The 144179-nt window shown below is 32.1% G+C and overlaps 2 protein-coding genes across 4 annotated transcripts; one reads left to right on the top strand and one right to left on the bottom strand.

Annotated features, from left to right (window-relative positions):
- The first annotated feature begins 28945 nt into the window (after window positions 1–28945).
- LOC114763304 (ribonuclease S-7-like) lies at window positions 28946–96598 on the top strand. Its single transcript, XM_028952927.1, has 4 exons — window positions 28946–29299; window positions 29413–29626; window positions 29718–29925; window positions 96396–96598. Exons 1-3 carry the CDS (start codon window positions 28946–28948, stop codon window positions 29882–29884), a joined length of 735 nt encoding a protein of 244 aa, XP_028808760.1. The 3' UTR covers window positions 29885–29925; window positions 96396–96598.
- On the bottom strand, window positions 48102–51215 carry LOC114763319 (uncharacterized). 3 transcript variants are annotated; one of them, XM_028952944.1, is made up of 2 exons: window positions 50811–51215; window positions 48102–48156 (listed from the first exon to the last, which is right to left on the bottom strand). In XM_028952944.1, the coding sequence occupies exons 1-2, from the start codon at window positions 51193–51195 to the stop codon at window positions 48125–48127; spliced, it is 417 nt and encodes a 138-aa protein (XP_028808777.1). In that variant the 5' UTR covers window positions 51196–51215; the 3' UTR covers window positions 48102–48124. The 3 variants fall into 3 exon arrangements, with proteins under 3 accessions (XP_028808777.1, XP_028808776.1, XP_028808778.1); XM_028952943.1 differs by lacking the exon at window positions 48102–48156 and adding an exon at window positions 50264–50493; XM_028952945.1 differs by lacking the exon at window positions 48102–48156 and adding an exon at window positions 50264–50493 and having other exon boundaries at window positions 50817–51215.
- Window positions 96599–144179: the final 47581 nt, after the last annotated feature.

The raw sequence follows: 144179 nt of genomic DNA, 5'->3' as shown, positions 1-144179 counted from the left end.
CACCTTCTTATCAGATGAAGATTCACTTGACCGAATAGTCCATTCTCTTTTTCTCAAGTCATTCTTAATATTTTTGTATGGGTCAGCACAGGTTGCACAAATGAAAAAAAATCATAATTTATTACTTTTATGATTAAAAAATTAGAAAATTATAATATTATAAAGTATTTATCAAGTTATTGTCCCTCATCATGCCTTTTGTTATCATAATTCAGAAAGGGAGGTTTGTGTGCTCATCATTCTATTATCTGCCATCATCTTTTGACTTTCTCGATTTTGAAACCTATAAAAAAATGTTAGAAATAGAAACAATGATTAAAAAAAATTGTCAAAAAATTAAAAAAAGATAAACTAGCACTAAAGAGCATAAAGAAACCATGTCAGAAAGCGACAAAAAGTGTTCTGATACCACCTAAGAGATGAATACTGGTAATATGAATTCATATATGCTCTACGAGAATAGAAAGCTGAAATAAAGGCAAGAGCCCCAAGAGTAAATGAATGTGCTTATTTTAATGATGTTCATTCCTGTGATGAAGCAATTGCTATCATCCATAATCAGTAGAAAATGAACAATATCAACAGATATGTAAATTACAAAGCATGTTACATTTTCAATCATCCTTTTTTCTTTAGCTTAAAGCATACAATTATCACAATCATGTTAAAATATAATAAAATACGGTACTTATATATTAGTATCCACACAAAAATTATTAAAAAAAATACTACCTCTGATCCTTAATATATGAGTAGTTAGGATTTAATTTAGTTCTAAATATAAGACTTCAATTCATTTTGTTCATCAAAATTATAATATTTTCTCTAAAATATTTTTATTGATTATAGTAAGAAGTTCTTTTAAAAGATAATTCCAATGCATACGATTCAATATGATAGTTAAATAAAGCCAATAATTATTTGTTATAATTAATCAATTTAACTAATTTTTTTAATATCTTTAAATTAGTTATCTAGCTTTTATATTAATTATCAGAGGTAGTATATAACAAGTTACTATTTAACGGAAACTTCTCAACCATGGGACAATGGCATTTTTATCAAGTACTATAAACTGTAAAAATAAGTACATAAATGTAACTACATGAGAGTTATTTACCAATTTGATATATTTTTTAGAAACTCATTTAGGTTATAATGAATTTTCACTCAACATCTAGTTTTTTAAAATAAAAAAGAGGAACTAGTGAAAATGGGAAAATAGTAACTACCTCTCAAATTAAGAAATTTTTCTCTAATATTGCAATTCCCAAACCTGCAGGTTAATTTTGTCTTTTTTTCTGGTCACTTTTTTTCAGCATAACGGTACTTTTTTTGTCAATTTTTTTTCTTTTTGTTCTTTTTTTTTTTACTGCAAGGAATAAATAAAGTCACAAAACCACAAAAAAATAGCGATGGAAGAGGAGAGGAGAAGGGGAAACGAAATTGATAGAAAGAAGAAAAAATGATGAAGACATATCAATGAGAGGATGCAAAAAGGACAAAAAAGAAGAAACAAGTAAAAGAAAAAGTACAAAAACGATAGAACTTGAAATCTAACAAACATGATTCTGATACCATTTGATGTGAAGGACAATACAAATTGAATAGACAACAAATGTGAGAATCAAGTTGAAGCCCCAAGAAGTGTGTGTTTATGGAATCATCATGCTTTCATGGCAACTCACCTTGATATGTGTAAAGGGATTGTCCCCTCACACTGCAAAAGCCTCCACACTTCCCGATTGGCGATTCTTACTCTAACTTTAATTGGATGAATTAACCCTATTAAGAGTCATATCATGAGTTTCCATATCTAAATTTCAGAGGAAGGGAAGGACTGCATCAAACTCATTTTCACACTCATATTTAGAATAATGAAGCATCAAGGAGTGATGAGATGAATCAATTGCTCCAAGTTATGAATGGCATTACAGCAAAATTAACTTCAACCATTGAAGAAATGATATAGATATTTCAAAAAAAATTTTAGACAAAATATAACATATAATAACATAATTATAATGACTAATAAAATTGAAAAAAAATGTGGGTTGTCCCCTTGGATTTTGAGCCTAGCAGTCTAAGTTAAAAATAGTCATTTATTGGTTGGTTGACTTTTAGTCAACTCAGACTTGCTATTATTAGCATGTTAGTGGGTTGCACATGTGGGTCTAACCCATAATAGAAAGAGTGTGTGTGTGTGAATGCAACAAGTTACGAACACAAATGAGTGCATGGATGTTAGGTGGAAAAAGGAAATCCTATACTTTGTTAGGCTACGTAAACTAATAATTGAAAGAATAGAAAATCAATGTTGATTGTTCTGCTACCAATTCAAGATACCTAAATCTGTTTTTTTAATTATTAGGCTCATCCATAAAAAAAAATATTCATAATTGCATAAATATCTTGATCATTTTAGATCTTGTTTGATTATATGATTTCTGAAGATTGAAGAATTAAAAAATTTCAAGTAATTATTAGTTAAATAAAAAGTAATTATCATAAATAATTCAATGAGATCACTGAATTATTGACTTTATACTTTTCCTAAATTCAATGAGATCATTGAACATTACTTATAATTGATTAAGGCTTTGTTTCGAATCACGACTCCCATTTGACATCGCGTTTAAATTACTTATAAGTACGTTTCACATAAGTCGAGACAAAACTTCTGACATATATTTATCTTGTATTCTCTAAATTATGATTGAAAAACTGCTTATAAATCATTCTAAATAGGTTTTAAGTTGAACTAAATTAAGAAACACACTAGTGAGAATATATTAATAAACAAGCTACATTTTTTTTTTATTGCTTGGATGCAACAACCAGGCCAAAAAATACGAAACCAAGCAGACCACTTGCTGTGGCGCTACCGCAAAGTCAAGGAAGATGCCTGCCAAAATGGGAAACGCCGACGAAGAATTTGATATTCATCTTCAAAGTCAAAAAAAAGAAGAAAACATTCATCTTCATGGCTTTATCATCACCACCAAGGCGCGTATGCTTTACGGCTCAATTAGTTGATTTTCATTCTGAAAAAAATAAAAAAATAAAAACAAAAACAAAAATTGAAAATTAAAAAAAAAAATTAATATAATAATGAGCCACGTGTCGGTTACTAAATTTAGCCAGACGATAATAACCCCTTTCCTGAACTACTGATGTTTGACTCTACCTGTAACTCCATGCTTGCGTTCTGAACGTTTCCGTTCTCCAAACGCTTCAATTTCAGCTTCTCCAACCGCCACCGACCCATCCTCTCTTTCCCCTCTTTCTTCTTAGCGCATTTTCCAGATCTCTTCTTTCTTTCGGTCGTTTTCGAGCTTCTGCAGCGACATTCACTTTTAGTACGCGACGGCAGATGTTGCTGCCAAAACTTACCAGTTTGAGCGGGGACAAAACAAAGTTAATAGATAACCATAGGAGTACTTATCAAGAGGTGATTTCCAATGCAAATAACCATAGGAATATTTTAGAGAAATCAACACATGTTTTTATACAAACAACTAAGTTAACTAATTTTCTTAATATATAGTAACTAGTTAACTAGATCATATATTAAGGACTAGAGTTAGTATACATTTTCTTTGTACTATTCTAGTTTGACAAAAAAAAAAAAACTTTCTGTATCACTCTGATAAAAACACAATTTGCGATTTTTTTTTTTGGTTCTTCCACACACCTTTATCAAGATATCCTCATAGATAAATGAGATGTAATCACACTTTTTGTCTGAAGAAATATGTTAAATATATTTATATAATATATTTTCTTGAAATATAAATATAAATATAAATCATACATTAAGCCTATAAAAGTTTAATATATTTATCCTCAGACCATATGGGATATTTGTTCACACCATAGTCAAGATATCCTTATAGATAAATTATTTAATGTTATCTTAAATAAATAAAAATAAAAATATGATAAATTAATAGTTAATAAATAAAAATCAAAAAATAAAAAATATGATAAAAATTTACCAACAAATTTTTTTAAAAAATTATATAATTAATTTATCAATAAATTTTAAAGCAACGAAAAAATAGATGACGTAATCTGTAAATGAATTTTTTATTTTTATATAATAATTCTTATTTTTCATTAATATATTAAATAATATTATAAACTGAATATAAATAAAAAATTTATTGAATGTATTATATTTCATTCATTATATAAATATTTTAATTTATTTAAGAAGAATACTATAAATATTTTATCAATATATATTAAAATATAAAATATAATATTAATATATATTTACATAATATTTATAATATATATTAATATTAACATATACGTTAGCAAATATATAATTTAACATATTTATACAATAATGTTTATATATTTCTATCAGATATGTATTAATAAATATATATTATAAATAATATCATATATATTTAATTTTTTAATGCAAAGATGAAAATTCATCACAATTCACATGGCAGGAAACTCGACAAAATAACAACGAGGTTTCAAATCTGAGCAAGTGTACTTAGGAAGTGAAAAGTGATCGACGCGATGTGGTTGGGGGGCGATGATGTGGCAACACATGGGGGTGAATATTTATTAGTAAAAAATACTAACCCTTTTTTTTGTTCAGACTAATCTAATATTTTTATGTCTTATCAATATTCATAAATTAGTTATCTAACTGTTAACTGTTAGATTAATCACCGATACAAACAGTGTAATTGATACTCCTCCGGTCCTTAATATAGGACCCAATTCTTGAGTTAGTTTTAGTCCTAAATATAAGACCTATTTCTCATATTTATCAATTTTCTCTAAATTACCCTTATAGATACTCCCTCAACTATAATCAAGTAGAAGAGGGAGAGGGGTATTAAGAAAGATGATTATGGTATTTTAGGAAAAATGTGGCACTTTTTTTATAATTAACCAACTTACCTAACTTCCTTAATCTAATCAAATTTGTTAAATGGGTCTTATATTAAGGACAAGAGGAGTACATAAATAACGAACCAAAAGTTTGACGCTGCAGAAAATCTGGAGTGACGGATGGTATGTTCACACATACAGGGGTTGTCTCGGAGACGGGCGTCAACAAGTAAAGCAGCTTTACGATGACGCCAGCAAGTGAAACTATTTCAAGTCTTGTTTGGTTTAATAGTAATTTGGTCATTATATGCAAATGATTATCCCAATATTAAAAACGTCAAGGGATGGAGTCTTGGCCTTCTTCATTAATGGCCACGTCTGATACTTAATATAAAATCTAGTTGAAATTACAAACTAAATTTTATTCTACCTGTAGTTTTTAACATAAGAGTTAGTTGGGATTGGATGTGGTCCTAAATATAAAACCTCTATCTTCTTTAACTCCTTTTTTCCCCCAAAATATCCCCATTGATCATAAGAGGTTCTAACCAAAAAGTATTTCAATGCATATGATTAAAAATGATAGTTTAGGGAGGCCAACATATATTGGTGGCAAATAACTAATTAAATCAATTTCTTTAATATCTCCAAATTAACTATCTAACTTTTATATTAAGGATTAGAGATAGTATTAAGAAATGGAGGTAATATTAATTATAAATTATTCTAAATTTGTTAACCATAAATTACGAGGGGTGTTAAGTTTTGCCCCAATATTACATCTTGACTTTTGTCCAATAAAAAATATTAAAAAAAATTCCTCCACATATGTTCAAGATGACCATACGTACACACGCACGCGCACACATGTATGTGAAGCCCTAGATAGCACGAATGGGTGAGGAAGAAAAGGCAATCAATCATGACGATGAGTAGCTTAAAACAAGTGTTGGCATTTGGTGCTGGCTTCGTGGTGCCCTCAGCTTTGCACCAGTTGAACCCCCAAAATACAAACCTCTATACAACACCAAAAATACAGAGGATGATCCAATTAGGATTTGGGCTGCCTCCCTCCTCTGCTGCCCCTTAAATTTTCCCCACTTCACAAATGAATTTTTTTTTTTCGTTTCTTTCGATCATCAGATTCTAGATGAAAAGACTGACATTTTGATATCTCGTGAGCAAAAAATATTGCAGTTTTCAATTTTTTGTGATTTTTTAAAGAATTTGTATCTAAATTAGAAAGAAGCAGCACCAATTTTAGAGTAGTCTTCTTTAGAAAGATCATTAAAAAATTGAAAACTGCACCAAAACAAGTGAGTGTATCAGTAGGGTTTGAATTGTGAACTTTTTTTATCCAAAAAAAGAGACTTACTGATTTTTCCCCACTAACTGGTTGGACGCATAGACAATAGCATGAACACACACTTGTTTCTGAATGTTGACATGTGCCATCTTACTCAGAAGTCCGTCTTGAGGCCAGGGTTTGATTACTGTAACTAAGTATCTGTCTACGATATGGAAATATAATAAATAAAAGAAGTTGGTTAAATTATCGTTAAGAGTCTATGGGTTGGGATAGTTTTGTGAAGACGGCTAATGAGTATGAATAATAAGACCTAGAACAGTTGGTGGTTGACAATAATTGCCCCTATGTCGTCTTCATCACATGACAATAACTGACTACTTGAATATGGTATCTGGATTACTGTGATGGCCATGAGTTCGTGATGACTAACGAAGGTTGACTTTGAAACATATATATCCCACGTGTGTCACGTTGGTGATATTGTTGATTTAAACTATGATTGTTTTAATTTATTTTGTCAAATTAATACAATATCCTTAAGTGTCATCAATACACAAGTTGAACTCCTCAAGTTAATTGGTGTTAGTAAAAATCACAATTAATCATTACTAAGACCCTATATAAAGAGGGTCTAGTTTATGAGTGGGGTATGTAGAGAGTTTACTGGAGTGTCATTCTCTTACTTTGTCACCCAATAAATTTACGCTTTAAATGGATTTATTATTATTTTTGGTTTTTAATATAAGATTTAATTTATAGTTTAAAGTGAACTACAAACTAGATGTTATATTAAGAAGAGGGAATTGCAACTAGGTCCTAAGAAAGGGATATTTAATTACCCTAATGTATGTTGACAATTGATGAGTATGTAATAACAAGTTTTAGTATAAGAAATGATAGCTAATTTATATTGCTAGCTTGTCATTGAGACTTTTTGATAATTAAATTATTTTTTTGTGACCTCATGGTAATTCTCCCTATTAAGAACCAGAGGCTAGGTAGTATAAATTATTGTTGTATGAGCTTAAAATTCTTCTATGATCTTTTTCTGCATTTCACTCTTTTTTACATCATGTCGATGATGGCAATATAAAAAACCCTAGGTCGCATACGAACGATGATGAGCGAGAAAAGGCAATCAATTATGATGAGAATCTGACGCCAATGTCGGCCTCCAAATCCAAACTAATTACGATTATTTTGTGTTGGCCTTGCAATGGCCAGCGGCTTTCTGCAATCAAGATGCTCCAGATCAAAAATACTATCTTATTCAGCTTCTTGAGTGTTTCAATTCTATATATATAACAAAATATCTGTGGAGGATGTGTAAATATGTTAAATGATAAATAAAAACAAAGATACACTGCTAAAAAAAATACTTTTTAAACCGTCCTTCTTAGATCGATCGTTGCAGAGACAATTTAAAAAATGTGATGCAGGTGGTGTTTTTCGTAAATATTAATAGATTTTTTAGACCGGTTCTAGATTCAACAAGTTTAAAATATAATTTCTAAATCAACTGTCTTACAACCAGTCTAAAAGGTATCAAAAATTTGTTTTCTTGGAAAAAATTAGAATTTTTTTCAATGTAACATCGTTTCAAAAAACAAAATGACACTACTTTTAGGAAAATTTGCTTGTTACACTAAACATTTATTACTTAAATATTTTGAACATGATTCAATGAATGTTAAAATTATAAGACAACATTATGCTGAAATAGCTTGGTCATTATTAGTGATTTAATTATTAAATAGATCAAGAGATCTAGTCTAGGTCTTTCTTCTTTATAAAGAGATGAGAGACTTGGTCAACATAAATTATTTCAAGTCTTGTTGGTTTAATAATTTGGTCATTTTATAAATTACTCTAGACTTCGAAAGCAGCAAGCGTTTATAGAAACAGGAGTGGAAGAAGCACGGAACATACTCTTCAGACAAGTTCAGACCCAAAGAGTATCGATCGGGCAAAAAATCATACTAGAGCCGTCTTTGATGGACTTATTCGTAAAGGAGGTAGGAGGAAATTGATACCACTCAAGCACTCAATATCACTTGTAATGCATTTTTATATACTAAGAAATGCATTAAATTGATAAAAAAAATTTTAATTTTACTATTATTTTTTCTTTTTACTTTTACAAATCATTCTCATGTCTCCCCATCCTTTCTCTCTTTTCAATAAGAATTAAATAAGAATAAAATCAGAAAACAAGTATTAAATATACTATAAGTGATTAACATTTAGGACCAAAAATTTTTCCCATAAATTACTTACATCTAGGACCAAAGTTGTACAAGAGATGCATGGAATCATTACTCCCTCCGTCCCATATTATAAGCAATATTGGAACTCATTATGTAGATCAAAATGTTAGTTAAAATTAGTTAAAGACAATAAATGTGTGAAAATTAGAAGTTCTTTCACTAAAATACCCTTATTTATGGAGGAGAAAAGTATAAGAGAGAGAATAAGAAAATTATTATAATAAAGAGAATTATGGAAGGGAGAGAATGTATGATGGAGAGATGATAGTTTGATAAATGAGATAATAAATATATTGAGTATTAAAATTAGTAATTAATGAGGGCAAAATAGAGAATTCGCTACCAAAATTAAGATAACTTGTAAATATTGCTTATATTTAAGGACATGAGAGAGATTGTTGCTTCTAATATGGGAAGGAGGGAGTATTATTTATTGGCAAGTAAATTGGGTTTCATTTAATTTGTTTCAGCAATAAAGAACTACTCTACGGGGGAAGGCAGCCATAGAAAAAGATGTTAAGGATATCACAGGTAAAAATCCAAAAGCAAAAATAGATCAAAACCTGCTTCTTGAGATTTGCCTGTTTGTCAAGAAGGATTTGGGTAGCACTCTTCAATTGTTGATTCTCGGCTCCTTAATTAAGCTTTGTCACCTGTTAGTCAATTTTCGACGTTCCTTTTTTTTTTTTTTTGCCAGTTACCAATATTTATTTTAATTATATCTGAATTTTTATCCAAAGCAAATGAGGCTTATTGATTTTTAGTTTTTTCTCCAACAGGTTTGCAGCAGCCAAGTTTTCATTCACGAGCCCATAAGACAGCTATGGATGAACACACTTGTTTCTTAATCTTATTCAGAAGTCTTGAGTGGTTGATTCCTGTAATAAAATACTATCTTTCAGTCTTTAATATAAGATTTAATTAACTAATCTGGGAAGATTAATAAAGTTAATAATTAAATTATTTTAAATTATTTATATTTATTGTTTTTCTAAACTAATTTGACTCACTTATAAATTTATATATAATCTAATTATATACATAAATGTTTTAAAGAAATTATGTAACATATGTTAAATTAATTAAATAAATTTTTTAATCTTTTCAAACTAGTCAACTGATGTTATATTTATGCAGGAGAGGTGGTGTCATTTAATAACAACGTCTATGTTTCACAATATATAATTGCCACCTTTGTCTTCAACACGACTTTCCTCACATGATATCAATTTGGTATAGAATATTGATACATCTAAATAATTCAGCACTTGATAATAATATAGAATTTTATATTGAAAAACAAAATATACCAACATTAGTCTAAAGTGACGCCATTACCTGAGTTTTAAAATTAAATTACCATGTAGAAATATAAAAAAAGTTCATAAAAAATATATCAACATGAATCTAAATTGATGCCATTACTCCCTAGTCAATCAAAACAAAATATACAAAGGTGTTTGGTTAACTTGAAAAGCACTTTTAGAAAAGTGTTTTTACTCATCAAACCGAGATAAAACACTCCTAATATACTTATTTTGTATACAATGAAATTAATTTCTAAACCATAATTTTTTTCCCAACCAAATATCCCTACAATCCCTCCCCTCCCCTTTGTATATGTCCCCTCCCTTCCTTCAAACCAAACATAGCCTTTGCGGTGGCTTTAAGGTACTGGTATGAAAGAAATGGAAGGGAGATGAGGGAAAGAAAAATTTTAATGAGCTCTATTTAAAAAATTAGGAAAAGTGGGGTTTTAAAATTTTAATAAAAAAATATAAAAGAGTAATAAAAGTTAATTTAAAAAATTTTGACCCCACTTTTTTAATTTTTTGAATCAACCTTTTTAAAATTTTCCTTTCCCTCCCCTCCTCTCATTTTTCCTCATACCAAACAGACCCTAAAAAGACACGTGGAACTAACAAATCCATCGATTAAATGGAGACACCTGTTCGGATTGTGAAACGTGGCCTCATTCATGCGCCGAGGTACGAAGAACTCCTGTTATATAATCGAAGGTCCTTTCCCACGTCCGCATAAGTCAACCATGCACCACCAACCTCTTTCTGACCCACTTGCCACGTGGATACCCTCCCATCCGCCACGTCACCATCACCTCAAAGACGAATCCTGGCACTTTGGTAGCCACATAGTCGGAATTCACTATACGTAAAACCTTCGTCCCTTGCTTCTCCACCTCCCGCCTGAACCTCCAATCCGCCCACGCGCCGCCCGCCGAATGAGATCACGGTGACCTTTGGCGTCGGGTGCTTGAGGCCCAAGGCCGTTTTGGACTTCTGATGACATACGCCTGAGAGTCGCCACCGCCGCCCCTAAACTGTGGCCTGTGAGGGTCGAGCTGAGGGTTTCACCACCGTAGGTTTGAAGAATCGGACGAATTTTTAATTGGCAAGTAATATAATTGGGTTTGTTTCAGCAATCAAAGCAGATGGAACTATTCCATGTCTGACGACAGACAATAATAACCCCACTGCGAGGTCTACTTCTTAGGATGCATTTGGTATGAGGGATTTGGAAGGGAGGGGAGGGAAGGGGAGGGATTTTAATCATTTCCTCTTGTTTGGCAACACACAAATTTTAGTAGGAGAGGCAAATTTTTTTAAAATTTTCCCTCCCCTCCCTTCCCCTTCAAAATTGACAGGATTTGGAAGGAAAGGGCAATGTTTTGTTATGTTGTGACTATTATGCCCATATTTTGTCATGTTGTGACCATTATATCCATATTTTGTTATGTTGTATCTATTATGCCTATATCTTAAATAAAATATGAGTAAAATTGTCCATATTAAAATATTTTTCCCTCCCCTCCCCTCTTTTTTTATAAATCCAAACAAGATAATATTAAAATCCTTCCACTCTCCTCCCCTCCCCTCCCCTTCCCTCCATTAAAATCCCTCCCCTCCACTTCCTCTCATTGAGCCAAACATACCCTTAAGGTTCGTCTGTGTGTCATCAAGGAAGGGAAGCCACTCGTCAATTATCCTTAATTTGTGGCTACTTAATTAACCTTTGTCGCCTGTAAGTTTTCCATGTTCAGTTCCAATTACCACAATGTATTTTTATTACTCCAAAACAAATTAGTCTTATTGATTCTTTTTCCCCTAACAGGTTGGACGCGGCCAAGTCTTTGTTCACAAGTTACCATAGAGAATGGCATGAACACACTGGTTTCTGAATCTTGATGTGTACCGTGCGTGTTATTCCGAAGTAATAAATTATCACTCTAGGATATGAAAATATAATAAACAAAAGAAGTTGGTTAAAGATCGTTAAGAGTACACTGTTAGGGGTTGTCAGTGCCTTAGTCTATGGGTTGAGATAGTTATAGTTGTAATAAGAAGTCTATGGGTTGAGATAGTTGTAATAAGATGGCTTATGAGTATGAATGATAAGACTTAGAACAGTCTGTGTTTGACAATAATTGACTACTCGAACATGTTATCTGGATTACTGTGATGACTAAGGGAGGTAGGCTTCAAACATATCCCACGCGTGTCACGTTGGCAGTTAAAATCACAATTAATCATTTTAAGACTCTATATAAAGAAGGTCTTAGTTCATGGATTAAGCATGCAGAGAGTTTAATGGAGTTTCTGTTCCGAAAAAAATGGGGTAAATTTTTTTTCATTTCCAAACATAAATCATTTGAAAACGAAATTCCAATCCAAGAGTTGCACTTGTAAATACATTGGAATTCATTAATTAAATAACTTGAACTTTCAGATTATCTGACGAGTGATTCACAGTAGATTCTGCCCCAAACTTATATCAATAACACCTATGAGGAATTCAGATTGTGAAATCTCATAATATTATGTTAAAATATAGCCACCATCTTAGTCGATGGCAGTTACCTGCACTCAGTAGTGCTCTCCTCCTTAAAGAGAATACAAAATAATATTTACATAAAGCAAGTAATAGTTACTTGCCCACATAACACACATAAAAGTATACATATTAACTTATCAAAATATTTTATTACATATGTACTTAATATAGCAAGCATCCCTGCTCTTTAACCAACCCACCTTCTTATATAATTTTCTTTCCCTTAGAGCTGCCAGCCTTTGCTGTATATCATAGAAGGGAGGGTGAGATTCTAAAGAATCCCTATAGTAGTAATTTTTAGCCAACACAAATGCAGATTATATAAAGCATGCTAAACAAGCCAAAGTGAAACATAATCTTACAAGCTGATACATCAAAGCATTTATGTGCAAAAGACAGATAGACCTGCTGAATAATTAAATGCACAAGTAAATGATATACAAGTGATCAGAGCTTTGTTCTTGTGCTTTAAAATAGTAATATGGCACAAACAAACACTACTACACTAAAGACTTTTTACTTCTGTTTTGCATGACTTTTCACTTTTGTTTTGCGGGGGACATGAAAAGAAGGGACATAAAAAGTACCCCCTTTTTACTTTTGTTTTGAACAGAAGCGAATAATGGTATTATCTACGTCTGTTTTAAACAGAAGTAAAAAATCACTTTTTTACTTGTGTTTCTGCAAAAATAGACGTAAATTGACGTCTGGTCTTTTTAAACCAGACATGAATTCACGTCTGTTTTGTCAAACCAGATGTGAAATTACGTCTATCACATTAAAACAGAAGTAAATTCATGGCTGGTTTTGGAGAAACAGATGTGAATTTACGTCTGTTTTGTTAGAACAGAGGTAAATTGATGTATGTTTTGGTTTACATCATCCATAACTTCCTCTTCGAGTATTGAACTTGTTCCTACTTCACCATGCCATATCCATCTTGTATATCAAAGATTTATACCATCACAAAGTAGGTAATCCCTAATATCATCAACACTTAGTCGCCTCTCATTTAAACACTTGACACAGGAGCAAAAATACATTCCGTTATTGCTAGGAGCATTCTATTTAGCAAATTCAATAAATCATTCTACTCCGTTCTCATATTCATCACTTGTTCTCAAAGCATTCATCCAACTATGATCTATTCCATTACTATCTAAGGAATTATAAACAATTTAATTCCATTCAGCACAGTCCCAATAAACATTAACCAAATTCAAAACTAATGATATCAATTGAATCCGATTCATTCCAATTACAACATAAAACATCTCATAATAACTGTATCATCATGCCAATTCCTAAAATTTAAAAAGACATAAAAATTACTTTTACAAGTAGTGGAGATTTTACATATTACATAACAAAAATCCAAACATTATGAGAACAAAGCTTTCCATTGACAACTAATTAATGCATAATAGTCTTTTTAATCTTCAAATCCATTATCCAATTAATAAACATCCAATTTTTAAAGCTTCCTCTTTGAAAAACTCAATTATTTTTATATATTTTGGTATCTTTTATATGAGTTTTGTCAGCTTAATTGGTCCCTTTTTGCCTTAATTGATTTAATTTAATTTATTTTGAATTATTATTTTATAGGGAAAAAATTGTCATATTTTGGTTTAATTGTGAGTAATTGGTTTTTTGAGGATAATTAATGCTACCTTATTTTTGAATTTTGTTTGCAGGTTTTTGGAACAATTAAAAATAAGAAAAAAAGAAGAAGAAAAGAAAAAAAATAAAAAAAAGGAAAAAAATGTAACAATAATAAAAGGGGAGAGCAAAACGCAACGTTTTGCCCTCCCCCAACCTAATATTCTATAATCACTCACACGCACAAGGAACGGGAGACACAGACGCAAGCGGCGCTCAAATAAGAAGGAGACGGGCGCTGGTTGAAAACGGTCTGGCGGCGGAGGAAAAAGAAAAAGAAAAGACGCAGAGAGAGAATTCAAAAACAGAGGCGAGAGGCACGAATAGAAATAGCAAACCAGCAGCGTGAAGGAAGAGGATTCAGTGTGAGCTTCCACAGCGAAATCACACCCCTAGCATTCATCTTCTTTGTTCTTCATGGCTGAACCGAATTGGTTTGTTGGAGCTGTGGTTGTGATGGTTAATAGTAGCTAAATCCTCCAATTCTCTAGAACAGTGTTTATGGCTTGAACTTAGAGTTTCAAAGGGGAGTTTCAGCTCTTCTAATCTTTACTTCTTTCATTGTAATTGTAATTTCTAGGTCTTAGAATGAATTTTATGATGTTTGAATGGGCTGTGATGATTTATATTTGTATTGAGATTGGTTGTAGTTGTTTGAATCTCTGATTAGCATTTAACATATGCTGTGATTAGCTTTAATTTCTTTACATTGTACTGGGTCAGACTATGTTTTGAAATTATTGTGAACATTCAGTGGTAATTCAAGGCGGCTTGGTTATTGAACCAAAAATGTTTTGAAATTATTGTGAACATTCAGTGGTAATTCAGTGTTAATTGTTTTTCTTTGATTCTCTATGGCTAATTGTGTTGAAACAGTTTAATTGTGAATAATTAATATGCAAGGTGGCTTGGTGTTAATTATTCTAATTAAATCGAGTCTAGGGGGTGGCCCTTAGAGTCTTTTGAATTTAGCTAACTTCCAAATTAATTGAAGTAATGATAACCTTAATCATTGTGCTAGAGGATTGCTTTTTCATTTGTTGTCACTTGTTAATTCTCTTTGTTTATTTCATTCATATCCATTTCATAAACTAAAAATCCAAAAATTATTTACTCATTTTGCATCCTTTTAAATTTTGTCAATTAGTTAGTTAAAAAAAAAAATCAATTCCTTTTCAAGTCAATTCTTTATTTTTGATACTTAGTTTGTTTAGGATTCCAAATAAACGCTCCTCAAAGTGAAACAACCTGAGTTTTGCACTATATTGCATTGCTTGGATTTATTTTTGATTGGGAACCCCAAGGCGAATGACAAAGGCTCTCATCAAGTGGCACCGTTGAACATCTAATTCAATACATATAGGAAAATTTTCTTTTAGACATTTTGACAAACACTTTTTATATATTAATTTTCAAACAAGTTAGTTAATAAGGATTTCAAACTTCAAATCCATTACCCAATCAATGTAAACAAATTTTAACCTATCTAAATGCAATTTTTTCATTAATAATTTAATGTATACCCAATCCTTAATCTAAATTCAATACATATAGGAAACTATCTAAATGCAATCCCTCTTAGGCATTTTGACAAACACCTTGTATGCATTATTTTTCTAACAAGTATTAACAAGGGTTGAAATCTTTAAATTTTCTACCCAATCAATACATACAAATTTAAAACTATCTAAACACAATTCTTATATAAAAATTTAAACAACAACCTCAAAAACCAATTCAAAATTCCTCAAGCTACTCAAACCCACATACAACATACTAAACCCACAATGCAATGGTTGAATGAACTTACCTTCACTATTCTGGCGTGCCTTTGAATAAAAAACTATCACGGCCTGGAGAGAGGACGAGGACGGTGAGTTGCTGTGCGTGTGAACTTCACGGCTTCAGCCTTGGTAATCGACGGCGAGCTACTGCAACACGAAAAAATCAAGTTGATGCAAAACGCGCGACGGCAATGGAGGGAGGGCTACGGCCTTGAGAGAGCTGAAATCAGAAGGAGAGATTGAAAAATCTTCAAGTAGCTCATGGCTGCTGCACGTAGAAGACGAAAATGAGAGGGAGAGACCGAAAAATCAGAGTTGCCGTGCGAGATAGCTGTGGGTTGAAGGTTCGCGGTATTGATATGATATGAAGTTGATGCTAGCTGCGGGAAAATTTTTTTAAAAAATCAAGCCATTTCACATCTATTTACTTGAAAACAGACATGAAGTAACGTCTGTTTCTGCTAAACCGACGTGAAGTAACGTCTGTTTTGAATCAACAGATGTTACTTCACGTCTGGTTGATGTAAACAGACATGAATTAACATCTGTTTTCTTTAAAACAGACATGAAGTCTCTTCTATTTCTTAAAACAGACATAAATGAGGGAGGTCAATAACACATTTTGTTGTAGTGAAACATGCAGCAATGATACACAAGTGTAAGGTAGGAAAGAACTACTACCTAGGTCTCTTTGCTCCCAAATCAAACCTAATTTCCTTTTTTTTATATGCTGTGTCCTTGGTGGGCTTATGCAAATATTAAAACCTATTACATATGTAAGGGTAGGTTACCACTTGGTCCAACTACAGTCCATGAAATTTTTAATGTCTTTTATCTTTACTTCTCTTGATGATCTACAATGCTCTAAATTTTCTGCATAATTTTCATGTTTGAATCTTTGCATGGGATATTTTGTGTTGCATCAATTTCTTCTGCTGCAAATAGACACAATTTGTGCACACAAATCATATTAATCTGATACAATTGCATCTTTATGAGCTACCCAGCGTTTAGCTTCTGCTCTAGTTTCTGATGACTATAATTTCATCTTTGATTGTCAGAATAAGTATTCTTAAAATTAATGTAATCTCAAGTGACTGAAACATTCATTTGCACTGAATCTTTGAAAGTTTTGCACAGTGCACATTCTTTTGCTCCCACGGGCAAACCCCCCCATATTAATGCAGTGAGTTGCATTTGGATGTGCATCGCTTTGAATGTCATAAATTGGGCTTTCCTAACTCCAAGTGATTGTACCTAATCACGGGAGAAATAGTACAGTCAACAATCGAAGAATGCAGAGAAGCTTATGCTACATGGATAAACATGGCAAGTTCATATTATCTTTTTGTGCTGTGTGACTGTTACAATGTTTTCTCCATGTTAATAATAATGATTTTCATTATTATCTGTCACTGATTTCATTTCTGTCAGGCTCATGAATTGTTGAAGCAAAAGAACCTCGAAAAACAAGGTTTGGTATTTGCAAAGTTTATGTTTTTTCTGGGAATCCAGAGATTTTATACTTTCCAAATATTAATAATGAAGCTTCACGTGATTTACTTTTCTTGATGCAGAGAGAGCTCCTACTGCTAGTGAGGCGTAAACAAGTGAACGAAGTTTAGATAGTGAACAAAAGGCTGGAGGATCTTCAGAGAGTTCACAAGAGCCAAATAACCTTGGAGTTCAACCAGTTATCTCTGACATTGGTCATTCTAACCACAATATTGACAACCAATTGCAAGGAAATTTCATTGACTCATCATCTATTTCATGCATGTTAAGAGAATGCGTGATAAAGTTCCAGTCTTGTTTAAAAAGTCGGAGCCATTTCTCTCGGTTCCTGGTCATCATTTTTGCTGTCATCTTCTTTATGCAGGTGCGTTTCAACTATTCAAACCTTAGTTTTCCTTGATTTTACTATAGCATGTCCATACTTGAGTTACTTCTAACCTTTTCTTCTGTTGCAGCAGTTTAGCATACTTATACTGTTGTCCAGGCCCCAACACATGCATGTGAGCACTCCAACAGATTACATGAACAGGCTAGAAGATGGAGAGGGCAGAAGCCCTTCAGATATAGCTTGGTTAGAGAAAAGGACTCACTTCCTCAAAGATGAGATGTATATGGTTGAGACTAGACTGGAAAGAATGAGGTACGAGCATGCACTCTTGAAAAAACAACTCAGAGATCTAGAGTTAAATAAATAGATTCACAGAAACCCACCAAACTTTGATTCAGATACTTGTGGCATTCCTTCCGTGTAAATAAGAAAAATGTAATACGTAGACATGAGAGAGAAAAACAAAAAAGAAGAAGAAGAAGAAGAAGATCTTGCAGAAGACTAGCTGGATCTTCACTCGGCTTATTGTTGCCTGTATTTGATAGAGAAGTTTCTGACTTAGCGGCTGAAAAGTAAAAGAGAGACAAAGGAACCATGCAATCTGTAATTTTGTAAGTCCAAGTGACAGTCCATAGGTTTAAATTTTTGGTCTATTACAAACTTGTACTCTTGCATGATGGTTTATTTCATATAAATCCTCGTCAAATTGGATATTCCTTGGGGTTATATTCTGTTCATTTTAGAGCTATACGTATTTTGTTTTAAAAACAGTCATCTTTTTATTATATCCTTTTCCTTTTAGTTGTTGCTTGAAGCTAGGCAGTAAGGCACTATGGAGCGGGGGAGCAAAGAACTCAAAAGGATTAGATGGTTTAGAAAATGGATAATGACTTGAGGAAACTTAACAGATTGTATTAGATTTGAGAAATTACTTAGGGAAAAAAATTGAAATTACAAGTTCATGTTCGGGAAATCGTAAAAATATTTTAGATTTATAATGAGCACTAAAAATCAATATTCAGAAAATCACCAACCATATAACTTGTCGAGACATTGGCCTACGATTTAATAATTAGTTTTTAAAGAACAAATATATTTCTTGCATATGTTCATTTTTACTTCTTTTTCCATATGTATGAGTTATAGTTTAGAATCATGAACTAAAATTTATAAAAATAAAAAATGTACTGATTCAACCATTGGCTTTTTTAATTTTGGCTGGTTTGAAACTGATTTTGGAGAGTTTGTTTTTTAAGAGTGGGACGTCTATTAATAGAAGAATCTTTCGTGAAAGAAAGGGTGTAGAACTCAATTATAGTGAAAGAAAATCTCAGGTGGTTTGTTTGGGAACTAAATGTAAGCTGGAGTAGACAAAGCTGAACTAACGTAAATATAAGCATGCAATCTCTCTTCCCTAATCTCCACATATTTCCTTGTACCAAAAAAAAAAAATCTCCACATATTTTCATATGGTTTTGTTTATGCTCTGTTTTATCAATAAAAAAAAAAAGGGGACTGGACAACCAGAAACTAGTGAATCGGTATCTGGTCCGATCTGGTTTGAATGATAGACCAGCTCCCAATCAACGCGGAACAAACTAGAATGAACCAAAAAAAACTGGTAAAAATCGGAAAAACCATTGGGGTGGGGGGTCGCTGGCTTTCTTTTTTGTTTTTTCCCCTTCACTTACTTTCTCACTCTAACCATCTCATCGTTACTCGTCGAAGAAGCTATGGACACTATTGAGACAAGGTATAGAAGTACAGAAAATCATGGAAAGGAAGACCCAGTTGGAAGTCTGTTGTGTACCGCTTTAAAGCCGTTATGCTCATGGAACGTAAGGAGAAAGATAAGTAACAGTGTAGAATGGTTGTTCAAAGAGGAAAAATGGTCAGTGTTTCTCGTATCTGTTTGAGAAAGAAAGAGAAATGAGACTATGAGAGAGGGAGAAACCAATTTGATCGAGAAAGCGAAGGGACTATGTGTGTTTGAGAAAGAAAGAGAGAGGAGGAACCAATTTGATTGAAAAAGAGGAAAGAGCATGAGTGTTTCAAGAAGCAATCTGCCATGTTCATTGTTCAAGAAGGAGAGAGGAAGAAAAAGCTGACCTCATGAATCGTGATGTGTGTTATAGAGATGAAAATGGGTGATGCCCACGGAGGAGAGGGAAGAAAGAGATAAAATAATAAAGAGAAGAAGATCTGGTTGGATCACTTGAGGAAAAAGAGGAGAAAAAAGAAATAAAATTTTTTTTATATAGATAAATATTTTGTAACATGAGTAGCCATTCAAAAAATAAATATTGTCTTTTTATAATTAAAATATGAATTATTTTTACTCATTTTAATTTAATTATATTATTTTAATTATTACAGGTTTAACCCATTGATCTTTGAACCACTGTCTCGACCGGTTTAGTTCCTGGTCCGGGATTTTTTGTCCCTGGTGTTTTATTGTTTAAAACTGAATTTCAAGTGTTTACTATTTTATATTCAAAACTCTCTTCTAAAAATAAGAATGTGAAGACGCATGGGCTGGATTTACGCTTTATTAAATTGCGAGTTTAACAACAGAGTCTCAGAATTGTTCTCTGGCATTATCCACATCGCAAGTACATGGGTCGTCACAAGTAATAAAGTTATGAGTAGAGATCATTCACACAAAGACTTGTGCAAAAAATCAAGACCAAACAAAAGACTAAGTGAATTTAATTAAGTTGAACTAAACAAATTTTTGATAGGGAAAGTAAATTTCGAACACAAAATTTAAAACTAGAAACTAGTAAAAATAATTGATTCTTAAACTTCAAGGGAAAAAAAGGATTTAGGATTATTCATTCCCCTCGCATTTCATAACCTTTAATTTATCTCCTCTCATAAATGTTCTTAATAAAAAATGTGTTAGTCTAGGATTCTAAAAGTACTTGTAAAAGCTTTCTCAGGTCAAGAACAAGCATTTAATCCTGTTAACTACTCAATATCTTGTTACAATTAATAAAATCAAAATTTAAGCTTCAACCCTAAAGTGATTATGTAAGGTTGGCAAGTATATTTCTATCTTACCAACAAAACCATCCACTCAACAAGCAAACTTTAAGTTCTTATATAATTTAATCCAAGTTCTACACTTAATCTAGCCCTCTCAAGCATCAACTAAGTGAACACAACAACTAAATGGTGATCAAGCATTCAGAAACATTAAGAAACGAGTAAAATAAACACATATATAATTAATCACAAAATAAGAGGAGTAATCAAGAGTTAATCCATACAAGGGTTTAAAATAATCCTAGAATAAAGTGTTTAACTACTCATAATCAACCACAAGCCACAAATATGAAGAAAAATTACAGCTTACAAGAAAGGAAAGAGAAGAATAGTGGAAAAACTAAGAAGAGGGAGTTCCAAATCTCTTCCAAAGCTCAATCCCTTGCTCCAAGTTCTCCAATCTCTGAAAACCCTAGCACACCAGCTCCTTAAAGGTCCAAATCCCTCATTTTCGGTCCTTTCCCTCTATTTATATCACATCTTCAGCTCTAGAATGTGTGTTGTCCTTAAAATGCATAGTACTAGTAATTTCCCGTTGGCTGTGGCTAATTCCTTTGTATCTCCTCTATTGGCAGAGGCAAGTGTTCACACTACAAGTGCATGGGTCGTCACAAGTAATAAGTGATAAGCAAAATATCGTTCCCACAGGGATTTAGTTTCAAAACACGATCAAATATTGATTATCACACTTTTGCTTAGTTTGAGTAATACAAATATCAAGAGTGAAACAACTATTTATAAAATTAAAAATTAATAAAAAAGAAAAAGTGATTCTTCAATTCTAATGATTCAAAGGGACCTAGGATTATTTATCCCCTTTATATTTCAAAAGTACTCAATTAAATCCCCATTATGTTTGCTTCTTAATTATAGATTATGTTAGCTAAGGATACTAAATTACCTATAAGTGTTCTCTCATGTCTCCAAATAGGTGTTTAGCTCAATTAATTCATTAATCTCTTAATTAATTAATTAAGTCCCGATTTTAATTGCAAACCTTATATGACTATGAGAGGTTAATGAGTATATCTCTATCTCATTAACAAAACCATCCATCCAACTCGCAAATTTCAAGTTCTCATACAATTAAACCCAAGTTCTACACTTAACCTAGCCCTCTCAAACATCAATCAAGTGATCCCAACAATCTCATTGGTGGCCAATCAACAAGAAGCATTAAGCATAGAGTAATTAAAATCAACACAATCATGTCATTAATCACAAATATATAGGGGAAATGAGTACTTAATTCATACAAGAGTTCAAAATAATCCCAAAATCAAAGTATTTAGCCACAAACTCAGAAAATTCAAAAGAATATATATACACATCAGCACAAAATGGAATAAGAGTAGAGAAAGCAAGATGGAGAGAAAAAAACCAAGAAAAGAAGCCTAAATCTCTTCAAAGCACCAACTACTGGCTCAATCTTCTCTAAGAAGCAAGCCCTAGCATAGCTAAATACTCCCAAGAACCACCCAGAACTAAAGAATGGCAGCCAAGGTCAAGTTTTGGGGCTTAAAACCTAGAATTTTCTAACTTAGTGTTGCTATGCATTTTGCTGTCAGTGACTGTGCTGCAGCCCAAAAATTTTGCACCACGGCCAAGTTTGCCTCTGTTTGAGTTGGGTCATGCCAGAACAGAGTGCGTCATAACTCATTTTGTCTATGGAAAATTTTGCTCTTCTAGCTCAAATGAGGAGTTCTACTTATGATTTGGCTTCTATTTGTTCTTCTTTTGATCACCACAATATAATTCTTAAGAAACCTTGATCTTTAATTTCCTCTGAAGTACTTCCAAGTGGCTTGAAACTTTAATTCTTAGACCAAAATAACCTTGCAAGAGTGACAAACTTTATAAGCTCAAAAATAACAAGGATAAATGCCAAAATATGAACAAATACATCTAAGAATGCATAAAACTTAAAGAAAAAGTGCTGAAATGATATGAAATTATAGAGATTAACAGCCAGCAGCTCATTGTTTTGAATCTCTTCTTTGCTTAATGTTTTCTTCATACCATCGCTCTCTAAGCTTCTTTCCACTCCAAGGGGAATAATATGTGTTTCAATTTGCTCCATTAGCAAGCTTCAACTACCTAACAAAACAAAACAACTATGAAAGCCAAAGTTGATGAACTAGGGGCAACATATTAACAATTAACCATAAATCTATAGCTTTAGCCCAAGTATCAACTATGCACATTTTTTACTATCATAAATGCTTCCAAATATTCATTAATTCACCAAAAAGTAAGGTAACCAAGGGAAAATATGCTGAAATAGCATGGATTTCACAAGGTTAACAGGCATATTATATGTCTTTGAGAAATAAGGACACATTTTTAATTCTTAAAGTTTTAAATTTTAAAAATTGTTTTATAATATATATAAAAAAAGAAAAATACATTCAATATGATCATATTACTTTGAAAACAATTTTATAGTTAAAAAACGAAATAAAAACTTTTGAAAACGGGTTTTGATCGACCATCACTCACCTGCTTCTTGTTGGTCGATATGGCCATTGTCACCTATTATTATTTCATTATTGTTCTTGCACTATAAAAAAAAACAGTAAACAAAATTTAATGACAGGAAATCAGTTTAGCAATGGAATTTGATCACTAATTAATTAATGACAATCTTTTTTATAACAAAATTTACAAATTTCGTTATTAATTCACTTTTTCTTTCAATAGTTGGCTGGTTACTAATAGCTGTTAACAAAAGTGATAGTCTATTAACCAGATTAATGATGATGGTGGCCATTGCCACATCCTATTATTTTATTATTGTTGTATTATCAAAGGGGAGCAAATAACTAGTGACGAAATTTAACGACAAAAGGATCAATTTAGCAACATAGTTATTGATATGAGTTGGAATGCTTCTCTTGAATACTTAGGAGGGCTTGTTGGGTTCTAAGACTTTTGTAGTAAATGCCTCCTAGTATGTTAATACCCCTATCTTAATTATAAGACCTTATTTATAGTCTATATGTTAATACCCCCTATCTTAATTATAAGACCTTATTTATAGTCTATAAATAAGGTCTTATAATTAAAATCGGATGTAGTATTAATTACCTGACCAATGATGGTGGTCAATGGTGGTGGCTTATGAGCATACTTGGCCATGATTAATAATGGCTATCGACGAAGTTCATCGACTATTGCTCAAGGGTGATGGTGACCGACAGCAAATAAGTAAATTATTATTGTAATGTATATATGAGATGGAAATAGAAACTAAAACACCTAAAAAGTCAGGTCTGGTAGACTTGAAAGACTTCCTATATAGTATATATATATATGGATGCTATTGTGTGTACGCAGGCCAATTGTTTTCATCCACATAAAAATACGAAGTAACTTTTATGGACAAAAAGACTAATATATCCTTATTTATCACTCATTCATTTGAAAGTTTTCAAGAGTGAGGGACTATATAGTCTTTTAATACTTAAATATTTTCAATTCATATAGATGTATGGCCATTCTATTTCCCATCTCAGTTCATATAAATGTATTATGCTTGAAAAGGATTAATTATGAATTGTTAATATAAGTAAGAGGGATAGTTTGTCCCTAAAGGAAACATGATTTGTTACGGAGTGAAAGTAAAGCAAATGGTTGAATCTACCTATAAAATTTGGCATGATTAAAGTACAAATCCTAAGCTCTGAAACAAGTGGTGTAAATCCCTTAAATTGGATGTATGTGCTAAGAGTTATGCTTGATCAAAATTCAAGCAGAGAAACTGGAAAGTACAGCTTTTACTAAATAAATAGTAAAGTTCACACAATAAACTGCATGAATTGGCAAGGGTTAAGGCCAGATTTATATTTTTTCCCTTTGTAAAGAATTCGAAGAGCTTCAAATAGAATTTTGGGTCACCTCAATATAATTTTTTTATAATTAGTTATGAATTTTCAAAGTTAGACTAAAAATCTGGAATTTCCCAATGAATAGTAACTTGAGAACTAGTATGCAAATTTTTAATCTCCGGGTTTGTTTCGTGAATTGCTTGAGCCGTAACGCTTCCAAATACATACTAAAGGGGGTTTAAGAAAGGATGTTTCAATGGTGGCTGGCAGCAAATAAGTAAATTACTATTGTAATCTATATATGACGTGGAAATAGAAACTAAAACATCTAAAAACATCACGTTCTGATAAAATTGAAAGGCTTCCTATACATATGGATGCTATTGTGTGTACATAGGCCAATTGTTTTCATCCACGTAAAAATACAAAGTACTCTAGTCCCATTCATAAGTCACTTCAAATATGTTTTACCCAGACAAAAAAAAAACCTTAAATTTTATTAACTCTCATTTAAAATTCAACAACTTTTTAACTTTATTTTTATTTAATATATATTATACTTCATATAAACAAAGTCAACACAATAATAAATGAAGGGTAAAATTGTAAATTCATACAAAAAATTTCTCAATACCTTATAAATAAGACAAAAAATGTCTTCTCTCTGTGCTCTATAAATAGGATTAGAGAATTAACTTTTATGGACAAAAGGCTAATTTATCCTTTTTTATCACTCATTCATTTGAAACATTTCAAGAGTAAGGTACTATTAAATCTTTTAATACTTAAATATTTTCAGTTCATATAAATGTATGGACATTCTATTTCCTATCTCAACTCATATAAATCTCCATTCTATTAGAAGTCTTTCCTCTAAACTGAAACGACCATTAGTAGTAAAAATATGTATTATTCTTTGATTTGAAAGAGAAAATATTAAGAAACTAGAACTTAGGTAGGTATTATTGGATAAGTTACTTTCGTAACTGTGAGAAAAGTGCGAGTCTTATTTTAATTTTTTTGGAAAGTTAAGATCCTTAATGACCTAAAGAACATGGATTTGGTAACTTTTCAAAAAATTAAACTTTCTTTCTCTACTTATCTCCCATCACACGACTCCCAAATATTGTAGACCCCAAAAGGAATCCATGCAAACGTATTTCTAGATTAAGATTGTAAATTCGTATACATATGCACTCACAATATTTTATAAGCTGAGCAACAGATGGCTCTGGGGTCTATGTTTCACATGTTGATATCTAAATCTGTCTTGTGTGTGTGTGGGTTGGGGGGGGGGGGTAAATCGCGTGGACATGTTAATTTATCTGGGATTGCAACCTTGAAATAATAAATTGCTTTTTATATTTCGAATATGTGTGGGTAACAAATTAATTATAAAGTAATTTGTATGAGAATATAACAAGAAACTATATAATTTAAGGAGCAGTATATTTTAGAATAATTTGTTTGGAAATAAAATATTTGTCATTTACATCTTTAATGCGGATAGCAAATTCGAAAGTAAAACAAATGATTTCTATAATATAAAGAACAAATTCTAACATTGGAAACAGATTGGGAGGGGGGAGGGGAATCACTCCCCCCATATCACAAAATTCTCCATTAAAATTGGTTTATTTTTATTTGTAAAATATGTTACAATTAATGTTAGCCCCCCAACATTATTTAAGTATAACTCAGGGAATAAATTCTAAAATAAACAAGTTACTTGTTACATTTGATCTCTATTAATTAAGTAGGATTAGTGGAGCACATCATGTATCACATTGGTATAAAATTAACAAGTCTCATTTCCGTTGGCAGGCCAAACAAACAAGAAAAACAAATTGGTCAATAAATAAAAACAAAAACAGAAAAGGTTTCATCCCCACTTATGCACGAAACATCATAAATAATTGGGGATGGGGGCCTACATCTTTTGTGTTTATATGTGGAGACGACATCGAGTCGATATCAGATATTAAAGCAGAATATTTAAAGGATTATTTCTTTCCAATTTAATCATATGGCATCATGGTTAATGAATATAGGATTATATATATATAAAACATTTTAATTTATCTGGGATTACAATCTTGAAGTAATAAATTGTTCTTTATATTATATAAATCATTTGTTTTACTTTCGAATTTGGTATCCGTATTAAAAATGTAAATAACAGTTATTTTATTTCAAACACATTGGGGGGGGGGGGATCGCTCCCCCAATATCACAAAATTTTCCATTAAATTGGTTTATTTTTACTTGTAAAATATTTTACAATTAATGGTAGCCCCCACCATTATTTAAAATATGATGCTTCGTGCGTACGTAGTGGGGATGAAACCTATTTTGTTTTTGTTTTTGTTTTTATTTATTTACCTTTTTTTTTTTTTGGTTTCTTCGGCCTGCCAACGAAAATGAGACTTACTGATGTTATACCAATGTGACACATGATGTACTTCATTAATCCTACATAATTAATAGAGATCAAATGTTCTAGTAACTGGGACACGAGTGTTAAAATTAGAATAGGGTTTAATAGAGACCATTAAAATTCTGTGGAATGTTGAGATTCCGAATCGAACAATTTTTTAACCATGACATGAGGGAGAGGGTACATGGACATTGACAAAGCATGGGTGCTTAGAAGACTAAAGTGCGAATTTATCTTGAAAGTTTCAACTCAAGAGCATGGAGCACTAGAAAGGTTTTTTGGGTTCAATCTTGCTTTGAAAGTTTAAAATCATAGAAATTTTACCCTCGACTTTTAAAAATGTTAATAATTAATGTTAATATTTTAATGATCAATATTAGTTTTTTACTAGTAAAGGATAAAATTACTACAATTTTAAACTTCAAGGACAACATTAAATCCAAAAAATTTCACATACCCAAAACTTTTGAGTGAAAACTTTCAAGACAAACTTGTATCTTAGCCTTTTTTTTCCCCATATAAACATGTTTTTAATTTCTATTATCTAATTACAAAAAAGCAAGTTATTTATTTTTTTTCGTTATAGATATTTATTTGTAATTACTTATACAATTCTATTTCACTCCTAAAAATTATTACATTTTATAAAATTATCACATTACTATTTATTCAATATTTAATTTTAGGCTAAAATATACGTTTGATTCCCTAGGTTTACATCAAATTTTAGTTTAGTCCCTTAAGTTAAAAAAAGTGTATTTTTAATCTTTTAATTTTAATAATGTTAGTCCCGTTTAACAGAAAATATTGACTTAGCAAATTTGAATTGTGACTCTGCAATTAAATACTTACAAAGCATGCTCTAAATTAATTCTTTAATATAACAATTTTTTTGTAAATGATTAAATTTTAAATATTTTATCAAATATCTAATTCTTTAAATACTTATATTTTAAAATGTAAAAACAATTATATTAAAAAAATTAAAATTTAGTCCATATTTTGTCAACATTTAACTATAGAGTCAACATTTTTTGTTAAATTAGTTGAGGTCAAATTAATGGCGTCCACATCCTTAGACACCATAGAATAATCTCATAAAGTAGAAACGACATCTAATACTGAAAAGTAGAGGTGTTCTTACTTAACGTCATTTCTTTTTTTAAAAAAAAAAAATCACAGCATTTTTAGGAAATGGCTTCTAATATCCATCACAAATCAGGGGTTTTGATTTGACACTTGGTCACTATTAATGGTTTAATTATTAAATACATGAAGAGATCTCGTCTCTATGTCTTCTTTGTTAATAAAGACATGAGAGTCCTGATCATTATAAGTTAGTTCAATTCTTGTTGGTTTAATGCTCTCTCTGGTTCTATATATAAGTTACAATTTTTTGGATATGATCTTTTTTTTTTTTTGTAAGTTACACTTTATACTTGTCTGAAAATTTAGTTCAATTTTTTTTATTTTTACCCCAAATAATGACATATTTCTCGCATACTTCTCTAATCCTATTTATAAGGTAGAGAGTCAAAAAAAATTTTATTCTATTTTTAAGTCACACCATTAGATTTGTAAAACAAATGTACTATTTTAGCATTCATTTCTTACTGTGTAGATTGTTATTTTACTAGAAAGTGTGTGTATATATATTAAATGGGAATAAAATTAAAAAGTTGTTACAATTTTAAAGCAGAGTTAATGAGGTCTAAAGTTTTTTTTTCTTAGATAAAATATGCTAGAAATGACTTATAAATAAAATTAGAGGAATATTCCACTTCTTCTTTCTCTTACTCAACTTCTCCAAACATTTGAAAAGTAACATATTTCCTAAACATGCATTTAATTAATTTTAACTAACATTTTGATCTATACGTAATTTCATTATTAATAACTTATAATAAGACCACAGCAGTATTAAGCTCTTGCGCAATATTATATTACATCTAGATTTTTGTTCAAGAAAAAATATAATTAAAAATTGCCAGCCACATGATGTTGAAGATGGCTATATATATATAACCCTAGCTAGCACACGAAAGGGCAATAATCAATCATGACGATGAGTAGCTTAAAACTAGTTTTGATATTTGGTGCGGCCTTATGTTTGTATCCTCTCAACGCCCGAGATACAAACCTGTTTTGGGCTCCAAACAACACCAATAATAATATAGACGAGCCTATTATTAGTGCCGCCAATACCAAACCAGGATACGATTACTTCTTGTTGGCCTTGCAATTACCTGCCGCTTTCTGCAAACTTCAACAAGCTGAGCAGAGAAAGTGCAATCCAGATCCTCCACTTTCCAAACACCAAAACAAGTTCACCATTCATGGACTTTGGCCTCAATTGAATAATGCGAATCCTCCATTAGATTGTTCACCAGCGACGACCATGCAAGATGCTGATGTAAACTCTCTTTAACTCACGCATGTTATTGATATATTTAAATAAATATTTCATATATTACTTTCTTCCTCTTCCCAATAAATGCATATGTGTGTGTGTGTGAGTCAATGCAGTTTGAAGCATTCGAGCAAGATCTGCTTGATTACTGGCCGGATTTGTTTTCTGCTCAAAACTTCCAAAGCAGCAAGGTTTTTTGGAAAATGGAGTGGAACAAGCACGGAACATGCTCTTCAAACGAGTTCAACCGACAACAGTATCTCCGAATCACTATTGATCTTGCCAAAAAAAATGCTAAAGGCATCTTTGATGGACTTATTAACAGAGGAAGTAAGGGGAAATTGGTAGAGGAGATGCACGGAATTAATGACTATTTTATTGTTGACAATTACGTAATTGGGTTTCATTTAATTTGTTTCAGTAATAAAAAAAGATGGAAGTACTCTACGTGGGAAGGCAGACATACAAAAAGCTGTTGAGAGTATCACGGGTCATAAGAATCCAATTGCAATCATAGTTCAACGTCTGCTTCTTGAGATTCGTCTTTGTGTCAACCAGGATGGGAAGGCACTTTCCGATTGCAATTAAACCTCCTTCCATATTTGCGGCTACTTAACCTTTGTCATCTGTAAGTAAGTAATCAATTTTCCAAATGTTCCAATTACCAACACTTATTTTTATTATATCAATAGGGTTTTGATTCTGAATTTTTACCCAAAGCAAATGAGTCTTACTGATTTGTTTTCCCCTAAAAGGTTGGACGCAGTCAAATTTTCATTCAGAAGTCCATTCACATGTCTTGTAATAATCTTCAGGCACCATCTTCGTCAGAAGTCCGCCTTGGGTAGTGTTTGATTCCAGTAATGAAGTGTCAATGATATGGAGATGTAATGAATAAAAGAAGCTGGTTATGATGGTAGTTGCTATTAGAAGCATGTAAGGGGTTGTTACAAAAGGCTCAGGAGGCATTGGTGCCTTAGTCTATAAATAAATGGGTTGGTATGGTTGTAATAAGATGGCTTATGAGTATGAATAATCAGACTGATGAGAACAGTCGATGTCGACAATAATTGCCACCTCTATGTCTTCACCACATGATATTGCTCGAATAATATCAATTTCGTATGGAATTTTAATATAAGGATATTTAAATCTTTTTAACACCTGATATTGGGGACTAATCCATCGAAGAGAGAAAAGATTTGAGATAATTTTTTTAATTATATAAATGATCTCAATATCGAGAATATCAAGTGATATAGTGTTGGGTTTTTTTTTTTTAAAAAAAATGAAGAGATTACAGTTTTGGACATCATAAAGTATTCCCAAAAAAGTTTTTGGCAAAATTAGTCCCAGAGAACTTCGCTTGTAATTTGGCAGGGCATTTATGACGGAAATAAATTTGTCACGGGATATTTTCGGCGAGAATATTTATTAGTGAGAAATATGTGAGAAAATTCCTGAAACAAAAAGAAAAAAAATAGAGAAATGTATCCCATTAAAAATTTTATTAGTGAGAAGGGCCTAATAAATTTTTATGCAAAAAAAAAGTATTAGTATTCTACAAAATTTTGCACACGCCTAATACTGATACTTTAATTTAGGTTCTTATCACCAGCAAAATTTTCAATAAAGGACTTCTGCTAGTTCCCAAGAAAAAAAGTAATATACTTTTGGTTTTGAATATAAGAGCTTGAAAGAGTTTTGTTTTAGTCCTAAATATAAAGTATGAATTCATTTTGTTTTTTAAATTTATAATTTTTCTCCAAAGTATTCATATTGAAATTTTCGCTTAGGTTTGTCCTTGAGCATGCACAGGATGACACTGGAATATAGCTCCGTTCATGAGTAGGTCGTTGATTGATCACCATTGCCCGTTCTTCCACACGTCCTGTGGTGAGTACTCTCTCACACACACGTTTACCAACACCAATCACAGTATATAGCAATGTTATAGGGATCAATGCCAACTCCGAAAACACGCAGAATAGGTGTTTGATGAATTGCCCAAAAGAAACTTGTTGAGTTCATAACAAAGTTTAGGATATTTAGTTGGTGCAGAATAGACTCTGATTAACGGATCTCGAAACTACCATTCTTTATGTTTTTATTAAAAAAAAAGAAAAGATGGATATTTAGTGCGCGCGCGCGCGCGCGTGTAGCTCTTTGTGAAACATTTCCCAATAAGTCATTGTTAACCTCATGAACCAAACCCCACTTGCACCTTGGCATTCTTCGAATTTATCACTGTCAAAAGAGTGACTGAACAACACTGTCATTAAATCCATTTAAAAAACAACACTGCTTTCATGAACATCACCGTGATTTTCCCCGAATTACCACCCTCATGTATCACGCTGGCATCACAAGTCTCATTTTCGTTGGCGGGCCTAAGAAACAAACATACAAATAGCTAGATAAATAAAAATAAAAACAAAAAAGTCTAATCACACCAAGCACACACGAAGCATCATAAGTAATTGGGAAGAGGTATTTTGTATTCATTTGTGGAGACCACATCGACTATATATCAGATGAAAGTAGAATATTTAAGGTATTGTTTCTTTCCAATTTAATTGCATGACATCATGTCTACATATATATGAATATGAAAATGGTGGATGTGAATGAATAGTGAGAAGGAAGACGATGGGATTAAAATTTACGAAGAGCCAGCAGGCGACGATGATGACAAAGAGATATAAATTTGTTTGTTTGATGATTCAGCATAAGTATATAGAGCCCTTACTTAGAGACAAGTCATATCAGAGAGATCTGGAAACAACCCTGACCCTAGTTGTGCCTACGCCTTGTCAACGTCCCTTTCATTGGTCAAACCCTATTCCAATGCATCTATCGTTCCCTCGGGTCATGGTTCCAAAATTATTCGATTTCGAGTCTTTAAAAAAAAAAAAGTGCGTTGCATATAGCTTTTATATATAGAAGTCGCATTGTTTATATTTACACCTCTAGAAATAGTATTATAATGCCTCCGATGTCATGGTTGAAAAAGTTAATCCAATTATTAGGGGTGAGTAAAACTGAACCATAACCCAAACTGAACCGAACTAAATCTAATTTTGGTTTTTTAGTTTGGTTATTTTGGTCTTTACTTACATATTCAGTTTTTATTTTTTAACAATTCGATTTTCAGTATTCAGTTCGGTTATTAAGGAAAAAAAATTTGGTTACAACCAAAAAACCAAAATAAATATATTATAGTTTTGTATTTAATAGGTATTATTATAATAAATATATATATGCAGGTATATTTAAGCTCTTTAAATATATTTATATTCAATAAATATGGTTATAACAAAGATTATTGTAATAAATCACATTGAATAATGAAATATTTATTAATTAATGGTTATAATTGTGTTTTATTATTATTTTTATTTAAAATGACTTTTCACATTTATATATTTTGGTTAATTGGTTAACCAAACCTAAATATTTCAGTTAATTTAGTTTCAATTAGTTTGGTTAATCGATTTTGGTTCGATGTTTAAAATTAGCTCTATTTGATTATTCGGTTAATTCGATTATCATTGAAAACCGAACTAAAAAACTGAATGCTCACCTCTACCAATTATGGGTCTGTGCATTGCACAACACTGAAATATGTAAAAATAACATTGTTTGCAACTCCATAAACAATACAACTATTAATTCACACGCGCGCGCGCAAGTAATGGAGACTAAATTTTTCTCAAATACTAAGACTAAAATGTAGATCATTTAAAATTATTCCGTGCACAATGATTTATAGAAATCGAAACCCCAACTACTTATTAAGTCTTGCGAACATCAGAGCCTTTAATATAATACATTAATAATTCATAGGATAAGTAAAATTGGAAATAATAGTGATATTTTATCACTACTATAACATAAATATCTAGTAATACGTATCTATGTACATGTATGAGGCTAAGAAAATCTCGCGCCTAATGGGTTTAGGATATAAAAAGATACAAACTTACCCAAATAATTGCATACTATACATGGAAGAGTATTAACAGCTAAATGAGTGTCCCAAATGTGGCACTTCACGATATAAACCAAGAGGTGAAAGTGATGATATATCCGAAGGGCTTCCATTGAAAGTATTGTGATATCTTAATAATACTATAGTTTAATATTCTAATGCTACAGAAACAAAAAATAGATGGCATTTCAATAAAAAAATAAGTGACGAAAAACTTTGACACTCAACTAATTTTCCTCAATAGAAGACATAGACTAAATGTTTCCTAAATTTGGTAGTGAGCCAAGAATCCTCCAACCTCGACTCTATACAAATGAAATCAACCTTTGTGGTAATTGTAGTAGTACACATAGTGCAAGGCCAATGTTGCTAGTGATTTATAACTTAAATCCTTGGTTGTGTATGGGATGCAAGTATATCACGTTGTCATTGATGATTTCGTAGCTAAAATAGTTGGAAAAAGATATCAATATTTCCTTGGATCCTTCAATTGAGTACTTGAAAAAGTCATGGGAGAAATGCGTAGATTTGTCCTATGCATATAAGATAAATCATCAATTACTAAAGATAATGATGCAAAATATATCTAGAACATCCATTATTAAAGATGATAAAAATTTTAATCTTTTCTTTTTGATATGATCAACTGAGATCTAATATTCACCACAAAAAATAGACTTTAGGCGACAACTTCTGGCGGCAACTAAAAAAGTCGCCGCTGAAAGTGGATTTTCAATGGCAACAATAAAAAGTTGCTGCTAAAAGTAAGACTTTCAGCGGTGACATTTTTGTTACCGCTAAAAGTCCACTTTCTACGGTGACTTTTTTTGTCGCCATTGAAAGTCCACTTTTTGTGATTTTTTTTTACTGCTGAAAGGTATACTTTCAGTGGTGATTTTTTAGTGTCGCCGCTAAATATCCACTTTTTGTGGTGACTTTTTTTGTCACTACTGAAAGTCCACTTTTTGCGGTTTTTCTTTTCACAGTTGAAAGGTATACTTTTAGCGGTGACTTTTTTGTTACCGCTAAAGGTCTACTTTCCGCGGTGACTTTTTTTGTCGCTGTTGAAAGTCGACTTTTTGCTGGTGTTTTTTTTCACTACTGAAACTATATTCTAATAAGATGTATTTTATTTTACAATAATAATAAACAAGTTTAATTTAGCCCAGCGGCTAGATGATTGGACACGAAAAGAGGTGGTCACAAGTTCGAACCCTGAAGAAGACACATTTAACGTGAAAATATTTGGGTGGTGGCGTGGTAGGGAGGGGTGACATGGCATGAGAGTGGTGATGTGGCAATGACGTGGAGGCGGCCAACAATGACATGGAGGTGGCTAGTGGTGATGTGACATCTAATCGGTGATGATGTGGCAACCAGTAGCGATGAGATAGAGGTGGCTAGTAATAACATGGCATCGATGGTGATGACGTGACATTAGTAAAGACAATTTTTCTTAGACATCACTTTCAGCAGCGACAAAAAAGTCTTCGCTGAAAGTCACTTTTGCGGTGACACATTGTCGTCGATAAAAGTTCTTTCAACGGCGACAATAAGGTCACCACCGAAACTAGCTTTCAGCGGCGACATTGAAACTTCTAAAAGTGGCTGCTGAAAGTGTCTTTCAGCGGTGACCTTTTTTGTCGCCTCTGAAATTTTTCAACCATGGTCCTACAATAACGACTTTTCAGCGGTGACTTTTATACTTTCAACGGTGACTTTTTGTCGCTGCTGAAAGTCAATTTTTTTGTAGTATTATTGAGTCTGATCATTTGAACACTGACAAGTTCTGGTATACTGCTCTCAGTTGGGGATACCTTCATTCCTACTGCAGGGCTTGAACTTACACCCTTATTTAAGGAGTGTCCAATCCCTTCAATCCAGTCCAACTACTATTGTTAATAACTTCTAAGCTAAATTTTTTAAATTTGAGACATTAATTAGATGCAATTTTCCCTTCATCTATGATCAGTATCTAATAGGATAATGAATGGCTCATATAAAAACACGACCTTTACATCTTATTGGACCACGATAAGTCATCGTCACATATGGACACAACAACCCTATTTTTTGTAGGATGCCAATTCAATTAATGTATTTGACTTATAAATAATGTATTTGATTTAATTTAAGACGCATGGCTTGTATTAGATTATGTTTTGTTCTTTTTGTATCATTAACTTACTAGGATTCATATAATTCTGAGCAGTATTAATAAGTTTTTGCCTAGTAATACATCTTGAATTTTGCCCGAGAACAAATATATTACAAAAAGCTAGGACGCGATGTTGAAGATGGCTATAGAGAAAACCCTAGCTAGCACATGAATGATATAAGCAAGAAAAGGAAATCAACCATGTTGGTGAGTAGCTTAAAACTAGTCTTGATATGTGGTGTGGCCTTAGGTTTGTATCACTTCAACACCAAAGACACAAACCTGTTTTGGCCTCCACAAAACACCAAAACAGACCAGCTTCATATTGCCCCCAGACCCAAACAAGGGTATGGTTATTTTTTTGTTGGCCTTGCAATTGCTAGCCGCTTTTTGTGCTATTCAATGAAGTGGCAAAAGTGCCATCCAGATCCTCCAAATCAGAAATACCAAGATAAAGTTCACTATTCATCGACTCTGGCCTCATCAGTTGAATGAAGGGAAGCCTCCAACATTTTGTTCATCGTCAGAGTCTATGTTTGATGACGATGTAAACCCTCTTTAATTCATGCCTGTTATTGATATTTAAATAAATACTACTTCTAGTCCTTAATATAAGAGCTAATTGACTAATTTGAGTAGATTAGGGAAGTTTGCTAAGTTAGTTACTTCAAATAAATAGGTATTGTTTTGGCTAAAATACTTTTGCTAATCATATGTATTAGTTAGAATTACCATTTTATGAAAAATTTAGGGTTAAGGTGCAATTTTAACAATAAAGTATTATGCCAAGAGCATCTGGCACCATTTAGTTTTGAAGGGTCAAAACTAGACACAAACTTTTAAAAATGGAGCAATTGTACCACTGCCATTAACCTGGTTAAACGTCCATCTCTTTTTTTTGCAGTAGGTCCCACTTGTTTTCACATTTCTCCTCTCTCCTCGTTATTATTCTTTCTCTTCATCTCTTTCATTTCCACAGACTCTCCCCTGTCTTTCTCACTTTCCTTGGCATTCTATGAACTTCTTATATCATCTCTCTCATTAATCCGTGATGATTACTCATTTACTCCCTCATTTATTTTCTCTCCCATTAACACATGATAACAGCTTCTTAGTAATTTGATTATTCTTTGATTTCTTCTTCATCACTTTTCTTTCTTTCCCTATTAATATATCCTTTTAGACCGTCCCAAATGCCTCATGACATATTATTCTATTGGCATTGAAGTACCTGGGGCTATCTTGAGATCCTGGTAGTTGACTTCTTTCGGCATTTTGATGATTTATATGGGCTTGTTGACTTGTTTAACTATTTTCTAGTACACTCGAAATAACGCTTTGCCAAACAGAGCCAGACTGAAAGCACCTAGCATCATAGGTCTGAGCCCTTGCTTGCAAAGTACATTGTGGTAGGACAATTTACTGTCCTTTTGTTGGGTGCTTGAGATTGATTCCAATGTGTCTTTAGTCACCAACTTCCATTGAAACCATGCTATCAAGGTCCAGACCCACATGGTTTTGGTAAAGGCCGTTGAACTCAACGTCCATGAGTGTTTTGAACTCAACCACCAAAATTCATGGGGGTAATACTTGTTGCGTTAAGGAGCCCAGGAGAGTCATCAACATCACTGACGGTTTCATCGTCTGTTGTGATCAAGAAAGCGAGTATGCCGTCGATGGATGCTAAATTTAGGTTGGTCGCTGTTTTGGGGAGCTTTGCCAGTACTAGAGTTAGGGACGACGAGGTTGGCAGAATCTCACTAGTTTGCATGTGTGAGTGGTTCAATTGCCAAAGAGTGATATAGAAAGAAGAAATATGAGAGGCAGAGAGATAAAGGGGAGATGACATGTGAGAGATTATAATTATAGGTGCTAACAAGGGGGAGAGAGTGTGTATTTCAAAGAAAAAAAGACATTACAAAAGAAGAAGACTATGAGGAGAGAGAAGAAATGAGTTCAAACAATTGGGACCCACTTTAGAAAAAGAGACGGACGTTTGGCCAAAGTAACGAAATTGGTAAAATTGCTCCATTTCTAAATGATTGTATCTAATTTTGCACCCTTTAAAAGTAAATGGTGCCAGATGCTCTTGGCGCAAAACTTTATTGTTAAAATTGCACCTTAACCCAAACATTTAACATGTGGGGAAAATAGATAAATACTAGAGACAAAGTAGACTGGGGTCTTATATTTAGGACCAAATTAAAAGTCAAACGACCAGAGGTAGTATTTCATATATTACTTTCTTGTTCCCAGTAATATGCATGTGCATATATATGTGCGCCTATGCAGCTTAAAGCATTCGAGTAATATCTGCTTAATTACCGACTCGATTTGTTTTCTGCTCAAAGCTTCCAAAGCAGCAAGGGTTTTTGGCTAAATGAGTGGGACAAGCACGGAACATGCTCTTCAAACAAGTTCAATTCACAACATAATATTGGAATACCTATTGATCTCGCCCAAGAACATGCTAAACGCATCTTTGATGGACTTTTGATAAAGGAGATAAGGGGAAATAGGCAAGTATTATTAATTTAATGTACAAGAGATGCATGCAATGATTATTCATTGGCAAATACTATCTCCTTCGGTCCTTAATATACCAGCTAGTTTGATTTTTAATTTCATCCTAAATACAAGATTCCAATATACTTTGTTTCTTATATTTATTCATTTTTTTTCTAAAATATCCCTTGTAAAAGTTGCATATCTAAAGATTCCAATAATAGTAGTTTTAGCTAATATACATGACTAGCAATAGTATTCTGGGAAAGATAACACTTTTTTTTAATATACTCAAATTAGTCAAATAGCTCTCAGATATAAGATCCTAAGGCATCAAAATAAATATAACGAACATCTCTCACTACAAAAAAATTGACTTTCATGGGTGACAAAAACTCGCCATTGAAAGTTTTCAATGGCAACTTGTCGTTACTGAAAAGTTCTTGGTATAGCAACCGTGGTTGAAAACTTTCGGCGGCAACAAAAAAGGTTACTGCTGAAAGACACTTTCGGCGGTGACTTTTAGGAGTTCCAGCGGCGACATTTGTCGCCATTGAAAGATACTTTCGGCTGTGACCTTCTTGTCATTGCTAAAAGAACTTTCAGCGACAACAATCTATCATCGCCAAAAGTCACTTTTGGCAGTGACAATCTGTCTGTCGCTGCCAAAAGTGACTTTTGGATTGTCGCTGCCAAAAGTGACTTTTGGCGGTGATAGATTGTTGTCGCTGAAAGTTCTTTTAGCAATGACTGTCGCTGCCAAAAGTGACTTTCAGTTATGACTTTTCTGTCACCATTGAAAGCGATGCCCAAGAAAAATTGATTTACCAACACCACGTGGTAGTTGCCACTGAAAGTGATGTCTAAGAAAAATTGGATTTACCGGCACGACATAATCGCCGCCAGCCACCACATCATCATTGGCCACCTCCACCTCATCACTGTCGAGTGCCACATCATCACCGACCAGGCACCATATTATCACTAGCCATGTCCATGTCATTGTCAGCCGCCTCCACGTCATTGCCGCATCACTACTCTCATGCCAGATCACTCCTTCTCGCCACATCATCGCCCAAATATTTTCACCTTAAATGTGTCCTCTTTAAGGTTTGAACTCGTGACCACCTCCTTTCATGTCCAATCTTCTTGTCATTGAGCTGGATTGAATTGTTTATTAATATTGTAAAATAAAATATCTATTATTATATTATACTTTCAGTGATGACATTAGAAAGTCATCATTGAAAGTTAGACCTTCAGTAGTGACACTAATAGTCGCCACTAAAAGTCTACTTTCAGCAGTGACCATAGAATGTCGCCACTGAAAGTCTACTTTCAGTGGTGACCCTAGAAAGTCACCACTGAAAGTGAAATCTTCAGTGATGATATCACCACCGAAGGTCTTATATTAGCGGCAACACAAAAAGTTGCTGCTGAAAGGTATACTTTCAACGGTGACCAAAAAAAGTCACCGCAGAAAGTTGATTTTCAGCAGTAACATTTTTGTCGCCGCTGAAAGTCTTGCTTTTAGCGGTGACTTTTTTAGTTAGCACCGAAAGTTGTTGCATAAAGTCTTTTTTTTTTTTGTAGTGTCTAGAAAGCTGCTAACAACACGAACTAAACGGAGGTATGGATAGAATGTTAGCTAGAGAGCTCATGGGGTATTGCTTGGAGAGATTAAAGAGGTGTGTGTGTGTGTGTGTAATGTTTGACTGAATTTTGGGTTTAGGCTCACTACAAAATACAAATATGGATCAACCACAAGGTGATCAAATTTTGTAAATGAAATCTAGAAAATACTGTTTACATCAGTTGTAAAACAGTTGATCTAATACAAACTTGCACATTCTGAATTGAACGGATTATTATTTTTTAATGCAATGATGAAAATCTTACTCAAAAAATGAATTAAAATACAAGCTTCTTGATTGTGTGGACTATTAACGGATCTAGAAAATGCACACATCTACCTTGCCATATGGGGATGGTGCGATGAAGATGATAAACAAGATGCGTCAACTAGAGGAGCGACCATACTTTTATTGTAATTTTTAACCTTTAAACTTCAAGTAAAACGTGAAATTTTTTTTCACCCAAACATTCTAGCTGATGGGATATAGTATTAAATAGATTTACGATTTCTGTGTTGTTTTTTCAAAATAGATGTTAGAGTTAATTTTGGTCATTATAGATTATTCCCAAAAAGATGGCAAAATTAGACCTAGAGAATTTCGCTTGTAATTTGGCTCTCCAATAATTTATGACGGAAATAATTTTGCTGCGGGATATTTTCAGGGAGAATATCTATTAGTGAGAAATATGTGAGAAAATTCCTGAAAAAGAAAAAAAAATGTGATGTCGAGAATTTATCAAATTAGATATTATGCTGTGAGAACACATTTTATTTCAAACCTTATTATAAAAATTAGGAAAAATCACAAAAAAGACCGTGAAATTTGAAAAATTGCAGATAAGGACCTGTTCATAAAATGTTTTGTCAAAACCTATACTGGCTCTATTTGGATGAGCGTTTGAGCACTGATTAAGTAGCTTTTAAAAGCATAAGCACGATTGGCTTCTCAGTGGGATGTTTGGTTTAGCTTTTGTTCAATCTTACTTGTGGCCAAAAGCTGTGATTTTTAAGCCCGATTGAAGAAGTAGGATCCTCCAGCTTATAGCTTACGAGATCGTGCTTTTAAGGTCACTTTGGGAGCAGTGATCATTGTCTTCATCATGCTGGGAGAGGGAGAGTTCACTGACTGGACCTTTTTCTGGTGGCCGAAGAGACTGGTTAGGCACTGTTCATGTTCTGATTTTTCATGGCGACCAAAGCACAAGGGAAGAGCTGGAGGCCAACTAGATATGAGCTCAGGGAACACAGATCTAAGAACTAGCAAGCACAAGTTTAGAGAGATGAAGAAGTTGAAGACCGCTGTACTGATAGTATTTGGTCTTCGAGCTGGAAGAAGAGAGGAGTTCTGCCATTGTTTGGAGGGAGTGAAAGCCAATGTTTATTGGGTATTGAAGCAATCAAAGGTGGCATCCATTGAATGTTGGCTTCACTGTATAATAATTTTTAATTTAAATATATTTTATTTATTAAATTTAAATTTAACTTTTTCCTACTAAAATAATTTAACATTATTATGTCATGTAACTTGATAATTCTTTTTCATTTTTTATCACTGAATAAAAGTCATACCCATTTTACTAATTTTGCAAACTAAACTTACTTATTCAATCATCATCCAAACAACTTCTACTTTTATCCAATCTAACCTTTTCAAAAACTAAATCCAAACATAAATCACATCAACCAATCTAACTTTTTCAAAAGATAAATTGAAAATAAACTACTTTTTTTACCGCCAATTCAAACGGGCACACTATTATTGCCAAAACTCAAAACTCATAGTAATGTTGTAACGGGTCTCTATTTGCAATTTTTTATGTTTCACTGTCTTTTTTGTGATTTTTCCTAAAAATTATCACATTTTATAAAATTTTCACATTAATTTATTCAATATTTAATTTTTATTAATGGACGTGAAGCCGATAGTTGCTGATTTTTGTTTTTTACTCTTTCTTAAAAATTTTCTTTCTATTTATGACACTGCTTGTCCTTTTTTTTTTTTGAGAAAAAAAATGAACTTATTAAGATCTTTACTTCTTTACCCCTCACCATTCCAATCCCCTTTGAATAAAATAAAAAATTAATAGGGAAAATCATTATGAAATTTTAAGGAAGAAAGGTAATCATACAAAAATTATCACAATAAGCAAGTAACATAACATATTGCTATTTTTAATACGGAAATCTCTCATAGCATATTATTTATTATGAGATTTTTTTGGTTATTTTCCCCCCTCTTGGGAATCATAGTGATTTTCCCAAATTAATATCCCGTGTATCCCGCTGATAAAAAATCTAGTTAAGATAATCATAAGTCTTATTTGGGTTGGCAGGCCTAGGAAACAAACGAACGAACAGGTAAATAAATAAAAATAAAAAACAAACAAGTCTCATCCCCGAAGCATCGTAAATAATTGAGCAGGGGGCCTGCATCTTTAGTATCCATGTGACAAAATTTATAGGAGCTTGACTCAGCACGGATAAAGTAGAATATTTAAGGTATTATTTCTTTCCAATTTAATTATATGAAATCATGCTATATAAAAACTACCTCTAGTGCTCAATATAATAGCTAGATAATTAATCTACAAATATTAACAATATTTATTAAGTTAGTTATTTATAATAAATATGTATTGGCTTTCTTAAACTACATTTTTTAATCATATGCATTATTGGCTTTGTGATTGAGATCCCCTTATGATTAATTAATAGGGATATTTTGGGTAAAAAAATTACAAATTTAGGAGACACGGCCGATTAAAATCTTATATTTAAAGTAAAAAATAAACTCGTTATCTAGTTCCTATATTTAGAATTAGAGTTAGTATGTGTGTGTATGAAAGTGATGGAGGTGAATAATTAAGAGTTAAAAAAATAGGATGGCAAGAGTGAGTAATTACAATTTAAAAATGGACAGCAGGGGACACATCACGTGAAGGCGAGGATGATGACAAATAGATAAATGCTTTTCATTTCCAAAATAGAATATGGATAATTCAGTATGTAAGCTATCTGATACTTACAATTAGAGACATGTTATATCAGAAGATCATCCCTAACCTGATGGGAGAGATGAAAATAATAAAATAAGGATAAAGGTCCAGCTATCATGGGAGAGATGAAAGAAATGTTAGAGAGGAATTGCTTCATTTTTATTATATGAGGGGCAAAATTGTACTACTAAATATTTTAGATTGTTGAGTGTACCTTGAAATTTTTTTCAGAGTGTAAAATGACAAGTGCCCAAATGAAGATTTGTAAATACTGATTTATATTACAAGGACTCACACAAAAATTTGTGAGTGTTCATAAGTGAATTTATTTTATAAGTGCACGCACATACATTTTAATAACTGAGGAATATAATAGTAAAATAACATATGCCATTGGATAACTTGACTTAAAATAATAATTTCTCTTTTTTCATGATTGAAAAAATAATCCAATTATAGGTCCGTGCATTGCACGACACTCAAATATGTAAAACTAACATTGTTCGCAACTCTATAAATAACACAACTTCTATTAATTTGCACACAAGTAATGGAGACTAATTTTTCCCCAAAATACTACGAGTAAAATGTAGGTCATTTTAAATAACTCAACTCTGAATACAACTAAAAAAATCCTATGGCAAAAATTTAAAAAAAGTATTAAATGTTCAAAAAAAATTATAGCTATAAAAAGGAACGGAGGATTTTTCAGTTTTTGCCCATTATCACATCTTGATATTTGTTCAAGAAAAAATATATTTAGAAAATTTCCAGCACATGATGTTGAAGATGCCCATTATTACTGCTGCTGAATGCTCCTTAAAAAATAGTTCAAGGTACTATCCGTTTGGTATAAGGGAAATAAAAAGGAAGGGAGGTGAGAGAAAATTTTAATGAATTTAATTTCAAAAAATTAAGGAAGTGGGGTTGAAAGCTATAATTAATTTTTCTTACTTTTTGTCTTATATCTTCTCTTTATCAAAATTTTATAACTCCACTTTTCTAATTTTTTAAATTGAGCTCATTAAAATTCTTTCCTCTCATTTAATTCCCTCATACCAAACATATGGTAAATGATGATGGATGATGGAGGCGAATAGTGATGAGAAGAAAGAAAATGGGACAGCAAGAGTGAGCAATTTACAAACAGCCAACAGGCTGGGCACACATCATACACGAAGACGACGACGATGACAAAGAGATATAAATTTGTTTGAAAAAGTATGGATGATTCGGTATGAGGTCCTTAGTTAGATTAGACATGTTTTTTATTCAAGAAAAATATGTAGTAGTATTAACAAAATGCCATCACATAATGCTGAAGATGGCTATAAATAGAACCCTTGCCACCACGAATGATGAGCAGAATTTAGAACTGAAACTTGTTAATTATGTAATTGAATAATTTTTAAGGTTGTATTGTGATTAGGTTTTATTCAAAGATTTATTATAAATGTGTTATGAAAACAAAAAATTATTAATTTAGAATTAAAATGTGCTAATTACAAAATGGAATATGTTAATTTAGAATTCTCTTTTGATTTCTAATGAAATGGGCATTAGAGTCATTTCATAAAATTTAAGAATCCCTCTTTGGATAATGTGTCTGATTAGGGGTTTGATAAGTTTAATAACCCAAATAAGAATTTGGGCTATTTAATTGTATTTTTAAGTGATTTTTCCTAAATTATTTCAAGTCTTGTTGTTTTAATAATTTGGTCATTATATGAATGATCCCAATATTTAAAAAAAAAAAATCAAGAGACTGATTCCTGATCTTCTTTTTAATTATAATTAAACAGATTAGAGTATTGGGCATTATATAAATAAAAGAATAATGCTATCACATGATGTTGAAGTGAAAATTTGAATAATAGATAGTAAGAGACGCGAGTGTTTATTATTTCATAATTTGGTCACTAATGATGATCCAAATATTAGAAACATCAAGGGGTATCGATCAGCCTTGCTTTTCTTTATTTAGATAGTAAGAGACGCAAGTTTCCTATCTTTCATGCAGCTCTGAACAGTGTTAAGCACTAGAATTGGAACACCCAGCTCCTAGAGGCATATGATGGAACTCACTTCCATTGTCTTTTATGGAAGCGGGTTCCACAAAGAATTGACTTTCATCGTACCAAATATCTACATAATTGAGTTCTATTTCCAATTCCGCTTCCCTAAACAAATTATTGTTTATGTTTTTTTCCCCATATAAACGTGTTTATTTCTATTTTTTAAGTAAAAACAAGTTATTTTTTTGTTATAAATATTTAGTTGTAATTACTTATACAATTCTATACTACGTACAACTTCTAAAATTATTTCATTTTATAAAATTTTCACATTAATATTTAATTTTTATTTGTTGTTTTGGCTTGTTTGGTTTGACTGTATAAATATTTTTAATCAGTTTGATTTTTAAAAAATGGAGGTAAGGCAGATAGTTTTTAATTGATTTTTTTACTCTTTCTTCTTACAAATTCTATTAAAATTTTCATAACACTGCTTGTTCTTTTTTAAAGAAAAAAGCTTATTAATAATATCTTTGCTTCTTTACCCTTCTCCATTCCAATTCCCTCTAACCAAATAAAAAATTAATTGGGCAAATCATTATGAAAGTCTAAAGAAGAAATGTAATTACCAAAAAGTCTCACAATAAATAAGCAATATAGACCATTGTCATTTCTTATATTAAAATCTGTCATTGCATACTGCTCCCATATTGTGAGATTTTGTGCTTATTACTTAACACCCCGTGAATCCCGCTGATATAAAATCTACTTAAGATAATCACAAGTCTTATTTGAGTTGGCAGGCTTAGGAAATAAACAAACATGTAAATAAATAAATGAATGTCTCAAGTTAGTTAAATAAATTAGTTAAATTAGTTATTTGTAATAAATATGTCTTGATTTTCTTAAACTATCCTTTTTAATTATGTACATTGGAACTACCTTTTAAGTCGCAACTCTCTTAATCTGTGTAATTAGCTAACAAGGATACTTTGAGTCAAAAATTATAAATTTAAGAAGTAAAGTAGATTAGGATTTTATATTTATGACTAAAATGGACCCTTTATCTACTTACTATAGTTAGAATCAGAGGTAGGGTGTGTGTATTTACGTATGAATGAGAAGATGATGGATGTGAATAGTGAGAAGGAATAAAATGGGATACAGAGAGTGAGAAATTACAAATAGCCAGCAGGGGACGCCTCACACATGAAGATGAAGATGATGACAAAGAGATATAAATTCGTTTGTTTTTATACGTAACGACATTTCGGGGAAAAAAAAATTACACAAGTTCTGCACTAGTGTTTGTTGTTACGATAAACTCTTATTACTTAAATAGTTCACATAATATTATGTTTTATAGCCTAAAATCATATACCACCTGATGCTAGAGATATTAAAATTACGAAGACAATATGATGCTGAACCTGAAATGGCTTCTTTTGTCCATTGACAAATTAATGGCTTTGATTTGATACTTGGTCATTATTAATGATTTAATTATTAAATAGATGAAGAGATCTAGTCCAAAAGAGTCATTATAAATTATTTCGAATCTTGTTGGTTTAAAATTTTGGTCATTATGTAAATGATCCCAGTATATATTGATGAAAACATCAAGGCATCCATCATCTTGCCTTTTTTTTTTTTCCATTTATTACTCCCCTTGTCCTTAAAGTAAGACCTAACTGGAATGTTAATGTTAGCCTAAATATAAAACTTATTTTATATATTTATCAATTTTTTCTTAAATTAACCCTCTTGATGTTTCCTCAACAATACTCAAGTATGAGAGGAAGGAATAGAATTAAGAAGATGCTTAGAGTATTTTAGGAAAAAAATATATCATATTAGCTATTTCAATTAACATATTTGATCTACTCAAATTAGTTAATTAGCTCTTACACTAAATGTCAAACAAGTATGAAGGTTCTCTCATGTTTGGTAGCATTCATATAAATCTGGGCAGTATTAAGTTTTTTACGCAATATAATATTACATCATGATTTTCGTGCAATAAAAAATATAATAAAAATTGCCAGCTTATGATGTTGAAGATGGCTATATATAGAACCCTAGCTAGCACACGAATATGAGAAAGAAAAAGCAATAATCGATCATGACGGTGAGTAGCTTAAAACTGGTTTTGATATGTGGTGTGGCCTTAGGTTTGTATCACTTCAATGCCAAAGATAGAGAGCAGCTTATTAATGGCCCCCAACCAGGGAACGATCATTTTATGTTGGCCTTACAATCCAGACCCTCCGCTGCCCACACACCAAGAAACGTTCACCATTCATGGACTTTGGCCTCAGTTTGAGGGTGGGTCGTATCCACTTAATTGTTCAACATCGGAGTCTCTGATCAGACTGTAAACTCTCTTTAACTCATATTTCATATATATTGCTTCGTTCTTCCATGTCAACATACATGTCCACACACACACACACACACTCACATACATATATGTGTGCGCGCCAATATTGCAGCTTCAGCTATTCCAACAGGATCTGCTTCGTTACTTGCCGAGTTGTTTTATGCTCAAAAACTTCAAAAAGAACAAGGATTTTTGGCGATGGGAGTGGGAGGAGCACGGATCATGCTCTTCAAACAAGTTCAATACACCACAGTATCTCACAATAACCATCGATCTTGCCATACAACATGCTAAAGACATCTTTGATGGGCTTATTAATCAGAAAGTGTTGAACGACAGAGTGTTCCACAGGCCCTTAAACGCACAGCACTATACTGAATATTTCTTTTTTTTTTTATTGATAATCAGAAACTGTACACATGGGCCAAAACTGAACCCGATATTTATAGATGATGCGCAGCGTTCCATCTCTAAACTAATAACAACTAAGCCTAAACTAATGGGCCACTAATGGGCTTACAAGAAAGTAAAGCAAATACAAATAAATTCACTGAATACTTCCAACACTCCCCCTCAAGTTAGGGGCTTGAAAATATCTATAGTTCCTAACTTGCTCAACAGATGCTTCTGTACACTTCCTGCGACAGGTTTCATTAGCAGATCCGCCTCTTGGTTGCTGCTTCTAACATGTTGTAAATCAATCATCCTTGATTCCCATTTTTCCCTAACAAAATGGCAATCTATCTCTATATGTTTTGTGCGCTCATGAAAAACAGGGTTGGCTGCAATATGAATCGCAGCCTTGTTATCACAATATATTCTCACAGGATCCACATAAACTATACCTAAATCTTTCAGTAAACTAACTGCCCAAACCATCTCAGACGTTGCCATACTCAATGCTCTGTACTCAACTTCTGCAGAGGACTTTGAGACAGTGTGCTGCTTTTTAGTCTTCCACATCACAAGGGATCCTCCCAGCTTCAACAAATACCCAGAAACAGACCTCCTTGTCATTGCACAGGATGCCCAGTTTGAATCACAAAAGCATTCCAGCTCCAGTTTTCCTTCTGAGCTAATGAAAACTCCCAATCCAAGAGTACCCTTCAAGTAGCGCAGAACACTTCTTGCTGCCGCCATGTGTGCTTTAGTTGGCATTTGCATAAATTGACTCAATGTCTGCACAGAATAAGAGATGTCAGGCCGGGTCATTGTTAAAGAGATTAACTTACCAACCAGACGCCTATATTTCCAGGGTTCTTTCAGCAAGTCTTCTTCACGATTCTTTCTTTCATCATAGGCCAACAGTTTCAAGCTTTGAGCCATTGGAACTCCCAGCGGCTTACAACCTGTCATACCAGTTTCAAACAACAAATCCAATACATATTTCCTTTGTGACAGAACAATTCCTCTCCTAGACTTAGCTACTTCTATTCCAAGAAAGTATTTTATTAATCCTAAGTCCTTTATTTTAAAGTGACTATGCAGAAACTCCTTAGTCTCAATGATTCCAGATTCAGTGCTCCCAGTTATTAGCAAATCATCTACATATACTAAGATAAGAACAACACCATTAGTATCCCGCTTGATGAAAAGAGAATAATCTGATTTACTTTGTGTAAAACCTCCTTTCTGTAGTGCCTCAGATAATTTTTGGTTCCATTGTCTTGAGGCTTGTTTTAAACCATAAAGGGATTTGTTCAATTTGCAAACCATTTGTTCCCCTTTTCTCTCAAATCCTTGAGGAATTTTCATATAAACTTCCTCATTCAGATCACCTTGTAAAAATGCATTATGAACATCCATTTGATAAATGTTCCATTTGTTAACAGCTGCCAATTTCATTACGACTCTAACTGTAAACATTTTCACAACAGGAGAAAAGGTTTCATGATAGTCAATGCCTTCCTTTTGGTTATATCCTTTGGCTACTAACCTAGCCTTAAATTTATTTACACTACCATCTGCTTTATGTTTGATTTTATATACCCACTTGCAACCAATTGCCCTCTTACCTTTAGGCAAGGGAACTATTGTCCAAGTCCTATTACTCTCTAGAGCTTTCATTTCAGCCTCCATGGCCTTTACCCAGTTCCTATTTTGGACAGCCTCCTCATAAGAAGATGGCTCACAATTTGAATCAATAGAAGAAAGGAAACACATATGATCAACAGACAGATGCGCATATGAAAGATAATCATCAATAGGATATTTACAATTAGTCCTTATAAGGCAATCAGAGTCATATTGCAGTAAAGAACAAATATAATCATTTGCCCAAATAGGTGGTCTTCTAGCACGTGCAGACCTTTGATTTTCAACATTTGTTTGGTTTCCACTCCTATTAGGATCATTATCTCTTTCAACATTTACTTCATCTGTTACAGGACCAGTACTATCATTATTTAATTCAGGTTCTGTAATTACCTCAGGCCTTTGTTTTCCAATAAAGTCCGATTCAAACCAGAACATTGACTTCATATCATTACTTAATCCTTCTTTAAAATTGTCTCTAACATCCTTAAAGGGAAACTTATCTTCAATGAAATGCACATGTCTACTCACAAAAATAGTATTTTCTTTTAAATCTAAGAGCAGATATCCCTTTTGATTATCTGGGTATCCTAGGAAGACACTAGGAATGGATCTAGGCTGCAATTTATCGTTGGACTTCAAATTAGTAGCATAAGCAAGAGATCCGAATGTTTTCAAGTCACTCAAGTCTGGTTTTGTTCCATAAATTCTCTCATAAGGAGTTTGGTAATCTATTATCTTTGAAGGAATCCTATTTATCAAGTGGGTTGCCATTTTAATGCATTCTCCCCAGTATCTAATGGGTATTCCTGATTGCAAGATAAGACTTCTGGTGATTTGCATAATGGTTCTATGCTTTCTTTCTACCACCCCGTTCTGTTCAGGTGTGTAGGGGCATGAAGTTTGATGAACTATCCCCTTTTGTTGAAAATAAACCCTCAACTGATTATTGGTAAACTCCGTCCCATTATCACTTCTAATCCTCTTCACATTCACAGAAAATTGGGTTGAAACATATGCAATAAAGTTTCTGATATGTATTTCTGCCTCATTTTTATGTCTCATCAAAAAAATCCAAGTAACTCTGGAAAAGTCATCCACTAAGGTTAAGAAGAATCGAAAGCCTTGATGTGTGGGGCTCCTATAGGGCCCCCAAACATCTGCATGAATTAAATCAAAACTTTTCTGAGATTTAATAACACTTGAATTAAAAGGGAATTTAGTCTGTTTGGACTGAATACAGATTTCACAAGAATTGGAAACTTTATTCAAAATGGAATTTTCAGTACATATTTGATCCAGATGTTTCATCACAGATATGGGGGCATGTCCTAATCTTCTATGCCATAGTTGGATATCACAATCTTTTCTCATGTCTCTATTCTGAACAACATTTGCTAAAATAGGGGTATTTGTCACTTTTAGTACATACAATCCCTTATATTCTTTACCAATCATCTTCATCCTCCCATCCTGAAGGCCCTGCAGTACACAGAGATCAGGAAAGAAGGCAGCCATACAATTATGTTCCTTTGTAAACCTAGATATAGATATCAGGTTAAATTCTAGACGAGGAGCATAAAGAACATCATGAATAATAACGCTGTCAGCAATAGTGACTGAACCAATATGTGTGACAGATAACCTATCCCCATTAGGTATTCTAATTGCTTTAATCGGTCCATCATAATTTTTATATTCATCGAATAATTCCAATTTTCCAGCCATATGCGTAGTTGCACCATAATCTAAAATCCAATGTGTATAGGATTGAATGTTAGGTAAAGGATTGATCAAACCTGTACCAGTTAAGGCATGTACCGTAGGCTCCATGTCTTTCTTCAACAACTCCAGAATCTTTTCATATTGCTCTTTTGTGAATGTCGGCGCCACTGTGGTTGCAGCATGACCTTGAGGGTCCGATTCTTTGTCAGCTCCCCCTTGCTGAAAGTCCCTTTGCTGCCTCCCCTTATTTCCTTTGAAATTTGGCGGATATCCGACTAACTGGAAACAATTATCCCGAAGATGCCCCTTTTTGCGGCAGTGGGTGCATTCGGGCATGATATCTCCCCTGCCTCTTCCTCGTCCGCGTCCCCTACCCCTAGCGGTCATCGCCAATCCTTCGGTGGGAACATTTCTATCGGCAAACAAGATAGATCGTTGGGTCTCGTCTTTCACGATCATTGCATAAGCCTCATTTACAGACGGAAGGGGACACATCAACAATATCTGACTCCTTGCCTGTGTGAAATTCTCGTTTAGGCCCATCAGAAACTGCAACAGTTTCTGTTCTTGAATGGCATCTGAATATGCCTTGGCCGCTGAACACATACAAGAAGGAATTGCAACAAGAGCCGCCTGCTCTTCCCAAAGTTCTTTCAACTTCGAAAAATACACGGTGACCGGATTTGTGCCTTGTCGAAGGGAGCTAATTTCCCTATGAAGTGCGAAGATGCGCGAGCCGCTCTTTTTATCGAAGCGTTCCTTCAGCTCGATCCATACGGCATGCGCGTCTTGAAAGTAGATAATTCCATTTGCTAATTCCTTGGAAATGGAATTAATCAGCCACGAAAGCACGACCGCGTTGCACCTCTCCCACAGGGGTTGCAGGCGTTCTTCTTGATCGGCTTTCTTGCAAGAGCCGTCGACGAACCCTATTTTGTGCTTGCCTAGGAGCGCGATGGTCATTGCTCGTGACCAGACAGTATAATTCTCCATTCCGATCAGTATGTGGGGAATAATTGCCGTCCCCTGTGTGTCGGACGGATGCAAGAACAGAGGATGTGAAAAAGAAATACCGTTGGTTGTGACCTTCTCGTCTCCCATGTGACCAGCCGTGTAGATCTCTGATATGGAGTAGATTGGGTTACGTGAATGGCCTCGTTTGTGAACCCTAATCAATGGCGCCTTCCTGCTCTGGTACCATGTTGAACGACAGAGTGTTCCACAGGCCCTTAAACGCACAGCACTATACTGAATATTTCTTTTTTTTTATTGATAATCAGAAACTGTACACATGGGCCAAAACTGAACCCGATATTTATAGATGATGCGCAGCGTTCCATCTCTAAACTAATAACAACTAAGCCTAAACTAATGGGCCACTAATGGGCTTACAAGAAAGTAAAGCAAATACAAATAAATTCACTGAATACTTCCAACAGAAAGGTACACACTATTTGATGTACAGGAGATGCACGGAATGACTATTTTATTATTGACATGTCATTGGGTTTCATTTACTTTGTTTCAATAATCAACCAAGATGGAAGTACTCTACGTGGGAAGGCAGACATAGAAAAAGCTATTGAGAACATCACGGGTCATGAGAATCCAATTGCAGTCATAGTTCAACGTCTGCTTCTTGAGATTCGTGTGTGTCAACCAGGAAGGGAATTCAGTCATCGATTGTAACCCTCCGTCCATATTTGCAGCTTCATAATTAACCTTGGTCACCTGTAAGCTATCATTTTTCCAAGTTCCAATTACCAAGATTTATTTTTATTTTATCAATAGGGTTTTAATTCTGAATTTTTATCCAAAGCAAATGAGTCTTAATTACTATTTTGTTTTCCCCTAACAGCTTGGACGCAGCCAAGTTTTCATTCAGAAGACCATACACAGCTGCATGAACACACTTGTTTAATTTCTTAATCTTCATCTGCTATCTTCTTCAGAAGTCCATCTTGAGTAGTGTTTGATTCCTGTAATAAAGTGTCTGTATGATATGGAGATATAATAAATAAAAGAAGCTGGTTATGAAGGTAGTTCCTATTAGAAGTATGTAACGGGTTGTTATAAAAGCCTCAGGAGACATTAGTGCCTTAGTACATAAATAAATGGGTTGGTATGTTCGTAATAAGATGGCGTATGAGAATGAATAATAAGACTGATGAGAACAGTCTATGTCTGACAATAATTGCCACCTATATGTCTTCACCACATGATATTGCTCGCATAATATCAATTTGGCATGGAATATTATTAATATAAGGATATGTAAATCTATTCAACACTTGATAGTATCAGGAATTTTTTATTGAAGACAAATATATATCACCATTACTATGAAATGAATGATGCCATTACTTCTGTTTTAAAATAAACTTACCATGTAAAAATAGGTATGCTTTTCCATGCATTGAAAAAAATTCTTACAAACGATTCGTGTTGTTTGCAATTACTATGGCTGGTTATAAACATTTTCCACACTAAAATCTACACACACATATATATAAAATAACTATAAAAGAAGATAAAAGGCGACAATATGTCCGCGCGCGCGCGCAAAGTCATATAATATTACGTTCTAGTTTAGAGTGACGTTGCAATTCACTTATTTCACATTTTCGTATCATAACACTTATTTACATTTAGTCTCACTGAATTTTTCATATTTCAATTTGGCTCATAGGCTGTTTCTCTCACTAACTCATAAACATAATTCAAAGATAAACAATAATAAAACATAAAATAATAAATAAGCATAGCTCAAATTAAATATGTACTCTGTTATGTACGTATTTGTGTTGTGCATGTGTTTGCGTGATTAGCAACAAATCTTAAAACTTAAATTTTACGTATTCATATAAAAGTAAAAACAAGAAATCAATTCACAAAATGAATGAATGAGAAATTTTAAACAAAGTTTTATGATAAGAAAAATAAGGTCAATAACCTATCTGGGGCCTGGGTTTTTATCAACAAGAACGTCATTATCCTCATCCCGCGAATGCGTGAATTTCACCACTGTCTATGAGGCATTTGGATTAACATTTGCTGTCTCATAACATAGCTAGTAGAATAAAACTTATTCAAAAAAATTTGAACCAAGGTTTTGCTGTTTTTCCGTAAATTAGTCATATGATGTGATCATGTAATTAAGAGTTGTATGTATATGTGCATGCATGCGTGAATGTATATCTGTGTGTGTGTGTGTGTATCAAATCGGAATTAATCCTTGGCCAAGCAACTAGAGGCAACATCTGAAGGCAACTTTCATAATCGATTGGATTAGGGGGAAGGGAATCCGACACATGAACTCAAACGTAAGAATGAGAGAACGTACTAAGTTCTGGACATAAAAGTGGGTCCTCGGAGGTCCTTTATTGCACAACTTCTCATGTGCAAGTATTAAAATGCAATTTAGTATGATTGTGGAAAATTTTAGAGTTTGGAAGAAACTTAGAGACAAGATCTCGAGACATCAAAATAAATAATGATGAACATGTCTAGAAAGTTGCTAATTAACAACATGAACTAAACGGAGGCATGAACGGAATGCTAACTAGAGCGCTCATGAACAGCTGCTTGAAGAGATTAGGGAATATATGTGTGTGTAATGTTTAACCGATTGGGTTTTATAAAATTCCCTGGACTTTCAGAACAGTTTTGGGTTGGGCTCTCTACAAAATACAAATATGGATCAGCCACAAGGAGATTAGTTGTAATTGTAAAACAACTGATCTAATACAACGTTGCCCATTCTAAATTGAATGGATTGTTATTCTTTTAATGCAATGATTAAATCAAATTCTCATCAAATTTCAAAACATCAAACCCCATGTTCTCATCTCTTGTGGCCTGAATTTGTTGGCTGTGATGACTAAGGAAGTTTGACTTGAAAAATCCCACGCGGGTCATGGTGGTGGTAACAGTGGATTTAAACTATGATTGTTTTTATTTTGATCAGATTAATCCAATACCCTTAGTTGAACCCCAAAAAAAAAAACCCATAAGTTCATTGGTGTCACTTAAAAGGGTAAAGGAACAAATTTACTCTTGATCTTATTTTTCTTGGATGCAATTTTACCCATGATTTATTTTTTTGGGTGCAATTTTATTGCTGATCTTTAGGTGTCAGGGGTAAAATTGTACTAAAAAAGATGATGGAAAAATTGCATTACAAAAATGATTGGGGTACCAGGTGCACTTGAGAAATAAGATCAAGGTAAATTTACACCTTTACCCTTTTAAATAACACCAATTAACCAAAGTACTGTGCGACCCTAAATAGTTTTATTGTAAATTATTATCGCATGAGCTTAGTATTCTTTAATGATTAATAAATATGATTTTTTTTTTCATTTCCTCTTGTAATATTCTGTAAAAATAAAAAGTAGGTGTGTAAGAGATGCTATTGAATGATAGAGAATTAATGTATGGTCATGTATTTAATGAGGGTAAAAAAAATGAAAATAGAAGATTAAAATTTCAAATAAAAAGACTCCCTCGGGTCCTTTTTATAAGATTCAAATTATTGAATTAGTTTGATCCTTTTTATGAGATTTAGTTCCACCATAAGTTAATTATATTATCGTTTTCACATATATATTTTTTATCTTTTTCTTTTCACTATTTTTCTCTTTCACTTGCCCTTTTATAAATTAAAAAAATATTTCTTATATGTTTATTATTTTTAACTAATTTTAACACATTTATTAAATCGCGCAATTCAGTAAATTAATTATATTTTATAAAAATGATGGGGAGGTAGTGTCAATAATTCATAGAATCTGTCCAAGAGTATCATTTACATATATATGACACCGGACAGAGTATGAATAACGAACCGAAAGTCTTAGGCTGCAGAAAGTCTTGAGTGATGAATGGTATATATGTTCACACACAATCGGAGGCAGACGTCAGCAAGGGAAATTATTTGAAGTCTTGTTGGTTTAATAGTAATTTACTATAAATCACTATCTCTGGTTTTTAGTATAAGAACTAATTGGAAATCGTACTCTGGTTCTTAGTACAAAAACTAATTGAAAATCGTACTTACTCATAAATATAAGAATTCAATCCACTTTGTTTTCTAAATGAATGATTTATTTTCTAAAGTATTTCTACTGATTACACATATTAAGAGAGTTTCCATCCAAAAATAGTCATGATTAAAAGGATATTTTAGGAAGTTCAAAACTTATACAAATAACTAACTTAACAAATTTTCTTAATCTAGTTGAATTAGTTAATAACTCTTATACTAAGTAGTGTAAAATTATTCAAAGTTTCGTAGCATTCATATAAGCCTGAGAAGTATGAAGTCTTTTGCCCAATAGTACATTTGACTTTTGTCCAAGAAAAAATATAATAAAAAATACCACCACATGATGTTGAAGATGGCTATATATATGAAGGCCCGGGTAGCATGAATGATAAGGAAGAAAAGGTAATCATTGATCATGATGATGATTACCTTAAAGCAAGTGTTGATATTTGGTATTAGGTAAGATTATTTTGTGTTGGCCTTGGAATGGCCAGCCACTTTCTGCCATACGAAATGAAGGAAGGAGCCAAAGTGCAATCCAGATCCTCCGCGGCCCTAACACCAGAATAAGTTCACCGTTCATGGACTTTGGCCTCAGTTGAATAATGGGAAGTCTCCACTTTCTTGTTTTCAAGAACAGGGGGAATTGCGTAATGATATTGTACACTCTCTTTTACTCGTATTATTATTGACGTTTAATTAAATATTTCAAATATTAGTTTCATGTTCCCAATTAATATATACGTACGTCATTGCAGCTTGATGATTTCAAGCAAGATCTGCTTGATTACTGGCCGAATTTGAATTGCGCTAAAGAAGAAGACCCCGATCGCAGCAAGGACTTCTAGAAAAGGGAGTATAAAAAGCACGGAAGCTGCTGTTCAGACAAGCTTAGTCCACAACAGTGTCTTCAAAATACTATTAAACTTGCAAAAACGTGTGCTCAACTCATCTTTGATAAGCTTGGTGAGCAAGGCAAGGGGAAATTGGTTCAGTATAATTGCTTGTAAACCTAATAGTAATGCAAGTATATATACTTTGAAATTGCAAAAAAAGATCCATGAATGAGTTCATTAGTAATTAATTACTAGTTCTTTTTTTCAATATAAGTACTAGTTTGACATTTAATTTGATCTTAAATATGAGACTCAAATCCATTTTGTCTCTCATATTTATCCATTTTTCTCAAGGTAGTCCTTATAATAGCTGCATGAAATAATTGCCCTTAATTTGTCGCTTTGGGTTACTTCAAAAATTAACCGAATTAATGTAATATAGTACACAATCCGGGTCCTATTCATTTTGAGGAACTGAAAACAAAATTAAATCCTAATAAATAAATGCAAGTAACCTAAACTATAAAATGGATTTTTGATTTGATAAGTGCTAATTAAATACCATGAATTAAATTGAAATTAAAATATTTTTTTTAATTTTTTTAATATAAGAAATGATTAAAATGAATGAAGATGAAAGAAATAGAAATGAAACACACAAATAACAATGATAATAATCAATCCTCCAATTCAACAACACAGACAATCCTCACTCTAAAAGATACGAGAATTAAAACAATAAATTAAGAATTCTAATTAAGTTTTTAATTCAACAACCAAGTCACCCCGAATTGCCGCAAAATATTTTTCTAAAATCTCAACTTACTAACTGCAACCAGAATAGTAAAATGGAATTAATGATGCTAAAAACCAATGCTTAATTAAAACTCTTAAATCCAAAACAACATAATTAAAGCTAGCAAAACACAATATAATCAAGATTCCAAGCCATCTCAGAAAATTACAATATATTAACTCTAAAATCAATGCAAATGTCATAACCATAATATTATAATTGAAATTAAAGCTATAAAGAGCCCAATGTTAAATGCTAAACAGTAATCCAATCACAATAATTTCCAAATATAATCAGATTAAACAATATCAATTTTTCAATAATCAGAATAACTATCCTAAAACCTAGGAATTGTTAAACAATTATTGGAAAGGAACATAAAGTAACTAAAACTCTCTTTTGATGATCCGAGCTCCTGCCACTATTGTTGAATTAGAGAATTATGAAACTAGCCACGTTTTGTCATAAAAATGCCACAATCAATATTCTGTTGCGAGCTTCCATGGAGAAGACAATGAAGACGCTACCGTCGCTCCAGGTCCCTCAACGCTCGTGCTCCCTCTGCTCGTCTCTCTTGTGCCTGTGTTGCGCCGAGAAGGGAAGGAAGAAGATGATGATTTGAATAGTGTTGTCGCCCCTGTTCTGCTCGCTTCCTTTTTTCTTTTCACCGCCAGCTTCGCTTCACTCCCCGCGTCCTGCTCCTTGACCGAATATGAAGATGATGATGATTAATTGTATATTAGGTTAGGGGACAAAATGTTGCGTTTTGCTCCCCCTTTTTTTTTCAATTTATTTTTTTATCTTTTTTTATTTTCATTTTTATTTTAAATCTTCCAAAAACCTGCGAACAAAATTCAAGGATAAAGTAGCATTAATTGTCCTCGAAAATCAATTAGTCACAATTAAACCAAAATATGACAATTTTGCCCCTATAAAATAATAATTCAAAATAAAATGTATTAAATCAATTAACAATCAATTAAGGCTAAAAGGACAAATTAAATTAACAAAACCCATATAAAAGATATCAAAATATATAAAAATAATTGAGTTTGTCACTACACATGCTACATGTTTCATTAAATGGTAGTTCTAGCTAATACATATGATTATTAGTAAGGATGTTTTAGGGAAGATGTATAATACCTCTTTATTACAAATAATTAACTTAACTAATATAGTTATGATATTAAGAATCGGAGGTAGTAATTGGGTTTCATTTGATTTATTTTTCAGGAACGAGACCAGATAATAGTACTGCATATGAGGTTGCAGAAACGCGACAAGCTGTTAAGAAGATCCCGGGTTATTATCCATTGTTCAACACAAAGGAAGCGGATGCGCTCATCAATTGTGAACCTCGTTACATAATTTGGGTTCCTTAACCTTTGTCTCCGGTAAGTCACCAATTTCCCATCATGTTTTGATTACCAGCATTTATTTTTATTATATATGTACACACACACACACACACATATATCATCAATAGGGTTTTAATTCTGAACTTTCATCCAAAGCAAATGAGTCTTACCGATTCTTTTCCCCTAGCAGGTTGAACGCATCCAAGTTCTCATTCACAAGACTAAACACATCTGGATGTACTATCTTATCTAGAAATCCGCCTTGAGTATTAGTGTTTGGTTTCTGTAATAAAGTGTCGTCTATGATATGAAAATGTAATAAATAAAAGAGTTTTGGTTACCGAAGGTAGCTATTAGAAGTATGTTAGGACCCGTTGACTAGTGGCTCGGGGGTCATCGGCGCCATAGTCTATAAATAAATGTGTTGGGATATAGTTCATATAGTTGTAACAAGACTTAGAACAGGATCTATATACGTCTTCACCACATGATATTATTGCTCGCATGATGTCAATTTGTCATGGAATCTTATTATTATAAGGATATTTAAATCTATTCAACACTTGGTAATATCAAGAATTTTTTTGGGGGGGGGGGAATCACCATTGCTCAAAAATGAATGATATCATATTTACCTTTACCAACAAGTGTTGGGTTTAATAAAAGGGGTTAGCTCCTTACAACGTGGTAAATCAAGGTTTGAATCCCTACTAGGAGAAGTGTCTACATTTAATGTCTAATAGTACTTCGAATAGTATTACCTCCAATAGGAAGATACCTGTGCTTAAAAAAAATTACCTTGTAAAAGTAGGTAAGTTTTTCCGTGCATTGAAAAAAAGATCCTAGGAATGAGTAGTGTTGCTTGTAAATAGTATGACTAGTTATAAACATTAAAATCTACGTGCATAGAATAACTATGAAAGAAGATGAAAGGCGGTAATAGAGAAAAAGATAAGGCTAAAATATACCCTTGGTCCTATAACTTTGTACAAGATTTTAATTTGGTCTCTTAACTTTAAAAAGCATACATTTGGTCCTTTAACCCTAAAATCATTAGGCTTTAATGATTTTTTTTTGAAACAATCATAGATGTTTAGAAAATTAAACTTAATATGTTAATATTTGAGAATATTTTACCAACATTTAAGATATTAATGTCATCATTTTTTTAAAAAAATTTAGAGTTAAATAACTAGAAGTATATTTTTTAAAATTAAGGGACCAAATTGAAACCTTATACAAAGTTAAAGACCAAATGTATACTTTAGTCAAAAAATAATGTATATACAAAGTCCCATTTATTACGTTCCAGTTTAGGGTGTCATTGCAATTCACTTATTTCACATTTTGGTATCATAACACTTGATTTACATTTAGTATCACTGAATTTTCAGATTTAAATTTGGGTCATTGGCTGTTGCTGTCACTAAATCATAAGCATAATTCAAAGATAGACAATAATAAAATATAAAAGAATAAATAAGCATAGCTCAAATTAAATATGTACTCTACGTATCTTTTGTTGTGTATATGTTTGTGTGATTATAAATAAGTCTAAAAAAACAAATTTTACGAATTCATATGAAAGTAAAGACAAGAAATCAATTCATAAAATGAAGGGAAAATGACAGTAAAATACCATGTGAATTTCAAAAAGACAAATAAAGCACCTGAATAAGCAAAATGACAAATAAGGCATTGGGTACCAATCTAGAATTTTGATTTTTGACCTAATGACCGAATTGCCCTTATTATTTTTGAAAACTGAGGAGATGGAGAAAGGGAGAAATCGCCTCCTCCCAGCGAAAGCAACCCCCCCACTCGATGAAACCGAATCCCCCCACTTGGCGAAACCAATCCCTCCACTCCGCTAGTAAAACCGAATCCCCCTACTCGGAGAAACCAATCCTCCCACTCGGCGAAATTAAATCCAAGCTCCTCCAGTCACCGAAAAAGGTTCTCTGAAATCACATTGCCGCCGTTGCAGGAGTAAAGTGCTGTCGGTGAAATTGGTAACCGTCGCAAGAGTAGAGTGCAGTCATTTGAATATATGTAATGTATTTGCTGTCATATGGCTACTGGTTTTTGGTAAATACTATTACGTGAATGGTACATTCCATTACACATGTAGTTAGTATGAATGTTAATGGTTCAATGTTTACTTTGATGTACTTCAGGTGCAGTCATTTGAATATATGTAATGTATCTACTGTTATATGACTGCTGGTTTTTAGCAAATATTGTTTCGTGAATGGTGCATTACATTACACAAAGTAGTAACTCTCACTATAAAAGTTGTAAATACCACTATGTACTTTGTAAAATTCAGCGTAAAATTGTATTGTTTTTTTATAGAGAATTTACCCCGTCCCTCACAAAAGGTTGCAAAGCCCATTGAAGAAGTAGTAAATATCATTATGAAAGTTGTTATTCCCAATATGTATTTTGTAAAATTCAGTGTGGAATTGTTTTGTTTTTGACAGAAACATTGCCCAGCCCCTTACAAAAGGTTGCAAAACCCATTGAAACAGTAGTAAATCTCACTGTGAAAGTTGTTATTCTCACTATGTGTTTTGTAAAATTCAGCATGGAATTGTTTTGTTTTTAACAGAAAAATTGCTCACCCCCTCACAAAAGGTTGCAAAACCCATTGAAGAAGTAGTAAATCTCACTGTGAAAGTTGTTATTCCCATTATGTGTTTTGTAAAATTTAGCATGAAATTGCTTTGTTTTTTACAGAAACATTGGCCAGCCCCTCACAAAAGGTTACAAATCCCATTGAAAATGTAGTAACACTCACTGTGAAAGTTGTAAATCCCATTATGTGTTTTGTCAAATTTAGCATGGAATTATATTTTTGTAGAGAAAAGTTGCCATGTCCCTCAAAACAGGTTGTCAAACCCCTCGAAGAAGTGGTCAAATCCACTTCACGAGTTATAAATCTCGTTATACGTGTAGTAACATTTTGGGCAAATGATTTAACAATACTTGAAAATCAGGCAGTTTTACATTTCCTGAAAATAGTTTGCAAATCCCCTTACATACAAATCCCCTTGCAAATCGGAGAACCTTTTTTGGTGACTGGAGGAGCTTGGATTTAGTTTTGTCGAGTGGGGGGGTTCGGTTTCGTTGAGTGGAGGGATTGGTTTCGTCGAGTAGAGAGATTTGGTTTCGCTGAGGGGAGGGATTAGTTTCACCAAGTAGGGGGATTGCTTTCGCCAAGTGGGGGGATTGCTTTCGCCGGGAAGAGGTGGTTTCTACCTTGGTACCTGATGTGGTTTCCTCTATCTCCTCAGTTTTCAAACATAATAAGGGCAATTCGGTCTTTAGGCCAAAAATCAAAATTCCAGATTGGTACCTGATACCTTCTTTGTCATTTTGCTTATTCAGGTGCCTTATTTGTCCTTTTGAAATTCACATGGTATTTTACTGTCATTTTCCCTAAAATGAATGGAGAAAATATGAATAAAGTTTTATGAGAAGAAAAATAAGGTCAATAACATATCTGGGGTTTTACCAAGAAGAACATCATTATCCTCATCTCACACATGCGTGAATTTCACCATTATTTATGAGGCATTTTGCAATTTAAAATTCTCACAAGTTTAACATTTGCTTTCTCATAACATAGTAGAATAAAAATTATTCAAAAAAAAAAATTGAACCTTATGTAATGTTAATTGAATGGGTTTTACAAAATCCCTTGGACTTTTAGACCATTTTTGGCTTGGGCTCCCTACAAATATGGATCAACCCCACTTAGATTAAATTTAGTGTAAATGAAATGTAAAAAAGTTTTTTACCGGAACTAGAAAATACTTTTTATATTAGTTGTAAAACAATTGATCTAAAAAATTGCGCATTCTAAAGTAAATGAATTTTTTTTTTAAATGCAATGATTAAAATCTTACTCAAAAAACGAATTAAAATACAAGCTTCATGATTGTTTGGATTATTAACGGATCTAGAAAATGCACATATATTTTATTTCATCCAAAAAAAAAAAGAAGGAAAATGAACATCATCCACCTTACCCAGAGGATGGTATTGGTGCCATGAGGCTGTTAAGCAAGATGTGTCAACTAGGGAAGCAAGCATATTTTTATTGTAACTTTTAACCTTTTGGCTTTTAAGTAAAACACAAAAAAGAAAAAAAAAAACTCAAATACCCCAGCAGATTACACTTTAGAAAAGAAAAAGCGAAGTAACAATGAAATTTGGCCCAAAAAAAAAGATTATTACTAATTAACGGTATTTTGCTGTTTTTCCTAGTATGATGGGATATATCATTAAATAAATTTAAAATTTCTTTTATCACAATATCGAAAACATCAAGATGTAGTGTTGGTTTTTTTGTTTAAAATAGAGAGATTAGAGTTAATATTGGTCATATAAATTATCGCAAAAAATGGCAAAATAAGTCCCAGAGAAATTCGCTTATAATTTGTTGCGGGATATATTTGAGGAAAATATTTATTAGTGAGAAATAAGTGGGAAATTCCTAAAAAAAAAATGTAATGGTGAGAATTTATCTAATATTATACTGTGAGAACATAGTTTTATTCTTATACTTTTTTTAATTTCACATGAACTTTCTGTTTTAGACAGAAGAAAATGATTTCACATTCGAATAGGTTTGTACGTAATCAAATCGGTACTTGCGTAAATCGCATCCTCATCAAATTTCAAGGCATCAAACCCCATGTTGTTCTGCCAAACTTTTTGGACTATTTGAACTTGTTATTTAGATTACCATGATTAGCGATGTTCACAGGCCCAAAGGCCTACAATGCCCAGCGAGCTTGCTAAAATTATGCCAAGCCCAATCCTGAAAATATAGTTTAAAAAGTAATTGGGTATTTTTGGACTGGGCCTAAATCAGGCAGGGCTTGACATCAAGCAAAGCATGATGTCCTACCTATCTGGCGTTGCTTAGAATTTGTATATATAATTATATTTAATACATATAATATGCATATATTTATTGTATATAATTGTATTTAATATATATGTGACATATAAATATTGTAGAATGAAATATTTCAAGACTCAAGTTGTTTACATATATAATCACAGATGTCACATGGAGACCTATTGTGATGTGTTTGATTATGTAATTATAAAGAGATATGGAATGGATAGATAGATATGCGTGTTTGTGGTATGGTTTTTCAATTTCTTCTTTTAGAATATTTTAAATTGTAAAATTATAAAATATATTTAAAGTTGAAAATATTATTTATTAAGTTTGGTAGAGTTTTTCACCTAATATGGATAAGGTGTCCTCTCTCAGATAGAAAAGCCCACCATACCTAGCATTGTCCAGCCCCACATGAGGTAGGACCAGATAGTGGGCTATAAAATGTAGCCCCTTCATATTTTGAATCAACAAGTAAGGCTCTTGCCTTGTCCTGTTTTTCTCATGTGCAGCCGTCCATGATTACCATCATCTTGAGTTATAGAAAGTGTTGATCTAAACTATGATTGTTTTGATTTTGTTCAGATTAACCCAATACCCTTAAGTGTCATCAACATGCAAGTTGAACAAACAAAAAACATCTTAAGTTAATTGGTGTCACAATTAGTTGGTTAATCGTTCTATATAAAGAGGATCTTAATTTATGGATTAAGTGTGTGGGAACACTACTAGAAAAAAGACTTTTAACGTCGCAAAATAACGGCGGTTAAGTAGAAAAACGACGTGGAAAAAAAGGTGGTGGCATTTTTGTAAATAAAATGAAGAGGGGCTACACTTTCCACGGCGGTTTTCTTAAAAACCGTCGTGGAAAGTGTGTTCATTTCCCTTTTGCGGCGCTCGACTTGCTTCACTTTCTTTCTCATTTCTTCAGTGCGCCGTGGTCCCCCTCTGCCCCACCACTGAAAAACTGCCATTACCGGCCATTCCCGCCACTATCCCACCGTTTAAACTCCTCCATTGAGCTTGTGGTGCCTTGCCGCCGTCCGCCGCCGTCCGCCGTGGTTCGAACGCCTCTCATTTCGCCTCATTCTTGCTCAGTCGTGGTCCCCTCCATCCCACCACAGAAAACCGGTCATACCCCACACTATCCCATCGTTGAAACTCCTGTATTGAGCTTGTGGTGCGTCCGCCGCCATTCGAACGCCCTCACTTCGCATTTGAATCTTCTCTGCTCTGTGAGTATCCTCTTCTTTCATTCTTTTCAATTTTTCTTGATTTATTGAATATTTTGGCCATGAAAATCTGTTATATATAAAATGGGTTTGTTAGTTTTACATTGTGATTGGCTTGTATTGTTCATTTTGCATTTTTATGTGGTTGAACCGTTGATTGGTGGGCATTGGATGTGAGAAAACCTTAATTCCTTCTTATATACTGTATTAGAAACATGTTTAAATGTTTAGAGTTGACTAGTTGTGAAGTTGTTAAATTTTTTTATAATTTTTTGATATTTATTTCGAATTTTTGGTAATTTTTTTGTAATAAATATAAGAATTTAGTAATAAATAATCTGTTTGTTATTTTGTGTTGTTTTTTCTTTGTTATGAATTTTGATTGATAGTAAAGTGTTGTTTAAATAATCTGCAGAATAATGGATCGTAGTTGGATGAAAGCTAAGAGAATTAGCAAGAAATATGAGGATTGGGTTGAAAAGTTTCTTGAGTTTGCTCAGAGAAATGCCCCTAGTAAAAGAGATGGATTGTACTATTGTCCTTGTGTCAAATGTTTAAACAATAGTCAACGGAGTATTTCTAAGATAAAAGAGCATCTTATCTGTGATGGGATAAATTTGAGGTATACCAATTGGATATGGCATGGAGAAATTAGAAAGACTACACTGTCTGCAAATGAGAAGGTTGTGAATGAAGACTTTGGTGATAGAATTTCGGATATGTTTCATGATATAAGGTCTGAATCCTCTACACAGTTCTCTTCCACCTTTGAAACTTTGTGTAGTGATGCAGAGACACCTTTATACCTAGGGTGCAAAGATGATTACACAAGATTGATAATCGTATTGAAACTAATGAATTTGAAGGCAAGAAATGGTTGGACCGATGCTAGTTTTACAGAATTGCTTGAATTGCTGAGTGATATTATTCCCAAAGGGAATTCACTTCCGAAACGAATGTATGAGGCAAAAAAGATTTTGTGTCCGATGGGTTTGGAATATAAGAAGATACATGCGTGTCCTAATGACTGCATATTATTCAGAAATGATTATGAATGGTTGAATAAGTGCCCTAAATGTGGGACTTCAAGGTACAAAATGAAGAAAGATGATGGTGATTATAATGAGATTACCAAAGGTTCTCCTTTGAAGGTTCTGTGGTATCTTCCAATAATACCACGATTTAAGCGTCTATTTGCTAATGCCACAGATACAAAGAACTTGAGATGGCATTTCGATGAGAAAATATGTGATGGAAAGCTTCGTCACCCGGCAGATTCTCCTCAATGGAAAACAATAGATCAAAAATTTCCTCAATTTGGTAGCGAGCCAAGAAACCTTCGGTTAGGCTTTGTACGGATGGAATTAACCCATATGGTAATCTTAGTAGCACACATAGTGCTTGGTCAGTGCTCCTCGTAATTTACAACTTGCCTCCTTGGTTATGTATGAAAAGAAAGTATATCATGCTATCTTTGATGATCTCGGGGCCAAAACAACCGGGAAACGATATCAATGTGTATTTGACACCTTTGATTGAGGATCTGAAGAAATTATGGGAGGAAGGTGTTGATGTGTTTGATGCATATAAACAAGAGACCTTCAATTTACGTGCCATGATCTTCACCACGATAAATGACTTTCCAGCATATGAAAATTTGTCAGGATACAGTGTTAAGGGGCATAAAGCATGCCCGATATGCGAAGAAGGCACCCACTATATGCAACTTAAACATGGCAGGAAGACAGTATACCTTGGTCACAGAAAGTTTCTTAGTTGGTATCACCCTTACCGTAAATTGAAAAAGGCATTTAATGGCTCATAAGAATATGAAATGGCTCCAAGACCATTAACTGGAGAAGAAGTTTATCAGCAGGTGGAGGGAATTAAAATGATCTTCAGTAAGAAGAAGAAGAAGACTGCCGGTGAGAGAAATATATGGAAAAAAAGATCTGTGTTTTTTGATCTTCCATATTGGCAAAGTCTTGATGTGAGGCATAGTCTAGATGTGATGCATGTGGAGAAGAATGTATGTGAGAGCCTTATTGGTACACTTTTGCATATAAGTGGAAAGACTAAAGATGGAATCAATACAAGACGAGACTTAGTCGAAATTGGAATAAGAAATGTCCTTCACCTACAAGAAAGAGATGGTAAGAGGGCTTATTTACATCCAGCTACGCACACATTATCAAAAGAAGAGAAAAGAAGTTTATGTGGTTTTGTCAATAGTATTAAAGTGCCACAAGGTTATTCTTCTAATTTAAGCAAACTTGTTTCAATGCAAGATTTAAAGAGAACAGGAATGAACTCTCATGATTGTCATGTGTTGATGCAACAATTACTTCCACTTGCTATTCGAGGCATTATGAAAATCGATGTGAGAAATACTATTACAAGACTTTGTATGTTTTTTAGTGCCATTTGCAGCAAAGTCATTGATCCTGCTGAGTTGGATGAATTAGAAAATGAAGGTTATGTGATCCTCTCTCAATTGGAAATGCATTTTCCTCCATTATTTTTTGATATTATGGTCCACTTGATAGCTCATCTTGTGCGAGAGATAAGACTTTGTAGCCCTATGTGTTTAAGATGGATGTACCCTTTTGAGAGATACATGAAAATCCTAAAAGGGTACTCTAAGAATCCTTATCAGCCTGAGGCATCAATTGTTGAGAGATATGTAGCTGAGAAGGCAGTTGAGTTTTGTAACGCATATCTTGATAGGGTAAAGGCAGTTGGTCTTCCTCAATCTCGACATGATCAGGGGAGAAGAAGCAAGGGAACACGGGGTGTCATAGTGAGGTCTATGTCAAGAGAAGTTGTAATGCAGACACATCTATACATTTTAAACAACACGGATGAAGTTTTGCCTTACTTAAATGCTCACAAGAATATGCTAAGGAACTTGAATCCAAGAAAGAGCAATATGCAACTAGCTAATGAACATAATAAGTCATTTGCAGAGTGGTTCAAGCAAGAAGTGTTAAAAGATGGCAATCCTTCTGATACAATACAGAAGCTAGCTGCAGGGCCTTCTTTTGAGGTTTTGTGTTGGGGTGGATATGATATAAATGGTTATTCTTTTTACACAAAAACCCAAGACGATAAGAGTACTATGCAGAATAGTGGGGTGATGGTAGTAGCGGAAGCCATGCATTTTGCTAGTTCTAAAGACAGAAACCCAATGTTGGCGGCAATGTCCTATAATGGAATAATAGAAGATATATGGGAGTTTAGTTATACCAAGTTTAAAGTTCCCGTCTTCAAATGTAAGTGGGTTAATAGTAATGCTGTGCAAGTGGATGAAGAATTTGGATTTGTTTCAGTCGATCTTGAGAGGTTTGGATATGGAGACGAGCCATTTATTTTGACAAGTCAAGCAAAACAAGTGTTCTTTGTTCTCGATCTAGCAAAAAAGAAATTGTCTATTGTGCTTCAAGGTAAAAGGCAAGGAGTTGGTAGAGATGATGGTGACTTAGAGCTTAATCTTGATGAAACCCCGCCTTTCACAGCTACTTGACCTAAAACAGTTGAATTAGATTTGGTAGATGATGACTATGCTGTTAGAGATGATCATTGTGAAGGAATTTAGGAGGATAATCGTTGTAAGCCTTAAATGAATTATTTGATATTTTTTTTGCTAAATATACTTAATAATATAATGTTTTATATTAACTTGATATTTCTTATTCTTACATTTATTAATTTGTTGTTCTTTAAACAGGAAATGGACGGATTCGGTCAACAGGGTTCTGGTAACGACAGCTCTTTTACTAGTCGGAGAAAGGGTAGAGGGCCAACCCATATGAGGCATTTAACTTTACGTGATGAGAGCACATAGCCTATGAGGATTACAGTGGAGTTTGATGATGATCTGAAGCCTATAGGAAAGGCTGGGGCTCAATTTACTAGTTATGTGGGTTATCTCGCACGCAGTAAGATTGGCATTGACATTCCTAGCTGGAAGAAGGTGGACAAAGATTTGAAGAAAAACCTTTGGGAGGATATATTGGTATATTGTGCATTGTTTTCTCTACTTGTTTCAATTATAGTTGCTTATTTACTTTATAACTCTATGCTATTATTGTATTGCAGCTGACATTTGATATTCCTGCCATTAAGCAAATGAGAGACCATCTGTTGAAGCAACTTGATGAACGGTGGAGGGATTTTAAGGCCACGCTTACAAAACATTATATTCATGGAAAAAGAAAGGGTGAGCATCCTAAGGAACGATATTCATTTATTAGTGAAGAGGCATGAGAGAGTTTTGTAAAGCAGCATGAAGACCCTGCATTTTAGGTTTGGTTTCTTCAAACTTAATTTTTAATCAAGTCATTTTATTTAACTAAACTAATTTTGTTGATTTGGTTTCATTGTCATAGGCATTGAGTCAAAAGAACAAACAAATATCTGAGCAGAATGTATACCCACATACCATATCTCGTGCAAGGTATGGTGGGTTGGAAAGAAGTATGATGGAGGAATGGCTGAAGAATGCACAGATGGCTGCTGCTTCAGATCCTACTGGCTACATGCCACCTATTGAGCGTCCTTCTCGCCAAGAAAAATGGAAGGCGGCGAGGATTAAAAAGGGTCAATACATTACTCCACAATCTGCTGCTGTTGTTGAGAGGATTGTAAGTAATATTTAAGAATTATGCTTCATTAATTGTTTTTTTCAATTATCTTAAATTGAATTTGTTGCTTCAATGATACAGGATACACTTGAAGAGCAATTATCTCAAGGTACATTCATCCCTTAAGGACGGATGGATATCTTGGCCACTGCTATTGGAAAGACTGACCATCCCAGAAGAGTCAGAGGGACCCCTAAAGGGATTGGTATTAAAGAATTTTTTGGCTCGTCTTTACTAAGAAGCACTAGATCATCCTTCGCTAACATGGTATCTAAAGAGGAGCTCGACCAACGACTACAGGAAGAAATAGAGAGAGTTCGAGCTGAACTAAGTCAACAACACATGACAGAGATGCAAAAGATGCGTGACGAATTCGATGCCAAGTTTCAACAGACTCTGATGATGATGAGTACGAGCGGATTCCAGATGCCCTGAGTATCTGAACCTTCCCAGGTAATAATTACACATCTTTTTAAATCTTCTAAAGATTCATTTGATCCATTTAAACTTATTTAATGTTTCTTAACTAATTTCATATTATGTTTCAGGGTTCACCTGTGATAAAAAGCGGAAAGGGCAGTAATAATCAGACACAGCCACTGATAGTGTCTGACCCTGACCCTAGCCCTGACCCTGTTGAAGACAATGGGATGCCGTGTTCTCTCTATGTGGATTATGATAATTCACCTATTCATGTTGCTAGTGGTCGAGCATTCATGTGCACAACGATTCACGGCAACAAAATTCCGAGCAATCAAGCAAGGGTGACAGTGGAGAGAATTGTTCGTGGTCAGGGAGGTACACCAGTGCCCAATCCTACTAATGAGGTTTGACTCTTGGCCCAAGCTAAAGGACATTTTATTTTGTGGCCAAAGAGACTTATTGCAAAGCCAATGGTGAAGAAGGCGACAGCCAAGAAGGCCACAACGAGCGCATCATTAGATCCTGTACTCTTGCCTCTTCCTGGTGATGTTGCGCTTATGTATTCCAGTTTGGAGGTTCTTCATTCCATGGTGCCAAACATGGATAAGCCTGTGACTTTCAAGATGCTGTTGGGAGTTGTGGGTTCAGATATAACATATGACTTCACCATTGACAAGAGGGATCTCGTTCAGTTCCTTAACTTTGAGGAGCTTGATATAGCCTTCATGCAACTCGCTATTTTGTAAGTTACAATATCATTTTCTTATTACATATTATACTTCATGCATGTCCTAATGTTTTTTACTTGAACAACAGGCACTTTAATCAAATCTGTCAAAATGGAGGACTTGAAGGAACATATGGCTTTATGTGACCTCAAAGGGTGCAGAAAGAATTTAATACTATGGAAGCAAGGTCAATCTACATTATGACCACAATGACTCAGACCAGAAAGCTAATATATTTTGCACCTTACGTGGAAGGGTAAGTGTATTATTATATTTGAGATATACAAGTTGTATGTGTCGGGTTATAATTAACATGGTTTGCCTTTTGCAGTTATCATTAGACTCTAATTGTTTGTGCCCCTTTTGACAACAAAGTTTACTGGTTTGATTCACTCTGTGGAAGTCCATCCGAAGAAACGAAAGATGCCATCGACACATTAGTTTTTATTTATATATTTATTACTTGTGAAGTTTATACAAGCATACTCTAATATCATTTTCTCTTATAATGTTGATAGGGCTTTTCATACTTTTAATGTTGTGGCAATTAAACAAAATAGACAAGCACCAATATGGATTCTTCCACAGGTATATGTTGTTTTGAACTAATTTTTAAACATTTTTGGATGAATTAAAGTTAATGTTTATAATCAATAATGTCTAATATTCAATTTTATATCTTATTTTTTTAGTACCGTTGTCAACAAGGACATGTTGAGTGTGGATATTATGTCATCCGCTACATGAATGACATAATTGAGACAGGAACGACTGAGAAATTAGACGAGGTAAAGATGAGTTACGTTGCATGACGTTCTTCAATTCATTTTACATTTTTGACTAAGTTTACTATGTTATTTTTTATTAACAGATATTTCAAAATACTGCGCCATATCTCATGGATGACATCAACTTGATGAGGAACACTTTGTCAACAACATTGGTAGAAACTATTGAAATTTAGCTTTCAAATAGATAGGTTATTTCTCAAAAAATTCATTGTTAGATGTTTTCTCTTGGTTCCCTCTTATATGTACATGTTCATGATTTCCATTGTATAGAGAAGTAGTTATTTCTATTTCAGAATTGTTGGACCTAGCCAATACGTGTTCCTTGGTCTTAATTAACCACTTAGTTCTACGTGATATATATTAACTAGCTAATTGATCTTGTTCTGCGTGATCTGCACTGTCAACATTTATTTGGAACTGTAAATTGCAGGGTGGTAAAAATGAAAATCAAGCAGAATTAAAAAAAATATTTTATATAACCGCCGTTAAAAGTATATTCCACGGCGGTTTATAAAAAAACCGCCGTTGAAATTAGATTTTCCACGGCGGTTTCGAAACGCCGTGGAAAATCAATTCCGTTCATTAATGCTTCTTCGCGCCTTTTATAATTGAGGTTGTTAAGTAATCATTAGACGGAAGAGCTTCTAGCCGTTGTGACTCTGTTTGCGTGTTTTCTCAGTTACAACGGTTCCGCCATTAATGCTTTTGAGCTTCTGACACAGCAGGTTATAGGCTACGTAATCAACTGAAAAGCCGTTGTGATTTCTCTTCGTATTCTGCAACAACACTTTTAACTTCAAAAAGTTAATATTTGCAATGTAAACCTTAGGGTAGAACTGAACAGATGATAAAATGATTATTCATTGTTTTCAGATGGAATCAAAAAGTATGTTAAATATGCAGAATAATAATATGGACATTCTTGATCGAAGTGCTGATCGATTACTAGTTGTTCGATCAGGTTATCGATAATTAGAGTGAAAGCTTTTTGAAACAGATAAATAAGATTATCGATTAAGTGACGGATCATTGATTTATTGATCAAGTGATCGATAGAATGCAGCAGAGACACTTATGCTGATATGTGAACCAGAGAAAGATTAGAGTCACTTTGATTACAAATCTCTTAGCAAAATTGTCAAGATGATTATGCATGCTAAAAATAGTTTGGAAGAAAATAGAGAGTTGAATTTGAGAATTATCATAGCTAATTTGAATAGAACTGGAAAAGTAACGTGATCGAACGATTTATCGAATACTTGTTGATCGATCAGATAATCGATAATTTCAAGTGTTACAGAAATGAGACTTCGGTTCATGTTGATGGATCACATTTTCGATAAACTCATGATCGATAATGTTATCAATAAATACCATGTGAAAATTGTTCTGTGAAGAGCAAGGATTAATTGGATTTATCGAGTAGGTGATCGATCAGTGAGTGTTCGATCAGGTTATCGATAAACTGTGAAATAAAGATTTTGTTCAAAAGCCATTTATCAATCATGTTATATGAAAAAGTATTATTCAGAAAGATTAAATTATCGATAATGTTATCAGTAACTTTGTTATAGAAGAACTAAGTAAGAGCGGATAAAATACTGATTATCGATCATGTGATCGATAACTTGGTGATCGATAAGGTTATCGATCAGCAGCTATGATGAGTACCTGCATTCAGAGAGTTAGTGAACAATGTTCGATCATATTATCGATAAATTAATGATCGATAATGTGATCTATAAATGGTGACAAAATCAATGTCTAGAACGAGTACAGTGGATTACCATTTATCGGACTCTTCATCGACAACTGATTTATCGATAATGTGATCGATAAATGTACTCTGGATTTGGTTCTCTTTATCTATTACTTGTTCGATTATCTTACATTATCGATCAAGTGATTGATAATTAACTGTAAATTTGCATAACTTCTACGTTAATGATAATCGATCATTTTATTGATCAACAGATTATCGAACAACTTATCTATCAAAATATCAATCATATTACTGGTTTGTACTGACAATTTATCTGACAGCTTATCGATTAATACTTGATTGATCAGATGATCGATCAACATACTGAACTACTTTAATCTAACTTTGTTATCATCAAAACCATAATCCTAACACAATCTACTTTATCTTTCAAATCAATAATTCATTCTCGAAGGTGTCCCTACTAATTATATATATTAAGGGACTTTCCATCCAAAAGTAGTCATGATTAAAAGCATGATTTAGAAAATTTAACTCGTGTTTGTTACAAATAACTAACTTAATAAATTTTCTTAATTTACTTAAATTTGTTAAGTAGCTCTCATATTAGTCCATTATTCAAAGTTTCGTACCATTCATATAAGCCTGAGGAGCATGAATTCTACTGCTCAGCACTACCCCTTGAATTTTGTCCAAGAAAAAATATAATAAAAAATGCTACAACATGATGTTGAAAATGGCTACATATGTAAAGCCCTAGGTGGCATGAATAATGAGGAAGAAAAGGTAATCAACGATCATGATGACGAGTAGCTTAAAACAAGAGCTAATATTTGGTACTTGGGTTTGAATTGGCCTTAGGTTCGGGGCGGTAGGTCTACTCCCCAAACCAAGATACGACTATTTTGTGTTGTCCTTAGAATGGCCAGCCACTTTATGCCACACCAACACTACTACAAAAAGGGTTTTAATGGCGCCATTTTATGACAATTAAAATAAAAAATACCGTAAAAAAAAGATGGTGGTAATTTTGTAATTATGTGGTATGGAATTTGATTTTTCACGGCGGTTATTTAAAAAATCACTGCTAAAAGTGCGCACTCCTAGTAAATAATGTAAATTGACACTTGGACTTATCATGGCGTTTGTGTTTGAAAAAATGCCATGGTAAGATCTTTTAACGATGGTTATTTATGAAACCACTGTGAAAAATACTTTTATAAAGGTTCTGACAGAGTATTTTAAAATAACCCTATCGTGTGTTTTTTTTTATAGTCGCCATGGTCCCCCTCCTTTGCCTCACCACTCAGACTCTCTAAAAGGTGTTTTCTAGCCAAACCCCATCATTTTCCATCATTTTTGGTTGTCTATTCATTGAGTTTTTTGTCGCCACGATGGTTTTTCTGTTTCACTGCCGTTCATCGCTTCATTTTCATATTCCCACACTGTGAGTTTCCTCTTCCTTCATCCTCATCTTTTTTCTTGATTGTTTTGGATGTGTTTGATGATGGAAACTTGTTATATATCAAATAGGTTGCTTGATTTTATATTTGGAACGTTTTGCATTGTTTGTTTTGAGTATCCTACATGTTTGGAGGGTTGGTTTGTGACATTTGAAATATGAAAACTGCAATTACTTGATATACATGGCATTAGTTTTTGGTTGAAACTTCAAAGTTGTTTAATTTTTAAGGTTGTGATTTTTTATTAATTTTTTTATATTTAATCAAAATTTTTGTTATGACTAATTTGTTGAGTGTTTGGTCAATTTTTTTCCTGTTATGAACTTTGATTGATAAAAAACGTGTTGTTTAAAATTTCATGTCAAATGAATATTATTTGTGTTCCCATTTTGGATTCAGAAATTTTAGCTTTAAGAATATTTATTTATTAGTTTCAGATAGTTGCTTTTATTTTGTTGCTTATAATTGTTGAAATTTGCCTTGTATGTGTTTTTTATATTGTTGGTTGGTTGATTGATTTGATTTGTTCATTGTCTAAATTATTTGGGATTCGTTATTTAAGGGGAAACTTTGCTGAAATTTTTATAAAGTAAAAAAGGCATTCCCTTTAATTTGTAATCAAGTATTAGTCAAGTTTGTTGATTGACAAATAATTAATTATTTGATTTATTTGAAATTTGAAAGAATTAACTAGAATTGAGCTTGACATGTTCCTTAACTGTGTAGAGCAATGGATCGTAGTTGGATGAAAACCAGGAGAATTTACTAAAGAATATGAGGATAGGGTTAAAAGGTTTCTTAAGTTTTCTTAAAGAAATACCCCTAACAAAAGTGATGTATTATATTGTTGTTCTTATGTCAAGTGCTTAAACAATAGCCAGCATAGTATTCTTGAGATAAGAGAGCATCTTATCTGTTACGGGATAAATTTGAGGTATACAAATTGGATATGATATGGCAAAATTAAAAAGACTTCTCTATCTAAAAAAGAGAAAGTTGTGAATGATAATTTTGGTGATAGAATTCTGGATATGTTCTATGATATAGAGGCCGAGTCCTTTGCATAGTTTTCTCTGGCATGTGAGAGCTTGTGCATGATGTAGAGATGCTTTTGTATCCAGGGTATAAAGATGATTACACAAGGTTAGGTGCAATTGCATTCGGATATATATTTGGCACCCAAAAAGATATATATATCTATATATAATTATTTACAATTAACAAAATGATTTGTATCTTGTAGTTTTCACTAGACTCTTCTTGTTTTTGCTCCCAATGAAAACACCATATACTAATTCGATTCCCTACTTGCAAAGCCAACGAATGAAACTAAGGAAGTCGTCGAGATGTGAGTCTATGGTTGTAAATTTATTAGTTATAAAGTTTAAAATAGTGTGCTATAATGTTTTTTTTTTCTTCTAATTATTGATAGGACTCTTCAAGGATTCAGTGTTATGACCAAAGAAAAAGCTATATACCTCGACTACTCATCTGCCGCCAACATGAATTTTCCCAAAAGTAGGTTGTTTTGAATTAAGTTTTCTGTTTCAAATTCATTAAGTATAAAGTTAAATATTTTCTAAATTACATTCTATTTTTTATTTTGTTAGTACCAATGTCAATATGAGATTGTTGAGTGTGGATATTATATGATCCGCTATAATAGTGACATCATTGAGACAGGGATTATTGAGAAACTAAACGACGTAAAATCGAAGTTATATAATTATTTTGTGATTCTTCAATTTTATTCACATTTTTAATTCTTAGATAATAATTCGGTTTCTTCTAATTTACAGCCATTTGATAGTACCAACGCATATCAACCTGATGAGATCAACATAATGAGGGATGCTTTGGCTCAAACATTAGTTGAGTTTATCGGTTGAACAATTAGTTTAGTGAAATTCTCAAAATTTTGGTAAATGAAAAAATTATGGTTTTATTCAATTTACTAATTTTTTAATAGGTTTTTTTATTGATTACTGATTAGGTTAGTTGAATTAGAGATTGATTAAGTTGTTGATTAGGTTTTAGTTGAATTTTGATTGGAAATTTTGGTTACCTAAGTGTTAAATTTGAGTTATAGTATTCGATTGATTGTTTACCATTGAATGGTTTTAGTTCAATTGTTAATCAATCAGAAGTTTTGATAAATAGTTTGCTGGTTTGAATTGGTCTGTTTTGGTTTTTGCTCAATGTAGGACGTTCTATACAAATTAAAAGAAGGATATTAAAAAAAAAAAATTTCCACAGCGGTTATATGTATAACCGTCATGGAAAATATTTTTTAACCGGCAGCCATTAAACATCATAATGTTAGACTTTTCCACGGCGGTTTTCTACTAATAATCACCGTGAAAGGTTTCTTTCCATGATGGTTTTTAACCGTCATGAAGTCCTTTGCTTACAATATCGATGGTATAGACGCCAGCACTAAAACAGTAGTTAAAAACCCTTTCTAGCTGCTGTTAATTCTCTTTTTTGTAGTAGTGCAAACAAAAGAAGGAGCCCAGGTGCAATCCAGATCCTCCGGGGAAAGAACACCAAAATAAGTTCACCGTTCATGGACTTTGGCCTCAACTGAATAATGGCAAGTCTCCACTTTTTTGTATTCAAGAACGGGGGGAATTTGGGTGATGATATTGCAATTTCTCTTTTACTCTTTATTATTAATATTTAAGTAAATATTTCATATATTATTTTCCTGTTCCCAATTAATGTATATGTGCGTCAGTGTAGCTTCATGATTTCAAGCAAGATCTGCTCGATTACTGGCGGAACCTGAATTCTGCGAAAGATGAAGACTTCGACCGGAGAAAGGATATTTGGAAAAGGAAGTATAAAAAGCACGGAAGCTGCTGTTCAGATAAGCTCAATAGACAACAATATCTCCAAAGTAAAACTATCTCCGGTCCTTAATAATAAATAGATATTGTTTTTCATAAAATACCCTTGCTAATCAATGGTCATTTGATGAAACATTGAATATGTGCAATCAGTACAGGAATTATCTTTAAAAAAAATAGATAAATATGATTAAAAAACTGGACTATGGTCTTATATTTAGAACCAAACTGAAAGTTAAACCAATTTTTATATTAAGTATCGGATGTAGTATTAACCTTGCAAAAACGTACGCTGAACTCATCTTTGATAAACTTGGCGAACAAGGTAAGAGAAATTGGTTCAGTATAATTACCTGTAAACCCAATAATAATGCAAGGATATATATTTTGAAATCGCAAAAAGAGATCCATGAATGAGATTATTAGTGATTAATTATTACCTCTTATTCTTAATATAAAAGCTAGTTTGATATTTAATTTAATCATAAATATAAGACCCTAATCTATTTTGCCTCTCATATATATTTATTTATTTTCCTAAGGTAGTTCTCATAGTATTTATACATGTTTAAAGTTTCATTAAATGGTAGTTTTAGCTAATACTACCTCCGGTCCTAATTATAAGAGTCAATTGACTAATTTGAGGAGATTAAGGAAGTAAGTTGAGCTAGTTATTTGTCTTAAATAGGTGTTATCTTTCCTAAAATATCCTTACTAATCAAATGTATTAACTAGAACTATCATTGTTAAAAGGGTTACTTTAGAAAAATATATATAAATATGAGAGACAAAGTGGATTGGAGTCTTATAATTAGGACCAAAATAAAAATCAAACAAGATCTTATATTAAGGACCGTAGGTAGTGCAATGATTAGCAAAGATGTTATAGAGAAGACGCATAATACTTATTTATTATAAATAACTAACGTAACTAATCTATTTAATTTACTCAAATAAGTCAATTATAATTCTTATGTTAAGAACGGAAAGTAGTAATTGGGTTTCATTTGATTCATTTTTTAGGAATGAGAGATAATAGTACAGCATATAAGGTTGCAAAAACGCGAGAAGCTGTTAAGCAGATCGCGGGTTATTATCCAGTGTTCAACACAAAGGAAGCGGATGCGGTCATCAAGTGTGAACCTCGTTACATATTTGGGGCTCCTAATTAACCTGTCTCCGGTAAGTCATCGATTTCCCATAATGTTCTGATTACCACCATTTATTTTTTTATTATATATATACTACCTCCTGTCCTTAATCTAGGACCTCATTTGACTTTTATTTTGGTTCTAAATATACAACCCCAATCAATTTTGTCTCTCATATTTATGTATTTTTTTCAAAGTGGTCCTTCTAATAATGATAGTTTTAGCGAATATACTTGATTAGTAAGAATATTTTAGGAAAGACAACATCTATTTATTACAAATAACCAACTTAACTTATTTTCTTAATTTCCTCAAATTAGTTAACTAGCTCGTATAATTAGGATCGGAGGTAGTGTGTGTATATATATATATATATCATCAATAGGGTATTAATTCTGAATTTTCATCCAAAGCAAATGAGTCTTACTGATTCTTTTCCCCTCACAGGTTGAACGCAGCCAATTCTCATTCACAAGACAATACGCAGCTGGATGTACCATCTTATCCAGAAGTCCGTCTAGAGCAGTGTTTGGTTACTGTAATAAAGTGTCGTCTATGATATGAAAATATAATAAATAAATCACCATTAAAAAAAATAATAAATAAATGAGTTTTGGTTACTGAAGGTAGTTATTAGAAGTATGTTAGGAGACGTTGATTAGTGGCTCGGGCGTCATCAGTGCCTTAGTCTACAAATAAATGTGTTGGGATATAGTTCATATAGTTGTAATAAGACTTGGAACAATATCTATATATGTCTTCACCACATGATATTATTGCTCGCATGATGTCAATTTGGCATGGAATATTATTAATATAAGGATATTTAAATCTATTCAACACTTGGCAAAATCAAGAATGTTTTGGACAAAGAATATCACCATTGCTCTAAAATGAAAGATATCATTACTTTTGTTTTCAATTTACCTTCACTAACAAGTATTAAGTCTAGTTAAAGGTGCTAGTCCCTCACACTATGACAAATTAAGGTTCGAATCCCTATTAAAAGAGGTGTCCAAATTTAATGCTTGACAGTATTTTTAATATGATTACTTCCAATAGGAAGATACTTGTGCTTTAAAAAAAAAAAAAAAACCTTGTACAAGCACGGTAAGTTTTTCCATGCATTGAAAAAAAGATCTTAGGAATGAGTAGTTTTGCATGTAAATAGTATGACTAGTTATAAACATTAAAATCTACATATATAGAACTATAAAAGAAGATGAAAGGCGGCAATAGAGAAAAAAAAAAAATAATATATGCGATTCAGTTATTCCACATTTTCGAATCATAACGCTTGATTTACGTTTAGTATCACTGAATTTTCAGATTTCAATTTGGCTCATTGGCTGTTGCTCTCACTAAATCATAAAACATAATTCAGAGATAATAATAAAATATAAAAGAATATATAAGCATAGCTCAAATTAAATATGTACTCTCTGTATTTTTGTTGTGTATGTGTTTGTTTGATTGTAAACAAGTCTAAAAAACCAAACTTTACGAATTCATATGAAAATAAAAACAAGAAATCAGTTCATAAAATGAATGGAGCAAATATAAGTAAAGTTTTATGATAAGAAAAATAAGGTCAATAACATATCTAGGGTTTTACCAACAAGAACATCGTTATTCCCATCTCACACATGCGTGAATTTCACCATTATTTATAAGGCAATTTGCAATCTAAAATTCTCACGGGTTTAACATTTGCTTTCTCATGTATGGTAGACTAAAAAGTATTTTAAAAAAAAATTGAACCTTATATAACGTTGATTGAATGGGTTTTATAAAATCCCTTGGACTTTTAGAACATTTTTGGGTTGGGCTCACTACAAATATGGATCAACCCCAATTAGATTAAGTGTAAATGAAATACAAATAAGGTGTCCACCGGAACTGAAAATACTTTTTACATTAGTTGTAAAACAATTGATCTAAAAAGTTGCACATTCTAAAGTGAATGGCTTATCTTTTTAAAAAATAATGCCATGATTAAAATCTTACTCAAAAAACGAATTAAAATACAAGCTTCATGATTATTTTCCTAAATTACATTTATAGATACTCCCTCAACCATAATCAAGTAGAGGAGGAAGAGAGGATATTAAAAAAAATGATTATGGTGTCTTAGAAAAAACATGTAATATTTCTTATAATTACCTAACTTATCTAACTTTTTTAATCTAATCAAATTAGTTAAAAGAGTCTTATATTAAGGATCAAAGGAGTATATCTTATCAAAAAAAACGGTTGGTGGTGTAGTTAATTCAATATTCGGCTGCACTAATCTTATATTTTGAATCCGAGCTAGTATATTACATCTGTCTATCACAAATCCTCCTCTGGTGGTGTAGTTAATTCAATATTACATTTTTTTTTGAGAGAAATTTTTTGTATAGGTATATAATTTTACCTCTCATTTATTATTATGTTGATTTTGATTATATGAGGTATAATGTATATTAAATAGGGATAAAATTAAAAATTCGTTAAATTTTAAATAAGAGTCAATGAAACACCGGACAAAGTATGAATAAGTAACCAAAAGTCTGAAGCCGCGGAAAATCTGCAGTGATGAATGGTATGTTCACACGTGTATTAATGAGTTGTCTGAAATCCCGCTATCAACGGGGGACAGACTTTTTTGGCCCAAAAAAAATGCGAGACAGACGTCAGCAGAAAGTCAAGTAGCTTTACATTTACGTGGCAAGTGAAATTATTTCCAAGTCTTGTTGGTTTAATAGTAATTTGGTCATTATATAAATGATTACCCAATATTAAAACCACCGAGGATGCATGGACTCTTGGTCTTCTCTCTTCATCATATATTATAAAAAAATTAATACTCCTCTGGTTCTTAATATAAAACCAATTTAACTAATTTGATTAAATTAAGGAAGTTAGGTAAGTTAATTTTAAGAAAAATGACATGCTTTTTCTAAAACATCATAATTATCTTCTTTAATATCCTCTCTCCCTCTTCTACTTAATTATGATTGAGAAAGTATCCATAAAGATAATTTAGAAAAAATTAATAAATATGATAAATAGATTTCATATTTAGGACCAAAATCAACTCAATAATTAGGTCATATATCAAGAACTGGAAGAGTACTTTTTTTAGTTTTAAAATTTGATATCATTTTCATTTTAGTTTCTGAAATTTGAAATAAGTGATTTTGGTTTTTTAAACCGTATTTTATAGGGACCAAGAACATTATTCTACAATGGACAAAAATCAGAAGTCAAACAAGTTTTCTTTAAAAAAATCACCTATTTCAAATTTTAAAAACCAAAATAAAAAACAAGAACTATAAATGTTATTAAACCAATTATAAACTATTCTAAGTTTTGTGGCAACGTAACATTCATGTAATTATGAGGAGCATTAAATTTTCGGCCAACATTACATCTTGGCTTTTTTCCCCACAAAAAAAAATAATAAAGCAATTTCCATCACATGTTGTTCAAGATATCGCTATATATACACGAAGCCGAAGCTAGCAAGTAGCACGTATGAAGAGGAAGAAAAGGCAAGCAATAATCATGAAGATGAGTAACTTAAAACAAGTGTTGATATTTGGTGCTGGCTTCGTGGTGGTCTTAGGCTTGTACCACTTCAACCCCCAAAATGCAAACCTCTTTTGTCCTCCCTACAACACCAAAATTAGAATCAACTTCTTAGTGGCCCCACTCCGCCACCCCAAAAACCCAAACCAGGATACGATTATCTTTTGTTGGCCTTGCAAGCGCCAGCCACTTTCTGCAAACTTCAAGAAATTCCGGAGAAGGTGCAGTCCAGATCCTCCGTATCAGAATAATACGTTCACCATTCATGGACTTTGGCCTCAGTTTAATAATACAGGGTATCCAACATTTTGTTCACCCGCGCCGCCCATGCAAGATGATTATGCAAACTGTCTGTTATATTTAAATAGGTATTTCATATATTAATTTCCTGGTCCCAATTAATATGTGTGTGTGTGTGTGTGTGGGCGCGCGCGCGTCAATGCAGCTTAAAGGACGAGAGAGAGATTTGCTTAATTACTGGCCAAATTCTTTTTTTTATGCCAGAGACTTCGACCTCAGCAAGTGTTTTTGGATATGGGAGTGGGAGAAGCGTAGAACATGCTCTTCAGAACAAATCAAGCCACAGGAGTATCTTAAAAGAACTATTCGCCTTGCCAAACAACATGCTAAACACATCTTTGATGGACTTGTTAGTAGAGGAGGCAAGGGGAAATAGGTATATAGTATTATTAATTTAATGTACAAGAGATCGATGCATAGAATGATTATTATTTTTTATCTATTGGCAAGTAAAATAATTGGGTTTGTTTCAGCAATCAAACCAGATGGAACTACTCCACGTCCCACGACAGACAATAATAACCCCAGTTCGAGGTCTGCTTCTTGAGGTTCCTCTATGTGTCATCAAGGAAGGGAAGCTACTCATCAATTGTCCTTGATTTGTCGCTACTTAATTAACCTTTGTCGCCTGTAAGTTTTCCATGTTCAGTTCCAATTACCACCATGTATTTTTATTACTCCAAAACAAATGAGTCTTATTGATATTTTTCCCCTAACAGGTTGGACGAAGCCAAGTCTTCGTTCACAAGCTACCTAGATAATGGCATGAACGCACTGGTTTCTGAATCTTGATGTGTACCGTTATTCAGAAGTAATAAAGTATCTTTCTAGAATGTGAAAATATAATAAATAAAAGAAGTTGGTTAAAGATCGTTGAGAGTACTATGTTAGGAGTTGTCAGTGCCCTAGTCCATGGGTTGAGATAGTTGTAATAAGATGGCTTATGAGTATGAATAATAAGACTTAGAAATGTCTATATTTGACAATAATTGACTACTCGGACATGTTATCTGGATTACTGGGATGACTAAGGAAGGTAGGCTTCAAACATATCCCACGCGGCGTGTGTCGTTGGCAGTTAGTTAAAATCACAATTAATCATTTTAAGACTCTATATAAAGAAGGTATTAGTTCATGGATTAAGCATGCGGGGAGTTTAATGGATTTTTACTTTCTCATCACCACATGCCGGGTTTCTGTCCTTAGAAAAATGGGATTTTTTTTTTTTTTCCAAACATAAATCATTTGAAAACGAAATCCCAATCCAGGAGTTGAACCTGTAAATACATTGGAATTCATTAATTAAATAACTAGAACTTTCATATCATCTGATGAGTGATTCACAGTAGATTTTGCTCCCAACTTATATCAATAACACCTATGAGGATTTCATACTATGAAGTCTCATAATACTAGGTTAAAATATAGCAACTATTTTGGTCAACGGCGCTACCTGCGGCCCGTAGTGCTCTCCTCCTTAAGGAGGATACAAAATAATACTTATATAAAGCAAGTAATAGTTACTTGCCCAGATGACACATATAAAAGTATAAATATTAACTTGTCAAAATATTTTCTTACATATATACATAATATAGCAAGCATTCCTGCTCTTCAACCAGTCTACCTTCTTCTTATACAGTTTTCTTTCACTTGGAGCTACTAGCCTTTGATGTATATCATAGAACGGAGGATAAGATTCTAAAGAATCCTTGTAGTAGTAATTTTTAACCAACACAAATGCAGATTATATAAAGCATGCTAAACAAGTCAAAGTGAAACATAACCTTACAAGCTAATGCATCAAAGCATTTATGTGCAAAAACCAGATAGACCTGCTGAATAATTAAATGTGCAAGTGAATGATATACAAGTGATCACAGATATGTTCTCGTGCTTTAAAATAGTAATATGGTACAAACAGACATGTAGCAATCATACATAGGTATAAGGTAGGAAAGAACTACTACCCAGGTCTCCCTGCTCCCAAATCAAACCTGATTTCCTTCTTTTTATGCTGTGTCCTTGGTGGACTTATGCAAAATTTTAAAACCTATCACATACGTAAGGGTAGGTTACCACTTGATCCAACTACAGTCCATGAAATTTTTTATATATTTTATCTTTACTTCTCTTGATGATCTACTAATGCTCTAAATTTTCTGCACAATTTTCATGTTTCAACCTTTGCATGGGATATTTTGTGTAGACTTGCATCAATTTCTTCTGCTGCAAATAGACACAATTTGTGCACACAAATCATATTAATCTGGTATAATTGCGTCTTTATGAGCTACCCAGCGTTTAGCTCCAATTTCTGCTCTAGTTTCTGATGACAGTAATTTCATCTTCGATTGTCAAAATAAGTATTCTAAAAATTAATGTAATCTCCAGTGATTGAAACATTCATTTGCACTGAATCTTTGAAAGTTTTGCACAGTGCACATTCTTTTGCTCCCACGGGCAAACCCCCCATATTAATGCAGTGAGTTGCATGTGGATGTGCATTGCTTTTAATGTCATAAATTGAGCTTTCCTAGCTCCAAGTGATTGTACCTAATCACAGGCAAAATAGTACAGTCAACAATCGAAGAATGCAGAGAAGCTTATGCTAAATGGATAAACATGGCAAGTTCATATTATCCTTTTGTGTTGTGTGACTGTTACAATGTTTTCTGCATGTTAATAATAATGATTTTCATTATTTTGTGTCACTGATTTCATTTCTGTCAGGCTCATGAATTGTTGAAGCAAAAGAACCTCGAAAAACAAGGTTTGGTATTTGCAAAGCTTATGTTTTATCTGGGAATCCAAAGATTTTACACTTTCCAAACATTACTAATGAAGGTTCACGTAATTCACTTTTCTTGATGCAGAGAGAGCTTCTACTGCTAGCGAGGCACAAACAATTGAACGAAATCTAGATGGTGAACAAAAAGCTGGAGGATCTTCAGAGAGTTCACAAGAGACAAATAACCGTGGGGTTCAACCAGTTACCTCTGACATCGTTCATTCTAGCCGCAACATTGACAACCAATTGCAAGGAAATTTCATCGACTCAATGTCTATTGCATACATGTTAAGAGAATGCGTGACAAAGTTCGGTCTTGTTTAAAAAGTCAGAGCCATCTCTCTCTGTTCCTAGTCATCATTTTTGCTGTCATCTTCTTTATGCAGGTGCGTTTCAACTAGTCAAACCTGATTTTTCCTTTGATTTTACTATAAGATGTACATACTTGAGTTACTTCTAACCTTTTCTTCTGTTGCAGCAATTTAGCATTCTTATACTGTTGTCCAGGCCCCAACACATTCATGTGAGCACTCCAAAAGATTATATGAACAGGATAGAATATGGAGTGGGCAGAAGCCCTTCAGATATAGCTTGGTTAGACAAAAGGATTCACTTCCTCAAAGATGAGATGTATATGGTTGAGACTAGGTTGGAGAGAATGAGGTACGAGCATGCACTCTTGAAAAATCAACTCAGAAATCTAGAGTTAAATAAATATGTTCACAGCCAAACTTTGATTCATGTACTTGTGGCATTCCTTCCATCTAAATAAGAAAAATATGATGCGTAGACATGAGGGAGAAAAGAGAAGGGGGGAAAAAAAAAAAACAGAGGAGATCTTGCAGAAGACTAGCTGGATTTTCACTTGGCTTATTGTTATCTTTACTTGATAGAGAAGTTTCTGACTTAGCGGCCGAAAAGTAAAAGAGAGACAAAGGAACCCTGCAATGTGTAATTTTGTAAGTCCAAATGACAGTCGATAGGTTTAAATTTTTGGTCCATTACAAACTTGTACTCTTGCATGATGGTTTGTTTCATATAAATCCTCGTCAAATTGGATATTCCTTGGGGTTATTCTGTTGATCATTTTAGAGCTATATGTATTTGCTTTAAAAACAGTCATCTTTTTATTATATCCTTTTCCTTTTAAAGAGTGGGACATCTATTAATAGAAGAATCTTTGATAAAAGAAAGGGCGTAGAGCTCACTTATATTGAAAGAAAATTTTAAGTGGTTTGTTTGGGAACTAAATGTAAGCTGGAGTAGATAAAGCTGAACTAAGACAAATATGAGCATGCAATCTCTCTTCCCTAATCTCCATATTTCCTTGTACCAAAAAAAAATCTCCAGAAACTAGTGAATCGGCATCTGGTCTGGTCTGGTTTGAATGATAGACCAGCTCCCAATTAACCCGGAACAAACCAGCATGAACCAGAAAAAACTAGAAAAAATCGAAAAAACCATTGGGTTGGGGGGTCGCTGGTTAACAAACCAGCATGAACCAGAAAAAACTAGAAAAAATCGAAAAAACCATTGGGTTGGGGGGTCGCTGGTTTTCTTTTTTGCTTTTTCCCCTTCACTTCTTTCTTACTCTAACCATCTCATCGTTACTCGTCGAAGAAGCTATGGACACTACTGAGATAAGGGAGAGAAGTAGAGAAAACCATGGAAAGGAAGACCCATTTGGAAGTCTGTTGTGTACCGCTTTAAAGCCATTATGCTCATGGAATGTAAGGAGAAAGATAAGTAATAGTGTAGAATGGTTGTTCAAAGAGGAAAAATGGTCAGTGATTCTGATGTCTGTTTGATAAAGAAAGAGAAATGAGACTATGAGGGAGGGAGAAACCAATTTGATTGAGAAAAAGAAGGGACTATGTGTGTTTGAGAAAGAAAGAGAGAGGAGACTATGAGAGAGGAGGAACAAATTTGATTGAAAAAGAGAAAAGAGCACGAGTGTTTCAAGAAGCAATCTGCCATGTTCATTGTTGAAGAAGGAGAGAGGAAGAAAAAGCTGACCTCATGAATCGTGATGTGTGTCATCGAGAGATGAAAATGGATGATGCTCATGGAGGAGAGAGAAGAAAGAGATAAAATAGTAAAGAGAAGAAGATCGCATTGGATCACGTGAGGAAAAAGAGGTGAGGAAAATCAGAAAAAAGAAATAAAAATAAGAAAAACATTTTATATAGATAAATATTTTGTAATATGAGTAGCCATTCAAAAAATAAATATCATCTTTTATGATTAAAATATGAATTATTTTTACTCATTTTAATTAAATTATATTATTTTAATTATTATCGGTTTGATATGAGTTTGACTCATTCATCATTGAACTACTGTCTTGACCAGTTTAGTTCTCGGTCCCAAATGTTTTGTTCCTGGTTTTTTATTGTTTAAAACTGAATTTCAAGTGTTTACTATTTCATATTTAAAACTCTTCTAAAAATCAGAATGTGAAAACGCACAGGCAGGATTCATGCTTTATTAAATCGTGAGTTTAACAACAGAGTCTCAGATGATTCTTCTCTAGCATTATCCACACCATAAGTGCATGGGTCGTTACAAGTAATAAAGTTATGAGTAGAGATCATTCCCACAAAGACTTGTGCAAAAAATCAAGATCAAACAAAAGACTAAATGAATTTAATTAAGTTTAACTGAACAAATTTTTGACAAGGAAAGTAAATTTTGAACACAATTTAAAACTAGAAAGTAGTGAAAATAATGTATTTTTAAACTTCAAGGGACAAAAAGGATCTAGGGTTATTCATTTCCCTTGCATTTCATAACCTTTGATTTATCTCCTCTCATAAATGTTTTTAATAAAAAATATGTGTTAGTCTAGGATTCTAGAAGTACTTGTAAAACCTTTATGAAGTGAAGAACAAGCATTTAATCCTCTTAACTAATCAATCTCTTGTTACAATTAATAAAATCAAAACTTAAGCTTGAACACTAATGTGACTTTGTAAGATTGGCAAGTATATCTCTATCTTAACAATAAAACCATCCATTTAACAAGCAAACTTTAAGTTCTTACATAATTTTACTCAAGTTCTACACTTAATCTATCCTCGATCTCAAGCATCAACCACGTGAACACAACAACTAAATGGTGATCAAGCATTTGGAAACATTAAGAAACAAGTAAAATAAACACATATATATAATTAATCACAAAATAAGAGGAGTAATCAAAAGTTCATCCATACAAGGATTCAAAATAATCCTAGAATAAAGTGTTTAGCTACTCATAATCAACCACCAGCCACAACTATGAACAAAAATTACAACCATAGCAGATTACAAGAAACGAAAGAGAAGAATAGCAGAAAAACTAAGAGGAAGCTCCAAATCTCTTCTAAAGCTCAATCCCTTGCTCCAAGTTCTTCAATCTCTCAAAACCCTAGTACACTAGCTCCTTAAAGGTTAGGATCCCTCATTTTCGGTCCTTTCCCTCTATTTATATCACATCTTCAGCCCTAGAATGTGTGTTATCCTTAAAACGCATACTACCAGTAATTTCCCGTTGGCTGCAACCAAGGCTTTTCTTGGCTGTGGCCAATTCTTTCCTATCTCCTCTGTTGGCTGAAGCCAAAAGTTCCTGTTGGCCAAGGCCAACAGCTCACTATATTAATCTCTTTGCTTAATTTTTTCTTCATACCATCACTCTCTAAGCTTCTTTCCACTCCAAGGGGAATAATATTTGCTTCAATTGGCTTCGTTAGCAACTTCAACCACCTAACAAAAGAAAACAACTATGAAAGCCAAAGTTGATGAACTAGGGGCAACATATTAACAATTAACCATAAATCCATAACTTTAGCTCAAATATCAACTATGCACATTTTCCCATCATAAATGCTTCCAAACATTCATTAATTTACCAAAAAGTAAGGTAACTAAGGGAAAATGTCCTGAAATAGCGCGAATTTCATAAGGTTAATAGGCATAGTATACGTTTTTGAGAAATGAGGACATATTTTTAATTCTTAAAGTTTTAAATTTTAAAATTGTTTTCTAATAAAAAACAAAAGAAAAATACATTCAACATGATCATATTACTTTGAAAACAATTTTAGAGTTAAAAAACGAAATAAAAACTTTAAAAAACGGGTTTTGATCGACCATCACTCACCTGCTTCTTGTTGGTCGATATGGCCATTGTCACCTATTATTTCATTATTGTTCTTGCACTATAAAAAAAACAGTAAACAAAATTTAATGACAGGAAATCAGTTTAGCAATGGAATTTGATCACTAATTAATTAATGACAATCTTTTCGATAACAAAATTTACAAATTTCATTATTAATTTACTTTTTCTTTCAATAGTTGGCTAGTTACTAATAGCTGTTAACAAAAGTGATAGTCTATTAACCAGATTAATGGTGATGGTGGCCATTGCCACATCTTGTATTATCAAAGGGGAGCAAATAACTAGTGACGAAATTTAAGGACAAAAGGATTAACTTAGCAACATAGTTATTGATATGAGTTGGAATGCTTCTCTTGAATACTTCGGAGGGCTTTTGGGGTTCTAAGACTTTTGTATTAAATGCCTCCTAGTATGTTACTACCCCTTATCTTAATTATAAGACTTTATTTATAATCTATAAATAAGGTCTTATAATTAGAACTGGAGGTAGTATTAGTTACCTGACCAATGATGGTGGTGGCTTACGAGAACACTTGGCCATGATTAATAATGGCTATCGACGAAGTTGATCGACTATTGCTCAAGGTTGATGGTGACCGGCAGCAAATAAGTAAAGTATTATTGTAATGTATATATGAGATGCAAATAGAAACTAAAACCACCTTATTAAAAAAAAAAAAAGGAAATAGAAACTAAAACACCTAAAAAAGTCAGGTCTGGTAAACTTGAAAGGCTTCCTGTATATATGGATGCTATTGTGTGTACGCAGGCCAATTGTTTTCATCCACATAAAAATACAAAGTAGCTTTTACGGACAGAAAGACTAATATATCTTTATTTATCACTCATTCATTTGAAAGTTTTCAAGAGCAAGGGACTATATTGTCTTTTAATACATACATATTTTCAGTTCATATAAATGTACGCCCAATCTATTTCCCATCTAAATTCATATAAATGTATTATGCTTGAGAAGGAATAATTATAAATTGTTAATATAAGTAAGAAGGATAGTTTGTCCCTAAAGGAAACACAATTTTGTAACAGACGGCAAGTAAAGCAAATGATTGAATCTACCTGTGAAATGTGGCATGATTAAAGTACAAAACCTAAGCTTTGAAACAAGTGGTGTAGGTCACTTAAATTGGATAAGTACAGTTTTTACCAAATGAATAGTAGAGTTCTCATAATAAACTGTGTGAATTGGCAATGGTTAAAGCCAGATTTATATTTTTTTTCCTTGTAAAGAATTCAAGTAGCTTCAAATAGAAATTTGGATAACCTCAGTACAATTTTTCTATTATTAATTATGAATTTTTAAAATCAGACTAAAAATATGAAATTTCCAAGTGAATAGTAACCTGAGAACTAGTATGCAAATTTTCAATCACGGACTTGTTTCATGAATCGCTTGAGTCGTAATGCTTCCAAACATGTACTAAAGGGGTTTAAGGAATTATGTTTCAATGGCAGCTGGCAGCAAATAAGCAAATTACTATTGTAATGTATATATGACGTGGACATAGAAACTAAGACACCTACAAAAGTCAGGTTCTGATAAAATTGAAAGGCTTCCTATACATATGGATTCTATTGCGTACACAGGCCAATTGTTTTCATCCACATAAAAATACAAAGTACTCCTCTAGTCTTATTTATAAGTCATTTCAAATATATTTTACACTAACAAAAAAAACCTTAAATTTTATTAACTCTAATTTGAAATTCAACAACTTTTTGACTTTATCCCTATTTAATGGATATTATACTTCATACAAACAAAGTCAACACAATAATAAATGAAGGGTAAAATTATATATTCATATAAAAAATTTCTCTCAGTGCCCGACAAATAGGACAGGAGGAATAACTTTATTGGACAAAAAGGCTAATTTATCCTTATTTATCACTCATTCATTTGAAAGTTTTTTAAGAGTAAGGGACTATTAAGTCTTTTCATACTTAAATATTTTCAGTTCATATAAATGTACGGACATTCTATTTTCCATCTCAACTCATATAAATATCCATTCTATTAGAAGTATTTCCTCTAAACTGAAACGACCATTAGTAGTAAAAATATGTATCATTCTTTGATTTGAAAGAGAAAATATTAGAAAGTACAACTGGGGTGGGTATTATTGGGTAAGTTACTTTCGTAACGGTAAGAAAAGTGCGAGTCTTATTGTAACTTTTTTTTTGGAAAGTTAAGATCCTTAATGACCTAAAGAATATGGATTTGGTAACTTTTCAAAAAAATTAAACTTTCTTTCTCTACTTATCTCCCACCATAAGATTCCTAAATATTGTAGACCCCAAAAGGAATCCATGCAAACGTATTTCTATATTAAGATTGTAAATTCGTATAGATGTGCACTCACAATATTTTATAAGGTGAGGCAACGTATGGCTATGGGGTCTATGTTTCACATGTTGATATCTATATCTATCTTTTGTGTGTGTGTGTGTGTAGTAGGAAATCGCATGGGCAAACATTTTAATTTATCTGGGATTACAACCTTGAAATAATAAATTGCTTTTTATATTTCGAATGTGTGTGGGTAACAAATTAATTATAAAATAATTTGTGTGAGAATATAACAAGAAACTATATAATTTAAGGAGTAGTATATTTTAGAATAATTTGTTTGGAAATAAAATAATTGTTATTTACATTTTTAATACGGATAGCAAATTCGAAAGTAAAACAAATGATTTCTATAATATAAAGAACAAATTCTAACATTACAAACAGATTGGGAGGAGGAATCACTCCCCCCATATCATAAAACTTTCCATTAAAATTGGTTATTTTTATTTGTAAAATATGTTACAATTAATGTTAGGCCCCCGCCATAATTTAAGCATAACAAAGGGAATAAATTCTAAAATAAACAAGTTACTTCTTACATTTGGTCTCTATTAATTAAGTAGGATCAGCGGAGTACATCGTGTATCACATTGGTATAAAATTAACAAGTCTCATTTTCGTTGGCAGGCCAAACAAACAAGAAAAACAAATTGGCGCATAAATAAAAACAAAAACAGAAAAGGTTTCATCCCCACTGCACACGCACGAAACATAAATAATTGGGGAGGGGGGCCTACATCTTTTGTATTTATATGTGGAGACGACATCGAGTCGATATCAGATATTAAAGCAGAATATTTAAAGTATTACTTCTTTCCCATTTAATTATATGGCATCATGTTTAATGAATATAGGATTATATATATAGCATTTTAATTTATCTGGGATTACAATCTTGAAATAATAAATTGTTCTTTATATTATATAAATAATTTGTTTTACTTTGGAATTTGCTGTCCGTATTAAAAATGTAAATAAAAATTATTTTATTTCCAAACACATTGGGAGGGGGAAGGAGAATCATTCCCCCCACATCACAAAATTTTCCATTAAAGTTGGTTAATTTTATTTGTAAAATATGTTACAATTAATGTTAGCTCCCCACCATTATTTAAAATATGATGCTTTGTGCGTACGTAGTGGGGATGAAACCTGTTTTGTTTTATTTATTTATTTACCAATTTTTTTTTGGGCCTGCCAACGAAAATGAGACTTATTAATTTTATACCAATGTGACGCACGATGTACTCCACTAATCCTACTTAATTAATATAGATCAAATAATGTAACAAGTAACCTGTAAAAACGACACGAGTGTTAAAATTAGAATAGGGTTTCATAGAGACCGTTAAAATTCTGTGGAATGTCGAGATTCCAAATCGAACAATCTTTTAACCATGACATAAGGGAGAGGATATATTAGAATAGGGTATGTAAAAGGGACAGTGACAAGGCGTGGGCGCTCAGAAGATTTTGATATAAATTTGTCCCGAAATTTTTGACTCAACAGTGTTGAGCACTACGAAAGTTTTTTGGATTTGGTCTTGCTCTAAAAGTTTAAAATCATAGAAATTTTACCTTTTACTGTTAAAAATATTAACAATTAATATTAATATTTTAATAGTCAATATTAGTTTTTAACTAGTAAAGGATAAAATTGCTACGATTTTAAACTTCAAGGACTACATTAAATTCAAAAAATTTCACATACCTAATGTTTTTGAATGAAAACTTTCAAGATAGACTGATATCTTAACCTTTTTTTCCCCATATAAACATATTGTTTATTTCTATTATCTAATTACAAAAAAGCAAGTTACTTGTCTTTTTCGTTATAGATATTTATTTGTAATTACTTATACAATTCTATTTCACTCCTAAAAATTATTACATTTTATAAAATTATCGCATCACTATTTATTCAATATTTAATTTTAGACTAAAATATACGTTTGATTGCCTGGGTTTACATCAAATTTTAGTTTAGTCCCTTAAGTTAAAAAAGAGAGTATATTTTTAGTCTTTTAATTTTAATAATGTTAGTCTCATTTAACAGAAAATATTGACTTAGCAAATTTGAATTGTGACTCTGCAATTAAATACTTACAAAGCATGCTCTAAATTAATTCTTTAATATAATAATTTTTTTGTAAATGATTAAATATTTAATATTTATCAAATATCTACTTCTTTAAATACTTAAAATTTAAAATATAAAAAAATTATATTAAAAATTAAAATTTAAACCATATTTTGTCAACATTTAACTATAGAGTCAGCAATTTTTTTTAAATTAGTCGAGGTAAAATTAATGGCGTCCACATTTTTAGACACCATAGAATAATCTTATAAAGTAGAAACGACATCTAATACTGAAAAGTAGAGGTGTTCTTACTTAACGTCATTTCTTTTTTTAAAAAAATCACAGCATTTTTAGGAAATGGCTTCTAATGTCCATCACAAATTAGGGGTTTTGATTTGACATTTGGTCACTATTAATGGTTTAATGATTAAATAGATGAAGAGATCTCGCCTCGATGTCTTCTTTGTTGAGAAAGAGATGAGAGTCTTGATCATTATAAGTTAGTTCAAGTCGTGTTGGTTTAATACTCTCTCTGGTTCTATATATAAGTTACAATTTTTTTGGATATGATCTTTTTTGTTGTAAGTTACACTCTATACTTGTCTGAAAATTTAGTTCAGTTTTTTTATTTTTACCCCAAATAATTACATATTTCTCGCATACTTATCCTATCTATAAGATAGAGAGTGAAAAAAATTTTTAGTTCTGTTTTTAAGTCACACCATTAGATTTGTAAAATAAATGTACTATTTTAGCATTTATTTCTTACTGTGTGGATTGTTGTTTTATTAGAAAGTGTGTGTATTAAATGGGAATAAAATTTAAAAGTTGTTAAAATTTTAAGGCAAAGTTAATGAGGTCTGAAGTTTTTTTCCTAGTAAAATATGCTAGAAATGACTTATAAATAAAATTAGAGGAATATTCCACTTATTCTTTCTCTTACTCAACTTCTCCAAATATTTGAAATGTAGCATATTTCCTCAACATGCATTTAATTAATTTTAACTAATATTTTGATCTATACGTAATTTCATTATTTATAACTTATAACAAGACCACAGCAATATTAAGCTTTGGCGCAATATTATATGACATCTGGATTTTTGTTCAAGAAAAAATATAATTGAAAAATGCCTGCCACATGACGTTGAAGATGACCATATATATATAACCCTAGCTAGCACACGAATGATGAGCCAGAAATTAAAGGGCAATAATCAATCATGATGATGAGTAGCTTAAAACTAGTTTTGATATTTGGTGTGGCCTTATTTTTGTGGCCCCTCAACGCCCGAGATACAAACCTGTTTTGGGCTCCAAACATCACCAATAATAATACAGACAAGCCTATTATTAGTGTCGCCAATACCAAACCAGGATACGATTACTTCTTGTTGGCCTTGCAATTACCAGCCGCTTTCTGCAAACTTCAACAAGCTCAGCAGAGAAAGTGCAATCCAGATCCTCCACTTTCCAAACACCAAAATAAGTTCATTCATGGACTTTGGCCTTAGTTGAATTATACGAAGCCTCCATTAGATTGTTCACCAGCGACGACCATGCAAGATGCTGATGTAAACTCGCTTTAACTCATGCATGTTACTGATATATTTAAATAAATATTTCACATATTACTTCCTTCCTCTTCCCAATAAATACATGTGTGTGTGTGTGAGTCAATGCAGTTTAAAGCATTCGAGCAAGATCTGCTTGATTAGTGGCCGGATTTGTTTTCTGCTCAAAACTTCCAAGCAGCAAGGTTTTGTGGAAAAGGGAGTGGAACAAGCACGGAACATGCTCTTCAAACGAGTTCAATCGTTTGGTCAAAAAAAAAAAACGAGTTCAATCGAGAATAGTATCTCGGAATAACTATTGATCGGAACTAGTTTCGATGCTTATCACTTTGATGAGTACTATAAGCTCATCAAATATAGACCGTCTATATCTCATTTTGATGGTCCAGATTTAATTTCTTTAATTAATTATTTTTAAATAGAAAAAATTATTTTTGGAAAGAATGATAGTTAAGAGATTATCATTATTTTTTGATTATATACATATTAAAATAATTATTTTGAATAAATGAAAATAAAAAAGAAATCAAATCTGGACTATCAAAATGAGATATAAACGGTCCAGATTTGATGAGCTTATGATGCTTATCAAAGTGATGAGCACTGAAATTGGTTCCCGTCTACTTCTTGAGATTCGCGTGTGTCAACCAGGATGGGAAGGCACTCTCCGATTGCAATTAAACCTCCTTCCATATTTGCGGCTACTTGACCTTTGTCATCTGTAAGTAAGTAATCAATTTTCCAAATGTTCAAATTACCAACAGTTATTTTTATCATATCAATAGGGTTTTAATCTGAATTTTTATCCAAAGCATATGAGTCTTACTGATTTGTTTTCCCCTAACAAGTTGGATGCAGCCAAGTTTTCATTCAGAAGTCCATTCACATGTCTTCTAATAATCTTCATGCTCCATCTTCTTCAGAAGTCCGCCTTGAGTAGTGTTTGATTCCAGTAATAAAGTGTCTATGATATGGAGATGTAATGAATAAAAGAAGCTGGTTATGAAGGTAGTTACTATTAGAAGCATGTAAGGGGTTGTTATAAAAGCCTCAGAAGGCATTAGTGCCTTGGAACTAGTTTCGGTGATCATTATTTTGATGGGTATCATAAACTCATCAGATCTAAACCGTCTATATCTGATTTTGAATGGTTTGTTTTTAAAATATTTAATTAATTATTTTTAAATAGAAGAAGCTATTTTTTGAAAGAATGACAGTTAAGAGATCATCTTTATTTCATATTATATACATATTAAAATAATTATTTTAGATAAATAAAAAAAATCAAATCTAGACCATCCAAATGAGATATGAACGGTCCAAATCTGATGAGTTTATAATGTTCATCAAAACAATGAGCACTGAGACTGATTCTTAGTGCCTTGCCGTACAAATAAATGGGTTGGTATGGTTGTAATAAGATGGCTTATGAGTATGAATAATCAGATTGATGAGAACAGTCGATGTTGACAATAATTGCCACCTATATGTCTTCACCACATGATACTGCTCGCATAATATCAATTTTGTATGGAATTTTAATATAAAGATATTTAAATCTATTTAACACCTGATATTGGGGACTAATCCATCGAAGAGAGAAAAGATTTTAGATAATTTTTTTCATTATATAAATGATCTCAATATCGAGAATATCAAGTGATACAGTGTTGGGTTTTTTTGGGAGAAAAAAATGAAGAGATGACAGTTTTGGACATCATAAAGTATTCCCAAAATTTTTTTTTGGCAAAATTAGTCCCAGAGAAGAACTTCGCTTGTAATTTGGCAGGGCATTTATGACGGAAATAAATTTGTTAAGGGATATTTTCGGCGAGAATATTTATGAGTGAGAAAATTCGTGAAGAATGACTTAATAAATTTTTATACAAAAAAATACCGGAATTCTACAAAATTTTGTGCACACAGAATACTGATACTTTAATTTAGGTTCTTATCACCAATAAAATTTTCAATATGAAACTTCTCGCCAATTCCCAAGAAAAAATAATATACCTTTAATTTTTAATATAAGAGCTAAATAAATAATTTGTTTTAATCCTAAATATAAAGTACCAATCCATTTTATCTTTCAAATTTATAATTTTTGTTCAAAATATTCATATTTAAATTTTTACCTGGGCTTGCCCTTGAGCTAGCATGTCACAGGGCAACACTGGAACGTAGCTCCGTTCATGCGTAGGTCGTTGAGTGATCTCCATTGCCAGTTCTTCCACACGTGCTGTGGTGAGTACTCTCTCTTACACACCTTCACCAACACCAATCACTGTATATAGCGGTGTTAGGGATCACTGCTAACTCCGAAGACACGCATAATAGGTGTTTGATGAATTGTCCAAAAGAAACTTGTTAAGTTCGTAACAAAGTTTAAGATACTCAATTGGTGCAGAATAGACTCTGATCAACTGATCTTGAAACTACGATTCGTTATTTTTTAATAACAGAAAATAACAGATAATTAATGTGTGGCTGTGTTTGTATATATACCTCTTTGTCAAACATTGCCCAATGAGCAAGTCATTGTTAACCAGATGAACCAAGCCCGGCCCAATTGCACCTTGGCATTCTTTGAATTTATCACAGTCCAAAGACTGGTTGAATGCACCGTGATTAAAAAGGTATTTAGATGGAAGCGAAATCATAGTTTTAAAAGTAATTTTACTATATACAAAATGAATATGTAGAGGAATTTATCTCGATTTGTGAAAAAAAAATTTTAAGAGCACTTTTGCAACTTCCCAAACACCTCCTAAATCCATTCTGGGCAGGTGGCGAAAGTGGCAGGTGGGGACATGTGTCGACTAGTGGGTGAGTCGAGAAAAAATAATTAGTTAAATAGGTTTATATTAATGATTGGAGGAGTGCTATTTTGAAAACATCTAATCAGAAATAAATTGGCAAACAAGTTTTTTTTAATAAAAAATTATTTTAAAAAATAAGACAACAAATAAGTCCTAATTTGTTCTTATCTTATCACTCATTCAGTTAAAATTTTTTAAGAGTAAGAGACAATTTAGTCTTTATCATGTCAAACATCACGGGGCAAATTATGCTCTTCCTATTCGGGTTTGGCTTGTCTCCGCTGCCTTTCCTGTTTGCTGCCACAAAATGCCAACATTTTGCCTCAGAATGGAAAGATTAGATATGTGAATTGAATAAATCAAAAGAAGCAAAGCTCGCGAGGGAGGAAAAAAAATAGCCAACCTGAATTTTTTTCCCTACTGGTGGATGTTTAACACCATTAGGAAATAAATAAAAAATTATTCAACACTTACTAATTTTACTTTATTCAATTATATAAACTACTACCTCTAATCCTTAGTATAAGGCACAGTTGAATAATTGGGATTAAAAAATTACTAAATTATGTTAAAGTATTTATATTTATTGTTTTTATCCAAACTAATTTGCTTCAATTATAAATTAATATATAATTTAATGATTCACACAAGTATTAGAGAGATCATGTAAAATATATTATAATTAGGTAGTTTAGTAACTTTTTTAATCTTTTCAAATTAGTCAATTAGTTGACTGGATTTTATATTAAGGACCGAAAAATAATATATTTTTATGGTTTATGTTTTAATTTATAAAACACTATAATATTTTTTAAAAATAATTAATGTTTTTATTCTGAAAAAATTACTTAGCTCTCAATAATTCTCATCATTCAATATTTATTATCTAATTCATGAGAATTAAATACACTGAATTTTCAGGTTCTGTATGATGTTTAAAAAAAAAAGAAGAAATAAAATTTAAGAATTTTAATAAAATAAAATCAGTAAGTCTTAAATAATTTTTTATTTACTTCCTAATGATATTAGACACCCGCCAGTGGAGAAAAAATCCAGGCTGGCTATTTTTTTCTCTCTCTTGCGTCATTTGCTCCTTTTGATTAATTCAATTCACAAAGATTATTCCAGGCTGGCCAAGAGACTCATTCAAGTATCAATACAATAACTCGAATTATATTTAAATTGGGATCGCCTTACTTAATCATAATTAACATAACATGATTCAATTAAAATATATAAAATTTACATATACAATTCTAAACAAATTATATTTAAATAAAATACCTTAATGAACAAGAAAATGGAATATTTATATGTGAATTGCATATAATTTAAATAAACAAAGTTACTACAGCAAAAATATGACCCACTGTTATTTTTTTAAAAGAAAAAAAAACTTAAAATGACATTGCTTTAGGCGTAATAAGAGGAGAAAAGAATATAAAATGGAACTTGATTGATGTGCTCAGAATTCTTGATTGGATCGATGGATTAGTAGATTTATTGGTCTCATTGAATAATGTGAGTTAGGTTATAATTCCATGAGGATGGCCGGAAATTCAACAGGAAACCAGACATAGTTAGTGTTTGTAAAAGGAAAATAATGGACGTATAAGTTGAGCGATTTTAAATTAATAATGGGGCATTTGACTGAAGGAAGACCAAAAATGGTGATAAGTTGAGAAAGTGAAGGGTGGGGGCACAAGTGGGGCTGGTGATGATGATAGATAAAGAAAATATAGGAACCAACAACTGAACAAAGTCAGTGAGACATGGTTTTTTGAGATGATCATCTTCTTCGCCTCTTCCTCTTTGTCCCTTTGTCATTGTCAAGAGGTGGAACTTAGGGCCGGTCCGGTTCTGCAAGGCTAGTAGGCTTAAAAGAACCAGCCCTACAGGATCGAAATTTCAAAAATATCCTAATTTGCTAGGCCGAGCCCGCAAACTTCAGGCCCGTTTAAAGAAAAAATGTTATTTTTTATATTTCTCATATTTTTTATCAAAAAAATAAAAATAAACCAATGAAATTGTTAATAAAAGACATAAATATGAATAAAATGAACACAAATACAAATATCATCATATATAAATATCCATCAACATCTAAGAACATCTAAAACATTTATTAATAAAATAACAACATCCAAAATTTTTATCTATAGTGTAATTGTGCAATAAATAAACTCATGAATTTCTAATTCAAATTATAGAATCATAAGTTATATAAGTATAAAAATATTCTATTATCAAATATACATAGTTTAAAAATATCAACGCATATAATATAAATCAAATCATTATTAAAGTCCAAATTAACCCATTTTTTAAAAATTTAATTGGACAAATTATTGCCTAAAACTAAATAAATGAAACCATTATGTAGAATTTGATTTAAAAATGATAATAATAACTAAATATTTGAAATATTATTAAAAATATAAAAAAACTAATAATATTAGAATTACACAAAATAATAATAATAATAATAATAATAATAATAATAATAATAATAATAATAATAATAATAAAAGGGCCTTTAAGCCCTCGGCCCTCCAGGGCTTGTTTTTCATTTGAGAGGAAAAATTTTAAGCCCGGTCCTCATAATTTCAAAGCTTAAACGGTTGAGCTGGTCCGTTTTCCCAGCTCTATCAATGACGGATGACTATGATCGTAGAAATTTCTAGGTCCCACATCATCGCTAATTTCCGCCCATTTCAATATTGGGAAAATCACCATCGCACTAAAACAAATTAATGTTGTAGATGGTTTGCAATAATAAGTTCTAATAGAAATATGATAATATGCTCATATTTCTTATTAATTATTAAGATTGTATTGTGATATTTTTTTAAATTAGAAACACGTAGTAATTTCTCTTTATATAATTGAAATGACCCATACCCACCTCTAAGATTATAAAAAAAATTTTAATTTTTAATCTACGACTAAATTTTGAATTAATTTTTACAAGCATGTTACATACCTAGCACAAGAGCATGTACATTTCTACCTTACATGATTACATCACGGGGTCTTCAAATATGACCTACATGAAAGAAAATATAGAATTTATTAATGTATTTAAAAAGACAAGGAGGGTTGAGGGTTGGTAATACATTTATGGGGAATTTGAAATAGAAAGGAGAACATGTGCGATGTTCTGAATCCTTCAGGCAAGAAGATGCAAAACTTTACGTACTAGACAGTTTTTTGTATTTATCGGCCACATTCTATTTTCCATCTAAATTTATATGTCCATTCTATTAAAAAATCTTTCCTTTGAGTATGAGGGATTGTTTGGTATGAGGGAAGAATTGAGGAGGAAAAGCGGTAGGAGGGATCCCCTCTCCTTGTTTGGGTTGCTAAAATTTTTAGGAGGGGAGGAAAATTTTTTTAAGGTTTCCCCTCCTTTCACCTCATGACTCTCCCCTCCTAAATTGGGAGATTTAGAGGAAAATAGTAATATTTTAGCTTACTCAAACTAATATGTCTATAATTAGTTTTTAATATCCCCATATTATTACCCTTATGATCTTACATTACGTGGGAAAAGGATGGTAACTATTACACTGTTATCAAATCATATATTAGATCATAAAAAATCCTTCTCCTCCCCTCTCCCATTATCAATTCAAACAAGATAATATTAAAAATTTTCTCCTCCCTTCTCTTCTTTTTCCCTCCATTAAAATCCCTCTCCTCTCCTTTTCTCATTTGAGCCAAACGCACTATTAGACTACAGACTATTTTATAATATTATTAGCCTATGAGATCATCTTAGGGACTTGCTCGGTTCATTTGCATTATTTCTTTGAAAAATTAACTTCTTAAAAGATATAACTTCTTATAGAAAGTTATTACTACCTTCGGTCCTTAACGTCACTACAAAAAATTCACTTTTAGCAATGATAAAAAGTCACTGCTAAAAAGTGGTTACTATAGCAATCATGACTAAAATATTTTAGTGGCAACAAAAAAGTTGTTCGCACCGCAAGTGCACAGGTTGTAACAAGTAATAAAGTGATGAGTAGACTATCATTCCCACGAGGATTCGGTTTCAAAACCCAGTCAAGTATTGATTATCACACATTTGCTTAATTTGAGTAATACAAATATCAAGAGTGAAAACAACTATTTATAAAATTAAAAATTAATAAAAAGAAAAGGTTATTCTTCAATTCCAATGATTCAAAGGGACCTAGGATTATTTATCCCCTTATATTTCAAAAGTACTCAATTAAATCCCTACTGTATTTGCTTCTTAATTATAGATTATGCTAGCCAAGGACACTAAATTACCTATAAGTGCTCTCTCAAGTCTCCAAATAGGTGTTTAGCTCAATTAATTCCTTGATCTCTTAATTAATTAATTAAGCCCTAATTTTAATTGTAAACTTTATGTGACTATGTGAGGTTAATGAGTATATCTCTATCTCATCAACAAAACCATCCATTCAACTCACGAATTTCAATTTCTCACATGACTAAACTCAAGTTCTACACTCAACCTAACCCTCTCAAGTATTAATCAAGTGAACCCAACAATCTCATTGGTGGCCAATCAACAAAAAGCATTAATGATAGAGTAAAATCAACACAATGATATCATTAATCACAAATATATCGGGAAAATTAGTACTTAATCCATAAAAGAGTTCAAAATAATCCTAGAATCAAAGTATTTAGCCACACATCCTCAAAAACTCCATCAGAATATATATACACATCAACACAAAATGAAATAAGAGTAGAGAAAGCAAGATGGAGAGGAAAAACTAAGGAAAGAAGCCCAAATCTCTTCAAAGCTCCAACTTCTAGCTCAATTTCTTTAAGAAACAAGCCTTAGCATAGCCAAATACTCTTAAGAACCACCCAGAACCAAAGAATGGCGGCCAAGGTTGAGTTTGGGGTCTTAAAACCTAAAATTTTTTAGCTTAGTTGAGCTGTGCATTTTGCTGTCAGCGACTGTGCCGCAGCCTAAAAATTTTGCGTCACGGCCAAGTTTTCCTCTATTTCAGTTAGGCTGCAGCCAGGTCAGAATGCTCCACAACTCATTTTGCCTCTAGAAAATTTTGTACTTCTAGCTCAAATAAGGAGTTCTACCTATGATTTGGCATCTATTTGTTCTTCTTTGATCACCATAATGTAATTGTTAAGAACTCTTGATCTTTAATTCCTTCTGAAGTACTTCCAAGTAGCTTAAAACTTTAATTCTTAGATTAAAATAACCTTGCAAAAGTGACAAACTTTATAAGCTTAAAAATAACAAGGATAAATGCCAAAATATGAACAAATACATCTAAGAGTGCATAAAAATAAAGAAAAAGTGCTGAAATGACATGAAATTCTAGAGATTAACAAAAGTCATAAGCAAAATTAATTTTACCAGTTACTTTTTTCTCTTTGCTAAAAGTGATGTTGGGGAAAAACAGCTTCACTAGTACCACATCACCACTGGGGGCACCGCCACATCATTGCCATGTCACCGCTCTCATGCCACATCACCACCTATCCACCATGTCACCATCAAAATATTTTGCAGCTTAAATGTACTCCCTCCATCCCTAATTATAAGCAACATAGGACTCCACATTGTATGTCAAAAAATTAGTTAAAGAAAATAAATAGATAAAAATTAGGAGTTCTTTCTCCAAAATACCCTTATTTATTATGAGGGAGAGAGAGTATAAGAAAAAGAATAGGAAAATTATTATAATAAAGAGAATTATGAAAAAGAGAGAATGTGTGATGGAGAGAAATGATTGTTTGGGAAAGAGACAATAAATATATTGAATATTAAAATAAGTAATTAATTGGGGCAAGATAAAAAATATGCTATAAAAATTTAAGACAACTTGCAAATGTTGCTTACATTTAGGGACAAAAAGGGAATGGTAGTTGTTGCTTATAAAAAGGGACGGAAGGAGTATCTTCTTCAAGGTCTAAAAGCTCATGACCACCTCTTTTCATGTCCAATCTTCTTACTGTTAAGCTGAATTGAATTTCCTAATTATTATTGTAACATAAAATATATATGATCATACTATACTTTTACCAGTGACATTAGAAAGCTGCCGCTGAAAATTTGACCTTCCAAAGTCACTGCTAAAAGTCTGAGGTTGAATAAAGACCCCAAAGACTTTTAGTGGCGACACTAATAGCTACCATTGAAAGTCAACTTTTAGTGGCGATCCTAGAAAGTTGTTCCCAAAAGTATACTTTTCAACAGCGACAAAAAATGTCGCCACTAAAAGTAAGTCCTTTGGCAATGAATCTAGGATGTTGCTGCTGAATGTATGCCCTCTAAAGACATTAAGTGGTGATAGAAAATGTCACCGCTAAAGGTCTCACATTTAGTTACAATTTTTTATGTCGTCGCTGAAAGATATTTTTAGTGATGACTTTCAAGCAAAAAGTCATACTTTTAGTAGCAACTTTCTAGGCTTTCTTAATGTTTTGTTTTAGATTATCATTTTGCTCTATAGGTTACATAGGGATGGGGGGAAGAGAGAAGTGAGAGTTGTGAAAGTAGTGGAGAGGGAGGGAGTAAAATAAACTCAGGGTCTAATTTCTTAGACCTTAAGAATAGTGATCTATGCGACTCGTGTCTTTGATTCATAGAAACCAGTTCATACGAATCATACAAAGGACTCCCACAATCACATATAGACATTATTGATGTTTTCTCTGCAGCTTTTTCCATTACTATTGTTTTTGGCAAATTTCATGTGTTGATTCTCCTTTGCTGCTACTTCTCCTTCATCATCTTCTAGTTTCACCCTGGAATCTGCCATCTCTGAGTTTGAGTTTTCTTAGGTTGTTTGATTACGCACACACATAATTTTAAGAGTTTAATGTCCTATATAAATGGTTAATGGTGTTAGTGCCAACTTAGACAAATTTGACAGCCTAAAACTACCAGAGACCAATAGCCAGAAAGGGATATAATTTGAGGGACTAATACCATGGGTTTTAAATTTTACAGACCAATACTAAACTAGGCCCAAAGTTGAGGGACCAACATTTATATTAACCCTTTTTTAAATTATTTGTTAGCTTTATTTTTCAAAGGTAACATCTCGTATGAAATAATTTTCTCAGGTGGAGGATTTGTCCTTGGATTTCTCTCATTCCTGCAACAATACTTTCATCTTGACGAGCATGTCAGCCAAATTAGGCAAAGCATCTAGCTTTTATATTTGTGTTATTATAGATTTATGCAATTGCTGAAATTTAGGTTGGCTTTGGCATTTTTAGTCCTTCTGATGTTGGATATGTACAGAGATACTTGTATGTATTAGTTCATGAGTAATTAGCAGTCACTGGATTTGTGTGTTTTATTATTATTTTTTTCAAAAAATGACTATTTATGGCGTCTGTTGCAATGAAAGCTATAATTTGTGACTTATGGCATCTGTTGCACTACACAGTAGAAGCCATAAGCTGTGACTTGTGGTGTTTATAGCTGTAAGTTGTGACTTATGGTGTCTGACTGTCTGTTGCACTGCGCAGCAAAAGCCGTAAGCCATGACATATAGTGTCTATTCCTTTATGACAGATGTCATAAGTCCTAACTTTCGCTTTTCTGCCTTTTACTACACCTCCAATGCAGTAGCGAAAGCATATTTTTAACTGAAGCCAAAGGGGTATTTTGCATTAGTGTAAGTAATCCAATTATAGGTCAGTTCATTGCCCAACACTCAAGTATGTAAAAATAATATTGTTTGCAACTCTATAAATGATACAACTTCTTTTAATCTTACACACACACACATGCAAACTAATTTTTTTCCTCAAAATACTAAGAGTAAAATGTACATCATTTTAAATAAGTTTATTCCACACACAACGATTTAGAAGTGGAAGCCCCAACTGCTTAATTATTAGTCTTACGTGTATGAGAATCAACGTCAACGCAAAGTAATAATTCATTATATATATTATAAGTTTAAATAAAATCTAACTAACTAATAAAATTGGAAAGCACATTGATATTTATTCAAAAAAGCTTATTCATGATGCAAAAAGAAATCTAGATCATCCGATTAATAAAGATAATCAATAAAAAAATTTTAATCTCCTTTAATTTTTTTGGTTTGATTAACCGATATCCAATAATGAGATAGATTTGAACATTAAGTGCACACAAGACACGTCTCTCAATTAAAAATATATATTTTCTATTGTATCCAATCCCTTCAATTTTTCTTTATTTAGTTAGCAAATTAGGTAGAAACCAACTGTTGATAGAATATTTTTTCAACTCGACCAACCTTCCTTGACTGTGAACGAGAAGGGGGCAAGGAAAGTGAGCGAAGGAGGTGGGTAAAGGGGAGAAAAGAGGGAGAGGAAAATTGGAACACTTTAATGAAGAATTAACTCAACTTTGAATATGGAACCCTAGAACAATAAAAATAATAAAATCATTCAAATTCAAACCTCATTTAATTTAAATTTAAAATATAATGATATAATAATGATCTAGTTAAATAAACCTAAAATATATATAAAAAAAAAGACGATGATAATAATAATAATAATAAACACATATATATTAAATAAAATATGTTAGAAGCCAATTCAAAGTATTGTGATTATAAAAAATGTATTTGTTTTCATTTGAGATGTTTGGTCTGTATTAGAATTTATAATTACATATTTCTGCATACTTTTCTGGTCCTATCTACAAGGTAGAGATTGAGGATTTTTTTTTTCATTCTATTTTTAAGTAACACCATTAGACTTGTAAAATAAATATACTATTTTAATATTCATTTATTATTGTGTAGATTGTTGTTTTATTAGAAAGTGTGTGTATATATATTAAATGGGGATATAGTTGGAAAGTTGTTAAATTTTAAAGTAAAGTTAATGAGGTCTAAGATTTTTTTTTTCTTTGTAAAATATGTTGGAAGTAACTTATAAATATAATTAGAGGAATATTCCACTTATTCTTTCTCTTACCCAACTCCCTCAAACATTTGAAAGTAACATATTTCATTATTTATAACTTAATACAGCAGTATTAAGCTTTTGCGCAATATTATATATTACATGTGGATTTTTGTTCAAGAAAAAATATAATTAAAAAATGCCAGCCACATGATGTTGAAGATGGCTATATATATAGAACCCTTGCTAGCACACGAATGATGAGCAAGAAAAGGGCAATAAACGCCTCAGGAGTCGCTAGTACCTTAGTCTATAAATACATGGGTTGCTATGGTTGTAATAAGATGGCTTATACATGATTATGAATAATAAGACTGATGAGGACAGTCGATGTCGACAATAATTGCCACCTATATGTCTTCACCACATGATATTGCTCGCATAATATCAATTTCGTATGGAATTTTAATATAAGCATATTTAAATCTATTTAACACCTGATATTGGCGACTAATCTGTCGAAGAGAAAAGATTTTAGATAATTTTTTTCATTATATAAATGATCTCAATATCGAGAATATCAAGTGATACAGTGTTGGGTTTTTTTTTTTCGTAAAAAAATGAGGAGATTACAGTTTTGAGCATGATAAAGTATTCCCAAAATTTTTTTAGCAAAATTAGTCCCATAGAACTTCGCTTGTAATTTGGCGGGGCATTTATGACAGAAACAAATTTGTTACGGGATATTTTCGGCGAGAATATTTATGAGTGAGAAATATGTTAGAAAATTCCTGAAACAAAATTAAAAAATTGGGGAAATATATCTCATTGAAAATTTTATTGGTGGGAAGGAACTAATAAATTTTTATATTCTACAAAATTTATTGTACACAGAATATTGACACTTTAATTTAAGTTCTTATCACCAATAAAATTTTCAATAAGGAGCTTTTAGCCAATTTCCAAGAAAAAAGTAATATATCTTTAATTTTTAATATGAAAGATAAATAAAGCAGTTGTTTTAATCGTAAATATAAAATATCGTTTCGTTTTATCTTTTAAATTGATAATCTTTCTCCAAAATATTCATATTTAAATTTTCACTTGGGCTTGCCTTTGGTCATGTCACAGGGCGAGACTGGGATTTAGCACTATTCATGAGCAGGTTGTTGAGTGATTTGCATTGGCAGTTCTTCCACATACACTGCGGTGAGTATTCTCTCTTCCACATCCTCACCAACACCAATCACAGTATATAGCAATGTTAGGGATCAATGCTAACTCCCAAGACACGCATAATAGGTGTTTGATGAATTGCCCAAAAAAAACTTGTTGAGTTCATAATAAAGTTTAAGATATTCAATTAGTGCAGAATAGACTCTGACCAATGGATCTTGAAACTATGCTTTGTGTTTTTTTAATAAAAGAAAAAGATGGATAGTTAATGGGGAAAATTACGTACAGGTCCCACAGAAGGCAATTTATTACTCTGAGGTCCCATGAAATGTCAAAATCACTGACAGGTCCCAAGGGACCTCAGAGTAATATTTTCGATTTGTAAAATGACATTACTGCCCCTCATATTCCAGATTCACATTTGTTCTGTCATTGCGATTTACAACCTCAGCAGCGACTATTAACAACCCAATGAGATGGCGTTAACAACCCTAACAGTATCCGTTAACAACTTATTTTATAGAATCATATAACCTCCACATAAGAGTAAATTATAACCAAATAGTATAATACAACAACTTTAACACTAAAATGGAAAGCTTTTTTATATCATTAAGAATTTTAACTAGATCCAATAGGATTATAGTAATATTTTAATGCGAAGATCCATTTACAACCTCAACAGCGACTATTAACAACTGAATGAGAGGGCATTAACAACCTAAGCAGTATCCGTTAACAACTTACTTTATAAAATTATATAACCTCCGCATAAGAGTAAATTATAATCAAATAGTATAATACAACAACTTTAACACTAAAATGGGAAGCTTTTTGATATCATTAAGAATTTTAACTACACCCAATAGGATTATAGCAACATTTTAATGTGAAAATCTATTTACAACCTTAACAGTAAGTATTAATAATCTAAGGAGAACTGTTAACAACCTTAGCAGTGTCTGTTAACAACTAACTTTATCGGATAATATAACTTCTAATTATAACTAACTAAATTATAACTAAATAGTCTTAAAATTAATCTTATATAGTTGTTAGAGGTTATATTATCCTATAAAGTCAGTTGTTAACAGATACTGCCTAGATTGTCAACAGCTCTCTTTGGGTTATTAATACTCACCATTGAGGTTGTAAATGGATCTTCACATTAAAATGTTGCTATAATCCTATTGGGTTTAGTTAAAATTCTTAATGATATCAAAAAGCTTCCCATTTTAGTGTTAAAGTTGTTGTATTATACTATTTGGTTATAATTTACGCTTCTATGGAGGTTATATGATTCTATAAAGTAAGTTGTTAACGTATACTGTTTAGGTTGTTAATGTCCTCTCATTCGGTTGTTAATAGTCGCTGTTGAGGTTGTAAATGGATTTTCGCATTAAAATATTACTATAATCCTATTGGATCTAGTTAAAATTCTTAATGATATCAAAAAGCTTCCCATTTTAGTGTTAAAGTTGTTGTATTATACTATTTGGTTATAATTTACTCTTATGTGGAGGTTATATGATTCTATAAAGTAAGTTGTTAACGGATACTGCTAGGGTTGTTAACGCCTTCTCATTGGGTTGTTAATAGTCGCTGCTGAGGTTGTAAATCGCAATGACAGAGCAAATGTAAATCTGGAATATGAGGGGCAATAATGTCATTTTACAAATCGAAAATATTACTCTGAGGTCCCTTGGGACATGTCAGTGATTTTGACATTTTGTGAGACCTCAGAGTAATAAATTACCTTCTGTGGGACCTATACATAATTTTCCCTAGTTAATGTGTGGGTGTCTTTGTATATATACCTCTTCGTCAAACATTTCGCAATGAGCAAGTCATTGTTAACCAGATTAACCAAGCCCGGCCCAATTGCACCTTGGCATTATCAGTGTCCAGACTCCACAGTGACACTGCGATTAATAAAATCCATTTTGGGCGGGCGGTGAAAGTGGCCGGTGGGGTAAGGAGAGTGGGCTGCTTCTTCTTTTTGGTTGCCTTGTACTGTTCTGGCTTTTGAGTTAGTAGATCATCTTTCATTTAAAAAAAAAAAAAAAAAGTGGCCTGTGGGGCCATGTGTCGACCAATGGGTGAGTTGAGAAAAAATAGTTTTCATAATTTTTGAACAATAAATAAGAAATTAAAAAAAGTAAATATATAAAAGTTGTTTTTATTTTTTTAGTTTTTAGAAACCTATTACTCATCCGGTCTTTAATATAAGACCCAATTATTAAGTTAATTTTGGTCCTAAATATAAGATCTATTTCTCATATTTATCAATTTTTTCTAAATTACCTTTATGGATACTCTCTCAAGCATAATCAAGTAAGTGAAGGAGGAAGGATATTAAGAAAGATGATTATGATATTTTAGGAAAAACATGTTATATTTATTATAATTAACTAATCTACCTAACTTCTTTAATCTAATCAAATTAGTTAAATAAGTTTTATACTAAAGACTAAAAGAGTACTATTTTTTAAAACATCAAATCAGAAATCAGTTGTCAAACAAGTTTTTTTATAAAAAATTATTTTCAAAATAAGACAATAATTATGTCCTAATTTATTCTTGTCTTATCACTCGTTCAGTTAAAAGTTTATAAGAGTAAGAGACAATTTAGTCTTTATCATGTCAAACATCACGGGGCAAATTATGCTCTTCCTATTCGGGTTTGGCTTATCTCCACTACCTTTACCGTTTGCTGCCACAAAACGCCAACATTTTGACTCAGAATGTAAAGATTAGATGCGTGAATTGAATGAATCAAAAGAAGCAAAGCTCGGAAAAGAGAGAAAAAATAGCCGCCTAGGAATTTTTTCCCCCTAGTGGTGGATGTTTAATACCATTAAGAAATAAATAAAAAACTATTCAACACTTACTAATTTTACTTTATTCAGTTATATAAACTACTACCTCTAATCCTTAGTACAAGACGCAATTGACTAATTTAGAGAAACTAAAGAAGTTACTAAATTATTTTAAAGTATTTATATTTATCTTTTTTATCCAAACTAATTTGCCTCACTTATAAATTGATATATAATTTAATAATTCACACAAGTACTAGAGAGATAATGTAAAATATATTATAATTAGGTAGTTTAGTAACTTTTTTAATCTCTCCAAATTAGTCAATTAGTCGACTAGATTTTATGTTAAGGACTAGAAAATAATATATTTTTATAGTTTATGTTTTAATTTATAAAACACTATAATATTTTTAAAATGTAATTAATGTTTTTATTTGAAAAAATTGTTAGTAGCAGTCTCACCTAAGAGAGTGTGAATTGGGTGAGTTATAAAAATCATGCAAATTTAAAACAATAAGTTAACGGAAACAGAGAGTGTGAGTTAGAGAGATTTCACCGGAAAAAAAGGACACAGAATTTATACTGGTTCGGTTTCAACCACTTGACCTACGTGCAGTCTTTAGAACACCTCTGAGTATTCCACTATGCTCCAAGATTAATCAGGCTCTTGGTGCCGCAGTACAACAATTAATTCACTCAATCACTCTCCCTTACTACCCGTAAGGTTACAATCCCACTCAAAAGTTTACACTCTTGAATTTCACACAAAACGTGATTTACGATGATAGATATAGACTCTCTCATAGAGTAATTAAGTGAGGAACACTGAAGCCCAGTATAAGCAAGAACATAGTATTGAATGCAACAGTAGAATATTTGCAGAAGGTAGCTCGCGTATTCAATCTGTTCATTTAATGCTTCTTCGTGCCTTTTATAGTTGAGGCAGTTTAATAGCCGTTAGACAGAAGAGCTTCTAGCCGTTGGAAGTTTGGTTGCGTGTTTTTCCAGTTGTAACGGTTTCCGCCATTAATGCTTCTGACATGGTAGGTTATAGGCTACTAAATAACCGTTGGATAACCGTTGAGTTCTTCTTCGTAATCTGTAATCATACTTCAATCTGATAAGTTTTTCTTGCAGAGTAAAGCTTAGAAACATAACTGATCAAATGATAATAATAAGCATTCATAGTTTGAAAGTGGAATCAATCAGTTGCTAAATGTATTGAGCAAGAACTGGACATCCTTGATCGAAGTAATGATCGATGACTGGTTGATCGATCAAGTTATCGATTATTCAAAGTAAGAACTTTGATACAGGTAACTATGTTTATCGATCAAGTGATGAATTATTAATTTATCGATCAAGTGATCAATAAAAGGAAACAGTGACTTCATAAAGGTATGCAGAGAAAAGGAAGCTCAAAGTCTCTTTTGATTCTAAATTTATTTAAATAGAGAGTTAAGATAAACATGAAGGCTGAGAAAAGCTTGAAGAGAAATAATCAACATATTTTGAGAATCATTGCAATCAATTGAAGTTTTACTGAAAGCAGTTCATGATCGAACAAGTGATCAAACACTTGTTGATCGATCAGGCTATTGATAAATAGAGTGATATGGAAATAGATTTTTAAGGAAGAATAATCGAACACTTTATCGATAAATAGATGATGAATAAACTTATCGATAAATGATAAAGAAAAATATACTTAGTGAAAAACACAGACTGTATAAATTATCGAATAGCTGATCGATTATAGAATGATCGATCAAGTGATCGATAAAATAGAACAAAGAGATTTAGTCCTGTAAAGACAAGGAACTAATTTATTGATCACGTTATGTGGAAAAAGAGCATACATGTAAACGGGTGATCGATCATATTATCGATAATTGGATTATCAATCAGGTAATCAAAAAACCGTGATTTAAAGATAAGATACTGATAATCGATCATTTGATCGATAATTCACTGATCGATTAGGTGATCGATAAGCCACTAGAATAATAGCCTGCATATAGAGTGGGTTATAAAGCAGTGTTCGATCATGTTATCGAAAAATCATTGATCGATAAAGTGATCGATAATTCCTTATCAGACTTGTGTCCCATTTTCTGACAGTTATTCGATCATTGGATTATCGATCAATTGATCGATAATTTTCTGCAAACTTTTACACATAACTGAGTTAATAATGATCGATCAATTGATCGATCAACATATTATCTAACAAGTTATCGATCAATGTTTCTGCTAAGTTACTTGTTTGTACAGAGATATTATCTATCAAGTTATCGATAAACCTTTGATCGATCAGGTGATTGATCAACATACTAAAATACATATTCTATAATTTGTTATCATCAAAACCTTAATCCTAACAAAAATTACTTAGCTCTCAATAATTCTCATCATTCAATATTTGTTATCTAATTCATGAGAATTAAATACACTCGATTTTTAGGTTCTGTATGATGTAAAAAAAAAACCACAAGAAGAAGAAATGAAATTTAAGAATTTTAATAAAATAAAATTAGTAAGTCTTAAATAATTTTTTTTATTTACCTCCTATTGATATTAGACACCCACCAACGGAGAAAAAAATTCACGCTGGCTATTTTTTTCTCTCTCTCTCTCTTGCGTCATTTGCCCCTTTTGATTCATTGAATTCCAACATCTAATCCCTCCATTTTGAGGCAAAACGTTGGTGTTTTATGGCCGCGAAAGGTAGCAAACGGGAAAGGCAGCAGAGTCCTTAAGATTTCCCCTCCTTTCACCTCATGACGCTCCCCTGCTAAATTTGAAGATTTAGAGAAAAATGATAATATTTTAGCTTACTCAAACTAATATGCCTATAATTAGTTTTTAATATCGCCATATTACCCTTATGATCTTACATCACGTGGGAAAGGGATGGTAACTTTTACACTCTTATCAAATCATAAAAAATCCTTCCCTTCCCCACTCCCATTAGCAATCCAAACAAGATTTTGTCCTCCCTTCTCTTCTCTTTTCCTCCATTAAAATCCCTCTCCTCACCTTTCCTCATTTGAGCCAAACACACTATTAGACTACAGACTATTTTATGATATTATTTGCCTGTTAGATCAGATTAGGGACTTGCTTGGTTGATTTGCATTATTTCTTTGAAAAATTAACTTCTTAAGAGATATACCTTTTTATAGAAAGTTATTACTACCTCCGGTCCTTGATGTCACTACAAAAAATAGACTTTTCGTGACGACAAAAAGTCACCATTGAAAATTCGTTACTGTAGCGACCAGGACTAAAAATTTTAGTGGCAACCAAAAAGTCATCACCAAAATTACTTTTAGTGGTGACTTTTTGTCTATGCTAAAAGTGATGCTAAAGAAAACGGCTTCGCTAGTGCCACATCATTGCTAGGGGTATGCATAAAGCCCAAATGCTTGTTGAGCCTGCCCAAGCCCGAAGAAAAATTGCCCTGCCCAGCCCCAAAAACAAGAGCCCAAAAAAGAATGGGCATCTTTGGGCTAGGCATTTCATGGGCAGGGCTGGGCATCGGGCTGGACATGTTGCCCTGCCTATTTGGCTCTGCTCGGATTATATATATTGTAATTTATGAAATAATATTAATATATTACATTTTTTTACCCAAAACAAAAGGTTATCTCCCTCCTCTTTGCAATTTAATTTATTATTGTCACATGTCTGTTAATTTTTTATTTTAGGAGATCTAATTCTTCTAAAGAAGCAATAGTATCTTGCTTTTAATTTATTCTTCATGAGTTTTATTGGGTATATCCTATTGTGTGTTGCTATTGCAATTTTGGCTTTTTATAAGTCGGTCTTCTCCTCTATGCCGTTAACTTTCTTTGTTAGAGAATGGAGTTCATACATTACATATTTGTGTAAATCAACAATTTTGAATATTTATATAAGACAAAAAAAAAAGATTGGGGCATGAGCAGGAAAAGAAAATTGGGATTTAATTATCAGAATTACATGTTTTATTTTTTTTATTTAATTTATATTTAGTTATTTTGTATTAATTTTTTATGAACAAGTCATATGATGGAAAGAAGTCTTTTAGTTATATGGACTCCTATTTGCATTGTATCGCATAATAAGTGTTTGCATATTAAAAGTAGTTATATTAAATTATTATAAGATTTTAAGATTTTTTATTTTTCTTTTTACAATTATTTTCACCCTATTTTTATATGGTCTATATTATTCCTGTTAGCCCATTGTTTTAGTTTTAATATCCTTTTGCAATCCTTTAGGTAACATTTAATTTTTACCACTTAAATGGATAATCAAGCTTCTATTACATTGCCATCTCCAACCCTCAATGGAATATCTCAATGTGCTTCAACTCGTCTTCAATTTTTTTAGATGTTTTATTCTTTTCTTAACTTTCTGGAGATTGATGCAAACCATTTGAATTTCAAGGCTTTAATTACAATCTTGAGAGTTGTTTTGTTCTAAATGGATTATGAATATTATTTATTTGGATATTTGCTAAGACTTGTTTTGAATTATTTCTAGATAATTTCAATCTGTGAAAATGCAAAATTATGAAATGTAATTTTTAGGTATGGACGAAAGTTTTTTTACATGTGATATCAGCATGTCATCACCATTTGGGCAGCGAAGCCCGCCCTGCCCAGTCTGTCCATGCGGACCATGCCCATGCCGAGCCCAAAATGGTTAGGGCTTCTTTTGGCAGGGTCAGGCAACGAGCTCAAAATGCAACCCGCTCATACTTCGGGCTGGGCATCGGGCAGGGGTCCTGCCCTGCCCAGCCCTACCCATGTGCACCCCTAATCATCGTCATGTCACCACTCTCATGCCACATCACCACCTCTCTGCCATGTCACCATCAAAATATTTTCAACTTAAATGTACTCCCTCGGTCCCTAATTATAAGTGACATAAGACTTCATTACTTATATAAAAAAATTAGTTGAAGATAATAAATAGGTAAAAGTTAGAAGTTCTTTCTCCAAAATATCCTTATTTATGAGCAGAAGAGAGTATAAGAAAGAGAATAAGAAAATTATTATAATAAAGAGAATTATGAAAGAAAGAGAATGTGTGATGGAGAGAGATGATTGTTTGGGAAATGAGACAATAAATATATTGAATACTAAAATAAGTAATTAGTGGGGGAAAAATAGAAAATTTGCTACGAAAATTTAAAACAACTTGAAAATGTTGCTTACATTTAGGGACAAGAGAAGGATGGTTGTTGTTGCTTATAAAAAGGGACGGAGGGAGTATCTTCTTGAAGGTTCAAAAGCTCATGACTAACTCTTTTTGTGTCAAATTTTCTTACTATTGATCTGAATTGAATTTGCTAATTATTATTATAACATAAAATGTATAGATATAATCATATTATCCTTTTACTGCCGACATTAGAAAGTCGCTGCTGAAAGTCTCACCATCTAAAGTCACCACTAAAAGTCTGAGGTTGAATGAACACCCCAAAAACTTTTAGTGGCAGTACTAATAGTTACCATTGAAAGTCAACTTTTAGTGGTGACCCTAAAAAGTTGTCCCCAAAAGTATACTTTTTAGCAGTGACAAAAAAGTTGTCGTTGAAAGTGAGTCCTTCAGCAGCGAATCTTGGATGTTGCCGCTGAATGCATGCCCTCTAATGACATTCAGTGGTGACAAAAATTATCACTAATATTGGGAAAATAGGCCTGCTCGTTTAAACCTGAGTCTTAGAAATAAACCATTTTCCCAAGCTCGGCCCGTGAGATGATGGGCTCACGCCGGCCCGCGGGCTTTTGGCCCATTTAACTAAAATGTAATTTTTTAAATTTTTTTAATCGAAATAATAAAAATAAAACAGTAAAATTACTAATAAAAGATATAAATAAAAATAAAAATAAGTCACAAACATAAACATTATCATGTCTAAACATCTATCACAATATAATAGAATCTATTAAATAAATAAATGAAATAGACAACAAACATAAACATCTAAATAAACACTAAGTTCAGTAAATAATTACAATGTAGATGATCTAGTTTAATTATAAATAATTAACAAAAAATTTTAACTAACAAACATAGTATACATAAAGAATAATCATTTGTCCTACCAAAAAAAAGAAAAGAATCCATCATTCCTAGTTCTAAATATGTTTCTAACTATAAAAATGATATAGATCTTTATTTTAATTTAAAAGATTCTTTAACCAATTCTATTTCAAGTATAAAAAATATGGGAGAATGAAAAATAAAAAATTACACATATATTATTTTAACATGTTTTGACAACTTATAAATAACAATATATTTTTCTGAATATACCTAATTTTAAATTTTGCAATTTTCACGTTTTGTTGTTTATTTTTTCAACAACTATAGTGATTTTTTTTTTGTGAATGCTATTTGTATGAGCGGTTGGGGTAAGTAAAATTAAGAGTTTGCTATGTGTAAAATTTTAGGGTTTTTCTTTTGAAGTTAAAAAAAATAAAAATTTAAAAAAATAATGGTGGGCTTAAACGGCCTGGCCCGTTTATTTTTTGACCCTACAGGACTGGTCCTTTTAAGCCCGATTTTTCTTTCAAGGCTCCAAAATATAAGCCCGGTCCTCGACTTAAACGAGCTTAAACGAGCCAACCCGATGGGCTCGGCCTGTTTTCCTGGTTCTAATAGTCACCGTTGCAAGTCTTACATTCAGTTGCAACTTTTTGCATCACTGGTAAAAGATATTTTCAATAACGACTTTTAGACTAAAGTCATATTTTAGAAGCAACTTTCTAGTGCCGCCGCTACCGAAAGTCCAAAGCAAATGAGTCTTACTGATTTGTTTTCCCCTAACAGGTTGGACGCAGCCAAGTTTTCATTTAGAAGACCATGCACAGCTAGATGAACACACTTTTCTCTTGATCTTCATCCAGCATCTTTTTTTTTCGATCGAGTATTTGATTCCTGTAATAAAGTGTCTATGATATGGAGATATAATAAATAAAGGAAGTTGGTTATGAAGGTAGTTATTAGAAGTGCGTTAGGGGTTCTTAAGGCCTCATCAGAAGTCGGCGTCAGTGCCCTAGTCTATAAATAAATGGGTTGATATAATAGTTGCTATAAGATGGCTTATGGGTATGAAGCCTTGGTCTACCTATAAATGGGTTGGTATTGTGTAATAGATGGCTTATAAGTATGAATAATAAGACTGATGAGAACAGTCTGTTTGACAATAATTGCCACCTATATGTCTTCACCCCAATATATTGCTCGCATAATATCAATTTGATGTGGAATATTATTAATATAAGGATATTTAAATCTATTCAACACTTGACAATATCAGGAATTTTTTATTGAAAAAAAAATATCACCATTACTCTAAAATGAATGATGCCATGACTTCTGTTTTAAAATAATTTACCGTGTAAAAATAGGTATGTTTTTCCATGCATTGAAAAAAAAAATCTTAGAAACGAGTTGTGTTGTTTGTAAATAGTATGGCTAGTTATAAACATTTTCCACAATAAAATCTACGTATACATATAATAACTATAAAAGAAGATGAAAGGCGACAATAGGAAAATATATATATATATATATATATATATATAGATATGAATCGGCCACAAGGAGATTAAATTTTCCAAATGAAATCTGGAAAATATTGTTGACATCAGTTGTAATCGTAAAACAATTGATCCAATACAAAGTAGCACATTATAAATTGAATGGATTATTATTCTTTTAATGCAATGATTAGATCACATTCTCATCAAATTTCAAAGCATCAAACCCCGTGTTCTCATCTCTCATGGCCTGAATTTGTTGGCTGTGATGACTAAGGAAGGTTGACTTGAAACTTCCCACGGGGGTCATGTTGGTGATAACAGTTGATTTAAACTATGATTGTCTTTATTATGATTAGATTAATCCAATACCCTTAGTTGAACCAAAAAACAAACCACCTTAAGTTAAGTTAATTGGTGTTACTTAAAAGGGTAAAGGTACAAATTTACCATTGATCTTATTTTTCAGGTGCACCAAACACCTTGATCTTTTTAATAGTGTAATTTTACTCATGACCTTTTTTTGAGGTGTAATTTCACTTGTGATCTTTTTTTTTTTGGATGCAAATTGTACCAAAAAATGGATCATGGTAAAATTGCATTATAAAAAAGATCAGGGTGATGAATGTATCAGAAAAATAAGATCAGGATAAGTTTACACCTTTACCCTTTTAAATAACAACAATTAACAAAAGTAATGTGCCAACCTAAATAGTTTTATCGTAAATTACTATTTTATGAGCTTAGTGTTCTTTAATGATTAATAAATATGATTTTATTTTCATTTTCTTGTTATTTTCTATAAAAAAAAGTAGGTGCGTAAGAGATGTAATTTTTTTTAAAAAAAATATATCTTTATTTATTCAAAGAGTAAGTGAGAGGGAATGAGTTCAAAAACAGAGAAAGAATATAATATGCAATAATATTGAATGACAGAAAATGTTTAATAATTAATGTATGGTCACGTATAAAAAAATGAAAATAGAAGATTAAAATTTCAAATAAAAATACTACCTCTGGTCCTTTTCATAAAATTCAATTTACTGAATTAGTTTGGTCTTTTTTATGATATTCAGTTCGAGATTGTTTAAGTATTAAATGTGTTTTTACCAATTTCACCCTAAGTTAATTATATTATCTTTTTCACATATATTATTTTTTATCTTTTTCTTCTCGCTATTTTTTTTCACTTACCTTTTTATATATTTATTATTTTCAATTAATTTTAACACATTTGTTAAACCATGTAATTCAGTTAATTATATCTTATATAGATAGGTAGTGTCATTAATATAAGGGATCTATCCAAAAGTGTCATTCACACACACACACACACACACACACACACACACACACACACACACACACACACACACACAACACCGAACAGAGTATGAATAACGAACCCGAAGTCTCAGGCTGCAGAAAATATTAAGAACGTAGAACTTAGGTATGTATTATTGGATAGGTTACTTTCGTAACTGTAAGAAAAGTGCTAGTCTTATTTTAATTTTTTTTTTTTGGGAAAGTTAAGATTCTTAGTGACCTAAAGAATATGGATTTGGCAACTTTTCAAAAAATTAAACTTTCTTTCTCTACTTATTAAGATTGTAAATTCGTAAACATATGCACTCACAATATTTTATAAGCTAGGCAACATATGGCTATGGGGTCTATGTTTCACATGTTGATATCTATAATATTTAATGAATATAGGATTTTGAGTTGCAATACATCACATATTAAGACGATGATGAAAAAAGAATAAATTTTTACAAAAAGAATGGATGATTCAGGATAAGGTCTCTACTTAGACACGTCATATCAGAAAGATGGAAATTTTCCCAAACCTAGTTGTGCCCACGGCTTGTCAACCCTTTTATCAACCCCATATAGTACACAATGGTGATTCAACTACTATTTTTGCTGTCAGTTATATATGGAACAGAAATTGTATATAACTCAAGCACTTTTCACTTCTGGTCTCCACTGATCTGATGCCATAAGCTAATTTATGGCTTCTGTTCAACACTGAATAGACCCCATAACAAACAAACAAACAACAAGCCTTATCCCACTAAGTGGGGTCGACTACATGAATCACACGATATTATCGTGCTCTGCCAACAACCCAGTCCTTAGATATGTTGTTGACTAGGAGGTCTCGTTCAATGACCTCATTAAGCGTTCTTCTCGGTCTTCCTCTGTCCATTTTTATGGGACTCCATATTGTCTGATCTACCCTCCTCACTGAGGCCTCCAATGGCCTTCTCTGCACATGTCCAAACTATCTTAAACGATTTTCAATCATTTTCTTTTGGATAGGTGCCACACCGACTCTTGCCCTGATATTTTCATTTCAAATCCTATCTTTTTTTGTATGGCCATACATCCATCTCAACATCCTCATTTCTGCTACCCCAACTTTGTGCTCTTGTTTTCCCTTTATTGCCCAACATTCACTACCATACAACATAGCTGGTCTTATAGCAGTTCGATAAAATTTTCTTTTAAGCTTCTCAAGTACGTTCTTATCGCAAATAACTCCGGTAGCTTTCCTCCACTTTAACCAACCAGCTTGTATTCTATGAGAAACGTCTCCATCAATTTCCCCATCCTCATGTATAATGGATTCTAGGTATTTAAACTTTGAAATTTGAGGAATGATTTGATCCCCCATCTTCACCTCCAAATCCCCATTGCCTTGCCTTCCTCCAAAATCACAATGCATATATTCTGCTTGGTTCCTGCTCAAGCAAAAACCTTTCGACTCCAAAGTCCTTCTCCATAACTCTAATCTAGTGTTAATCTCTTTTTTTGATTCTGCTATGAGAACTATGTCATTTGTGAAGAGCATGGACTTAGCGATTCTTTCTTGAATAGGTTCAGTGAGAACATCCAGAACAATGTTAAACAAGTACAGGCTTAAAGAAGATCCCTGATGTAGGCCAATCTTAGTAGGAAAGTCCTTTGTCTCACCTCCAAGCGTCCTTACACTGGTAGTTACCCCCTCATACATAACTTGTATGGTTTTGATATAAGCAACCCGTACACCTTTCTTTTCCAAAGCCTTCCACATTACTTCTCTTGACACACGATCATAAGCCTTTTCCAGGTCAATAAAAACCATATGTAAATCCCTTCTTTTACTCCTATATCTTTCCATTAACCTCCTTAGTAAATAGATTGCTGCCGATGTGGATCTCCCTGGCATAAATCCAAATTGGTTTTCCGAAATAGAAGTCTCCAGCCTCAACCTATATCCCATCACTTTTTCCCACAACTTCATTGTATGACTCATAAGTTTTATCTCTCTGTAGGTTGCACAGTTATGAACAGACTCCATAAATACTTAAAATAGTTTTAAATTATTTTTCATTGTATATATTAGAAATATGGTATCTTTTCCTCTATGAAATAGACATATAATTACTTTATTTTTAATCTTTTTTAAATTTATGCTTTTAAAAAATTTCAATTTTTTAATTTAAGTAGTTGGGTTTTAATTAGTTTTTAATTTTCCTTTCACATTGTTAAAATTTTTTAGTTTTTCAATAAGAACCTTATTTCTAGTTATTTTATAACTTGTGCAACTAAAAATTTGGGACTGTCCCTGTACGTATTTTAATTTTTCTTAATGTATGGTGTCTAGACCAAGTCTGAACTAGACGCCATATGGGGTTCACATATTTCAAAAACATAGAAAACTTTGCCCTTCCCCTGCCCAACTTATTTTCGGCCGCCGCCTCTCCACTCCGCTTGATCACTTTTTGCCTTGCTCTTGTTCTATCTTCGCCTCTCTCTGTGGATCTTTGTTGGATCTCACCGGCGATCTTCTTCAGTACCTTGAGAGTCTCGTGCTCACTTTACTTTCTTCTTCTCTTGCCTTCCTCTTCAGCTCTATGCGTGGGTCTCGTCTAGCCTGGGTCTCATCAGGGGTTTTCTTCAGTTTGCCATGAGTGTCACCTCCTGCACTCCTTTTCACTTTCGTTCTCTTCATGGTTGTTCTCCTTTTTGTTCTGGTAACCCATTCCATCTCTAGCTACTCCTTTTCATTGTGTTCACGACAACTGATTTCAAGCGTAGCTCTTGGTAAGTTTTTCGATTTTGCTTCCCATTCTGGATTCTTTTTCGTTTGGGTTCTTTTTATTCTTTTCTTTGTTATTTTTTTCAGCCAAATGTTGATTTTTTTTATTCTGTATTGAGATGATATTTTTATTCTTGTTGTTTGTTATTCTCTGTTTATTGTTTAACCTAGTGTTGATTTTTGTAAAAATAACTGGTTGAAATATCATTTGGCTTGACGATTATGGTATGTAAGTTATATAATTCATATTGTACAACTTTTGAATACTATTGAAACAAAGTTGCCGGTCATGGTTCCTTATTTTTGTAATGTTCTGGGGGCGTTGAGCATCTAATGATATTTTCTTCAGAGTTTATTTCCTATTGGACATTCAGAAAAAAAATTATACGTTAACAGTTTATGTGAATCTGTTTTTAAAATTCTGAACACCAATTTCGGAACCGCAGCAGATTTTTATGAACAAGATGATTCACTATGATTACAAGGAAATAACTAATGTTTTGGTCGTCAGATGTTTTGGGTAATATCCGAATGCAAAAATTCATTTAACTTCCAAAGTTAGATTTTGACTTCCATTTTCACTTAATTTCCATTTTGAAAAAAAAAATACTTGTAAGTTAAAATTTCTTGGTCAGCTAAGAAACAATTGGGTTGTTGTCTAATCAAAGCAATGAAATCTTTTTTTTTTTTCTTTGCTTTTCTCGGTGAAGTCTGTTGCTGAGGTTTGCTGTATAACTGGGTTGTACTTCACATCTATATGATATTTAAAATACTAGCACAATTTATTTAATAGATATTCTACATTGTGGAGGTAATGATAATGGTGCTGATGATGAATTATCAACGATGTGGAACATGTGCTGTATGCATTTCGTGTAGATATAGTAGCTTATGTTTGAACTTTTGAATGTTAGATGATAAGCACGTATACAAGTATCTTGATTCCTCATAGAAATGGAGTTCAGAATTTCAATTCAAGAACATTATTAATTAACTAGTAATATTTTATCAATAAACGCTAATAGGCCATAGCTAAAAAAACATTTCAAAAAATGAACTGAAAGTTTTGCTTTATAAAAACAGAGGGAATGATCCATTGTTTGTGTTGTGCCCTAGGATTCTAAGTCATCATTTAATTTGCTTGGGTTGATTGCATAATGAAAAGTGCATTGACTTATGTGTTAGAACTCTCAAAGGCACCTCGGGTTACATTTGAGAAAAACCCACCAATTTCACAAGTTTCTACAAATTTTGTTCAAATTGAAAATTAGAAATGCATAGAAACAACTCCAATATAATACATATGCTCATTATTTACTTTGAGATATCAAGGAAAACATTTTTGTTGCCTCTTCCTGAGGGTGTGTCAGTTGCTACTGACCTTTTGTGGCTATTTTCTTCCGCATTATCTAGAGCTCTTCCTAGCTCAAATTCTGGAAAATTTTTTCAATCCTCTTAAACTAACCAAGCTCCTTAACTTTAAGTGGCATTCCATTTCTTTTTCAAGGGCTTTTTCCCTTGCCAGAATTGTTTTTATTTTATATGCTTTCTAAGATTAAGTTGCTTAAACTTTTGATCATGAAATTTTGTTTATTAAATTTTAGCTGCTATTTGGGGCTGCCTTTCTTGCTAGATATAATTGGAATGGCTAGGGGATTGGCTTTATGTTTACTTCTCCATGCCGTGAGGCAATGCATCTGTAGCTGCTATGGAAATGATCAAGTTGTTGAGTTAGTAGATTATTCATTCATTTGTTTGTTTCTCTTATATGGAATAACGTGGGCCGTAGTTTCTGCATGAATACAATGGTTATTAACTTGAATCAATGGTCTTCAGAAGGTATGACTATACTATTTTATATTTGTTTTGTAAAGTAAAGATATTGAGTCAGATGAAGAATGTTATGCCCTCGTTAGACAAGAAGATATAGCGGATGGAATGGGTTGCTTCATATTTACCACCCCCTTGACCATACTAAGGTAACTCCACAATTTAGGAAGCTTTATACTTGTTATGCTCTACCTGGGATTTAATAGTGATTTGTATGTGTTAATCTCTAGAAATTCATATCATTTCAGTACTTTTTCTTTAAGTTTTATGCATTCTTAGATTTCTTTGTTCATATTTTGACATTTATCCTTGTTATTTTTGAGCTTATAAAGTTTATCACTGTTGCAAGGTTATTTTGGTCGAGAAATTAAAGTTTCAAGCCACTTGAAAGTACTTTGGAAGGAATTAAAGATCAAGGTTTCTTAAGAATTACACTATGGTGAATTTATTATACATTTCTATGTTCACAATGAATTGAAAATATGGCACATGTGAGTCCTAGTGCTTGTTACTGGATCCCTTATTTGGATAAGTCCAACTACGTTTACATCTTTTATCAGTTCCAGATTTCAAGATTATTTTTTTAAATTATTTGTCAGCTTTATTTTTCAAAGGTAACATCTCATATGAAATAATGTTCTCAAGCGGAGGATTTGTCTTTGGGTTTCTCTCATTCCTGCAACAATACTTTCATCTTGAAGAGTATGTCAGCCAAATTAGGCAGAGCATCTGGCTTTTATATGTATTGGTACAAATTTATGCAATTGCTGAAATTTAGGTTGGCTTTGGCATTTTTAGTCATTCTGACATTGGATATGTACAGAGATGCTTGTATGTATTAGTTCATGAGTAATTGGCAATCACTGGATTTATGTATTATTATTATTATTATTATTTCAAAAAATGATTACTTATGGCATCTCTTGCAATGAGTAACATAAGCCATAAGTTGTGACTTATGACGTCTGTTGCACTGTGCAGCAGAAGCCGTAAGTTGTGACTTATGGCGTCTGTTGCACTGCGCAGCAGAAGCCATAAGTTGTGACTTATGGTGTCTGTTCCTTTATGACAGAAGCCATAAGTCCTATCTTTCACCTCTCTGCCTTCTACCATACCTCCAATGCAGCAGCAAAAGCATATTTTTAACTGAAGCCAAAAGGGGTATTTTGCACTATTCTAAAGTCAGTTGTAAATCAGCCGCATTATTTATATTTACCATGATATTAAAACTTATCCCGAGTCAATCGATTAGGTTAGTAAACAAGTAAGGTAGTTCCTTAATCAGTTGAGTTAATAGTTTTGAACAAGTCAACTCAGTTGAATTTATTTTATTTTGCTCTCCTTAATGAACCTGAAATGACATTGTTCTGATCTTTAAATGAAAAATAGCAGAATGACTGCTTTCTCGGATTGCTTGTCATTTATACATGAATATTCTGTTAACCTGTGAATTAATGTCCTTTTTTAATATAGTATATTTAGACATTATATATGAATATTTTTTATATGTTTTAATCATATTTGGTCTGATATCAAGTTAATTAATCTCCATTTGAACCACATACCCTTAAATCATTATCTTAACGGACTTAATGATCATCATTTTGGATAAGTTTATTCCATACACAACGATTTAGAAGTCGAAGCCCCGACTGCTCAACTACTAGTCTTACGAATATGAGAATCAACGTCAACGCAAATTAATAATTCATTATATGTATTATTAGTTTAAATAAAATCTAACTAACTAATAAAATTGGAAAGCACATTGATATTTATTCAAAAAAGTTTTTATTCATGATGCAAAGAGAAATCTGGACCATCCAATTAATAAAGATAATCAATAAAAAATTTTAATCTCCTTTAATTTTTTTGGTTTGATTAACTGATATCCAATAATGAGATAGAGTTGAACATTAAGTACACATAGGACACGTCTCTCAATTAAAAATATATTTTTTTCTATTGTATCCAATCCCTTCAATTTTTCTTTATTTAGTTAGCAAATTAGGTAGAAACCAATTGTTGATAGAATATTCTTTCAACTCGACCCAACCTCCCTTGACTGTGAAAGAGAAGGGGACAAAGAAAGTGAGCGAAGGAGAAGGGTAGAGGAGAGAAAAGAGGGAGAGGAAGCCCGAAAATTGGAATACTTTAATAAAAACATAACTCAACTTTGAATATATAACCATAGGGCTGCTTAGAGTCCCAGAACAATCAAAATAATAAAATCATTCAAATTCAAACCCTCATTTAATTTAAATTTAAAATATAATGATATAATAATGATCTAGTTAAAAAAACCAAAAATATATTTTTAAAAAAAAGATTATGATGATGATGATGATAAAAAAAACAACCCATATATGTTAGATAAAATATGTTGGAAGCCAATTCAAAGCATTGTGATTATAAAAAATGTATTTGATTTAATTTGAGATGTTTGGTCTGTATTGGATTTTATACTGTCCTTTTTGTATCATTAATTTACCACTCCCTCCGTCACTTTTTATAAGAAACAACTACCATTCCTATCTTATCTCTATTTATAAGAAACATTTTTAAGATGTTTCAAATTTTTTGGCTAGTTTTCCATTTTGCTTCATTAATCACTTAGTTTAATAGTCAATATATTTATTATAAATAGGGACAATGTAGATATGATGGTTATTTCTTATAAAAAGGGATGGAGAGAGTAGGAAATTAATTATACAAAAAGGACAAAGCATAAAATCTAATATAGAGCAAATATCTCAAATTAAATCAAATATATTTTTTATAATCCAATCAAATACATTGAATTGGCTTCCCACATATTTTATTTAACATAGAGATGGGTTTTTTCTCATCGTCATCATCGTCTTCTTCTTTTCTGATATATTTTACAAATATTTCTTATAAATAGAGATAATGTAGATATGACAGTTGTTTCTTATGAGAAAAGACAGAGAAAGTAGTTTGAAAGTTTTCCTAAAATGAGTGGTGCTGGAGCACCCCCACGCGTGATTATTATTATTATTATTATTATTATTATTATTATTATTATTATTATTATTATTATTATTATTATTATTATTATTATTATTATTATTATTATTATTTTGTGAAACATCCTAGACAATGCATGGGGAAATTTTCCAGCTGCATATCATTTGCTGAAGCCTTGATTTTTTTTTTTTCAGTTGAGGTGAAATTAATGGTGTCCACATTATTAGACGCCACAGAATAATCTTATAAATTAGAGACGACATCCAAAAAAACAAAAATCACAGCAATTTTAGGAAACGGCTTCTAATATCCATCACAAATTAGTGGTTTTGATTTGATACTTGGTCACTATTAATGATTATCATTAATTAGATGAAGAGATCTAGTCTCTACGTCTTCTTTGTTAATAAAGAGATGAGAGTCTTGATCATTATAAGTTTTTTCAATTCCTGTTGGTTTAATACTCTGTCCGGTTCTATATATATAAGTTACAGTTTTTTGAATATGATCTTTTTTTTATTTGTAAGTTGCATTTTGTACTTGTGTGAAAATTTAATTCAATTTTTTTATTTGTACCCCAAATAATTACATATTTCTGGCATACTTTTCTGGTCCTATCTAAAGTTAGAGAGTGAAGATTTTTTTTCATTCTAGTTTTAATTAACACCATTAGACTTGTAAAATAAATGTACTATTTTAATATTCATTTATTATTGTGTATATTGTTATTTTATTAGAAAGTGTATATATATATATATATATTAAATGGGGATATAGTTGGAAAGTTGTTAAATTTTAAGGTAGAGGTAATGAGGTCTAAGATTTTTTTTTCTTTGTAAAATATGTTCGGAGTACCTTATAAATAGAATTAGAGAAATATTCCACTTATTCTTTCTCCTACCCAACTCCCACGAACATTTGAAAAGTAACATATTTCATTATTTATAACTTATAATAAGACCACATACAGCAGTATTAAGCTTTTGGGCAATATTATATTACATCTGGACTTTTGTTCAAGAAAAAAATAATTAAAAAATGCCAGCCACATGATGTTGAAGATGGCTATATATAGAACCATAGCTAGCACACGAATGATGAGCAAGAAAAAGCAATCAATTAATCACGATGATGATGAGTAGCTTAAAACTAGTGTTGATATTTGGTGTGGCCTTATGTTTGTACCCGCTCAACGCCCAAGATGCAAACCTGTTTTGGCCTCCAAACAACACCAATAATAATACAGGCCAGCCTATTATTAGTGCCGCCAATACCAAACCAGGATATGATTACTTCTTGTTGGCCTTGCAATTACCAGCCGCTTTCTGCAAACTTCAACAAGCTCAGCAGAGAAAGTGCAATCCAGATCCTCCGCTTTCCAAACACCAAGATAAGTTCACCATTCATGGACTTTGGCCTCAGTTGAATAATAAGACGCGTCTAGAATTTTGTTCACCAGCGCCGACCATGCAAGATGCTGATGTAAACTCTCTTTAACTCATGCATGTTATTTGTATATTTAAATAAATATTTCATATATTACTTTCTTCCTCTTCCCAATTAACATATATGCGTGAGTCAATGCAGCTTAAAGCATTCGAGCAAGATCTGCTTGATTACTGGCCGGATTTGTTTTCTGCTCAAAACTTCCAAAGCAGCAGGGCTTTCTGGAAAAGGGAGTGGAACAAGCACGGAACATGCTCTTCAAACAAGTTCAATCCACAACCGTATCTCCGAATAACTATTGATCTTGCCAAACAAAATGCTAAACGCGTCTTCGATGGACTTATTAACAAAGGAGGTAAGGGGAAATTGATACAGGAGATGCACGGAATTAATGACTATTTTATTATTGACAATTATGTAATTGGGTTCATTTAATTTGTTTCAGTAATCAAAAAAGATGGAAGTATTCTGAGTGGGAAGCCGGCCATAGAAAAAGCTGTTGAGAGTATCACAGGTCATAAGAATCCAATTGCAGTCATATTTCAACGTCTGCTTCTTGAGATTCGTCTGTGTGTCAACCAGGATGGGAAGGCACTCTCTGATTGCAATTAAACCTTCTTCCATATTTGCGGCTACTTAACCTTTATCATCTATAAGTGAGTAATCAATTTTCCAAATGTTCCAATTACCAACACTTATTTTTATTATATCAATAGAGTTTTAATTCTGAATTTTTATCCAAACCAAACGAGTCTTACTGATTTGTTTTCCCCCAACAGGTTGGCCGCAGCCAAGTTTTCATTCAGAAGACCATGCACAGCTGGATGAACACACTTGTGTTTTAATTTTCATCTACCATCCTTTTCAGAAGTCCATTTCGATCGAGTGTTGATTCCTGTAATAAAGTGTCTATGATATGGAGATATAATAAATAAAGGAAGTTAGTTATGAAGGTAGTTATTAGAAGTGCGTTGGGGGTTGTTAAGGCCTCATCCAAAGTCGGCGTCAGTGCCCTAGTCTATAAATAAATTGGTTGATATAATAGTTGCTATAAGATGGCTTATGGGTATGAAGCCTTAGTCTACGTATAAATGGGTTGGTATGGTGTAATAGATGGCTTATGAGTATGAATAATAAGACTGATGAGAACAGTCTCTGTTTGACAATAATTGCCACCTCCATGTCTTCACCCCATGATATTGCTCGCATAATATCAATTTGATGTGGAATATTATTAACATACGGATGTTTAAATCCATTCAACACTTGACAATATCAGGAATTTTTTTATTGAAAAAAATATATATCACCATTACTCTAAAATGAATGATGCCATTACTTCTGTTTTAAAATAATTTACCATGTAAAAATAGGCATGTTTTTCCATGCATTGAAAAAAAATCTTAGAAACCAGTTCTGTTGTTCGTAAATGGTATGGCTAGTTATAAACATTTTCCACATTAAAATCTATGTATACATATAATAATTATAAAAGAAGATGAAAGGCGACAATAGAAAAATATATATACATATACACACACATAGATATGAATCGGCCACAAGGAGATTAAATTTTCTAAATGAAATCTAGAAAATATTGTTTACATCAGTTGTAATTGTAAAACAATTGACCTAATACAAAGTAGCACATTGTAAATTGATCGAATGGATTATTATTCTTTTAATGCAATGATTAAATCACATTCTCATCAAATTTCAAAGCATCAAACCCCGTGTTCTCATCTCTCGTGGCCTGAGTTTGTTGGCTGTGATGACTAAGGAAGGTTGACTTGAAACTTCCCACGCGGGTCATGTTGGTGATAACAGTTGATTTAAACTATGATTGTTTTTATTATGATCAAATTAATCCAATACCCTTAGTTGAACCAAAAAAAAAAAACCACCTTAAGTTAAGTTAATTGGTGTTACTTAAAAGGGTAAAGGTACCATTGATCCTATTTTTCAGGTGCACCAAACACCTTGATCTTTTTAGTAGTGTAATTTTACACATGATCTTTTTTTGAGGTGTAATTTCACCCGTGATCTTATTTTTTTGGATGCAAATTGTACCAAAAAATGGATCATGGTAAAATCACGCTATAAAAAAGATCGAGATAATGGATACATCTGAAAAATAAGATCATGGTAAGTTTACACCTTTACCCTTTTAAATAACAATAATTAACGAAAGTAATGTGCCACCCTTAATAGTTTTATTGTAAATTACTATTATATGAGCTTAGTGTTCTTTAATGATAAATATGAATTTTTTTTCATTTCCTCTTGTTATTTTAGGTGGGTAAGAGATGTAATTTTTTAAAAAATAAATACATCTTTATTTATTCAAAGAGTAAGTGAGAGGGAATGAGTTCAAAAACCGGGAAAGAGTATAATATGCAATAATATTGAATGAAAGAAAATGTTTAATAATTAATGTATGGCCACGTATTTAATGAGGGTGAAAAAAAATGAAAATAGAAGATTAAAATTTCAAATAAAAATACTCCGTCTGATCCTTTTCATAATCTTCAATTTACTGAATTAGTTTGGTCCTTTTTATGAGATTCAGTTCGAGATTGCTTAAGTATTAAATGTGGTTTTACCAATTTCACCCTAAATTAATTATATTATCTTTTTCACATATGTTTTTTTTTATCTTTTTCTTCTAACTATTTTTTTTCACTTACCATTATATATATTTATTATTTTCAATTAATTTTAACCCACTTGGACAGCTTATGAATAACGAACCAAAACTCTCAGGCTGCCGAAAGTCCCAAGTGATAAATGGTATATATGTTCACACACACATATGTTCACACCACCATCGGAGACAGACGTCAGCAAGTAAAATTATTTGAAGTCTTGTTGGTTTAATAAGAAGTGATTATCCCAATATTACAATTACAAATCCTAATATAAGAAGTGGTGAAACGAGTTTAGGTGCTCATTACTGTGAAGAGCATCTTAAGTTTATAAGAACCGTCTATATCTGATTTAGATGGTTTATATTTAAATTTTTTATTTTTTATTTAAAATAATTATTTTGATAGGTATAAAATCCAAAATAGAGATAATCTCTTAACATTATTCTTTTAAAAAAAAGTTTTTTATATTTAAAAATAATTAATTAAACATTTTAAATATGAATTGTTCAAATTAAATATAAATGATCCAAATCTAATAAGTTTAAAATGCTCATGATGAGCATTAAAACTGGTCAAAAAAGTATTTGTAACTTTTTACCTTTTGGCTTTATCTAAAACGACAAAAAAAAAAACTCATATTCTAGCGGATTACACTAAAAAAACGCAAATTAGCGATAGAATTTCGCCAAAAAAACAAGAAGAAAAACTGTTACTAATTAATGCTATATTGCTGTTATTTTTAGTATGATGGGATATATGATTAAATAGACTTAGGATTTCTTTTGGGGAGAATTCTAATTAAATCTTCTTAAAATATTGAAATTTAAATTAAAGCCCGTATTTTTGACAAATTCCTAGTTAGGCTAAAAGGTCTTATTAAAGATTTTTGAATGTTATCAAAAGACTAAAATGTCTTTTTATAATTTAAAATAATATTATTTTGAAAACAAAAAATTAAACCATAAAAACCTGACATTGTATAGTATTTATTTATAAAAAAAAGTCAACATAAGAAAATTTGAAAATATTAAGATCACAAAATCGACAATGTATAATATAACATTTCTAATATATTGATAAGAAATTTATGGGAACATGGACTTTTTTTTTTCCATAATGGGAATACGGACCTTTTACTTACCTGATTCCAACTCCATTGAATTAATAATTTTTTGAAGAAATTTTTTTCTTATAGTTAAAAAAATCAGAATCTTAATGTGTTAATAGATTTTAGCATCAAATTTGTCTTTTCTTTCTGAATTGCTTTGCTATATTTGTCATATAGATATTCTCATCATGTTATATCTTATAACCTCATTGGTAAAATTCATACTAATAATTAATATCAACTTGTACTAGAAATCTAAATAATTTGTTCAAGATTTGATGGGACAAATAAAATAATATGAACTTCTTAATATAAATTTTATACAAAAAACATGCATTTTAGCCTTTCAATGACACCTCACTAAAAAAACATACGATTAGCAATGCAATTTGTTCCGTCACCACCTTGGCAATGACCGCCACATGTCACCATCACATAATTTCTTTCAAAGTGATTTCTCCATGACTCGAACTCGTAACTTCATCTGTGCGCACATGTAGCTTTACCGGTTGATAGAACCGGAAAAACAGGTCGAGCCCATCAGGCCGACCCGTTTAAGCTCGTTTAAGTTGAGGGCCGAACTTGTAATTTGGGGTATTTAGAGAGAACTCAGACTTAAAAAGGCCAGTCCTGTAGGGCTTAAAAATAAAAGAGCTGGCCAGTTTAAGCCCGCCAATAATATTTTTTTAAATTTATTTTTTTTTCTTGACCCTAAGCTAAGTCCCCAACATTTTACATACTCTCCCTCTCTAAGTTTCACTTTTAGTCTTTTACTCATTCTCAGCTCACACCTCAATGTCTAATGATATTAAAATAAATAAAAATATATTCTCCATATCCTAAATCATATTTCAAATCTATATTTATTTGAACCATCAGTTATATATTAAAATAAACAAAATATGTTTCCCATATTAAAAAAAAATTTAATGATTGAACCAACAAATACATATCAATTCGTATATTTGTTATAAAATTTTAATCAATAAGTTAACACTTTTTCTATAGTGACTATATCATAATTTTTTCTGTATATTCAAATAGAATTAGACAACTGAACTAAACAAAACCAAATAAAACCATCATGAACAAAAGCAAAAAAAGGATGACATAGTTAGTTCATTAAAAGCATATTATAGATTAATCCAAAAGATATTTTAGACTTTCCATGAGACTGTGCAGCAAAGTGATTTTCACAATTAAAGCCTGAGAAAAAAATATTACCTTTGATCCTAATTATAAAACCTCGTTTGTAGTCAAATGAGGTCTTATAATTAGGATTTGAGGCAGTAAGTAGACAACACAGAATTAATCCCTAATGGTTGCTAAGTTGAAACCTTTAAAACAAACTTAGCATATTAACAACTTTAAAAAAACTTACTGGAAAGCAAAATATTCAATTCAAAAAGATAGAAGAAGACATATTAAACTCCAAAATAGCTAAATAGTATTGAAAAAAAAATCATTGATATTTTTAGAAGTTAAGAAAAACCTGTTACTAGTGAAGCACAATTAAATATTCTTACAATTGATGATAGTGATTATAGTGTTTGTCAATTTTTTTTTAGTGAAAACGTTTGTCTACTTTTAATAGAATGTTAATGTCATTGACTTGTTATATCTAATGGATATTTTAGATTTTTTGTATATTGATAGATATTTAGACATGATGATCTTTTGTATTTGTGACTTAATTTTATTCATATTTATGTCTTTTACTAATTACATTAGTTTATTTTCATTTTTTGATAAAAAATATGAAAAAATAAAAAAAATTTCAACGAGCCAAAAGCTCGCAAACCGACCCTCAGCCCGTTTTCCTAAGAGACGGGTCTAGCAAATTGGGGTATTTTTAAAATTTCAGCCCTGTAGAGCCGGCCTTTTTAAGTCCTTCAGCCCTGCAAGGTCAACCTGTTTTCCCAAATGAACCTGTTGGGTTGTTATGTAAAATTATATATATATAATATTCTTTTACACAGACAATTATATGTACATATATATTATTAAAAACTAAAAATAAACTATAAGATAATTTTAATCATAGCTATTTTAATGACAAAATAATTTTTAAATATTTGTTTTACTATTTATTTTATAATATTTTATTTTAAAAAAATATTTTAACTATAATTTTAATTTCCAATGACACTAATTTTGAATTTTAAATCATAAATAATTTTTTCATTAATAGTTTTTTTAAATTTATTTTTTAATTAACATTAATAAGATATACAATTTAATTATATATGTATTATATTACATTATATTATATTATCTATGCATGTTTTATATATTTGATGAAAACCATTTATAATTAGTAAAAAATCTTGTTATTAAAAAAATAGCTACTATAATAAAATCTAATAAATTATTCTATATAAAAAATTAAATGATTTGGATAGATTATGATAACAATATTCCCCCACTTGTATATATATCCTATGTAATTTATTTTCTAAAAATTCTTTGGATATATCATTTGTTTTTGCATTGAAGACCAATTAGTTCTAAATTTCTATCATATATTATATCTTTTAATATATTATACATATGATAAAATTATTTCTTTCTTGTATTAGTTTGTATAAGAAAGTTATTAATATTCTTATTATATTTTTTAATTATTATTAATAAGAAGAGGAATTGATTTTAACGAAATATAAACAAGTTTTCTATGAAATTATCTTCCTATTCTCAGTATGTACCTAAGATGACATCAATGATGATGATACTTTTATTAACAACAACTTCACAAATATATCAATTTATTTTACAATTAAAAATATATTTAAATTATTATATTCTTAATTATATTATTATATAAATTGTTGTAAGATTATAATCTAAATTAATGAAATTTAAAATTAGTGACGGATTAGTGACAAAATTTTGACGGAATAGAATTAGTGACAGAATTAGTAACGAAAACTTCTATGCCAAATTCTATCGCTAAAAATTTTGTAATTAAAATTAGTGATGTAATTAGTGACTAAAATTTTTGACGGAAATTCCGTCGCTAAATATTTATTGATGAATTTTTCAATAGATTAACGATGGAATTTAGCGACGGACAGAAATTCCATTGCTAATGTTAGCTATGAAATAATTTTTTGCTGTTAATTCTATCGGTAATAAGCTGTTTTTCTTTAATATATGGACACTGCTACAAGAACGCATGAAGCTGATATATTATCTAGTGGCATCTCAAAAAAAAAAACAAGAGGTCATAAATTAATCGGTGCAATTACCAATTAGCTAACTTAAATGGGCATTTTAGTCTTTTAACAACATTAAAAAAAATTCCTAATAAGACCTCTTAGCCTAATTAGGAATTTTTTAAAAATACAAAATTTTGATATTTCAATTGGATTTAATTGATATTCTTCCTTTCTTCTTTTATCACAATATCGAAAGCATCAGCATGTAGTGTTTGTTTGTTTTTTTTTTGTTTAAAATGAAAAGATTAGAGTTAATTTTGGTCGTTATGAATTATTCCAATACCCTTAAACTATGATTGTTTTTATTTTAGTCTGTTCAATTTAATCCAATACCCTAAAAGTGTCATCAATATGTAAGTTGAAAAAAATAACACCTTAAGTTAATTGGTGTTAGTTAAAATCACAATTATTTGGTTAATCATTCTAAGATTCTATAAAATGTGGATCTTAATTAATTTACAGATTAAGTGTTTAGGGAATTTATTGGATTGTTACTCTCTCATTATATCACTCTATAAGTTTTAGAGTTTGCTCATCATCTTAAAAAAGGGTTTATTAGTGTGACTCCTTACATGAGTGATCCTTTCTAATTTAGTTAATTACTTCTCTGGTCCTATTAATAGAGTGGAGAGAAAAGACCTTTCTTTATCCTATTTATAGAGCATTAAAAGAAATTTTTTATATGAATGTACAATTTTACCTTTTTATTTATTATTGTGTTGACTTTTTTATATAAGATATAATATATACTAAATAGAGATTAAATTAAAAAATTATTGAATCTTAATGAGAGTTAATAAGTTTAAGATTTTTCTTAATATGTATGAAATATGTTAAAAGTAACTAATAAATAGGATCTGAAAAATATATTTTAAGGTAGGGTAATTAATGCTTGTACTACAGAATGAATATTATATTTAGAATTTAAATTATTGTATAACATCTATCCTATCACAATTATATATAACACCCAACAGAGCATGAATAAGTAACCCAAAGTCTTTTTTTTTTGACCGAGATAAGTAACCCAAAGTCTGACGCAGCAGAAAACCTCTGGAGTGATGAAAGGTATGTTCACTCATAGATGGGTTGTTTGAAGTGACCAAATCGGGCTTCTCGTGATATTTTTGATATTATGAAGTTTATTTATAGAAAAATTATCAATTTACGATAAATTTAATATTTGAACTATTATCTTTTCATGTGTGAGAATTAGTTGAAGAGTAGAAGCTTATCTCGATTTAAAATTTTATTAGACTGCTTTATTTTAAACATTAATGTACTAGTAAATATTAATATTCTAATTAATAGATATTATTACAAATTGAATTTTTAGTCATTTTTTTAAATAATAAGTGATCACCTCAACGGTATTAATCCTTAAAAATATTTTTGACCCCAAAATTTTAAATATAAAGTTAATTGATGATTGATTGATGGTAAGAGAGAGTGTCATTTTAAAGATTTCATAATAGCCCAAGCTCGGCTTCTTGGACAAATTATTGCGTACAATCCTCCGACATCACTGCTATGTCGTATCAGCTTGCAACGCATGTTAATGTGCGTTGGCATCTGCGACAAAGTGGCCAGCTTTATGGTACATATTATAAGCCGAAAGGAGAAACAAGTCAGTGTCTTTTATGCAACGTGTTGGCCCGGAACTCCGTGAGGTGCAGGGAATCCAATGAAAGCACCACAACAAACTTCAATAAACAAGGCATTGGTTCAGGTCTGATTTGACCCCCATGCGCCTGATATAACAGTAATGAGCGTCAAATTATAAAGAAAGAAGCTGCTAAATTTTCCGACCAGAAAGGACTTCTGATTTGGAAAATATGCCTTACCAGTCCTCTTCTTATACTTTTAAGTAAATATTAATAATGTAAACACAAATTTCATAATAAAGTACAAATAAAATTCTGCGTAATCCTTTTGAACTTGACGTTATGTTATGTATGGATAATATTTCCAGGAGCCTATGTAAAACTGTAAAATGAAATCCCTAAACGCTCACATTCATACATATAATGTTGAAGATCGTGCGTTGGGCCAATCAATTGGATGAAGAGCGTTCGTGTTCATGATCCCATTCATGTGGATACCGATTGGGTCGAGGAGCAGCATCTACGATCTAAATTATTTCAAGTTCAATTTGGTAAGTTACCCTTTGTCTATTTAAGACCCTTTCGGGGTCTTGATATGACCAAAAACCCCACACATACTCCTTTCAATATTATTTTTCTTTACTATGTATTTGCACGTATAGCTTAAAGGATGAAGAGACTAGTACAAATAAAATTTAAGATAATTTATAATTGGTGGTTAGAAGTTATCTCAACTTCTTCCTTTGTGATTTGACGCTGAATACTATCACACCTTTTTTTTTTTTTGGGACCAGCGAGCAAGATTACTATCATACTACCTCCGGTCCTTAATATAAGACCTTATTTGACTTTTTGTTTGGTCCTAATTATAAGACCCCAATCCATTTTGTCTCTCATATTTATGTATTTTTTTTCAAGATAGTCCTTCTAATAATAATAGTTCTAACCAATACACTTAATTAGCAAGAATATTTTAGGAATGACAACACCTATTTATTACAAATAACTAACTTAACTTACTTCTTTAATCTCCTCAAATAAGTCAATTGGGTCTTATAATTAGGACCGGAGGTAGTATCAAGGATCAAAAAGTCGACTAGCCCTTCCTTTTATCTTTATTATATCGTTCCTTGCACCAGATCGATAAGAAGGAAATAAATATAAAATAGAATTTTTTAGGAAGAGAAGAGGACGAGGGGCATTTTGCTAAGCTCGAGTCAAATAATAAAATTACATTTAAAGAATTAACCCGAATACAGTACCAGCATCTCGATGTGAAAACTTCCCATGACTCGAAGAACTTCCCAACACTCTTGTCACACCAATTAAACCCACAAGCTACTTTTGCGTTGGCAAAAAAAAAAAAAAAAAAGAAGCTACTTTTGCATGTGGAGATGTCATTCAAATGTGATGATGAGAGAAGAGTGAGGAAGGAAGAAGGGGATTGGGAGTGATGTAAATAAAGGAGGGGATTGACAAACAAGGGGCAAAACAATTAAAGTCATTTTCATGTTAGAGTGCAGTGGCTTTCTGCTTTTTGGGCTCTTGCATTAATGGTTGAGTAAATAAAATCGGATACAGTTGAGGGCCAGGGTGAGAGGGAATATTAAAGTGCATGAAGAACGCGTGCGCAAAATAACACCCACGCTCCAGAGGCAGGATATTTAAGCCGCGTGACTAATATTATAGTATTTTAATGCTATTATTATTATTATTATTATTATTATGTGAAAGTGGTATTGGGTGGGCCCATGTCATTCCTATGTTTGTTTGTTTAACAAAAAGGGTTCAGCTGGCGAGGGTCGGACACTCTCACCAAAAGTAGAGGGTTCGAACCTGGGGAGTGCTACTTTGTTGTGGCTCCAGTCACAACGCTGGGGGAGGCATCACCACAGTTAAGTGGAAGTGATCTCTTCTGGGACTAATTCCCATGTGGTTAATGCTCTTTAGCCAGAGAGAGGTGGAGGCATGTGTACTCTCCTGCCTAGCCCGTAAAGTCGTGGAAACATGAGTTAGGTGCCTTGTTCTTGGATCGTGGGTGAGCCCGACCCCTTTTCTCAAATTTTTTCACCATAAAAAAAAAAAAAGGGAACGGTGCTGGCAAGTCGCAAGTCACCGATCGGGTCATGGACGACGTCTCTTTTGAGGGTCTGGCATCATCCCCACCTCCATGATGTCGGCCTGCGTCAATCGGGACCATTATTATTTTATTCATGTCGCCAAACATCATCTTCGTTGTGCTTTTTATCTTTGATATATCATTATAACATGTTTACTTTTGTATTTCCAACATGTAAGTATGAAACTTCTCACTTGAATCCTTGTGATTCGTTCGAAATCAAATGCGTCACAGGAAAAATTAAATTATGTTTGATATTTTATTAAATAATTTGGTTTTAAAATATAATAATCTGAAAATATATATAAACCCAATAACTTGACTTTAAATTATTCGATGATGCTAATGTTAGTATAATTTTTCTATTGTGGTATTTAATTTAATTTAATTTTAAATATGGTATATTTTGATAAAGATATTTTAGTCATTTAGATATTTGCTAATTTTCTTTCCTCTTTATTTTCTCTCATCTATCCAAACAAAATGATAACATCTTCCTTTCAATTTTTTCTTCCCTCTATTTTCTTTCTTTTTTATTTTCTTTTCTTCTAACTTTTCCTCTCGTCTAAGCGGAGCATCATTTTACAGATTTCCTTCTTAGACAAGTTATTGTGTACCATCCTCCGACATCACAGCCATGTTGCATCAGCTTGGAGCCAATGTCAATATGGTACAAATGCTAGGCCCGAATAAGAAACAATGTGGGTTGACAAACTTATGGCATGTCAATGTGGGTTGGAATCCAATGAAAGCACCACGACAAACTTCAATAAACATGGCATTCACTCGGATCTGATTTGATCCTTGATACGCCTGGTATAATGGTAATGAGCGTCAAATTATAAAGAAGGAAGTTGGCAAAGAAGCTGCTAAATTTTCCAACCAAAACGGACTTTTGATTTGAAAAATATGCCTTACCAGTCCTCTTCTTATATTTTTAAGTAAATAACAATATTGTAAAACACAAATTTTATAATAAATTTGGTAAGTTATCCCTTCCTATTTAAGACCCTTTTAGGGGGGGTGTTCTTGACTAAAAACCCAACACATAACCCGTTCAAGATTATTTTTGTTTACTATGTATTTGCACATATAACCCAAAGTATGAAGAGACTATTACAAATAAAGTTTAAGATAATTTATAATTGGTGGTTAGAAGTTATCTCAACTTCTTCCTTTGTGATTTGACGCTGATTAGCATCATATCTTTTTTTTTTGAACCAGCAATCAGGATTACTATCATGTCATACGTATCAAGGGTCAAAGATAAAAAAATCGACTAGCCCTTCCTTTTATCTTTATTATATCATTCCTTGCACCAGATCGACAAGAAGGAAATAAATATAAAATAAAATTATTTTAGGGAGAGAAGAGGACGAGGGGCATTCTGCTAAGAGTCAATTAATAAAATTACATTTAAGGAATTAACCCGAATAGAAAAAGAGAAATTACAAAAAAAAGATTTTGGAATTGTAAAAACACAGATAGGGACTATTGACAACTTCACTTTAGGTTTTGACAACTTCATGATATATTATTATTATTAAAAGTTATAGTGAAATTGTCAAAGGTCCTTATCTGTGTTTTTGTAATTCTAAAATCTTTTTTTACAATTTTCCCAATAGAAAAGAACTTCCCAACACACTTGTCACACCAATTAAACCCCAAAAGCTACTTTTGCATTGGCCCAAAAAAAAAAAAAAGCACCTTTTGCATGTGGAGATGTCCTCAAATGTGACCCCAACCCGTCCTTTCTCCTCATGATGCGGACACCAAATGCGGACCCAAAGGGGACTGGGTGAGCCCTCTTTAGTTGGTGCAGTCAGTATCGTAGCACGTGGACTCAAAATGAGTCCCACTTCCTTCGCCACTATAGAGTAGCCAGCCGCAGTTAAATTAATAGATTTATTTAAAAAATTAATTAAATTTCTAAATTTAATGGATTCTTTTTGCCGTCCAAAATGCCAGACTTAAAGCATGTTTGGATTGCAGTTTCAAACTCTAGTTGTGCCTTAAAATTTGTGAAACTGAAATTACAAATTGAGTTGGATAAAAACTATTGTTTGGCTGTGTTAACTTTTCTAACTAACTTCTAGCTTTCAACTTCAGTTGGACACTTGGACTCCATGGAGAAAAATCTGACTTTTTAAACTACAGTTTCAAACAGTGATTATTAAAAATAAGCATATCAAATTTACCTTCACATTTTTCCCTCTTTCTCATCTCCTTCGTTAGCATAATAAGCTTTTATTCAGACCAAATGAATTTTAATTTATATTCATATTTGTTCATTATGTATATTTAATTAATTATCTACAATGTGTTTTCAAATTTTTCTTCATAACAAATATTTTTATTTTATAATTTCACAAATAAACTATTTATATTTTATCATAATAATTTTACGTATTTTTTAAACTATTATTACATTAAAAACATAAAATTTCAAACACCACTATTCAATAAGGTCCATGCTCTTTTTCAGTCATTTTACAACTAAATTAACTTTTCTATTAATCATCCAAACAACTTTCAACTTTTTTTACTGACTTTTTAAAAACACCTATCCAAGTATGCCCTAACTGACTTTTACTATAATTTCAGTTACAAAAGTCAGTTGAACTAGAAGTCAGTTTTGCCTAACACCAATCCAAACATACCCTTAAAAGAAACACTAACTCCGTCAATTGCATTTTTTTTTTTTTGCCAGAAGTCAGTCAATTATTATTCCTCTGGTCCTATTTATAGGACAGAAAGATAGAAGATTTTTTTGGGTCTTAGTTATAAGTCACTTCATTAAATTTTTAACATGAATATACCATATTATCCTTTATTTATTTTATAGTGCATATATTTATTTTTTTAAAAAAAAGTATATATTAAATAGGGATAAAATTGGAATATTGTTATATTTTAATGAAGAGTTAATACAGTTTAAAATTTTATTTTTATCTGTGTGAAACATGTTAAAAATATTTTATAAATAGGATTAAAGAAGTATTATTTAGCTGTAGTCTTACCATATCATTCTCTGATGCCATTCAAGTAATCTGTGTTTTTTTCGAGGAAGGGCCACTGCCTCCCCACCGAATATCTCAATTCCCCTTATTCTTTTGTTTGAATGCTGCCTAGAAAGATCTTGCTAGTTGATTTATGCACCGTAGGCCAGCCTTGGCTCCAACATTGAGATGAGGTCTATCAATATACTTCTTTGCTTGGAAAATTATTTCTAGGGGCATAAGATAGTGGGGTGTTAGAGCTCCTTGTCCTATTTTTCACAATAAAAAATTTTCATTCTGAGAGAGAATGAAATTGAGTACAGATATTCATTTTTTTCAGAGTCAATTCTATTTGAAACAATGATTAAGACATTGATTGGAATTGTATAAAAAAAAAGACATTGATTGGAATAAAATAAAAAAAATGCATTAAATTTTTAGAACGTAACAAAGTTTTTTATATAATACCAATTCTATGTGAAAAATATATATACGGGTTGGAACAAAAAGGAGTCTGAATATTTTCTTATCGATTAAACATTTAATGTTGGCACGTTTTTCAATAAAAAGTCAAAACTTAGTTCACATCGTGTAACTGATCGGCGCTTTTGGTTAGATTCTGAGGATGTTTGGCAATTGCTGAAAAAGCAAACCCCAGACCATGATTTAAGTTTAAAAGCATCCAAACATTTCAGTTTTTTTTTTTTTCTCCCAAAGCTATGGTTTGATCCAAAACCATGATTTCAGCTCCAATAAACCATGATTTCAGAAAAAACAAATATTTCTTGCTTTTTGGGGCTAAAAAGCTGGTTGGTAGAGTAATTATTATAAATGTGACAAAGATACCCCTTCAAATTGAAATAAAAAATTGGCCATGCTGATTCCTCACCCTTCAAATTATTAATTGGTTTAATAACTAATAAATTGTTTTAATGCGTGTTTATTCAATTTTATAAAAAAAATCATGAAATTTCATGTTTATAATCTTTAAGGTAAAAAAATGTTTTTCTGTGGGTAAAAAAATTATTTTTTTAAAAAACTTTTTAATCTTATATTATAAATATATATACACATACTAACAATTAATTAATTATATTTTTATTTTATTTATTATATTGGCAAAAAATTATTAACAAATCTATTACTTCAAATGAAATTATAAATTAAAATCTATCTTTTATGTAGCTATCATATTAACTTTTATACTTTTTAGTAATTTGTACATTAAAAAAATACTTCTGATAATAACTATTTAAATACTCTCACTTTATTAAAATTATTTTTTTTACAAAATCCATTCTTAAAATTATTCTTTTGAAAAAACTATTCTC

This window comes from Neltuma alba, unplaced genomic scaffold (assembly GCF_004799145.2).
Source record: "Neltuma alba isolate B1F8T4 unplaced genomic scaffold, ASM479914v2 tig00011274_pilon, whole genome shotgun sequence".
NCBI classification, from domain to species: Eukaryota; Viridiplantae; Streptophyta; class Magnoliopsida; order Fabales; family Fabaceae; genus Neltuma; species Neltuma alba.
The sequence above is the reverse complement of the archived record's forward strand: the minus strand, read 5'-3'. Positions and strand labels throughout refer to the sequence as shown.

What these genes read in the sequence shown, in the direction of transcription:
- LOC114763304 (XM_028952927.1), top strand. Translation starts at nt 28,946, where the DNA reads ATGACGATGAGTAGCTTAAAACTAGTTTTGATATTTGGTGCGGCCTTA. An exon ending in CGACCATGCAAGATGCTGAT is followed by an intron (nt 29,300 to 29,412) that starts GTAAACTCTCTT and finishes GAGTCAATGCAG; the next exon opens with TTTGAAGCATTCGAGCAAGA. An exon ending in TGGACTTATTAACAGAGGAA is followed by an intron (nt 29,627 to 29,717) that starts GTAAGGGGAAAT and finishes AATTTGTTTCAG; the next exon opens with TAATAAAAAAAGATGGAAGT.
- LOC114763319 (XM_028952943.1), bottom strand. Translation starts at nt 51,195, where the DNA reads ATGATCGTGAAAGACGAGACCCAACGATCTATCTTGTTTGCCGATAGA. An exon ending in ACATGCCTTAACTGGTACAG is followed by an intron (nt 50,494 to 50,810) that starts GTTTGATCAATC and finishes TGTGTACTGCAG; the next exon opens with GGCCTTCAGGATGGGAGGAT.